Here is a 144,179-nt window from a genome sequence, read left to right as displayed (position 1 = left end):
CACTTCAGGGCTGATGGCGAACCCAACTTTCTGTGACTGAGGCCCAGAAATGAATTTTTAAAGAGCATTGCCTTGAGTGCACTAAATTCCGAGGCAGTTTCTCTTTCTGTCTGTTCCTAAGGGCCCATCACCACAGACCAGAGGTGTTATTTGAACATCAAACGCTGCTCTGCAACTGAAAAAATAACAGACAAGCCGCCTTTGCCTCCAGCCTCTAAAAGTGTTGTCGGTTCTTGAGCACCACGTCTGTGAACGGCGAGTCCACTTCTCAGCCGGCCTGCCCCCCTCCTGTGGCCACCCAAGCGGCCCTGCCTCGAGTGCCCCCAGCTCGTGGAGTGCGGACAAAAGGGCCTTTCTCAGGCTCTCCCAGGCTCGGCGACAGGGAGGCAGGCTTTGAGCGCCTGCCAAGGAGGGTGAGGCCTGGCTTTGAAAATGCATCTCATTTGTGGCTGGTGGGACTTGGCGTGCTCAGGGGAGAAAGCCCCGGGGGGGCCTGCTCTTTTCTTGGGGTCCCCTGTGGTGACCTGGCAGCTGGTGGGGCAGAGCCGTGGAGGAGGGCTGCTTGGAAGTCCCAACTGCTAAGGTGACCGTGCCCGAGACTCAGAGAAGCCACTGTCTGCTCCCCTGGGCTCTCCCCTTGGGCCCACCTGGCCCAAACCTGTGTGTGCAGGACCTGAGCTGGGGCCTGGCAGGGTCTGGGACCTATTGGAGGTGAAAACCCTCCAACCACAGGAGATTTTCTCCTTCGCTGGGGCAGCAACGAGGCCATGGTTTGGCACAAAAAGCATCACGCATGTTCGGTTCTGCGTTGTGGACAGTTTCTTTGGTGTAGCTCGGTCTCTCCCTCTGTAAGTTAGACATAAGACCTGGCACCTGGAGGGGCTCCACAAAGCCCTGGTTTTAGTCAGTCTGCAGCAGCAAACTCAGGTCTGTCACTAATCAGCTTCCACCAGTAAAGGGCTAATGGAGAGCGCGAGCCCCGGGAGCCCCCACCGGCTTCTCTTTCCTGCTGGTGTAAGAGGCTGCAAAGCCTGGAGCTGGCGGCAGTGCAGAGGACAGCGAGACTCTGGGCACTGGGGCCAGGCAAGGACCTCCGACCACAAAGGGCCGCTGGGAGCCACAGGCCACCAGGCCACCAGCAGCAAGGGGAAGGCAGGACCCAGGCGGGTGTGCCGTGCGCCCCTCTGCTGAGCTCTCAGAAGCAAAGCGAACGCGCTGCGGCTGGTAGGAGGCGGAGTGACAAGTCAGGTGAAAGCAGGACGGCACACCCTCCAGGAGGAAGCCAGCACTCCTCCAGGCCACCCAGCTAGGCCCCGGCCCGGCCCCCCAGGCTCCCCCTGGCTCCCAGGCCGCAGTGGGGGGTCCTGGTGGGAAGTCAGGCTGCACCCCCACCTCAGCAGACCCCTCCCACACCTCCCAGGGACCGTCAAGGTCACACTCAGTCTCCTGGCAGGTGCAGGAAAGTGCACCAAAGCTTAAGAAGTAAACAAGGTTGCCCAATTTAGCTCTGGCTTTTTTCTGCACTGCTTTGAAGTGGTGGTTTCTAGGGAAACCCCGTGGCCTTGCATGGGGAGAGCAAGGACTGCCGCGGAGCCCCTCCACTCCACAGCCTCTCCTGCCGGCCTCCAGAGCTGCGTCCAGCACGGCGGGAGCCCACGGGACCACAGGCGGAGCCAGGGACAGAGAGCCCGGGGGCTTTGAGGGGGAGGCGGCTCCTGGGGGTGCTCGTAAGAGCCAGGAGGGACTTCCATGGCCACAGAAGCCAGGTCAAGGGCCCCATAAGCCCGACGTGGGGCCAGGAGCCTGTGACGTGGGTGGAGGACACGGGTTCAGGGAAGGCCCTTCGGGTGCTGAGGACTCGCAGGACGTTGCTGAGGTGGTGGAGGGGGCTTATCACCCCAGCTGTGCTTTAGGGTGATGCCGACAATGCTAGAGAGACCAGCTGGCAGAGATTTAGGATATTAGAATAATCTAGCAGACTACTGCAGCAGTCCAGGGAGATGCTGAGGCTGGGGGTGGGGAAGACCTGGGTGGACGCTGGGAGAGGCTAGTGCCTCCACGGCAAACCCAGGAGCGAGAGCGGGTTTGGGAGGAAAATGCCGAATTCCGTTAGGGAGAAGCCAGGCGTGAGAGGTTAACAGCTCAGCCCATGGAAACATCTAGCAGTCAATCAGCAATCAGCTAGTTTTCACACAAAAAGTCAGAGCGATTGCCGTGAGTGGGAGCTCACCAGGCCTGCCTTGCCCGGGACCGAGGCAATCTCACGTCAGTTCTCAGACCTCGGGGTGCATCGGCTCACCGGGAAGCCGGCAACACACGGGCCTTGGTGCCGGGTCCACAGCGGGCTGGTGTCAATCTCAATTGCCTGTTTAAGGCTTAACGTCTTCCTCGTTAATTAACTAGCAATATCCTCACCTATTTACCTTGTTCTAAATAATCTTTTTAACTGATTAATAGAAGTTAATTCCCATCAGCCTTCAGAAAGGTCAGGGAAATTAGCTTCGGGAGAAACCAAGACCATGAAACTCTTTTCTCTGCAGCAACTTGGAAAGTTGTCGCTGTTATGTAAATATGTTGGAGTTCACAGTTTTAAAAATGTATTAAAAAATATCTGCATTAAAAAAAAGAGTAGCTGGAGAAACACAAGGCAAGAGGTCAGGAGAGAGGACGAGGAGGGGTGGGGGGCCTGGGAGCTGCTGGCAGAGGTGGCCTTGGACGGAGCCAGAGCGGAAATCCGGGGGCCCGGGGTTCTGCCCCCTTCCTCAGGAAGGAGGACGCTGTGGGGGCCTGAGCACCCCTCGGGCTGGTGTGAGATAAGGTCTCGCCCTCTCACTGCTGGGTCGGTGGCCCCTGGCCTGGGCCTTCCTGGTGACCTCTGACCCCCGGGCCTTGCCAAATCATCACATCAAGGAAGGTTAACAAAGGCATGCGGAAAACAGAAGAGGGTAAAGCTAAAGCAAAACTTTAAAATTCTACCCTAAAATCAACCAAAAATTAATACCCCAACCAAAAGAAGCTTGGAATCAAGGACTGGGATCCGCAAAACCCTAAATACCCGCACTTAACCCAAAGCAACATTAGAAACAATAGCAGCAGAACAACACAGGCATTTTAAACGCTGTCTAGCAAAGGGCCAGAGAAAAACAAAGGGAAAAAAGAGACGTACTTTGTTTTACAGAAACGTGGGCCAGGCAAGTTGAACCCCCACCCCCCCAGCTGGCAGAGCCTCGGGGGCGAAGGCCCCACATCCCGGCACCGCCCCCAGCCCCGGCCCCAGGCCAGTCGGACCGCGGGTCTCCGGGGCTCCCGCGCAGGGGCTCCCAGGCCGGTTACAGGGGAGACCGACTCGGGTCAGAAACGCCTCTCCGTCGAGGGACCCTGAGGGCTGCATCGAGGGGGTCTGAGGCGCAGCACAGCTGGGGTGCGCAGGGCCCTCCGGAGAGCGGGGGTGGGACCTGGACTGCAGCCACCAGCCCCGGGGAAGAGGGGCGAGGGGTGCAGGAGGCCGGGGCGCAGACAGGCCCCTCGGGGACAGGGAGCCAGGGCGCGGACAGGCCCCTCGGGGGCACGGGAGAGCCGAGTGCGGGGAGGCCAGACGCGCCCGGTCCCGGGAACCAGCCTGGCCCGCGTGCACCGAGCAGCCGGGTGGGGTCGGGGTCGGGGGACAGCAGCGAGGGGTGTCTGCGCTGATGGGCGTCCTCCCCCAGAGCCGCCCCAAGTGCCATCCGCAAGCAGAGCCACGGCCTCGTAGCCCTTGGACATCTGCAGCCCCAGCAGCCGCTGGTTTTCGAGGAGATTAGACCCCGGCGTGAGCGCCAACTCTCAGGGGCCCAGAGCCACGACACTGCCCCTGACTGGAGATGCCCTGACAGAGAACCAGACGGGGTCGATGGTTTGGTTAGGTCGAGCCTTGGGTGCTATGAACACCCTGGTGGAGACGGGTGGGCTGCTGGAGAGATGAGATGGGTTAGGGCTGGAGACGGACGTAGGGAGAGGAAACGCACGCCCAGTGCTGGGAGACAGCTGCTCCTCTCTGCGGGGTACCAGATGCCGCCAAACCCCAGACGGCCCCGGCCTCCACAACCCGAGTCCCTGGTGCTCTAAGCAGCCGGTGGGAGCCTCTCTCCTCTCAGGACAGCCAGGAGGCACCAGGCCCAGCCCCACTGGCTTTGCTTTGTTCACTCAGCAAACCAAGTCCTTGCTCTGTGCCCTTTGAAAAGTGGGGCTGGGGGTGGGCCGGGCGAGGTCACTGGAGGGGCTGAGGGCCTGGACCAAGCCCTGCTGCCTCCGCGTCGCCCTGTGGGGTCCAGGTGACCCTGGGAGCCCCTCCCAGCTCCAACGTCTGCGATTGTGTCGAAATTGTCAGCCACGCAGACAAAAGACAAATGTTTTAGATGCTTTCCTTTGATTTTGTTTTTTCAAACCTTAATTTCCTATGACTGCCCGAATCCCATGAGGTGTTTCCCCGGACAGAGCCTTCTTCCCGTTAAACGTGGCTGCCCTCCTCGCCCGCCCTCCTCCCCGGGCCTCCTCGGAGTGCTGCAGAAGCTCTGGTCCTGAGTGCGGTTGCCACCGGGTGTGGCCCCAGACGTGTGACTTCCCGTAACATCACTGAGTGTCTTTTGCCGTCTTGGTAACAAAGGCTGATACCTGGTTTTTTGGTTTTTTTTTTCTCTTCTCAACAATGTACTTGACATTTAATGTATCATCACAAAGTTTCTGAGGTTTTGGGGGTAAAACTCTGAAAGTATTACTTCCTGTCCCTGCAGCAGCCTGGAAGCTTCTGAAGTCGGGCTGCAGCCTGCTCGTGACTTCCCCAGACGGTCCCAAGGATTTCAGAGACAGCCCCAAACCCACCACGCGCTGTGAGCCTCCCAAGCATGCGAAGAAGCCACAGCCGCCCACTGCCGTGCCAAGCTCTGCCCCTCGGCAGGACGGTCCCTTCTGCCCCCCAGGTTGCTGGAATTGTGGCACTGGGCAAACGATCCCGAGGGACTGGCCCTCCAGCCACCATGCATTTGCCCGGGGACCTGCACTGGAACCACACGCTTCTCCTCGGGGTACAGGGGCCATTCGTCTGGCTCCCCAGCACCCTCCCCCACGGCCTGGCACCAGGGGGCTGTGCTGGGCCTGCTCCGTGGCAGTGGCGTGCACCAGCCGGCCAGAAGGGCACTCGTGTTCCGGGTCAGAGTCAGTTCTGGGCTCAGGGACGCGAAGACGAAGCAGCTGAGGGGCAGGCCGCCCGCAGGCGGGGTGGGGCTCAGAGCAGACCCCGGGGGCACATGAGGGGGCTGGGAGACCTGCAAAGGAGGGAGGCCGCCCGGGAGGAGTCCCCGAGGATCCAGTGTCCTGCGGAGAGAGGGCATCCCCACCTCAGGCGTCCAGCAGGAAGCACAGTCCACGCTGTGTGCGGCCTGGACGTCAGGGCCCTCATTTCTGGAATCAGCTAGAGCTCACATTGAATCCCTGCTCTTGTGGTGTAACCTTGCACGCCACCGTTCCCTCACCTGTAAAATGGGCGTAATGACACCCCCCTCAAAGGACTGCTGGGAGCAGCCTGTAAGACGATGGATGCCGAGTGCTGCCCAAGTGCCTGGCATTCAGCTGTGTCAGGTGGTTAGAACAGGGAAGGGAGGTCTCGATCTGTGCTTTAGAGTCAGAACTCTGCTGCAGCTTGGAGTCTGATACGTCATGGGGTGAATGCACCCTACCACAACTACACACAAACACACAACTGCACGTGCACACACACAGCTACTTGTGCACTCACAGCTACTTGTGTACCACAACTATTTGTGCACACACCTGCACACACAGCTACTTGTACTCAGAGCTGCTTGTGCACACATGTACACAATTACTCTTGCACACATGCACCTACAGCTACTTGCACACTCAGTAGTGCACTCATGCACACAAGCTACTTGTGCACACACATGCATGCACAGCTACTTGTACTCAGAGCTGCTTTGCACACTTGCATACAATTACTCATGCACATGCATGCACATATAGCTACTTGCACACTCACAGCTACTTGTGCACACACAGCTACTTGTGCTCACACATGCACCCCCACTACTTATGCACACACATGCACACACAGCTCCTTGTGTACCCACAGCTCCTTGTGTACTCAACTACTTGTGCCTATACATGCACACAAGCTACTTTGTACACTCAGAGCTACTACACACACTCAACTTGTGCACACTCAACTACTTGTACACTCAGAGCTGCTTGTGCACACATGCATACTCATGCACACACAGCTACTGGCACACTCAACTACTCATGCACTCATGCACACACAGCTACTTGTGCACACGCAGATACTTGTGCACAAACAGCTACTTGTGCACACACATATAACTACTTGTGCACATGCATGCACACACAACTGCTTGTGGGCATGAACAATAACCACTGCAACTGCTCAATAGCTGGGTAACCAGCGTGCTGCAGAGCAGGTGTGATTTATTCTGAAGGTGAAAGAGGGGAGGAGTTGGAGGCTCCCCGGAGGGGCGACACAGACAGGAGGAATGAGGAGGCAGGGACGCGTGTGCACCCCAGATGCATCAGGAACTAGGAAAGGCGGCTGGAGCGAGGGCCGTCTGGGGAGCAGCCGGGAGGGGCCTTCGGCGTCACGCTCAGGAGCACACATCCATAAGGCGGGTACCGCGCAGGATGGTCGTTTGTCCTCGCATGAGGGAGCCGAGGTTCCTTCAGTGGGAAGCAGGGAGCCCACTCCTTCAACGGAACCGCCCATTTCCTGTGCACAGACCCACAGAACATCTCCTAGAAGGGAAGGGGATTTCCATGGAAGTGTCCCCACCACCCCTGGTTCTCTGTGCTCAAGGGAAATGAACCAAATCTCTTCACACTCATTATACCCAAGGCGGGGTGCCCCTCTCCCCAGAATTAACAATAATGCTAAGAACTGCTAACTCAGCTCAGTTTTAATCACTTCCACCATCCTAACTCAACTGATCTCATCTTGAGGTAGCTGTTGTTGCTGCTACCATTCTTATTATCCCCGTCTCACGGAGGAGGAAACGGCTCATTTCCAAAGGAACTTACCCAAGTGGAAGAATGGGGTGTGATCTCCGGCCACGCAGGGGAGGGCTGGAGAGGGCTCTGCCGGCACAGGGCGGTGTCCTGCACATGGGAGGCCAGCGTGGCCCCACAGGGGAGGCCCTTGGCAGGTGGGAGCTCTTGGGGACAGAAGCGCTGCGAGGGAAAACGCCCATCACCATTCCCGGTGGGCTCACGTGCCCCCACCCCACAGGGACCAGAGGAGAGCCTGGTGACGGGGCCGGGGCGTGCCCCTCCGTGAGGAGGGCACAGCGGCCTAGACAGGGTAACACCTCGCCCAGGTGGAGAGGTGGCTTCTGGACGCTCCACGCATGGCAGCAGGAGAAGAGGCCCCCAGAACCAGCCTCTTCTTGTCTCCCAAGCTCCGCGCCCTTGAGGGGCAGCTTGTGCCACTTCAGCGACGATGCTGGGGGCGGGAGCCACTCCCATGTCCTCCCCGTGTCTGTTCTCAGCCTCGAGGCTGCACCTCCTTAAGGCACGACCCTGCTTAGCCAGCACCAGGTGGACCTGCTGGGCACCCCCTCGGGATCTCAGACGACAGACCCTCAGGGGGATCTGGTGGCTGTGCGGGGAGACAGCTCGCTGCTCCAATCCCGGGGATGGAGGGTCTGAAGTGGAAAGTGCACACTCCACCTCAGCCTGGAAGCAGGGAAGGAAGAAAGGGGACTGACTCGTGATTCGGCAACAACCATCCAGGCAGCGTGTGCCAGACACTTGACCCCTCTAGCTTATTTATCACCTCCATTTTACCTGGTCCCAAGGCCTCTCCATCGCGCCTGCCGCCGTATGGAACCTTCTTCCAACGGCTCCTCTCTCTGCCCAGGAGGGAAGCAGCCTGTCCCTGCCCGTCCCGGCGGGTGAGAAGCAGCCCAGGTGCGGCGGCCGGGGACCCGGCCCCATGCACTCACGCCTGCCCTCCCTCAGCGGCACTCGCCCATGAGCGGCTCATCCCAAACCCGGCCTCCCTCAGCAGCCCTGGCCTCGGTGGGGCCTGGGCAAATGCAGTGGCCCTTCCTTTTTGTTTCCCACCACCAGAGCTCCTGGAAAATCCAATATTTTTGTTATAGGAGAAGTTGTGGGTTGACAGACAATCGTGCGTGATTCCGTATACCACTCTATTACTAACACCTTGCATTGGGTGGTACGTTTGTTGACAAAAGCACATTTCTATAATTGTACTATTCACCTTAAGTCCATGGTTTAACTTAGGGTTTACTGCTTGTGTTGCAGTTCCATGGATTTCTTACATTTTTTTCTGGTTACGTATACACAACGGTGGACAGAAGCTATCCTTGTCTAACAAGCTCTTAGGAGGCGCGTGTGGTGGCGAGATGCACAGACACACAGACCCAGGAGCCAGACGTGCCAAGTTGAAAATCTAAGCGTCCATGAGAGCAACTTCCCTCAGGTCCCCTGGGGAGTAATTAAATCTCTGTGTCCTCATTTCCTCCCAGGTAGGAATACCTAATTAATGCTAGGAAAGCCCTTTAGAAAGTAAAAAGCACTTTGCAATAATTATCGTGGTTTCTGCTTTCATCTCCTCGTAAATAGGGAGAGAGGGCCGATGGCCGCGGACGGCAAGCCCGGGCAGCTGCTCTCCAAGGAGGCACCGGGGCCTCACTGTCACGGCCACTGGGGTCCGTCCCCAGCTGACAATTCCAAGCCCATTTGCATCCACTTTGCTTTCTAGAGACTGAGGCATTTTTCAGATTCAGCAAACAGCACGCAAATGTGAAGCCTCATACGGGGATCACAGGCAAAAGGTTCGAAAGTTGACTTGTCCTGAAAAATCAAAATGAACTGTTTTCTTCAAAGAACTTGCTTTTATTCATCATCATTATAAAAACAGTCAAGTCCTCGAGGTCTGCAGCTACGAAATGGGCTTTCTGCTCAAGCACATGCAATGCTCCAAGGTCCTGTGGGCAGCAGGGAGCCTGGGCTGGGAGTCCACCCCCACCGGCAAAGTTTTCCGATTAGGGTGCACTTCCCAGAAAAGGCCCTCCTTTACTGTGTGCTCATAACCCGGGAGGGCCTTCCAGGAGGAGGAATTGTCTTCAGTTAGGCTGCAGGCCCCTCCGCCCCGTGGTTCCAGCTCCTCCAAGTGTCATAGACGGGGGAGCTGCCCACCTGGCTTGTCCTCCCCCCTGCAGCCCGCAAGGGCGGAAGGGCCGAGAATCTCCATGCATAACAGAACAGCGATTCTTTGTTGTTAAAAAGGGCTGATTTCCAAGGGCTGCCTCTGGATCTGGAATGCCACTTTCAAGGAGGAAACTGCCCTGAAATGTAAGACATTTTTATCCCCCTTACTCCAGAGGTGAAGAATGTGATTGTCTCCCACTTCCTTTTCTGCTTCTCCTCTCCTTGATCTTTTCCCTCCCCCACGCCGAGGCCTGGTCTGAGGAGCCACGGGTGGTTAACCTGGACTTCCCAGAAAGAAGTTAGGGATGAGCTTTACCAGAAAAGGGAGGAAATGGGTAGGGGTAGAATTTCCAGACTTGAGCACATTTCGGGAATGAGAGGAGCAGACTGACCTAAGTCCTCAAAATCGGGGCTTTGACAAGGAGATGGGAGGGGAGAGAGAAGATCTTGAAAAGAGGAGACTTCTGGAACCGTTCTGATCAGGAAATTGATGAAGACATCCCTGGGGAGCTGGAGAGTTTCGGAGAGAGAAGACTGTGAAAAGGACGACAGCAGCTTGGCTGACAGTGGGTTTGGGTCGGCTGCAGGGAGAAGGGAATGAGAAGTGTGACAAAGGCGTAAATAATTAATGTGGTAAAGATGCTCAGGGCACCCCCTGCTGCAAGGGAGAATGAACGCCTTCCCGAGCCGAGGGCGCCCCTGGGGTGTGGGGGGGGGCGGGCCCCAGGCAGGGAGCCCCGGGGACCCTCCCTCCGAGCACGCAGCAGAGGCGGGGTCCCACCCGATGGCTCGTGGGCGGGGCCTGCGGGAAAGGGCAGCAGCATGTCCGCCCCAGGCCCACCCACCCGATATCAGCCTCTGCTGGGTGGTCTCCACTGAAGCACAGGTCAAGTTTTCTTCTTTTAAAGGAGAACTTTTTAGGATTAAAACAACTAATGCATAAGAGGAGGGTGTGAGTTGCCTTATTAGAAGGCACTTGGAGGATGCACGTGAGGTTTGTCCTCCCGCACAGTCACGCGGGGCCACACTTGCTCGAAGCTCTGCCGCCAACGTCTTGAAATTCTTCGTTTTTGAGCGAGGGGCCCCACGTTTTCATTTTGCACTGGTTTCCACAAGTTACGCAGCTGGTGCTGGTCTGGGGAGGTGAGAAACCCGAATGTGGCCAACACCCCATTTCACAGCCAAGGAGGCTGCGAATTAGGGGGATTAGATGGTGACCCGAAGGCTGGGAAGCAGCTGGCTCGGCTCGTGGCCTCCGCCTCCCAGGCCAGCGTCTGCTGGGACGGGTCAAGGCCCTGTGCACGTCTCTGAGCGCCCAGCCCTGGCCCATGACGGCTCCCCGTGACGCCCCACACCTTCTGCCATTGGGCCCCTCCGCCCGTCTGCACCACGCAGAGTGGGCCGGGCCAGTGGTCTTTCCCGGGAATCTGGGACCGGCCCCGAGGTGGCAGCAGATGGGGACAAAGCAGCAGCAGGAGCAGTGGGACGGCAGGTCCAGACCCTGACTCTCCACTGCTCCCTCCCCACACCCCAAACAGTGACTCTGAGGGAACCGTCCAGAGGAGGGTGTCTGTCCACCATGCAGCCAGATGACGACAACCCAAAAATCCTAGGGAAAAACTTCCCCGGGTGACCCTCCTGTGACGGAGAACCTGCCAGAGCTGCTGGCATGGACGGCAGGTGGAGGCTGGTGGCAGGACGTCTAAACACACACGGCACATGCACCCCAGACATTCAGTCCCCGTAACAGCCCTGTGACGTAGATCACAGCATCGTCCCGTTTTACAGGAAGAGAAACTGAGGCCCAGGGAGGCAGGTCACTCACCCACAGTCACACGGCCAGTATGTGCGAGAGGCTCACGTGGAGAGTTGTCCTCAGCCTGCTCACAAGCTGCCCCCCAGGGTTCTGTTCTGGCCACATACCCACCTACTTCAGTCTGAAAGAAGCAACACGCAATTCTCATTTTCAAGGTTTTTTCATTTTTACCTTTTCAAAATACAGTTTCTCAGAAGGCTTGACCAGCCGAAATGGACATTACAAAGATGATGCACAGAATGCCAGAGGCACGAGGGCTCGCCCAGCTCCTGCTCAGCCTCACACGCACACACTCACCCCTGCACTCGAGGGCCCGAGAAGCTTTGTTATCTACTTTCCAAGCCTGCAGCAAATAAAAGGAAATGAGAGTCTACTGCAAGCAGACATGCTGACAGCAGAAGAAAATATGACTATGAGCTGGACAGGAAAAGAGGAGACTGAAAAACTCCACAAGCAATCATAAAACTTACAAAGCCTGGCAGCCGGCTTCACTTAACGACACGCTAGCAGCCCAATGTCACAGTATATGAACTGATTATACCCTTTGCGCAGCATTTACGCCATTTCCAGGGATGCTACCTGTGACTTCCCTGATTCAAGAAGTAGTTGCGAATAGTTTGCTGTATCTGTATACTATGTTTAAATAAATACAGTTTTATTTAAAGTTTGAGAGTCTGAATGTGTAGACCAGGGATCAGACGGTTGGTTGGTTTGGGAATAGGTCTTGTTATTTCTGGTCTACAAAATTAATTAACGCTTTTTCATTCAGTTGCCCTTTAGGAGGATCTAGTTCATCACAGCCTCCACCATCCCTTTTCTCTTTAATTTTTTTTAATTTTGAGATCACTGTAGATTCACCTGCAGTTTTAAGAAGCCCCTTACCCAGTTTCTCTCAATGGTCACATCTTGCAAAACTGTAGAGCAACGTCCCCATCAGCTCATTGACACTGATGGAATCAAGGTAGAGCCGGTTCGGTCCCCCCCCCACTCCCATCCCTGACCTCTCGGCAAACACTAATCTGTTCTCCACTTCTGAAAGTCTGTCATTTCAGGAATTTCACATAAGTGGAATCACTCAGTCCATAACCTCAACAATTCCCTGGGGATCCATCCCGGTTACCGGTACCGACAGCCCGTTCCTCCTCGTGGCTGAGTGTCTTCCACGTGTGCACCTACACCGTTTATTTAACCGGCCACTGTTTTTACTTTACACCCAAACTGCTTTCCTCATTCACAGGACTTGCCTCCTTGTGTGGGCATCTGCACGTGTGACTTCCAGGGTGAGGTCTCGCCCAGGATCTGAAAAAATGAGATCCCGTGGAAAGTAGTCCATCCACTCTGGACTATACGTGTCCACAATTTTTTCCCAGGGGAGTAAGGTTCCCCAGCGTGGCGACACCCGCCCCTCAGCGCTAGCTGGAGTCGGCTCTGGATGCAACCCCGAGACCGATGTAATCAGGACGGTCACTGTGGACCAAAAGAATCAACCTGTCAGACACTGGAAGGTGAAAAAGAAAATGCCTTTGGGGTTGCATCAGTTTCTCACCTGCCAAAACAAATACATGCAGAGGGTTGGTTCAAACATGGGAATTTATTGGTTCACAGTTTTGAGGCCAGGAGAAGTCCCAAATCAAGGCATCAGCAAAACAGCGCTTTTTCCCTGAAGACGGGGGTCCTCTGGGCTGGCTGCTGTGGTCCTCAGTCCTCGGCTTCTCCCTCACAAGCAGTGCACGTGGCAGCGTCTTCTCTCCAGCTTTGGCTGCTGCCCCTGGGTTCCTCTCTGTGTCCAATGTCCTTTGCTCCTGAGAACCTCCGCCGTGCTGGAACCAGGCCCAGCCTCGCTGGGTTTGGGCACAGGGTGACTAATCACATCCTCAAGGTTCTGTTAACTAACAGGTGCAGGACCAGGGTTTGGGGACATGATTCAATCCCCAACAAGCAGCACTGGATTATAACCCAAGTTCTAAAAGAAATATCCATGAATCCATACGGACACAAGTAAATAACTGAATAAATAAACAAATAGGGAGAAGAGACAAATCTCTCGTGCAGAATAATTCCAAATAATTCACTTAGCTATTCCAACCTGAAGGAGGAAGAGCTTAAACCCGCGCTCCTTCAGGGCGGGCTGCGCGTAGTGACCAAGGTCACACTATGGAAAGGGGGAAGAGTGACTTTATATGGAGAATCCCAGCGAGCTGATCAAGGTGAGCAGCAACAGTGGTAAGTCACCTTGAGGGCGCACCCTCGATGTGATGTGATGAAAATGGCGCCTCTGTCTTCCTCCCAGTTACACACCTTTTCTGGGACACGACTCAGTCCCCGGCTGGAGTCATCTCTGCTTCATTCTGGGGCCTCTCCTGTCAGCGTGGACGGGGGGTCGGATCTGTTGAGAACGCTCACGTCCCCGATCTCATACCCACCCTGGACTTCAGATTGCTCCCGTGTTAAGGACTTTACTCGTTCTCGGTTCATTTCTACCTGGAACTTCTGTGAGATTTCATCTTTGTTTTTAAATATCTCATTCTTAGTACGGTATAAATTCTAGTAATCCTGAAACGCTCAACAATTTGAAATATCATTATATAACACGCTTCATCCAATAGATGCCTGAGTGACCTCTCCATGTCATGCACGATACTAGTGATTGTATATACACTTTTTTTCTCCTAAAATACATTCTTCAGCTGTGGTAGGTTGAGTCGTGAACCCCAACAAAAGGCATGTTCTTCATCTTAATCATGTCCCTGTGGGTGTGAGCCCACTGTAAATGGGACTTTTTGAAGATGTAGTGTCAGTTAAGGTGTGGGCTCGTTTCTGAATAGATCTTCTAAAATCCTATTTAGAGTGGCCTCAACCTGTGTTACTGGAGCCTTATGAAAAAGCCAGAGGCCCGAGAAAGTCCCGGGGAGCAGCCAGGAGGTGGGGAAACTGGGGAGCAGACAGGAGGGGGACGGTGCCATGGGACAGAGGCAGAGAGCACTCCAGGAGGCCCAGCGATCGCGGCAAGCCGGTCCCAGTTGCCGCAGGCCTCGGAGAGAAAGCCAGGCCTGGCCGGTGCCTCCATCTGAGACGTCAGCCTCCAACCGTGAGCCAGGAAACCTCTGCTGATGCGCCAGCCCAGGGTGCAGTGCTTGTTGACTGAGACGGGGCGTCCTCCAGGAAACGGTCGTCGGGCCGAGTCCTCCACTGCCAGCACCTCCCGGTGGGGGCTTTAAAAGGTTTTTAATTGAAATGACCTGCGGGGATATCTCCTGGGACCTGGGTGTGCATGGCTCGGGTCACGGTTTACTCACCCAGGTCTTGGCAGCTGCAACCTGCCCATGATACGTTTTCTTATCATTCTTACAGGTCTCCAGCATGGATCACACGGGAAAGCCAGGCCAGTGGCTTACATTTTTCCCATAGTCTTCTTTCAGATTCCAGGTTTTTAAAAATTCATTCTTTCTTCTTCCCCTGAAAAGGAAACAAACTTGCTCTCTGCTGCCTCTATTCAGCCACCTCTGGAGAGGGTCCTGGTCAGCGCGTTCTGCAGGGGATAAGCCGCCCCCTCGGCTTCAGCTGCCCAGGCCCACCTCGTCTGCGCCCCCAGCACCCGTCCTGCACGCAGGCCCTCCTGCTTCTCACCCGCCTCGGGCAAAGCCCCCGCCTTTCTCCCCGGCCCCGTCCTGCCCGCGCTGGTCCTCCCTGCTTGCCGCCACGCCGCCGTGGCCTGTGTCTGTCCTCGACGCGAGCCGACCGGGGGCAGCTCTGCCCAGCGCTCCCGCGGCCGGGGGTCAGGTTGGCACCGCCACGTTCGGGACCCTGCACGCCTGGGCTCACCCACCCCTTACGTGTCATTCCCCGACCTCCCTTCTCTCTGCCCACCAGCACTCACACTCACACTTACGCACGCTCACACTCACACTGACTCTCACACTCACACTCACACTCTGCAACACTGAATTGTCCGTGGCTTCTCCTCCCCACACTCTCCCTAGCGCCCGTCTTGCCCTCTTCCCCTACCTGGAGTGGTTCATCTCCCCATCCTCCCCCTCCTCTACCTCCTTCTTCTTTCTTCTTATTGTTAATCTTATCCTTATTCTTTATTTGACGTATTCTCATCTCTGGAATAGGTGCTTTAAAACAGTAAAAGCATTTCCGTCGGAGAGAAGCCCCTGCTCTATTTACGAGGTTTGACAAGTAACTGGTGAGCACGAAAGAGGGTGGTCAAAGCTCATAGAATCACAACACCCGGGTGACAAGGGCTCAGACTCTGGACTCTGACACACTTGAGCTCCTCCCCCGGCCGGGCCGCTCGCACCAGGAACGGACTGGTGGCTCTCACTCGCTCTCTGCCTCATCTCCTCACCTATAAAAGGGAGCTGAGGCCGCGTGGCGGTGCAGAGGGCAGGGGGGAGAGCTGATGCAGAGCAAGCGCTGGAAACACGAGCTGCCATCATCTTCATCATCAAGCATTGACCACCACGGACGTTTCCGATCATTCACTTCAGGGCAACCTTCAAATTCAGTTCAAAGCCCTGTTCCAGGAGCTGCGGAGGCTCAGTCCTGAGAGGTTGTTTGACAGCATAACAATGAATTTAAACATGTTTAAGAAACAAGTATTGCTCTCCCTTTTCTGAACTACAAAGCAAATTATATCACATGTATCACATTTAACTGCTCAAATAATTCCAGTTAGCTGGTTTAGTGAGCACGTGAGGGCAGAGCAGGGTGAGAACTCGTTGGCTGGTGCTTTGTGCTCACGGGTGTTTCTCGGGAGCCCACAGCCCCACGGAGAGGCTGAGCTCGCACACCCTGGTTTCTGCGGCTTCAGTGCCAAAGTCCGCAGGGACCAGCAGCCTGGTCACCGTCAGCTGTCACTTTTCATGGGGCTTCTGCCCACTGCTCGGCCATTCTCGCTTCTTCCACAAACCTAGAGCCAGTGGGTCGGCTGGCCCTGCCGTGCATCTCAAAGGACAGCCCGTTCCTCACAGTGAGAGAATGTTCTGCCCTCCTGTCCCAAAGCAGTAAACTTTAAAGCGCAGAACAGCATGCGTGCTTCCAGCTTTGGAAGGAGAGGAAACTGGACTCCATTGCAATTTGTTTCCAGATTTGCTTGCATTACAGCCATGAAAACATCCCACAGCTTTGGCCCAACTGGCTTTCCCTGGAGCAGGAGCACATGCTCTGACTGCAGCCCCACAGCGTTTGTTCGTGGGAGAGCCGACGTCCACACTGGCTTCAGGAAAACTCCCGGCAGCGGTGCCGCGGCCCCAGATGGAGGACGGCCTCTGCATCAGCATGAGCCCCACAGAGCAGGGGCCAGTTTGGAAGTGGCCACTGGACCGCCTTGTCCTCAATGGAGACTTACACGATTAGGAACAGAGCGTGGTGATTTTATTCGGTTTCTCAGTGCTTCTACTCATCTGGAAAGCAACGAGGCAGCGACCCCAACGTGCTACAGCACAGAGTGGAGCAGAGGAAAGACTGTTACAGGACCAAGGCCTTGCTGCCCATCCATCCTCACTTACAGTCTGAGATTCATTCTTGTAACTTAGCCAACGCCAGCTCCCAAACACCGACCCGCTGCAGCTGCCCCGCAGCCACTCCCTTCAGCATGACTCTGAGCCCCGACCCCCTCCGCAGCCCCTCACCTTCCCAGCGGTCGGCACGAAGGGCAGCACAGAGCAAGCTCCTGGCAGACGCGGGTCGAGTGAGCAGAATGAAGGTGAGCACCTCGCTCCGGGGCCCGGTTCTCCGAGGAACGCCCAGCGTTTGAGAACAGTGCAGTGACCTCGTTGCCCTTGACACGGAATGAATTCTCCCTTCACGGTCCTGCCTGCGGTGCCCACTGTTTCCCTGACCCGGAAGTCAGGTCCGAGGGTGCCGGCTGCTGGAATTCCCACCAGCTGCCACTTTCTGTCACCAGACAATACCCTCTTCCTCCCGCAAGCCAACTGGATTTTGAGCTCGAGATACCCTTAGAAGGACATTTTCACTTGCGTCTGTGTCCTGGCACAGGAGCCAGAGTCCAGGCTCCCCGGTCAACACGACGACCGCCAGCTTCCTCTTTGCTCGCTTTTCTGGGGCTCTTCCCGTGGGGGCTGTTTTCACAAGGCTGCTCATCGTTTTTACTCCCGGCCTGTACCTCGCCTCCTCCATGAGTGGGTTTGCCGCGTTCTCTCTGGGTTAAGAATCTCTTTCCTGAACGTGCTTTCCAGGTTCCAGTCTCCAGTCTGGGGCAGCAGGTGTAGATTTCAGGGGTTAACCCTCTTCAGGAACGTCTCTCCTGCCCTCGTGGGCAGCTCAGCCTGGCAGCGGGCAGCAGGAGGGGTCATCACAGAGCCCCCGGGGCACGCGGTCCACCTCCTTGCTCCGAGGGCAGCCCTGGATTCATTCCTCATGGTTAATCAGGGGCCAAAGAAGTCAAGGGCGTGGCCATCACTTCTGTTCAAAGTTCGCATCTTCTTCTTAATGAGTTACTGCTTGAGTTATGGTTTGAAAATTTTTTTACAATTCACCTGTCGATATCAGAAGATTTCTGTGGATTTCATGTGGAAATGTATGAAAAATGTCTTTACAGAGTGCATTTATAATTGCATATGCTGCATGATCTAGTATGTAATAGAGAGGAGGAAATTCTTCTGACCAGGCAGTGACAAGAACTAAACCTCAGCTTAAATTTTTATATATCTGACGACTGGAAGAATTTAACATAGAACAGCTTTCATTTCAACCTCGATTATTTTCTATTAACCACCCGTTTCCAGTGCCAGGCATCTTAGAACCTCACATCACGTGTCATTGCGGCCTTAACGCTGATTGGGTCAGCACAGCGGGCCTTGGCATTACTACCGGAAACTTCTACACCAGAGTGTCTAGAAACATTTAACAACATTCAGAGGTGACTGCAAGCTCATAAATATGTCCCTCTAACCCAAACTGAATGTTTCCCTCACTCCACTTCCCCTCAGCCTGATCTCAGAAACACCTCAGCCACCAATGCAAGGGGAGTGTGCTGGAAAGGGGTCAGACTGGGAAGAGACAGCGGCTCAACCAGCCGTAGCTGTTCTCTGACTTCTGCTAACTTTATAAAATCTTGCGGCCATGTGGACCCTCTCCCACGGTGGGGAAAGGAAGGGCCTGGCCAGGGCAGGTCCACGGCACCCGGCAGCCAGAGGGAGCTGGCCAGAGCCCTCGCCCCCACCCAGGGTGGCCGCTAAACAGGCCCCTGAAGGCTGGGCCGACACTCATGAACACCTGGGGATGATAAATGCCCATAAAGATCAGAGTCTCATTCCAACATATTAAAAGTTCCGTTTTGCCATCCTTTGCTTTTGTTAAATTATCTCTTGCCTTCATTTGAGCTCTTATTGCTGCACTCCTAACCCCTTTCCTTTCCATTTTTGTGATATTGCAGCCTCTATCTGCACGGAGTAGTATTTAAAAATATGTGCTGTTATCACAGGATTTTATGAAGTTAGGATCCCAGAGTACACCTGTCTCCAGAGGAGGCTGTAGTGGTAGATTACATTCAAAGGCAGCACACGGTCAGGCAGAGGAAGCTATTAAGCCGCATGCGATGACCCAGATGATGAGCTAACTGGGGCCCCGGAGGCCTCCGTGCCCAGTGCTCACCCTCGGGCTGGGTCAGGAGGCAGCAGTGGGTGTCCGTCCACCGGTTCCTCCTCCGCTGGATCGTCAGCACTTCGCCAGCAGGGCAGCGGCCTCCAGCCCTGTGTCCTGCACACACGACATGCTTTGCTGAACGGAGGAATGAATGAACGACCGAGCACAGGAAATGGTCCTGTCCTCACTGGTGGTTAGGAGTCACGTGTGGTTCGGGTGAAGGCGACAGAGAGAGGAGTTCCAGAACAGGTTGTTCGTTAAGGAAACTGCTCATGGATCATGCTGGAGGATGGACATGGGGGTGAGGGGAAGGTCGTAAACAGCCCAAACATCTGGATTGGGTTTTTTGGAAGGGATCCAAAACCAAGAAAGGAGGACGGGAGCAGCGGGCAGGCGGAGAGCCGAGGGTTGCTGGGCTGACCAGGGCCTTCGTGCAGCCAGCGGCTCACGGGGTTTGCGTGGTGTGGGACCTGGGCCACTCCACACGAACGTGTTGGCCCCGTAGGAAAATACCACGACAGCAGCACGGTGCAGTGAGCTTCCTGGGAAGGAGGATGGCGTCCAGGAGAGGCTCCTCAACCTCCTCTGAGAAGGGGAAGTGGGGGTCCGTGCCCACGGAGATGGAAGGAACGCAGTCGCCGGCACTTGCAGATGGCAGCGAAGTGGAATATGCCTGGAGAAGGCCCCGTTTTCACAAGCAGCACTCGTGCTCAGTTAAGCTAATTAATAAAACGGTCTCTTCTCGTCAGCGTTCTCCAGGGTTCCATCCTCCATTTCCATTGAGGAACCTTAAACTTGGCAAAATTCCCAAACGGGCAGGACCCAGCTGAAAGCCAGTGAGGAGAGAACACAACCTAAATAGCCTCAGTTCTGAAGCTGGAATTCACTTACACCCAGCTCTCCTGCCTTTCTACTCCAAAGTTAAAATAATCCTTCCTTACGTTAGTGCATATTTTATCTAAGGGAATTACTCTGTACTTTAACCTTTTAATTCCATCTTAATTAAATGTGTTTCCCTCCCCAGCGGGCCAGGTCTTGTTGAGTTTTAATGCAGCTCTCCAAGGCGCCAACCTTCCCGCCCAGTGCGTGTCACATATGAGTTCAACGTCCACACTGGTCTCTTATTCAGGTAAAAGAACCAGGAAGAAGGACACTCATTTCCTCTCAAATTAGCTTCTTCCGGTTTCTCTCTGTGTCTGTGTGATTCTTTGACCTCCACACTAATGAGCACCATTCTGGAAGCAGAAGCCAGAGCCCTTTCCACTCACTAGCTGGCCACAAAGTCTGACGTTCCGTCGCTGCGTTGCCTGGCAACCTGGGAAATATTGTTCCGATTAAACAAAAACTATCTGGAGTAAATTCACAATGAAACGACTGAAAAGCATTATATCACCCTGCATTCCACTCTTAGGACATGACTAGCAGACTCCTTGGGACAGCTCATTTCCAAGAAAACAGAAACAAATAGACTCATATCCCAAAGAGGCAGCCTGGGGACCAGGAAACGCACCGAACCAGGCCAGACGTCCCGGGTGGGCGGCTTCACTCCACCACAGGGCAAGTCTTGCAACCTTTTGGGGATTTGGGTTTTTTTCAAATGCAAAAAGAGCAAATGGAATTAATGAGCTTTGACATTTCATGATTCAAAAGAAACAGTGGAAACTGGGAGCATAGGCCCATCATCCTTCTGAACTGCAGAACTTATTGCACCCACGTAGGCTGTGAGCAACGCTGCACAGACCTCACGGGGGCAAGTCACCCATCTTGGCCTAAACGAAACCTGCCACGGGGTTGGCTGGGTGTCTACAGGCTACTGACATCTCCTGTTATTACCAGCTCAGCATTATTATAAAACTGTTCATCTCAAGACAGTACCGCCCAGGAATTTTTTCAAGATCACCGCAGGGAGCAACCCTGGAATCAAGGAGTTCTGGCAAAATTAAAGCAACTTGTTTGTGGAAATTGCAAATGAATAGACTAAAAAGCTATCAAAAAAGAGAAGCTGCACTTGACAGTGAAAACCGCAGCAGCCAAGCTTTGAAGAGTGTCATGTAGCAGCTAAAAGCACAGGTTCTGGGTTCAAATCCTGGTTTGGCCACTGTTCACGGTCTCCATCCTTGGTTTCCACATCTGAACATGGGGACAAGGCCGTGCATGGTCCTCACAGGGCCACTGCCAGGATGAAATGGGTTAGTGACCCGCTGGGACTCGCGCTGTCATTCCCTGCGGAGCCGCGGAGGTGGAGGCTGGTGCTGCCGTTGGAGCGGCTGGACCCGGAGCCCGGCACCACCAGTGAGCAGCACCGGCGTTCGGGCCAAGCTTGTGGGCCACGCTGAGCCTCCATTTCTTCATCGAGGATGTTCATCAGCTCATGGGTTTGTGGTGAGGGTTAAATGAGACACTGCTGGTGAAGGGCTGCACGTGACAGCACTCAGTAAGCTGCAGTAAACGGCAGAGAGATCAATCGTTCTGCCAGGATTCACCAAGAACTTTCTCTGCAATTTCTTCAGCTTCTCAGGAATTCTTGTGTTTTTTCCACATTACAAAAAATAACAATGAACCAAGACAGTTCAGTGTGGAAAGAATTATCTTTTCAACAAATGGTACATGGACAACTGTATATCTACGTGCAAAAGAGTGAAATTTGACCCTACATCACACCATATACAAAAATTAACTTAGAGGATCAAAGACCTCAATGTAAGAGCTAACGCTATTAAACTCTTAGAAGAAACCACAGGTACGATGCTTCCTGGCCTTGGAATAGGCAACGATTTCCTAGATATGGCACTAAAAGCAGGAACAACAAAAGAAAATTAGATAAATTGGACTTCATCAAACTGAAAAGCTTTTGTGCTTCAACGGACACCACCAAGAAAGTGAAAAGACAAATCATACAGGATGGAAGAAATTTTTTGCAAAACATTTCTGATAAAGGACTTGAATCTAGAATATATAAAGAAAACACATAACTTAATGATATAAAGACAAATCACCCCATTACAAATGGACAAAGGACCTGACTAGATATTTCTCCAGAGGAGCTACAGAAACGGCCAATAAGGTGCTCAACTTCATCAACCATCAGGAAAATGCAAATCAAAACTGCATTGAGATGTCACTTCACACCCACTAGGATGGATCTAATCAAAAAGACAGATAACAACATGCATTGGCAAGGATGTGGAGAAACTGGGACCCTCATACACTGCTGGTAGGAATGTAAAATCATGTGGCCACTTTGAAAAACAATCCTAGAAGATCCTCAAACAGTTTAACAGGGTTATCATCCAGCCCAGCAACCCCACTCCTAGCTCTACACCCAAGAGAACTGAAAACACGTCCACTCAAAAGGCTTGTAGGTTCATGGCAGCAGCATTCACAACAGCCAAAAAGTGGAAGCAACCCACGTGGCTGTCCCCCACAGACGGGTAAGCAGAGGTGGTCTGTCTGTACTGTGAGATGCTACTTGGCAATAAAAAGAAACAAAATACTGACATATGCTGCGATGTGCACGCATCTTGAAAACCTGATGCTAAGTGAAAGAAGCCAGTCACATGGAGTCTACATGCTGTGTGACACCATTCGTACAGAGTCTAGAATCGGTGTGTCTGTGGAGACAGAAAGGAGACTGTGTACTTGCCAGGGGCTGGAGCAGCTGGGGGAAAATGGGGAGTGACTGCAAATCAGTATGAGGGTTTCTTTTTAGGGTGATGAAATGTTCTGAAGTTGAGTATGGTGATGACTGCATAATTCCAAATATACTAAAAATCATTGAAATGTACACTTTAAATAGGCAAATTATATGGTGTATGTGAATTATAACTCAATAAACCTGTTGCAAAAATTGACGATGGAAATATCAGAAGGTTTGTGGCTTGGAAGAACGGGTCGCAGCCTTTCAGGAGGGCCGTCAGTGACACCACCCGGGTGACCGCTGAGACAGAGCCAGGACCAGCTGCTGAATGCACGTGGATTTCCCGTTCCCCTGCCTGTCTCCCGCTCAGAGTTGAAGGATTTTACGGAGATGCAGACAAACAGAGCACCTGGCCCCGAGTAGAGCAGAACAGGATCCTGCTGCAGGAGGGAGTTCTCCTGCCTTTCTCAAGCCCCATCGCATGCTCCGTCCACTGATGAGAACCCTCAGTGGAGGGCCGGGGGGCTGTGCTCTGGGGGTGCCAGGGACGGGAGCCTGAGCGAACTACAGAATGAGCCGCTGACCGACGGTCTGCAATGGGAAGGAGCCCTGGGGTGGTGTTTGCATTGAAGCTCTCCTCAAAGAGGAGTCCTTTTTGAGGATTTGCATCCTGTTTTCTGAATAAAAAGCATTGTCTACACACAGTACTATTGCAAATTCCTTCTAGAGATAGACAGAAGCTAGCGAAGGGGGAATGAAAACCTACTATGTACAGAATTGTTAACGAGGTTGAACTTAAAGGTATGGGAATGGGCAGGGGTGATGATTGCTCATTAATGGGATTGTAAGTATCAGAGCCACATTGAATGTGAACATGATCAAAAGTGGTTGTTTAGAGGTATGTGTCCCACAGATTAGAACTATAAACATAAATAAGAGTTTGCATGATACTCTTGCAAGGTATGACACTGGTACAAAGAAAACAAAAGTTTGTCCTAAGAACTTAGTGATTTTTTTTCAGCAAGCTTGAGGGGAAAAGGCTTAAAAATCACATTAAAACAAACAAGAGACCTCGTTCCACTGTCTTAATTTCTACTCTCTTTCTTCGATCTCCTATCTGCTCCGTTTGTCCTCAGCCTCCCTTCACCCCCCTCGCCCACCCCCGTCACCGTGAGGGCCTCTGGGAGCACCTCCACCTCGCGGTTTGCACACGCCGTGGCCCTGGAGCTGCACACACGGGGGAGCGCAAGGGTGAGCACTGCCCCCGGGACTGCGCTCCCCTGCAGCGACATCAGCCACGGACGAGGCCCCGTCTTCCGTGGGTGCTGTTTCCTCGGTTTGTGAAGCAGGAGGCCTCCGAGGGATGTATCTTGGACCCTGGGGCCCGACTGGTTATCTTCCAGGCCGTTACTCTTCATATGCACCTCCCCGTTCCTTCTCGGAATTCTCTGTGAAAACACAGCGGGGCATCTCGTTCTTCTAGGCTGGTCCTCAGCGGACTGTGCGTGCTAAAGATGGCCACACGAGCGCATGTCCCATCACACGTTGTGTGAGGCGGACACTTCCTGGTTGGAGATGGCGGCCGGGTTCCCTCTCCTTGAGCCCGCGTGGGCCTTTGTAACAGCGCCCACCAGCAGGGCACCACGCGTGCCTTCCGAGGCTGGACGAAAGGCAGCCCACCTCCCACCTGGCTCTTTCTCTTGGGACGTGTCGTTGGTGTCCGTGAGTCGCCATGGAAGGAGGCGGACCCCCAAAGCTGCTCTGATGGAGACGCAATGCAGAGACCGCGGACGGACAGGTGCCGGACTCTTCCAGCCCCCAGCCTGCAAGCCGCCCACCCAGCCCCGGGGGGAACGGCAGCCAGCTCTCTGGCAAACCCTGCCCATACCGAGGATTTGTGAGCAAAATAAATGCATGGTCTGTGCTTAAGCCGCCAAGTTGTGGGGTGATTTGCTGTGTGCCCACGTAACTGCAAGAGTGTCCCTGCTCCACCACCGGGAGGAAGTGAGCCATTTGCAGAAGTATGACTCTCCAGCTCCCTTTCCCCTCGCGTGTACGTCACCGTGCTCATCAGGGAGGCTCATGGTGCAGAGCGCGTTTCCAGGGTCTGCCCCTCTCCTCCCACCAGGCAGGAGTTCCTCCGGGGCAGAGCTGAACAGAGGGGCGGTACCGTCAGCTCCTGAGATGCCTTGTGGGGGTGGCAGCCAAGGCCTGCGACACTCCCTCCCCAGGTGTCTCCAGCCCCTAGAACGGAACGGTCCAGAAGGGCACGCGTCATCCTGTCCATTTCCTTCAAAGGCAAAACATCTGCGATGGATCAATCTTAGAAACACAGTGTTGAATTAAAAATATAGAGAGGGCATGATGGTAGTATGATGAATATTTATAATGATCACAAACAAACAAAACAAAATGACATTTTAGGGATACAAACACGTGTTCAAACTATGAGGAAAAAAACAAGAGAATGATTAAACCCAAAGTTCGGGTTAGGGCAGGAGATAAGATCAGGTACACAGGTAAAATGAGTGGCAGGTTCAAGGGCATTTATTTGATTATGTTTCATAGATTATACCTACATTATCTACATTTGTTTTGCCTGTAAGATATCACATGATAAAATAATACATGATTTTAATGCATTAAAATGAACTTTAGGTTGAAAAATGATCCCAACTTACAATAAAAGAAACATTTGGCATCGTCCAGAGACTTGCCCAGCCCTGCCCTCACCACGCCGTCCGTGGGTCTTGCCCCCTCCCTCCACCGTGCCGACGGTCTGCCCTGCTGGTCATTTCCCCCGTGAAACTGCCGGTTCCTTGAGGGCAGGGCCATGTCTGATTCATCTTTTATGCCTTCGATGTTCCCTACACGTCAGACATTCACTATCTTCGGGATGAATGAATGGGTCACTAAATGAATGAATTCCACATAAAATCTACCCGAGGCCAAACCATAAAGTTAGGAGAGTTTGTCTTTGTGAGCCCATCCGGTTGGTTGCTCTCCCCAGGTAGGAGCTTACCCCCTCCCCACCCAGCTGCCTGGTAATTTCATCCCTGCTTGCCCAAACAGAATCTGTTTTTGGAAAAAGATCTGGTAAATTCTTTCACACCGTGGAGAAGGCTTCTGAAGTTACTGCTCTTTTACCAAGCAGCACTTATTTTGTGAGCAGAAGATAAGGTCGAAGAACATCAAGTGCCACGAGCTGCAGGAAAGCTACCCTGGGAGGGGTCCTCGGTGCCACAGGGAATTCCCGGACCCTTGATCCACTCTCCCAACAACCGGGCTTGGCAGCTAGGGCAGGACGTGTGGGTGCTGGGCCATCACCACTCACCTCGTGCAGAAGTGGGGGGCCAATGAGCATCCACCTTTTGTGACGGGCACATCCAGCCGCCTCCGGGCTGGCTGAGGGCAAAGCGAGGAGCAGGCCACAGATCCACAAGTAACCCACAGGAGCACGCTGCAATCTAGGGGCTCTCTCCCCAGAACAACATGCACAGACCCCCTAAAGTTTGCATAGAATTTCAGGAGTTTCATGGTTTTCCCAAAGACCCCTATAGGGGTAAGAGTCTCTGATCTTTTGATACAAAAATGGTGTGTCTAAATTTACACTCGGGAAGATGTGCCCTCCCACAATGGTGAGCAGTTTGGTTCTGTCTCTGCGTGTGAGCACTGCACACCACTCCTTGGGTCAAATCCCAGCACCGCCGCTCGCTAAGAAATTCACTTCAACTCCTCTCATCTGAAATGAGGGGATCCATGCCTTTCCCAGGGCTTCCCCGAGGTTAAGCGATGTCTGTAAGCCGTAGCCTCCAGTGCCCGCCCGCCTCCCGCACAGCCCCGAGGCCCAGGGTTACTCGCCAGGCCGAGGGCTGCCTCCCCGCGGGCTCCACAGGCCACAGACGACTCTGCTCCCCCCGCGCCTGGCGCCTGCTCTGTGCTTCACAAACAGCCGCTCACCAGCATCAGCTCAGATGGGTAAACTCAAGGGAACCCTGCTGGTCCAGGACAGGCCGTCAGCCAAAGCCTCTGACCTCAGAAACGATTGAAACGGTAAAGGCGCGCCACGGAGACGCAACAACGTTCTGTTCCCCGTGGCTAACCCCAAGCAAAGAATGGGGGGACATGGAGACTCCAACTCCATCACTCCCACAGACCTCCAGGGAACGAGTTCTCCCCAAGATGCCCCCACGGTTCTGGTCCACACACAACCTTGAAATTCAACCCCAACTGCGAGTCTGGACGAACGCGTCGCCAGCCGCTGAAGGAGGCATCACAGCTGTGCGAGCCCGGCCAGGGGGTGCAGGGGACGCGGGCAGGGAGGGCCCCGCGGGGGACCCCCAGGACACCCACCAGCTGGGAACCCAGCCGGCGAGACCTAAGGCCTAGGGGTGCCTCAGAGTCTGCCGTGGGAACCCGGGTCTAATCAAGGACGGAGCGCTGGGACAGAAGTGAGAGTCTGTGTTTGGAATGAAGTCCTTCACCTCGGACTGCTCTGTCTACAAATGATACTGTTCCCTGCCTCGTCAGCTCACAGGAATATTGTTAGAATAATAACAATAATAATAAATACATGTTTTTAAAAACTGAAAACGTACCTATGGCATCAGCAATGAAATATTATATAAAGGAACTTAGCAGATTTTCAAGTTGTTATTTTATAAGCAAAAAAATAGTATAAATACTATTGAAAAATATCAATGCCGGACATTACGACTTCACCAAGGAGTGGATCCCTGTGTGGAGATGGAGCCTCAGGCTGGAACCAGGGTCCTTGGAAAATTCTCACAGGATGAGCCACGTGGCCTAGACCAGCAGATCCCAAAGGAGCAAGGAAGCACCAGAGCCCAACAATACAGATTCCTTAGAGACATTCTGCGCGTCCTCCCATTTCGTTGTGCTTAAAATGAACATGTATTTCAACGTCTTGACCCAAGTCCCAAAGACAGACGTGTAAACAAACATGCACAAAGAGATGTAAGAGTGGAAGCTGAGGGTGATTCAGGATTCCACGAAAGAAGTTTAGAGAGATGGGCTCCTGCCTCCAGGCAACGGCAACCCCAGGGAAACGAGTCCACACGGAACGGCCTTCTGGTTGGATGAGCTGTGGCGAGAGCAAGCAGGACACCGTCACAGCTTCGTGTGAACAGTGGCTATGATCATATCAGCATCCACCAGGCCCAGGACACTTTCTGTGCATTATTTCTAACATTCAGAACAACTCCCGGTTTATAAAGGATGCTGTGAGAGCACGTGTGACGTGGAAGGTCACAAGGCTAAGGAGGGCACAGGGTCACAGCCAGGCTTGCTGGGCTTGAGGTCACCCCCGGGGACCCACATCCAACGGGGTCCAGCCAGGCCTCTTCTCGAAACCAGGGGCTCCAGCGCTGAACCCAACAACCCCTTATTTTAGCTTCGATCCAGAAAAAAGAACATCTAACAACCACACCTGAAAAAAAATCTGTTTTTAAAAACTTTATATTATGGAAAATTTCAAACACACACAAAAGTCAAGAAAGGAGTAAAAATTAACCCCCTGTACCCCCATCTAGCTTCAATAGTACCGATGTTTTGATTCTTGTTTTAGCTAGTCCCCCTATTTTCAGGAATACTTTAAACCTCAGACCTCGTATCATTTCACCTACAAATATTTCAGCATTGATCTGTGCTGGTTTGAATCTGTTATGTCCCCCATAAAAGGCCGTGTTCTTTTATTCCACTCTTGTGGGGGCAGACCTATTGTGGGTGGGACCTTTTGAGTAGACTTTTTCCATGGAGATGAGACCCCACCCATTCAAGGTGGGTAGTGATTAGTTTACTGGAGTCCTTCAGAGAACTGAGGGAGAGAGAGAGAGCTCAGAGCCGACACAGACCCAGACGCTTAGAAAGAAAATGCCCAGAGACATTTTGGAGACAGCTGTTGCAACCAGAACCAGGAGAGAAGCCAAGAGATAAAATCCAGAGTTTGCCTCGGAGAAGCTGAGAGAGGACCCCAGATGCTTAGAGAGAAACACCCTGGGAGAAGCAAGCAAGGACCCACAGGAGCTGAGAGAGAGAAGCTAAGAGAGAAGCCCAGAGATAATTTTGGAAAAAGCAACAGAAACCAAAAACTAAACCCGGGAGAGGCCCAGCAATCTGGCCATGTGCCTTCCCACGTGACAGAGGAGCCCGGATGCCATCGGCCATTCTTCAGAGAAGGTCTCATCCTGTTGATGCCTTAACTGGGACATTTTCATGGCCTCAGAACTGTAGATTTGCAACCTAATAAATCCTCATTGCAAAAGAAACTATTTCTAAGTATTGCATTTTGGCAGCTTCAGCAAACTGGATGGAACATGATCCTAATATAGAAAGACTTTAACATGGCTACAAATCCATTATCACTCTGAAGAAAAAGAAATAATAATTTCTTCATATTATTCCTTAAAATATTCAATTTTCCCCAATTGTCTTCAAAATGTTTTTTTTGTTTTTTTTTTTTTTTTTGTAGTTGGTTTATTGAATGAAGTCCCAATATTACAAAATCGGGTTGCTTCGGTTCTATGTAATTGCTTTTTTCGGAAAACAATATTTGAGATTAAGGGAACATTATCTCTGGGTGGTCAAAGACATTTCTTTCATTTCTTTCACAGTGAACTCAGTTCCAAGTGTGTCCCTCCCGTGGGCTGAAACCATTTCAGTGCTCGGAACTGATCCTGTCACTGCTTCAGGCAGAGCAGATTTTCAGGATAATGAACAACGTGTGGACCAAAGAGGGAAACAGAACATGCATGGAACACAATAGTCCATGTGGTCATTTTGAAGCAAAAGAACTATTTCCAAAAAGTAAAAATATATATGTAGAGCAAACAGTAAGTGAAAACTATCAGTTGAAATATGCAAATACTTTCATAAGTTAAGAATAAGTCTCAAACTCTGCCTCGTGAAGAAAACAAGGCATAAGAGTTGATGTCATTTTTGTGTTTCATAATTAGCACAAGAGAAGATGAGTAACAGATAAGCGAGTTTGCTCCCCTCAGTTTCCTCAGCTGCACAATGGAGGTGTTTGGGGCGGAGGAGCTGGGGGTGCCGTGAGCGCTTGCGGCTCTCCTCGCCGTGGGGACCGTCTGTGGCCCCAGCCTCCCCCGGTCCCAGACGCTCACTCCCGGGTTCTTGGCAGTGTTGGCTGCAGACGACTCGCACCTGTCTCCCCCAGAACTACACTTGGCCCAAGTTCACCTCCCTTTCCAGGGCAGCTGCAAACCAGCGGCTGGTGGAAGGTGTAAAGCCTCGGACCTCAGGCTCCCTGGTGCATCACAGCCCAGCGACCCCCGCCCAGTCCTGCACCCCCCACCCCCAGGGAGAAGCCTCCAAGAGCACCCCAGTCGTGTCCGGGTGCTTCCCAGGAGCTGCCTATGGCAGTGATTCCACGATCCACCGGGACCCTCATGCACTTCTCTGACTCCCAAACCCCTCTGCGTCCAGCTCCAGTGCAGCCGGGCAGCAGCCAGCAAGAAAATCAAGCGTCCTGAGGCCTGTGAAGCTGAAGCCACTCCAGAGCAGCCTGGCAGCCAGAATTCCTCAAGGGTCAAATTAGTTTCATAATCCTGTGCAGTCAGAGGCACCAGCCACAGTCGTGACCCCAGAAACAGCTGTCAGCACAACTACCTGGAAATGACAACGATCAACCCAGCAGCCCACATGAGCCTTTGAAAACTCCTCGGCTTAAAACCCTCCCATTGGAAGCCATTCTTCCCATCTAATCAGAATATAATCCCAAATTCCTACGTGGACCCTAACCCTTAAACGAGCCTGCTGTCCACCTCTCGGCCCCAGACCCTCGTCTCCCACCTCCCTCTCCCCTCTTGCTGCGACTACCACTGGCCTCTCTGCTGATCCAGGAATGGCCCATTCCCATCCCCGCCCCAGGGCCCCATCTGGGCCGCCCGCTCTCCCCAGACCTGGCTCTGCCTCACTCCCTTTGGGTCTGTCATCAAATGCTCTCTTATTTGGGAAGCCTTTGGCCTGTCCTATAAAAGGGTCTTCAAAACAGGAACATGCTCCCAGGTACACAAAAACTCCCCACTGCATACCCAGGCACTTCAGACAATTTTAAGGGAAATCATTTTCAGAGCGTCAATGTCTACTTGCATTCTTTCCCAAACCTTGTTCAACTTGAATATAACTGGGCTCTATGTATCTTGCAAATTCCTTCTTCCCACCTTCCTTTTCACAATAGCCCCTTCTCCCACCTTACAAAAGAAATATTTACCTTTCCCTCATCACAAATCTTATGATACTGCATTGCCCATGCAAAATCTCCAGGCTGCTAAGCAAAGGGTCAAATCAAAATGTTGAGAGCAGTTTTGAGACAGGGCATGACTCTAATGACCAAATAAAATATCTTCTTGCAATTCAAGTTGTATCTAATTCATTGCTTTCAACAAAAGAAATTAGACTCTAATAGAGTTATACACTACAGATCTCTAAAAATAATTTTTACCAAAGACCATTGGGTGGTTTTTGGCATTTAACTCAGAAGGAGTTCAGAGAATTGAGTGACATTGTTCAAATACAACCATTCCTCTCCTATCTACTTATATATGCAGACAAAATTTCTTAGCACTTAAATTTATAAAAACCAGAAATAGTAACAGAATTGATATTGAACTTTGCATAATTCAAGTAATCAGTCATATTCATCCATAGATATTCAAACTAATTGTGATTTTTTTAGAAAGGAGATAATGTCCATTTCATAACAAGATGCAATTTCAATAAAATTTTGCTTTTCATGTTATGATAAAATGTTAAGATATTCAAACATAAAAGTGTGTTAACGTTAAAATAAAATTTTGTAGGAGGAATGGAATTGAAATGCAAATTTAAGGATAAAAAGGAAGTATGTAATATTTATAACTGTCCATTTTGTTTGGTTGGTTTTTTTGTTTGTTTTTTTGTATTTTTTTTTTTTACTGTGATTGTTCACATACCACACAATTATCCAAAGATCCAAAGTGTACAATCGATTGCCCCCAGTACTATCATACAACTCTGCATCCATACCCACAATATTTTTTCAATTTTTAGAACATTTTCATTACTCCGGAAAAGAAATAAAGACAAAAAAAGGAAACACAAGTCCTCCCATACCCCTAGCCACCCCCTCCTCCATTGTTGACTCATAGTCTTGGTGTAGTACATTTGTTACCACTGATGAAAGAGTGTTAAAATACCACTAACTGCAGTATATAGTTTGCAATAGATATATATTTTTTTCCCTATAAACCCCTCTATTATTAACTTCTAGTTATACTGTCATACATTTGCTCTAGTTTACTAGAAAGATTTCTAATATTTGCACAGTTAATAATGGACATTGTCCACCACAAGGTTCACTGTTCATACATTCCCATCTTTTAACCTCCAACTTTCCTTCTGGTGACAAACATGACTCTGAGCTTCCCCTTTCCACCACCTTCACACACCTTTCAGCACTGTTAGTTATTCTCCCAACGTGCTACCATCACCTCTGTCCATTTCCAAACATTTAAGTTCACCCTAGTTGAGCATTCTGCTCATAATGAGCAACTGCTCCCCATTCTTTAGCCTCGTTCTATATCCCAGTAACTTATGTTTCATGTCTATGAGTTTACATATTATAATTAGTTCATATCAGTGAGACCCTGCAATATTTGTCCTTACATGTCTGTCTTATTTCACTCAATATAGTGCCCTCAAGCTTTCTTCGTCAACCCATTTTTTTACGATGGTTTTGTTCACACCCCATACATTCCATCCTAAGTAAACAATCATTGCTTCCCTGTATAGTCATGTATTTATGTATTCACCATCATCACCACTATCTATATAAGGACATCTCCATTTCTTCCACAAAGCAGAAGGAAGAGTCAAAGAAGGTAGAGAGACAAAAGAAAAAGAAAAAAGAAAAGAGAAAAAAAAAAACATGAAGCATGTTTGGGAAGCAACAAAAGGAAAGACAGCATTAAACTAAAGAAGAATAAAGAGTCAGACAACATCACCAATGCCAAGAGTCCCATATCGCTCCCTTATGTCCCCCTCTTATACGCATTTAGCTTTGGTAAATTACCTATGCTACATTAAAGAAACATAATGCAATATTTCTATTAACTATAATTTCTAGTTTGCATTCATTGTATCTTATCCCCCAATACTGCTCTATTTATAACACCTTGCAAGGTTGGCATTCATTTGTTCTCCCTCATCAAAAAACATATTTTTACATTTTATCACAATGATTGAGCACTTTAGGTTTCACTGAGTTATACAGTCCCGGTCTTTATCTTTCCTCTTTCCTTTTAGTGTCCCACATGCTCCTAAACTTCCTCTTTCAACCAAACTCACAGTCATTGTTGTTCAGTGTACGTACATTGCTGTGCTACCACCACCCAAAACTGTGTTTCAAACCTCTCCCTCCTGTCTTTTCCTTTCTGTCTGTAGTGCTCCCTTTAGTATTTCCTGTAGAGCAGGTATCTTGCTTACAAACTCTCTCATTGTCTGTTTGTCAGAGAATATTTTAAGCTTTCCCTCATATTTGAAGGACAGTTTTGCTGGATATAGGATTCTCGGTTGGTGGTTTTTCTCTTTCAGTATCTTAAATATATCACCCCACTTCCTTCTTGCCTCCATGGTTTCTATTGAGAAATCCACACATAGTCTTATCAAGCTTCCTTTGTATGTGATGGATCACTTTTCTCTTGCTGCTTTCAGGATTCTCTCTGTCTTTGACGTGTGAAAATCAGATCATTAAGAGTCTTGTGTAGGCCTATTCAGATCTATTCTGTTTGGGGTACACTGTGCTTCTTGGATCTGTAATTTTATGTCTTTCATAAGAGATGGGAAATTATCATTGATTATTTCCTCTATTATTGCCTCTGCCCCTTTTCCCTTCTCTTCTCCCTCCAGGACACCCATGACACGTACATTCAACCATTTCATGTTGTAATTCAATTCCCTGAGACGTTGCTCATATTTTTCCATTTTTTTCCCCATCTGTTCTTCCATGTGTAGGATTTCAGGTGCCTTGTTCTCCAGTTCCTGAGTGTTTTCTTCTGCCTCTTGAGATCTGCTGTTGTATGTCTCCATTGTGTCTTTCATCTCTTACGTTGTGCCTTTCATTTCTATAGATTCTGCCAGTTGTTTTTTTTGAACTTTTGGTTTCTGTCTTATGTATGCTCAGTGTTTTCATTTTATGCTTCATCTCTTTTGCCATATCTTCCCCAAACTTTTTGAATTGATTTAGTATTAGTTGTTTCAATTCCTGTATCTCAGTTGAAGTATAAGTTTGTTCCTTTGACTGGGCCATACCTTCATTTTTCTTAGTATAGGTTGTAGTTTTCTGTTGTCTAGGCATCTGGTTTCCTTGGTTACCCCAATCAGGTTTTCCCAGACCAGAATGGGCTCAGGTCCCACAAGGAGGAAATATTCATCACTGGGTTTCCCTGAGGGTGTCTTAGAAGATTGACACATGCTGTGAGGCCTCAAGTCACTGCACTTTTCCTAACCAGCCCAGCAGATGGCGCCTGTCAGCCTGTCGCTCCCAACTAGTGTAAGGAGATGGCCCCTTTGAGTCTCCGTTTAGGTTGTTTCTGGTTTGATTGCTTTCCCCCAGGCCCTGGGGTCTTGTTCTGAATGGAAGGTGGGTAGTAGAGCTGGGCTCCACTTCTTTCCTCTTGGGAAGCTATGCCCCCTAGAGAGAGGTCATTTGCATATAAATAGATTCTTTGTTTCTCTGGCTCTGCTATCTCCACCCTTGTCTGGGTCAGAGTGCTGGGAACTGAAAATGACTGCAGCTTTCTCCACTGAGCCACTCAGGTTGAGAGAGAGAAAAAGGGACAGAAAGCCCCTTTTCAGGGTCAGTCCACAGCCCTCAGTTTCACCCATCAGCCAGAGATAGCACCCAATCCTCTGGGCTCCCCCTCCTGGGACAGAGAAGTCCCCTGGCTCTTCAAGGTCAGTCATCACTAAAAGCCTCTGTCTGCTTGTTGGGGATTTGCAGCTTGCATTGAGCAGTCCCCGCTTGCCAATTAAAACCCCAGTTGGAGCTGGACTGAGAATATTTGCTTGTTCAGAGAGTGCTGCTCTCTAGCATCACGAGGCTTTGCCATTCAGGCTGCCATGGGGGATGGGCTCTCAGCTCAGGTCCACAGTTTCTACTCACAGATTTCACACTGCAATCTCAGGCATTCCTCCCAATCCAGGTTGGTGTACAATGTGTGGGCACTCACAAGTGTCACCCAGCAGTTATTCCAGATTATTTACTAGTTGTTCCTGGTTGTTGATTAGTTGCTCCAGGGGACTAACTAACTTCCACTCCTCTCTATGCCGCCATCTTCTTCCTTCTCTCTTGTTGATGCATTTTTAAGTGGATGATGGTAGAGACCAAATTAATATGGTATTTAGATTCCACTAGATACATTCTGAAAAGTGATATATACTTCTATTTTTCAACAGCAATCATTTTTACAGTATACAAGAAGTTATACCCTTCATAATTAACTAGGTATGATTAGAAAATTCAGAAGTCAATTTAAAAAATGGGTGGTAATCATCACTACTGATCCTATGGATATTAAAAGGATGATAAAGACATACAGTGTGAAACTCTACATCCTTGGAGGACTGTGGAAGATGGCAGAGTCACAAGCTCCAGGAATCAGTCCCTCCACCCAAACAACTCTTGAACTGACAGGAACTGTCTGAACTATTTTGAAACTCTTGAGTTTAGAGAAACAGCTGGAGGAAAAGACACGATTACTGATGAATTTCACCTTCTGTGCACGGCTGGCAGAGTGAGGGTACAGCCCGGGCTCCTGGGGCGGCTGACTGGTGCCAGGTGGGCTCTAAGGACTGAGTCCTCCAACATCCGGGGCATGGGGTCTGACTGCTGACCACTGCTTTGCATCAGCTACTTCCGATGGCAGGAGGCTGGCTCCGCAGGTGGCCATGGCTCCCACTCCTCAAAAGAAGCAAGAGAGGCAGAGGATCTCGAAGAGGCAGGACCTTCTTCTCTCTCTCTTTTCTTTCCATTCCCTGAGTGGAGCCACAACAGCTTGGAAAAGTCACAAACTGATGGCTCCAGCCCTCAGCAACAACAACAAACAAAACAAAACCCAAAAAACAAAAAAGCCTGTGCCGGTTTGAGTGTATTGTGTCCCCCAAATGCCATTATCTTTGTGGTCTTGTGTGGGGCAGAAGTTTTGGTGTTGGTTGGATTTGCTTGGAGTGTGCCCCACCCAGCTGTCAGTGATAATTTTGATGAGATGTTCCCATGGAGGCTTGGCCCCACCCATTCGGGGTGGGCCTTGATCGGTGGAGCTATATAAATGAGCTGACTCAAAGAGGAAAGAGAGTGCAGCTGGGAGTGATGTTTTGAAGAGAAGCAAGCTTGCTAGAAAGGAACGTCCTGGGAGAAAGCCATTTTGAGGCCGGAGCTTTGGAGCAGATGACAGCTGCCTTCCTAGCTAACAGAGGTTTTCCAGAGGCCATTGGCCATCCTCCGGTGAAGGTACCCGATTGCTGATGTGTTACTGGACGTTTTGTGGCCTTAAGACTGTGACTGTGTAGCTAAATAAACCCCCATTTTATAAAAGCCTATCCATCTCTGGTGTTTTGCATTCCACAGCATTAGCAAACTAAGACAAAGTCCTAGCAACCCCAGAAGAGCAGGAGAACTAGATTTCCAGAGTGATAAAACATAATACTCAGAATGTCCAGTTAACAACAAAAATCACAAGACATACACAAAAAAGGCAGGAAAGTATGGCCCTAGGCAAAAAGGAAGTTTCCCAGAAACCATCCCTGAGTCATTTAAATCAAAGGAAATTAAGAAAACATTGATGACCAAAATAGAGAGGGAAATTATAAATAGGAATCAAACAGAAATTTTAGAGCTGCAACGCACAGTAATTGAAATGAAAAACTCATTATTCAAGTTCAACAGTAGATTTGAACAGGAAGAAAAAGGGTCAGCAAACTTGAGGACAATCGAAAGTATCCAATGTGAGGAACAGAAAGAAAAAATAATGAAGAAAAATGAACGGAGCCTGAGGGACCTGTGGGTTACCATCAAATGCCTCACGTACACATCACTGGACTCCCAGGATAAGAGAGAAAAGGGCAGAAAGGGTATTTGAAGAAATAATGGCTGAAAACTTCCCAAATCTGATGAAAGCCATTAATATACACATGCAGGGTGCCCCCACCAACTCCAAGCAGTGTCTAAAAATCGACACTGACATTTACAGCGAAATTGTCAAATCCAAAGGCAGAGAGAGGACTTTTAAAGCAGCAAGAAATCAACTTGCCATGTACAAGGGATCCCAAATAAGATTAACAGCAGATTTCCCATCAAAAACCACGGATGCCAGAAGACAGTCGGATGACAAATTTAAAGTCTTAAAGAACAAAACTGTCAATCAAAAATTCTATATCTGGCAAAATTATCTTTCAAAAATGAAGGAGAAATTAAGACATTCACATAAAAAGAAAAGTTGAAAGAGTTCATTACAAGAAAACCTGCCCTACAAGAAATGTTAAGAGAGTCTTTCAGGCTAAAATAAAAGGATACTAGATAATTACTCAAAATTGTAAGAATAAATAAAGAAGATTGGTAAAGGTAACTATATAGATAAATATAAAATCCTGTGTTTTTGTACTTTGGGTTTATAACAGCCTTTTCTCACCACCAAATGACTTAAAATGGAAATGTGTAAAATAACATTTTAAATCTATGTTAAAAGTAATAAAATATATAAGATGTAATCTGAGACAATAATAATATAAAGGGGGAGGAAAGGAGATATATAGAAGTAGAAAGTTTGTATACTACTGAACTAGGTTGGTACTAGTTGAATTAGGCTATTATTGGTTTAAGATATTAGTTATAATTACAAAGCAAACCACTAAGACAACTTAAAAATACAGAGAAAAGTAAAGAAGAAGGGAATCAAGATGGTACACTACAAAAAAGCAACTAAATACAAAAAAGGCAGTAATGGAGTAAATATAATGGATTTTTAGATTTTATACCAAAAACACAAGCAATAAAAGAAAAAGGAGATAAAATGGACTTCATCAAAATTAAAACTTTTTGTGCATCAAAGGACATTATCAAGGAAGTGAAAAGAACCCAAAGAATGGGAGAAAATATTTGGAAACTATATGCCTGATAAGTGTTTAATATCCAGAATATATAAAAAAAACACCTATGACTTAGGAACAAAAAGACAAAGAGTTCAATTTTAAAATGGGCCAAGGATTTGAATAGACATTTCTCCAAAGAAGGTATTCAAATGTCCAATAGGTATATGAAAAAATACTCAACATCATTAGCCAATAAAAACGCAAATAAAACTACAATGAGATACCACTTCACACCTGCTAGGATACCTTTTAATTAAAAAAAACAGAACGTAAGTTTTGGCAAGGATGTTGAGAAACAGGTGCATTGTCAGTGGGAATGTAAAATGGCACAGCCACTGTGGAAAACAGTTGGGCAGCTCCTCAGAAAGCTAAACACAGAATTACCATATGACCGGCAATTCCACTCCTAGGAATACATCCAAAAGAACTGAAAGCAGAGACCTAGACAGGTATTTCTACACAAATGCTCATTTTAGCATTATTCAAAATAGCCAAAAAAATGGTGGCAACTCAAGTGTCCATCAACAGATGAACAGATAAACAAAATGTTGTCTATCCATACAGTGGAATATTATTCAACTGTGAAAAGGAATGAAGTTCTGATACATGCTACCACATGGATGAACCTTGAAGACATCATGTTGAGTGAAACAAGCCAGACACAAAAGAACAAATATTATGTGATGTTTGCATATGAAAAACTTAGAATAAGAAAATTCATAGGAACAGAAAGCAGAAGAGTGATTTCCAGAAGTGGAGGGTGAGGGGAGTGGGGAGCTACTGCCACATAAATAGGAGTTTTGGTGGGATGATGAACATAGTCTACAAATGGTTAGTGGTGAAAGTTATGCAGTTGTCTATGCACTTAATGTCAAAGAACTGTCCACTTCAAATGGCTAAAAATATTTTATGTTACATATATTTTACAATTAAAATTAATTAACTAATTTTTTAAAAACTCCATGTGCACAAATTTTATAACTTATATGAAATGAACCAATCCCTTGAAAAACAGAAACTCCCAAAACATGCCAGGAAACATAGCTAATCTTAACAGTCCTATATCTATTAAATAAACTGAATCAATAATTATTAAGTTTACAAAAAAGAAAGCACCAGACACAGATGGCTTCACTGGCGAATTCTAATAAACATTAAAGGAAGAAATAATATCAATTCTCCACAATCTCTTCCAAAAAACAAGTGCAGCAGGAACACCACCTAACTCATTCTAAAGCCCAGCATTACTCTACTAGCAAAGTAAAACAAACACAATACTAGAAAAGAAACTACAGACCAGTATCTCTCATGATCAGAGATGTAAAATTCCACAATCAAATATTAGCAAATTGTATCCAACAATATAGAAAAATAATTACACATCAGGACCAAGTGGGATTTATTCCAGGTGTGCAAGACTGGTTCAACATTTAAAAATCAATCAATGTAATCCACCACATAAATAAGTTGAAGAAGAAAAATCACATGATGATATCAATTGATAGAAAAAAAGCATTCAAAAAAATTCAACCCCTATCCATGACAAAAACTCTCAGAAAACTAGGAACAGAAAGAAACTTCCTCAACTTGATAAAGAACATTTACAAAAAACCTATGGCACTATCATACCTAATGGTGAGAAATTGGATGCTTTTCTCCTAAAATCAGCAACAATGTTTTCCTTCACCACTCCTAATCAACATCTAGTAAAAGTCTTGGCTAGTGCAATAAGACAAGAAAAGGAAATAAAGGGTGTATATATATTGGAAAAGAAAAATAAGACTGTTTTTGCTCACAGATGACATGATTGTGGAAAATCTCAAAGAATGGACCCCAAACTCCTAGAACTAATAAGCAAATATGGCAAGATCACAGGAAACAAGCTTAATATAAAAAGTCAATTATTTTCCTAAAATTAATTTGAATAATTAATTGTAATTGTAACTTGAAATTTAGAAAACAATATCATTTAAAATAGCAACAACAACAAAAAGAAATAGTGAGGTTAAAATCTAACAAAATATGTGACAAGATCTATATGAGGAAATCTACGAAACTGTGATGAAAGAAATCAAAGATGAAAATAATAGATATTCTATGTTCATGGACTGGAAGACTTAAAATTGTTAAGATGTCAATTCTTCTCAACTTTGTCTATAGATTCAATGCAATCCCAATCAAAACCCCAGCAAGACGTTTTGTAGCTATAAACAAAGATCTGTGACAGCCAACATGAGAACAGAATTGGAGAGGTCACACCACCTGATTTCAATACTTACTGTAAGCAACAGTAATGAAGAGAGCATGGTATTGGCGAAAGAATAGACACAATGACCAGCGCAACAAAAGAGAGAGCCCAGAAACAGATCAACACAAACACAGTCAACTGATCTTTGACAAAGGAGCAAAGGCAACTCGATGGATTAAGGACAGCATTTTCAACCAACGGTGCTGGAAAAATTGGATGTCCATATCCAGAAAACTGAACTTAACAGAGGCCTTCCATGTTTCACAAAAATTAGCTAAAAATGAATCATGGACCTAAATTAAAATGCAAAACTCTAAAACTTCTGGAAGAAAACATAGGAGAAAGTCTAGGTGACCTGAGGTTTCATGAAGACTTTTAGATACAACACGAAAAGCACAATCCATGAAAGAAAAAAAATTGATAAATTGGACTTTATTAAAATTAAAAACTTCAGCTCTGCAAAAGACACTGCAAGGAGAATCAAGACAAGCCACACCTAAATAAATGGAAAGACATTCCATGTTTTTGATTGTAAGACTTATAATTGTTGAGAAGTCAATTCTTCCTTGTTATCTACAGCTGCAACACAACCTTGATCAAAATTCTACTAGCCAATTTGCAGAAATGGAAAAGCCAATCCTCAAATTTATATGGATTACAAGTATCCCCAAATGTGAAAAGAATCTTGAAAAAGAACAAAGTTGGAGAACTCACACTTCCTGATTTCAGAACTTACCTCAAAGCCACAGTAATCAAAACAGTGTGGCCCTAGAATAAGGAAAGACATGTAGAGTGATGGAACAGAATCCATCCAGAAAGAAATCCACACATCTATGGTCAGTTAACTTCTGACAAGTGTGCCAAACCCACTCAATGGAGAAAGAACGGTCTCTTCAAAAAATGGTGCTGGGAAAACTGGATATCTACACTTCACAACATATACAAAAATTAACTCAAAATGGATGAACAATCGAATACAAGAGCTAAAACCAAAAAATTCTTAGAAGAAAACAGTGGGAAAAATCTTCAGAACATTTTATTTGAAAATGGATCCTTAGATATGACATCAAAAACATGAAAAGAAAAATAGATAAATTGGACTTCATCAAAATTAAAAACTGTTGTGCATCAAAGACATTATCAAGAAAGTGAAAAGACAACCTACAGAATGGGAGAAGATATTTAGAAATCATACATCTGATAAGGGCTTAAAATCCAGAATTTATAAAGAAATCCTAAAACTCAACAACAAAAAGACAAACAACCCAATTTAAAAATGAGCCAAAGATTTGAATAGAGATTTCTCCAAAGACATACAAATGACCAATAAGCACATGAAAATATGCTCAAAATCATTAGCCATTAAGGAAATGCAAATCCACACAACAATGAGAAACCACTTCACTCCCACTAGTATGATTATTATTTAAAAATTGGAAAATAACAAGTGTTGATGAAGATGCAGAGAAAATAGGAACTATTGTACATTGTTGGTGGGGATGTAAAATGGTGTGGGAGCTGTGGAGAACAGTTTAGTGGTTTTTCAAAAACTTAGACATAGAATCATCCTGCGACCCAGCAATCCCACTTCTAGGTATATATCCAAAAGTACTGAAACAGAGACTTGAACAAATATTTGTACACCAATTTTCATTGCAGCACTATTCACAACGGCCCAACTGCCCATCCACAGATGAACGAAACGTGGAGTATACGAATGAGGGTGATCATTCAGCCTAGGAGCGAAGTTCTGATACATGCTGCAGCAGGGATGGACCCTGGAGACATCAAGTTGAGTGGGAAATCAGCCAGACGTAAAAGGACAAATATTGTGTGATTCCACGTACAGGAAATAACTGGAAGATGCACATCCATGGAGAGAAAGTGGAATAACTGTTCGGGGGTGGGGTTCGGGGCAGGAACGGGGAGCTCACGTCTGGGGGGTGGAGAAGTTTTCATCCTGGGTGGTGGCGATGCTGGTGCCACATTATGCGTGTGATTAATGCCACTGAACTGTATGCTTGAAAGTGGTTAAAATGGGAAATTTATGTTGCATGTGTGTTACCACAATGTAAAAGCAAAACAGAACTACACTCTGGAATTTGAATTGGAAGTAACAGTATGCACTAACAAAGCATTTTATCTTAAACTTATTTTTCTAGCTTTGTCCACTAGAAATCCTAGTGGAAAGTGACCTACTCGCTACTGCTGAGCCGCTAGCAGCCGACTGTGGTCTCTAAACAGAATTTTCCATGGAAAGGAACCAGTGCTCTTGGAAGAAAGGACTGAGTCACGATGAGGCACAAAAGCACCAGAGGAGCCCGGAAATGCTTCTCATGCCACAGAGAATTAAAGCTACCAAAGATGACCAGAGTTTTCTCCAGAAGAACTGACAAGCCAGCTTGACCAGATTCCCTCTGGCCAAAGACAGAACCATCTGGGCATCAAAAAGGATAAATCACAATAGACTGAAACACATTAAGTACATTTAATTTATGACTTGATAAAAATACCAGAAAATAAAAGGAAACCCACTGGTTGCCTTCAGAGGATGTGGGGTACCAACTCATTCTGAAAACTGGCTAGTAAAGGGAAAGAATTCAGCGTTTATCTTTCCTTTCATAAATGAATTAAATCTTAGGATACCCAAATGATTTAAGAGGAGAAGTTTATCTTTGGAGTATTCTAGCCAATAAAGAAAGAAGGAAAGACAAATTAGAAAGTCACTATTTTTGCAACCCCTCACAAAATAATGGATTTAGACATTGGTCATTGAAGGCTGCTACCCTTATAGAAAGAGGGAAAACACATCTACAGGGAGGACCCTGCACTGCCAGTGCTCCAAGGTCACTAAAAAGTTGAATGTGAATCTTTTGAGTCTCTAAAACCACAACCAAGGAAATGCGGAGAGAGAGGGACACGTTAAATGACACCACAACGATGCAGCTGAGAAAACACAGATCCACAGCAACTCTAAAGACAAATGACCTCTTTTGTCACTAAAAAAATTGCAAAGAAAAAATAAATATAGGGTAGGCCTATAAATTAAAGAGACTTAAAGACATCAACCAATTGCAATATGTGGGCCCCAATAAAATCATGATGCAAAAAACCATTAAAAATGTGTAAGGGTTCTGAAACTGAACTGTGGTTATATTTGCATAACTGTATAAATGTACTAAAAATAAAACTTGTACACTTACAATGTGTGAGATTTATAGCTTGTAAATTGTACCTCAGTAAAACAAAAAATGTGTAAGACTATCAGGGAAATGTGAACACTAATGGATAATAAAGAATAATTGTTGGTTCTTTAGACACGATAGTCATATTGTGGTTTTAAAAAGAGTCCTTATCTTTTAAAGTATTTACAGATAATTTGAAGCATTTGTTTCAAAACACTGTGACGTGGGATGATGGTGGTACAGGGGTTGCAGCTGGGTAATGAGAACGTGAGGTCAGTATACTTTTCTATTTGCACGTCTGAAATTTTCTAGAAAAAAATAGTAAGAGTGAAGCAGTAAAAAGATGATTTGAAAAGCAAAACTAAAGAAGAAACAGTAGGAAGAGAAAATTCCTTAATGAATGAGTTTTTCCTCCTTTAATTATTTAGTTCTCTTTTCACCTTTGATATTAATGCAAACACTTTGTGGAAAGACATGGCATTTAAATAATAATGCGGTAACGCAGGCTCCACCCCACAGGACCCTACGGGGTGTGCAGCCGCTCCGGGGCCCTGGCAGCTTGGGGATGAAGCGTTGGGTGATGCTTGGGGATCGGATGGAGCGTGGGGATGGAGATGGCAACCCCACCCGTGCCAGCAGTGGTCCAGGAGCCAGACAGGGGTCCGGGCGAGGTCTAGTCACGGGTTGTGCCCACCCCAGTACCGCAGTGAAATGGCACCTTTTTAAAGTAAAATACTTCAAATTGCTTCAAAAGTCAGAGCTTGCACATCCACACAGGAGGGTCCTGAGTAGAAGTGAGCTTTCCTGGCAAATTTGGTGACGTAGCCCTGCAAAGAATAAAGACCTTGCCACATCTCTGCATAAAAGTTGCTTATTGACCCCAGGCCCCTTTTAACCCCTGTTCCAGAATCATCAGTTCCAGACAGCAGTTGGGAGAGGCCATTCAATCCACGATGGTGTGTTAAAGCACCCCAAGTCTTGGACCGCAGGGCTTCCTCAGGTACGTGAGATACTTTCCCTTACCTGAGCACAAGTGCCTTTCCAGGCCCTTACCCTAGACACAGAACTAAAGAGAATGACTAGAGTTTTCTCTGGATGGCCCCAAGCTGGGCAGCAGAACATGACGGTGAAAAACAAGGCCTTCGGAGTCGGACAGATGGCAGCCGGCAAGCTCAGTGGATTCCGAGCCTCTCTACCCAGACTCCTCATCACTGAAGAGACGAAGGCCTGGGCTAAGCTATTTCCCTTGGTTGGCTACCAACTTCCACCACGGACTCAGCGCAACTGTGCACAACGTGGCCAAGCACCAACGTTCGCCTTCCAGAAGATCCAGGGGACACGCGCACAGAAGGAGAAATAGGGCAGTACTTCTCAAGTCCATGTCTTCAGAAAATTAATTCACTGGAGGGCTCTCAGCTAAGTCCCTGGACTTGAATAAGCAGAGAGCTTAAGAATTTACTTTTCTAAGCAAGTCCAGTCTCATTACCCAAATCCTTTAAAGCTGAAGTTTTAAAGATTTAAAGACCCCAGGCTTAGCTGCTGACACCTGGTGCCCTGCACAGCCACCAAGCTTTAAAGTTGTTGTCAGACTGTTCAAACACAAGCAGAGCCAAGTGTCCTCCCAGCGCTGACCTGCCCCCAAAGTCATGTGTTATGGTTTCCATCACATCCGGCCATAAAGTCCTGTTGGAACTTGTCATCCCAGTGAGTCATGTGGCTGGCTGCACCTACCTGGCTTTCATTTGCCTCTTCCCCTGGGACAGGGCTTTACAGAAAAAAAAAAAAAAACGGCTGCAGGCCCTTGCTCAGATGAGTCAGAAGCTCCCCACTCCGGCACCACTCGGGAGCGGGGCGGGCGGACAGCAGACAGGCACAGCAGGAGTTGTCTAGTCATGACACAAGGACCCAACACATTGGGTATTTTTAGAGGAACTTTCATTCCCAGATCCCAACCTGCTCTGCAAACACCTGGGGAAGCTGCAGCCACAGCATTTCCACCGGAAATGGTAGTCAGGGGGCCAAGCAGCAAAGGCCGAGAGCCCAGGGCCACTCCTGCCCCCACTCCCCACCCGGCAGGCTCAGAACAGGTGCCCTGGGGTGGGGGTCACCATCCCTGCACAGATGGGTCTCCCGGCCACTCCCCGGCTCGGGCCCCCTCCACACAGGTCTTAGAAACCCATGGTTTGCTCCCACACGTCTTTGGCTGCACTTGAGCCAAAGGGGACAGGTTACTTCAGCGGATGAAACCCCTGCTGCCAGCCACGATGTCCCTGTAACCTCGCCTGGCGTCCCAGCCCCAATGCTCTGTCCCCCTCCGAGGTCTCCAGCCAGGTGTGCCCACCCCCCCTTTTCCTGCCCTTCCTGACTGAGCTTTCATCCAGGACTTCAAAACAACACCCCCTCAAGAGCCTCAGTTCCCCAACCCAAACCTGCCCCGGAGACCAGACGAGGCCACCCAAAGGCTCCCCGCCAGCCCTGCCTGCCCCCCACACCCTCCCCGGGGCAGCTCACTCCACTTCCCCAACTTCACTTCCAAACTTCTGGTGACACTCACTTCTCACTTTCAGCTATCGGGCACATAGTTTTACCGTTTTTCTTTTTTTTTTTCACTTTTTCTTCTGAAAACTTAACGAAGAGTGAGTGTAAATGTAGTACAGAGTTTTCATATACCCTTCACCCAGCTTCCCCTACTTTTGGCAACTTATATTACCATAGTGCAATAATCAAAACCAAGAAACTGACATGGGTAAAATAACAACTGCCTAGAGTACAGACTTCATTCGGATTTCACCAGTTTCTCCACCATCCTTTCTTCTGTTTCGAGACCCTACCCAGGGACCCTCACTGCATTTAGCTGACACGTCTCCTTCGGCTCCTGCCGTCTGTGACAGTTCCAGCGTTTTTCCTTGTCTTTCACGACCTGGATACTCTTGAAGAGCTCTGGCCAGGTGTTTTGGATTTTCCTTATGCCCTCCCATGATTAGACGAGGGAAAGCATTTGTGGCGAGAACCACCTTGGCGACGTGCCCTCCACACACCTCGTCGGGCGGACGGCTTCCCACGTCCTTCCCTGGTGACGTCAGCTTTGATTAGCCGGCTCGAGTGGTGTCTGCCAGGATTCTCCACTGTAAACTTACTACTTCCCTCTTTATGATTAATAAATATTTTGAGGGAGACACCTAGTCTATGCAAATATCCTGCTTCTCGTTAAACTTTTGCCTTCAACTTTGTCACTCGTTGGTGTCCTGCCTGAGCAGTCTTTACTGTGCTGTTCGGTGATGATCGTCTAGCCCCTCACTCCTTCTACATTCACTCACGAGAATTTCTCTCCCACTTATTTATTCACTCATTTATATCTATCACTATGGTCTAAAGGATATTTATTTTATTCTTTGACTTATAATCCAATACCAGCACTATTTTGTTTTTCAGATTGTTCAGCTTTGGCCACTGGAAGTCCTTCCGGGTTGCTGCAGCTGGTTTCATGAGATTATAAACTTTCTGAACATAAACTTTTTGTCCTACTGGGTTTTTTGTTCCCGCCGCCCCTAACACAATTTCATGAATATATGTGTATATGTTTTACAGTTTTTAAAGTGTTTTCAGATCGACTATCTTGATTTTTACATTAGAGGAATACATGAGTGAATAATGACCAGAATAATTCATGAATTATTTCTGTGCATATCCCAAGGAGGCCCCTAAATTGAACAGACCTAGGGACTCAACTCTTTACCTGCCTTTCCTTATCTGAGCCTAGAGGCAGTTAGGCAAAATATTTGGGTACCGCAGCTGTGTCCCATCACCACCTCTGACCCAGGCTAATTCTGTATAAGACTCTTATTAATAGAGCTTAGGTTGTTTTCAGTTTTGTTGGTTTCAGTTGGTTGGTTGCTTTTCAAGTCAAGCTGAATTCCCCTCACTGCTCCTCCAGTCTTAGACTATGGTGGCTTACTGTTTGCCGTACACAGGTACAACACCTCTCTGAGGCAGAGAGAATCCTTGGCCATCTCATACTCTTTCTGTGTTGGTTGGACAAAAGCTTCTGGAGCATGACACCAAGCCATGAAGGGCTCGTTCTGCAGGACTGAATCCAGGTGGACAGGCTGACACGAGATGTGTCGGTTACTATATTCTTGCTAAAATGATTTGGAATGGGCTGCATCATGGTTGGTTTGGAGTGGCTTCAGATGAAAACCAAGGCTTTATATTTATTGAAAGGAACAAGCCTGGAAAAGAATAGCAGGCGTTCCCAGTCCATGACCATATCAGAGGGATGACAGCCACAGAGCACCAGTGACTCCATCACCAGCGGGGAGGCAGGCCTTCTGGTCAACCTCACTGCTCTCCATTGTGCTCTGGAGTAACCCGCACTGTCCCCAGGCCTGGTCTTTCCCAGGAGCTGTGTGACAGAAAGTACAGTAATGGGTAACCGTGGTGTATAAGTAGGGTGACCACATACTTATTCAAACCAGGACACTTTTGAAAGTGAAAGGAGATACTGTATTAGGGTTCTCCAGGGAAACACACCCGACAGGAGACACATACATACGTACATACATATGCACACACACACACATACATATATGCATATATACATATATTTTGATATACATAATAAAATATATATTATGTAACTATTACAAATTTTATTACAGGAATTGGTTCACATGACTGTGGGGATGGGCAAGTCTGAATCCTGTAGCGCAGGCTGCAGGCTGGGAGCTCTGGTGAAGGTTTCCATGAATTCCCCAGGAGATGCTGGCTGGCTGAAGGAGAGATGGAAATCCTTCCTTCTGACTGCTGAAACCATCAGTTCTCCCTTTCAGGACTTCAACTGATGGGATGAGACTTCTCTCATTGCTGAAGCCATCAACTGGCTGATGATTTAAATCCATGAAATACCCTCCCAGGACCAATCAGCCCAGTGCTTGCTTGACCAGACACCTGGACTCCACCACCTGGTCAAGTTCAACATTCCAGACACCATTAATAACTGCAATGGGGCAATAAGCATAAATTGGAGCTCTCCTGGGCAAGCTGGGCATAGAGCATATGATCACTCTGTGTAAAACAGAAACCCCAGCTTAAAATAATGGAGATTGGTAAACATTAACTAAAAATATCTGTATCTTCAGACAAGCCACTAGCAACCTTCAGTGAGGTTTTGAAGGAAAATACATTGTCTTAAGGCTGAGTTAAACTTGCAACACAATAGGAACTCCTGGGCATGTGGAAGATATTTTCATGGAAGGGAATCAAGAGGCTAGCAAGCAGAAGGAAGCACAAGCAGCATAAAACAGAAGAAGTAATTCTCCCCCTTCAATCAGAAAAAGAATACAAAGCCATCTACCTACAAACCAGCCAAATGGTGTGCATCCCTTTAAAAGGAGCTGCCATGTCGTATACACTCCTTTTTCTAGCCGAAGCCAGTTTTAAGTGTCCTTTTTAGAATTTCCTTCAAACATCTAGTCACTTAGATCATTTCCTCTTAAAAGACACTAAGCTGTGAGGAAGGCAAGATGGGGGCCCTCAGGAATCCGGTCTCCTCGACCTGCCTGGGACCCACCGTCTACTCAAGCTCTCTCCAGCTGGTCTCCAGTTGCTCTGCAGTGAGAAACGCCTCTTCGGCACAAAGCCATGACCCAGTATTATTTTTTTCTCCTGTTCCACCAAGGAGGAAATGGAGCCTTTGTGAGGGATAAATGATCTGCTTAAATTTCTGGTTTGAATCCTAAGCAGCCAGAGGTGGGGTTACTCATGCCAGAGCCACTGCCCTTCTCTTTTGACTTTAATGGGAATAAATAAATAATTCTATTATTTGTGTGTCCATCCTGTAGTTATATTATTTCACACAGGGAAAGGCATTTTAAGGTATAAACATTTTCAAACCTAAAATGTTAGGGGGGAGGATATCTCCCACGTATCCGAAGCAGACACAATGTCTTGGGGGGAAATCCATGCAAAGAGGAGGAGATGAGGAAATAAATCTAACATCTTGTGGTGAAAGCCATGATGATGTATGAGCAATAATTTCCACATAGAGGATCTGATGAGGGAAAGATGTTGAGTGCTCAGATTAGAACCTGCCCAAAAAAGTCTTCAGCATATGGTGATTCTTGTTGTTGTTGTTGTTATAAATATTAACAAGCAACAAGTGCAGCCCAGCATTGTGGGGGAGACTTGAAACTAGATGTCAAGGCAGATTAGTGACTCAAAAAACACTGGCATGCCTGGAATAATTCGAGATAGAGTCCACAGGGTAACACCAAATAGTTGTTTCAGGGAAGCTTCTCTTCATTGAAGTCTTCTGCTAAAACATTTAGAAGAAATGACAGAATTAGAATATCACCATTCTATAACACTAATGAAATAATACCTAGAGCAACAGTCTTTAGTGGCTGATAACATCACAAAAAAGAGACACTGTGTCCTTCCTGCTCCATGTGTCCAACAGAACACGATGAAGCATCTTGTCAGCACTGAACCTCGACGTGACTGAGCCTCTGGTCTAGCCCTAGTTTCCAGGATACGCAGGGGCACCACGAAGACAGAATTTGCAAAATCCATCTGTGGGACGGTCCACAGGACAAATGGCCTCGTTGCTTCAACAAAGTGAAAAATAAAAAAGGTGGGAGCACTACCCATCAAGAGAGGACTCTAAGAGGCATATCAACAGTAGCAATATGTTGCAATATATGAACATGATTTGGCTTCTAATTTGAATAAACAAACTAAGGAAAATTTAGGAAATGAATGGAAAAATGTGAACATTGTACTACCTGATAATAAATAATATAAAAAAAATTTTTTATTCTTTATATGTGACATTGTGGCTATGTTTTGTTGTTTTAACTTTTGGTTTTGAAATAATTTCAAATTTACAGGATAGTTACAAAAAATAATACAAATCCGCCACTTCCTCAGATACCAAGATTTACTGACTTTAACATTTTGCCACTTTTGCTGTATCATTCTATCATCTATATATCATCTGTCATCTATCAGTTGATCTATCATCTATTTTCTGAACATCTGAGAGCAGGTTGCACACATCATACCCCTTGAACACATAATATACTTCCATGTATATTTCCTACAAACAAGGATGTTCACTTACATAATCACCATAAGTGCAGTTATCAAGTTCAAGAAATTCAATGTTTATATAAAGCTTATATTGTTTCTTGTGTCCCAGTAATGTCCTTTTAAGTCTTTTCTCCTCCATTCTTAGGTCCCTTCCAGTATCATGTACTGCATTTAATTGTCATCATCTCTTTAGTTTCTCTTTCTTTTGTTTTTAATTGTGGAAGCACATATACACCATAAGTCTTCCCATCCCCCCCCCCAAGCACACTGTCCAGTGGGATTTTTCACATCCACATTGCTGTGGGACCATCACCACCATCCACTCACCCCCAAAGGAAACCCTGCACTCATTCTGCGTTAACCTGCCCCACCCCTGGTAACCTGTGATCTACTTTCTGTCTCTGTGAGTTTGCATTTTCTCTGATATTTCTTTGTGGTTACCATGGTGTTAAATTCAACATCTTAATTCTGTAATGGTCTCATTTGCTTTGATGCCCACTTAACAACTTCAACAGCATACATGAACTATGCCCCTATACTCCTCCGTCCCCCACTTTTATGTAGTTCTTGTCACAAATTACACATTTATACACTATAACAAATCTAATGATTTATCATTATATTTTATGCACTGCACTTTAGATCCTGTAGGAAGTAAAAAGTGGAGTTACAAATCAAAAATATAATAGTTGTATTTCTGTCGACTCATGCCTATCCTTACTGGACATCTTTATTTCGCCACGTGGCTTCGGTCCATTGCCCAGCGCCCTTTCCTTCAGCCCGCAGGCCTCCCTTCAGCGTTTCTCGTGGGGCTGGTCTAGTGGTGACAAATCCCTCAGCTTTTGTTCATCTGGGAATGTCTCAATCCCTCCCTCATTGTTGAAAGTCACTCTTGCCAGATATAGAAGGAGGGAAGGAAGGGAAAGATGGACAAAAGGAAGGCGAAGGGAGGGCAGGAGGAAAGGAGGGAGGGACGGAGAAAGCCAAGAGGGCTCCAGGGGAGGGCCCTCCCTGCTGCCTGGGCACGGCCGTCCGCTCAGCTCCCTCAGGAGGCGCCCAGCGCGACCCGGGGCCGTCAGAACAGGTCACTTGTACTGGACGTGGGTCTTTTTCTGCAACTGATGAGACTGCATTTTTTTCGGGGTGTGTATTTTTTTTTAACTATCAAAAACTTAAAAAGCAAACAATAAAAAACATTTCAAACAAAACCAAAACAAAGGAATAAGAAAAAACAAATAACCTAAAATAACTACATTGCTTCCAACATGTACCTACCATACCCCAAGAAAATTAACAAACCATAGTCATTCCTGAGCATTCCCATAACATTAAGTTTACCCTCCATAATTTATCTGTTATTAGATTATCGTTCCCCCTTCAGTATTTGCTCTCTATTGCTAGGTCCCCTACATTCTACAATATAAGCCATTTATTTTACATTTTTCACAGAGTTGACATTAGTGGTAACATACAATATCTCTCTTTTTGTGCCCGGCTGATATTGCTCAGCATTATGTCTTCAAGTTTCATCCATGTTGTCACGTTTCACGACTTCGTTCCTTCTCACTTCCATCGTGTGTATATACCACATTTTATTTATCCACTCATCTGTTGAAGGACATTTGGATTGTTTCCATCTCTTGGCAATTGTGAATATTGCTGCTATGAACATTGGCGTGCAGATATCTGTTCGTGTCACTGCTCTCCGATCTACCAGGAAGTGTAATCGCTGGATCGAAGGGTAACTCTATATCTAGTTTTCTAAGGAACCACCAGACTGATTTCCAGAGTGGCTGAACCATTACACAGTCCCACCAACAATGAATAAGAGTTCCAATTTCTCCACACCCCTCCAGCATTTGTAGTTTCCTGTTTGTTTAATGGCAGCCATTCTAATTGGTGTGAGATGGTATCTCGTTTTGGTCTTAATTTGCATCTCCCTAATAGCTAGTGAAGATGAACATTTTTTTCAAGTGTTTTTTGGCTATTTTGTATTTCCTCTTCAGAGAAATGTCTTTTCGTATCTTTTGCCCATTTTATAATTGGGCTGACTGTACTATTGTCGTTGAGTTGTAGGATTTCTTTATATATGCAAGATATCAGTCTTTTGTCAGATACATGGTTTCCAAATATTTTTTCCCATTGAGTGCCTCTTCACCTTTCTGACTAATTCCTTTGAGGTACAGAAACTTCTAAGCTTGAGGAGTTCCCATTTACCTATTTTTTCTTTAGTTGCTTGTGCTTTGGGTGTAAAGTCTAGGAAGTGACCTCCTAATACAAGGTCCTGAAGATGTTTCCCTACATTATCTTCTAGGAGTTTTATGGTTTTGTCTCTTATGTCGAGGTCTTTAATCCATCTTGAGTTAATTTTTGTGCAGGGTATGAGGTAGGGGTGGATGTAGTTCTTTTTGCAACAGAGATTTATGGCCTACTTTTGGGGATACTATACAAACAAACAGGTCGAGTCTGGGCAGAGGTGGTGCCTTCGAGTGATCCGGAACTTCCCCTTGTGTGGACCAGGGCTGGGCCTGAAACCACCCTCAAGTGAAGGGTGAAGGGTTGGAGTGTCAGCACCCTGGAGCGTCCGCCCCTGCCCCGGGTGGCTCCAACTCTGGCTCCTGCTCCTCAGGGTTTGGAAAGGAGACTCACCCTGGCGCCACAGCAGGCTCAGCCAGGGAGCACGGCCGCGGCGCCCGGCCCACGGGGCTCATCTCTGCGGGGACGACCAGAAGAGACCCTGCTTGCTGAGCTGCTTGTCTCCTGCAGCTGCCGAAACAAGGTGGAAAAAGTTTTCCAAAGGAAACCGGAGCCTTCGCTGACTGGGCCCCTTCCTCAACCTGGTGCCTCTTGCTCGGCCCGCTGGCCACTCTGGACCCAACCGGCCATTTCCAGGTCGGCCTCTTGGCTCGGCGGCTTCAGAGCCCCTCCGCGGTGTCCGTCTGCCGAGCTGGCGTCCACGAGAGGCTGCGAGCACCCGGCGCAGAGGCCGTCTGCTGGACACGCTTACTTTGTGCCCACAAGGTAGAAATTTTAGGAGTTTCAGGGCCAGTTTTCAGTTTAGTTTTTATTTAATCCAAGAAGCCTATTTTTAAAGAACAATTCTTGGTATCTTTCTGCTAACCCTCTCCACCCTTCCGCAAGCAGCAGGTGACCGTCTATCCTGCTTGCCGCAGAGCTCCCCGAGCGCCCAGATCCGCTTTGGCGCACTGGTGCTCGGTGCATATCCAACTGCTGAACACACACAAGTGTGCAGTAGAGGTTAGGGCTTCCCCATACCGGTGGCCATAAAAACCACCTGGAAGAGTTTAAAATGCAGATTTCCTGGCCATCATGCTCCCCGTCCCGCATTCTGGAGTGAGGCCCCCAAATTTCCAAATCTTCCCAAATAACTCTGTTGCACATGACTCATGGCACACACTTGTGAGAAGCACGGTGTGCCCCTGGGAGGTTCTCTTACAGCAGGCTCTTTGGGGATCTCCAGTAACTGGCCACTTTTGCCCAAGGAACACATTTTACATGAACCTGTGGTCCATGGCCAATGGGTTTGCGCTCTTCTTTTTACTTCAAAGGGGCTGAGGAATTACCAATGGCAGAAGGTATTAAAACAAACGCAAAGAACTATTAAAATCCCAAAACCCATTGAACAAAAGGCTTTCCTAATCATCCATCCACTCCTCCTCATCACAGTCACCCATGTTTCACTTTGCAACACTGACAAGGCCAAAACAGAACCTGTGGGATCTGAAGCTGAATCAAACTTCTTTGCTGTCAAATACATTAGGAAATTCTAATCCCGTTTATAGTCCCTAACCAAGACTGCGTTGTCATTCATCCAATTCCTGTCCGTTTCTCTGACACTCAGATCCAGCAGGGTGAATGTGGCTGGGTTTTTAGCCAAGTCTTTCAGCGAAGTAAAGTAACCTGGACTCCAAAAGTATTGCCAAATAGAATGCCCAGTACTGGAAACATTCTGAAGCTTTTTTTAGTTACCCAGAGATGACAAAGAAAATTACTTACTCTGGGGAGGTTTGGAGATTGGTGTGGCTGAGAGATCCAAGAATGCATTTTCCTACATCTTCCTCCCTGCCAGTCACCAAGCGACAGCAGAATCGTTGCTAGTCCTCTGTTTTTTCTAACCATGTGACTTTCTTACAAAAGACAAGGACAATTGCTCAGACTGTTCTTTCCAAAAAAAGGCACATGATGGTTACATGAGATTCCATACAGCTGTTCAAGCTTCCAGCCAGTCCTACCCAGGGTTTTGAAAATTATATCCATGCTTTCAATAGAATATCAATTATTTAAGGCACAAAAAAAGGAGTTGGAAGGGAACTGGAAAATGAGAGATCATTCTGATTTAAAATATTGCCCACAGGGCTCCAAGAACTTTTGAGGTCTCATGAGATGTGTTTACAAGAATAAATGGAAAATTTCCACTCAGGGGATGTTTTATCACAACTCCATAATTATTGATAAGCAGAATTGCCTGACTTCAGTAACGTCCCTCCTTTTTACCAAATCATTGTTTCGGCAGGCATGGAGAATTGAAGGAGGAAAAAACCTGGTGGTGGTATAAAGAACTAGTCACCTCGCTTTCAAATTAATATTTCAAAAAATTGGGACATGGAACGCACTTAATTTTATCCAATCCCATTTGGGTGGAATGAAGTGGGAGCACCCTGCTGACACACCTCAGCTCCCGTATCCCCAAGGTCCCTGGAAAACCCATCAGCAGCTAGCCAAGGGGACGTATGAGGATCTGCCTGCTCCAGGTGGGCACACCTGGCTGCCTGCAGGCCTACCACCTGTTCACAGGTGAATAGATTAACTGACTTGGGTTGGACTTGAGTCTTGTGATATCAAGTTCCCACAAGCCGACTACGTGAAAGGAGCTGACTGTGTCCCCTGAGCCCCAAGGACAGCCCCATGGAAGGGGAGATTTTGCAACCTGGGGGTACATGGCCAGCAAAGCTCATGGCCTCCTTTGGGCATTTCTTCCTTGGCCACCTCCCCTCCTGCTTTAGGCCCTCCTTGAAGGAAGGGGACCGCAGCTCCAGACTTGTCAAAGCACCGTGGGCTTCGGCGCTGCTCCCAGGAGAGGACGCCGCTGGTCGCAGGCAGGGGTCAGGCCTGGCTTTGACCTCTCGGTGGGATGGCCCTAGGTTTGCCTTGAGGTCACTGCGGGAAAAGCCGGCACTGCACACAGCCACAGCCTGTACAGGAAAAGGAGCCCAGAAACACAGTTGCCCGTGAGGGCAACTCTGCCTCCAGGAGCTGGGGAGGGACTGCGGGCAGCAGGAGCAGGAGGTGAAGACACCCTGGGCTGCTCCCCGGGGAAGGGTCTGCTCCTGGCTGCGGGCTCGGGACGGCCACCTCACATGGGCGCGATCGCACCACGGAAACACCGACAATGTCCAGGTGTTGTGGGAATTCTAAGAGCTACCTGTCCGGAATTGTAACTCGGGGAAGGGATGAGCGACAAGCCCTAACTGCCCTTTCCTCCTGGAGGAGGTAGCTCTCGACGTCTCTCGGCTTCCGGTGCAGACCAGAGGGCTCGTTCATGGGGTGGGGGGATGAGACCCCCCGTCCATGGCCAGAAGCAGCCCGCCTCCCCCTTTCCTTCTTCCTGAACTGAGCCAGCTTTTCCTGCCAGCACAGATGCCTCCGAAAACGATGTTCCCTAATTTCGAGATCCCACCCGCTCTGTAGCCCCCTCCAGAGCCTCTGAACACCTGTGGCTTCTCTCGTCCTGAGGGCTCCTTGCTCTCTTCCTTCCTCCACTCCTGTACTCTCCCCATTCCCCAGAACTTCACTCGTTGCTCAGTTATTCCTTAGATCTAAACTTGAAAACATCCTAGAACACATATTATCACCAGACTTAACTTTTTAGAACTAAATTAAAATAAATTGTAGTAAAGGAGCCTCCCACAGCCTCATTTAGAGGCCAGTCGGGCCCAGCTGCCAGCTCACGGCCCTAACGAGCCATTTGTGGACAGGAGGCTCCAGGTGTGGGCTCCGTCCTCTTCAGAGGCTGCCACTCGGCACAGGTGTGTCCTGCTGCCGCCACCTGCCTGATGGCACCAAGCCCTGGAGGCTCAACACCAATCATCGCTTCCCCAGCCTGCCCTCCACTGCCAGGGAACGCTGCTGGGTGGCTTTCCCTCGTTAGAGCATCCAGTCATGTGTGACAATTAGGAACTGACCTAAATATGCATGATTTTCTGCAAATGCACAGAGGGTCAGGAAAGGAGCTGGCCAGGCTGAGCTGCGGCCAGCCATGGCCTTGTCCTGCACTTGACTACTTCACCCACCCTCACACTGACCTCAGCACGAGTCCCAGGCCTGGGTGCTTTGTTCTGTTCTACAACCGGGGCTCTGGCTACGGCGCCTTTCGAGGAAAACCTGAAAGCCGGCTAACCTTCTGGTGTCTACACAGATAAAACATCAGAATAACCTATTTCCTTGCTACTCGAACTTATTCACTCACTTGCCAGATAAAGTAGTCAGAAAAAAGGAGATTGGGCTTCACTGGTTTTAAAATGTATCTCAGCTGTGCTAGTCTAACCCTAGTAGATTCCCAAGGCGTGTGCTAAAGGGCAAACGCGCAACCCCCAATCTGTAACAACATTAGGCCGGACTCGACCTTCTTCCTCCAGGGGCAAGAAGCGGGGGGGGGGGGGGGGGGGGGGGGGGGGGGGAACTACACAGGTGGCCCTGGCCGGCCGTTCCCGCCACCCCCCCTTCCTGTTTCCACCTCCACTGATACCCTAGAATGGTATCCTGGGGAGTCCCCCAGGGTTGTCTGTAATCAGGAACGCTGTCTTCACCCTCCGGGGCTGGGCTGTGGTCCCAGGGTTCCCTCCCGTGAACAAGCCAAGTGTTGCAGCTGACAAAGGTGAATGCCAGTGGTAGCTGAACATTAAAGACAAATCCTAGTAAAGGGCTCATTCTGCACAATCAGAAAATAAAGACACCGAGCCATTAAACGTAGTTTATGTACATTTATGGCTTTATACAACAGCAAGGATTGTTCTCGTGTCTCCGTACATCGTCAGGCACTTCTCGAGCGTCCCCAACAGTGGCGTGAGCTCCGCCGGTCACTGACCTCGAGCAGGGAGAGTGAGCGAGTGTGATCACCCCAGGGAGGCGCCGGGTGTGACGCAGCAGTCACACATGTGTGCGCCACACTGCGTTTCCAACACACTGAGGGCTCCCGAACCAAAACCAGGAGCAAAGCTGCTCATCTGAAGTCAGTTATAAATTAAAACCTCTTAAGAGCTGAAGGTAAGAATTTCAAGTAATGGGGTAAGTATTGGGACATATCCAGCAGTTAAACACGTTCAAATTTTATACCTTTGGAGAACTGTTTCCATTTTAAGTGTCTTTTTAAGGATGCCCCATTGACTGAATACAATATTTGCTAATTATTTAGACTCTGTCAGTTTGCCAAGCAGAACTTTCCACGTAATGCATCTATTCCCTAAATATATTCCATACATCTACATTACGGAAACAATACATCTTTATATTTAAAATATCTGAATAGTTCTATAATACAATATGCTTTTAATAACAGTACAAACCAGAGGAAATAAATCAAACAAGGCTGCATAGGTGGTATCATCTGCACATTCCATGAAGCGATCGTTTACAGTAACGACATACTACTCCAGAAAGTCAGTATTCTTACAGAAAAAGAATAACCAGAGGTCACATAATGTTTGCTTTCCACTGGACTTCACTGTACCCCACAGATACCAACACAAACAAAAACTGGAGGGGGGTATTTACAGACTCAGGAGAAAGAAACCTCTTTTAAGATTTAAACAGTGATTTTACTCTCATTCTTTAATGAACTGCGGGAACCGTGTCCCTCGGTTACAGGCAACTGGAAAGGATTAACGCATCATGATGTGAATACGGTTTAGGCTGCTAAAGGCTAAAGAAGCTCTCAAATTCTTAACTTAAGCTAAGGCTTTAAAATAAATTCAAATGTACAAATTACAGCTGATTAGCTGGTTTTCAAATCAATTGCCCCAATTTTTAAACAAGGTCGTTTAATGAACGAACGGGGGCTGCGGCTGCCTGCGTGCTGGTAAAGGAGTGGGAGGCGGGAACGTGGGATTCGTGCGAACGGAAGAGGAGCCCACAACGCACCCGCCGTGTGCAGGAGGCACTGCAGTGGCGGCTCCTCCGCCAGCCATGCTTTGGAACGGCCAACAGCGAAGACAGTTGGAGAAAGGGCCGTTCAATGAATTTTCAAAACAAAGCCAGATACAGCGGGGAGGTTACAGCAGAGCTGGCTGACTAGGAAATCGATCAGAAACATGACTTGTGCTCCTCCTACATAGGCGGGAAAACCAGGCCAGCCAAGATGCAGCTAACATGCACGACAGCGCGCATGTGATTTAGGCTAATACGGGGAAATCGGAGCCTCGTGGCTGCTGGGACTGCCCCTCTGCCATGCCCACAACCTGAAAATACCAGTGGGTTAAATGGGAAACAAAGCCAGTCAACGGGGTCCCTCAGTTACAGGTAACCGCAAAGTATTAATGCATCATGATCTGAACATGGTTTAGGTTGCTAATGGCTAAAGAAGCTCTCAAATTCTTAACTTAAGCTAAGGCTTTAAAATAAAGTCAAATGTACAAATTACAGCTGGTTTGTTGGTTTTCAAATCAATTGCCCCAATTTTTACACAAGGCCTATTCTGCTTGGGTATAGTAACTTGGGAATACAAAGCATTCTACAAGTTGGTTCTGTTGTAAAGTTTCCTCCTTCAACTCCACCTCTCATACCGCTCTAGAAGGAAAGAGGGATGAAGCGTGAGTGCTGACAAGCATTCTTCAAGCAGGGCTACAAAACCAGCCTCCACGAGATCAAAAAAAGAGCAGAGAATTATGAGGGGAAGCTGATGCTCAACTCGAAGGGTCAAGTTTACAAAGCCCCCGGAGTTGAGGAAGGAGCACTGTGCTAGACGTGGCTCCCACTTTCCAACCTACAAACATCATGAGCCTCCTGGGAGCAACTAGCAGAGCAGCACACAGCTTCCGTCTGACTCACTCCACCCTACACGGTGCATCGTCACCTGGGAACAGAGCGTATCGAGTTCTCCTAAAAAAGAAATACAAGGCATCCAGGACAATTCACTGCTTTCCTGCTATAATGCAAACCAAAAAAAAAAGGCCGGAACATTGAGTATGCAAACATTAATTACATTTTTAAGATTAGTCAAGTAGCATCCCAAAGTGTACAAACCAGTTAAGCACGTATAAAATTAGTAGTAATCCAGTTAGAAATACAAAATGAAAATTATGAATGCTGCCCCCAATACCTGATTCCACAAATTTACAAGCAGACTATATAACAAAGTAGACTCTAGTTTTAAGAAAACATTACAATTCAGAATCTATTCCAAAAATGACCTCAATACCAAGGATAACACCAAAATCATTCATCTGGAAATTAGAGCCATTTAAATGTTTGTACAAAATTGCAAATAACAAAATAAACAAAACAATAGAAAAGAACTGTACACGGCTGGCATTTAATCTCTTTCTTTTCAAAAGAGTTTGACAAGTCCAACAATTCAGCAGATTGAGAACAGGCTACTTGGTTTCCGTGAGTCTGTGGCACTGGGAGTGGATCCGAAGCTGCCCAGTGAGGTGCAGAGTGGAGACGGCACCTGTGATTCATCAGTTCAGCAGAACGCAGGTAGTAAAACAGAAGTCTAACTTACCAAGGACACGAGACAATCACAGTGTTACAAAAAGAGTATAAACTTTCCTTGGACCAAGTGGATATTTAAAAACACAAGAACACTCACAAATACAGTTCTATATCTACTGCTCATGTACAAAAGTTGAAAGCACAGCAGGATCCAAAAGTCTTTTCTGTAATTATATGGTGTGGTGAGTTTGGCACTTCATCGTAATGAAATTTCCAATGGCACAGTCCTTATCTGCAGCAGCACACAGCCTGCAAATATCGGGCAAACATCCTGTACAGGAAAAGGGTCTTGGCTGCCAAGTCTGACGAAAGGAAAAAAAGGAACGCTTTTTTTTTTTTCTTTAATCAAGAAAACTAAGAGGGGTGAAGGACATCTTTGGATTGCTTCTCTCAGCTCCTGCTGCCAGATAATCTGAAGTACTTTTAAATGTAGCCTAGAAAAACACACACACACAACAACAAAAATATAGTCAAATTAAAGCCAACTTAACTTAACGTCTCACAGTGACAGGCACACGGAGGAGAGGGCTTGAGCTGTCTCGAACAGCTCTGAACTGATCAAAGGGGTACCCACTTGATAAAAGCACCCTCCAGCATTTGAGTTGAATTGAAGAGCTACCAAAGAGACGCATCCATCCGTCAAAAGACGACCTTAAAAACAGTAAAAGGAAGCTTCCTTGTGTTTCAACTCAAAGCGACCACTTACGAGTGGTAAAGGGTGGACAGGACTAACAGGCACCTCCTGGGGCCGGGACGCTGGGGCGCTCACCTGCTCCCGGCTCAGCCCGACACCCAGCTGTGCGTCGTCGTCTTGACGCTCAGCGGGAAGCCCTGGCTGGGCAGCACACTGTCAAAGTTAAAATCCAACGTGTCCCCATCCATGAGGTCGTTGTGGATGATGGACTCCATGTCACAGTCCAGGCGCTCGATGAACATGCCGTCCAGGTCGCTTGGGAGCTTCTCCTGGTGGAGGACGCCCACCCGGCCGAACCCGTTACAGCTGCTGGCCGAGTAGCCCCCCAGGGCGTGTATCTGCACAGGCTGCGGCAGCGGCCCCTGCACGGGCGTCTTCAGCGGGGTCAGGCGGCTCAGGCCCGAGGCGTGGGGCAGGGCCCGCCCGCTGGCCGCAGGCGCCGGCTGAGCGTGTCCGGCGTGGGGGCCGTGGGCCACTTGGCCGCCATAGGCCGGCAGCACCGCACCGGGGCCCAGCAGCACGCTGGGGCCCAGGACGCGGCTGACGGGCTGTGCCGGCCCAGGGTCCACGGGCGCCAGGAGGTCACCATGGGGCGGGGAGTCAGAGGTGAGCAGCTCCTTGAGGAGCCCCGGGGCGCAGCTGTACTGGCCCAGGCCGCCGTAGCCCGGCTTGCCGTCCTGGAGGGTCTGCAGGGGCAGCTGGGGCAAAGGGCTGGCGCTGGGCTGGCTGTACGTGTACTTCTGGTAGTTCGGACTCGGTGAGCTCAGGCTGGTGTTTGGGGGCGCAAACGAGTGGCGCGGCGCCTGCTGCATCAAGCCACCGGGCGGAGACTGGGTGGAAACGGCCAGGGACGTGGGCGACGAGAGCAGGTTGAGGTTGTCCAGAAGGTTCTCCATGTTCTCGGGGCTGCTGATCTCTGAGAGGCTGGGCAGTGTGGAGGCCATCTTTGTGGCGGGCGGCGGGTACACCATGGCGTGCACGTCCCCGTCTCCAAGGTCGTCCTGCTCGGTCATGATCGGGGACAGCCTCCCGCTGACGGTGCTGGCGTTGGAGCTGGTTCGTGGGCGGAAGGTGCTCCAGCTGTCGAAGTCGTCGTTGCTGTGCGAGCCAGGGCTTGGCGGCCACTTGGGGAACTGGGACCCGGGGCTGTCCCCAGCCCCCTCCTGGCCGGACTGCAGGGCGGCTTTCTTCTTGGCGGCACGGCCGCGGCTCTTGGCAAACTTGCTGTTGTTGTCCATTGAGGCAGCTCTCCTCCTGGGCGACTTCCCACTCTTGCCGCCCTCGGGGTTGAGCATCCACCAGGAGCTCTTCCCAGTTCCCTCGTTCTGCACCCGGATGAACTTGCTGTGCAGTGACAGATTGTGGCGGATCGAATTCTGGAAAGCAAAACAACACGTGAGAAAAGCACGACTTCCCCACATGGGAAGCTCACTACTGGCACAGCGTGTGTTCACGGAAGACGAGGACACTCGAGAAGAGCCCCCCGAGCAGCTGTGGCAGCTCCGAGACCCACTACCAAGGAGCTTTAGCTGAAGAGGGAAAACAGCTTTTATAAGAGTAACCATTCTTATAAATGCCTTCTTTTAAACAGCCATATTTTATAGAACATTTTATGGGGAAATTGCACCTTTAGAATACGATGCTAAGCAAATAGTACTCCACATCAGTACCATCAAAAACCCTATCTGTGCTACCCTAAAACCACTGCCAGTTCTCTTCCAATCATACACGTTCTCACAAAGACAGAAGTTGAACATTCCTGGGCCCCCGTGTCTAGGGAAAAGAAAGGAATGAAGCAGGACATGATGCCGGCTAAGGATTAATAAAGAGCTAGATTCACCTACACTTCAATGCCCATCTGGCAAATATAGATGAGTGAAAGAGCCTTCTCTTTTTTTAATTTTAGAAAGTTCTATTGCCAGAAAAAAAAAATTTTTAATTCAAGTAGACTCCCCCTCCCAGGAGTCACCACACACCCCAACTCCTGAGTCGGCTTCTCTCCGTCCAAAACCAAGTGTTGAGAGGAGGAAGAGATGGAGAATGAGAGCCTGAGACTTCAGCCCGTGGCATGTGCCCCGGGGCTGGAGCAGGTGCTGCCCCCGGGCCTCACATCTACCAGAGACCGGCGGCGGCCCCATGGGGGAGACGACACCCCGACTGGGGCCGGCCTGGGGCGCAGGTGTGCGATGGCCCGAGTGCAAACCACAGCGCCACCGCTGGGAGGGACCAGACAGGCTGGGAGGTCCCTGTGCGACCCGGCGCTGGGAAGGAGGAACCCCCATCAACGGGGGACCGGTGCCAGCACCAGCCGCGCTCAGGGCCTCTCGTTCAAGCAGAAAGAGAAAAGGAAAAACCTCACTTCCAGGAAAGAGAAGCAGCCAGCGAGACCCACGTTTCAAAACGCCCACTGACCCTCTGCCCAAGTGCCAAGGCCTGTGCCCCGTATGCCAGTGAGAGCCACGGCCCTGAGCAGAGAAGCCCACGGGGGCCTCCTTTCCAAGACGCCCTCCTCCTTCCTGCCGCGGAGCCAGCCCAGCCTGCAGTCCTGAGAGTCGACTCTCCCAGGGGAAGGCTGTGTGCACACGCACACGTTCACATGCACACTCATGCACACACACGCATTCACATGCACTCACGTGCACACACACGTTCACACGCACACTCGTGCACACATGCACACGTGCGCACACACCTTCATGCACGCACACACGCATTCACACGCACACTCATGCACACACGCATGCACGCAGTCCTAAGTTCCCCTTCGACCACAGGCCTGTCCCAGAGACACGACAGGAGCAGGGCCCAGTACTCCGGCCTCACAACCGCCCACGCTGGAGCCAGGAGTTCGCACAACCTCCCACCAGGGCAGCTCCATCTGCTGAACACGACCAAGGCACAGATAAGCTGCTCTGGAACCTCTGGAGGAGAGGAAGCCTGGCTCCTGTCCTGTCGCATTTAGTTAACGACGAGGGGAGAGACGGCTCCGGAGGCTTTGGGGTCCACCTCGTGGGGAGGGTCGGGGCGCAGCTCTGCAACGCGCGTGACTGCAGGGATCCCTGGTAACTGCGAGTGCGGGACATTTTTGACAACACTGCAGTCTTTGTCATGGTAAAATCTTTAAAAAGTTCAAGAAACCTTCACTAAGTGCGACACACCCCAATTCAGTCCTTAGAACTTAAAAGCCCACAGGGACCCAACCCGTGAGTTGTGAAAACAGCCCCCGGCGCAAGTCTGTAAAAGGACACCTCAGGTCGCTCTCCAGCAGACTCCCTGAACTCTGCCAACAATTAAACGTTTTTTTTCCAAGCAGGAAAACATTTGCTGTGCAGGGCTTCGTATAAAAATTCCTGTTTTTTTGCACAACTAGCAGGACGTTAAAGAAGCTGTGCTTTCCAGCTGGGGCTGGGCTTGGGGGGCGCCGAGGCAGTAAACCCCATGAGGCAGAGGTCACTGGGGAGAATGGCCGGCCGTGAGGGCAGAGGGCAAGCACCAGCAACCCCTCACCCACGCACTGACCTCTGACCCTGCCCTGCGTCTCCGCAGGGTGCCTTGAGAGCACCGGCAGCCCCTGCTGAGCTGAGGCTGCCTTCCAGGCAGTGGGCCGCGCACCCAGGCCCCAACACGCACGCTGCCACGAGACACCGCAGCACCTGCCTCTCAGGGAGCTGGACTGGCGCAACCCTGGCCTGCAGGGAGCCCCTGCATGGCCAGGGCCCCCATCTCTGAACCCGGCAGATGGGTGCACTTGCTGGGCCTAGCTCTGTGCTCTGTGCCTGGATCCGGGGCTCCAGAAGCAGAGGCCAGGGCTGGCTATTTCCCACCGTACAGCCTGTCCCAACAATCTCTGCACGTGAGAAAACGTCAGTCAACACTGGCATCTCCCATCCGCGCGTCCGTGTGCCAGCTCATGCCAACGGGCATGTCTCCACACAGCCTCATGCCCACACCAGACCCAGGCCGCAGGGCTGTCCCCATTCAACTCCTCCTTCCTTCCAGAAGCATTTCTCCTTCACCCCCTCCCAGCCTGCAACTCTCCTGGGCAGCAGCTCATTCGCCACCAGTCATGCCTCCATGACGTGCTCCCCTCCATCGATGCCAGCTGCTGCTGTTATTCGAATGACTGCACTCGCAACAGGGCACATCTGTTTTAGAAACTTACCTTATTATAAAAACTAGACTCACTTCTCGGGAATCACATCCGCCCTGTTCCCACGCACACAGGTTTCTGCGTGTGTTACTGGAGAAGCGGCTGCTCCAGAGGAAAGTTTAGGTGTTTTCCTCACGAGCCCGTGGGCAGCTGTCGGACCCCCACGGGGGTGACAACTGGACAGGAGACGCTGGGCTCTCGTCTCATCCGCAGGCTCAGGAAGGAGACAGAGCCTTTGAGCCCTGACAGCCAGCGGAGCAGGAAGAAATCAGCCCAAGTTAGGTTTTAATTGTTCATCTCATTCTTTTAAAACTGACACTGGTGAGTGCGTTATATAACGTATGTGACATTGGTACAATATGGATGAGTAAATTCCATATCAAAAGAGAACGCATTTACAACATGTTTGGAGAGACCCCCGTCTACTCCGTGACCCTCCAGGTGCCTGCCGGCCGAGCAGAACCACCTGAGTCGAGTCTGGAAGCTTCCTGGTGCCTCAGGTCCCTCCATTCGTGCCTGGCTAGGAGCCGGGCCTCTTCCCGACCCCCGCCTGGGCCCAGGACCCTCGCCCTCCGACCCAGGCGGACAGCTCAGACCCACCTGCCACCCCTGTCAGCGAGGCCTCCGTCACTGCTTTGTCCCATGGCTCGTTCCTGTTCGGCAATGCCAAGATCTCGCTGCTTCTCATGTCTGACCAAAACAAAAATCCTTCAACTCAAGCTGCTCTGAAACTCTGGCCTTCGTCCCTGACGTCTGCACTTCTGTCTACAAATGCCTGCCTGCCACGAAGCAGCCCCGAGAGGCAGGCATTCCTGGCCCCAACCTAGAAATGGGAAAACTGAGGCTCAAAACAGTTCTGTCCAACCACACTTTGACCCAAGGATGGGCTGGGAAACCACTCCTGGATTCACGAGTGAAGCAGCATCAAAGGAAGGCAATAATTCTGTTTACTGGTTTATAAAAATTCTTCTTCTGCATTACTAATAACTGCTTTACCCCAGCAGGTTACAAGGAACCGGGGCTGCTGACGTGCGAGTCTCCTCTGTGGAGGGCTGGCCACGGCGCGTGTCCACCTGGGGCCCCTGCTCACCCACGAGCCGTGAGTTCAGGCAGAAAACCCCCGACGGAGCCTACAAGATGGGGACAGGTTACGGAGACATGCCGGAGGGCAAAACGCCCCATGGAGAGGGGCACGAGCGAGCAGGAAACGGGTGCTGCTGACAAGATCTCCTGTCAACCAAGCACCGTTTCAGACGGCCTCATCCATCTGGGGTTCTTAAAATCTCCAGGGATAAAGCAGAAAACTTACTCAAATGTTATTCAAGCCTTTGTCTCTCAGAAAGTAATTTAACGGGGCACACCGCACCCCCTCGGCCGCAGGGCTTGACCACGCCCTGCAGGAAAGCCCTTGCCGAGGAGCTGCGCTTGGAGGCCGAGGGCGCCGGCGCACGCAGCGTCCCGACCCGGCACACGCACTCACGGCCTCAGAGACCCGGGAACCCCAGGACACGCCGGGCCGGGCGAGGGCCACCGCGGCCTCCTGCTCAAGGGGAGCTCGGAGCACAAACGCTCTCACGGGCTGGTCGGTACCGGGTGGACGCACAGAGACCGAGGCTGACGTGGCTAAATGGGCACACCGTGCTGCTGGCCGGGCCAGGGGCTGCCTCTCTCCCGGCTGGTTTGCCCACCACCAGCCCCTGCAGTTGGAAGGAACTGCCCTTCGGGAAACCTCAGTTTAATCAGCAGCCACGACACGGACTTGCTGTCCGAGACGCATGCCCCACAGGAGGAGACCCATGTGCTGCTTCCCGACGAAAACCCAGCGTCTGTTTCACAGCCGTGCCACTTTTCTAACTGGCAGTGCTCTATAAATGCACCACATGACTATGCATTAACTACCTTACCTATCTGGTTGCCAAAAGAATAAGGCAAAACAAAAACCAAAAGCAAAGCACTCATTAGGATCTATTCTCCTCTGCTGAAAAACTTAATTAGGCACATAACGAAGCATGTACCAAGAGTTCGATCAATTTTAAAGTTTCAAGAAGTCACTGGAGAACTACAGTGGATTTTAACATATTTTGTTAGAGTTAGCAATGAGCCTCTTAAATGTTTATTCAAGGTGTGCACCCAAACTGCTTACAAGAGCAACGATGAACTAATGGGTAGAAATGCAGAGGCATAGGAACACCAGAAACTTGACAGATACAATCTCTAGGAAAATGCCCCACCCACAGCATGCATCCTTCAGAATTGTTTTTCATCCTAAACGTTTGCATGAAAATCTAGAGAGAAACTGTCCATTAACTCCTTAATCTATTTATCAAGAAATGCTACTCTTTGTACTTTAATTCTATTTACTAAGTTTAGGTTCATGCGTTTTTTTCCTAATTTGGACCTAAATATGATAATCCAGATACAAAAGGGTTGGCAAATCCCCATAAAGCCTAACAGGCAATCACACATCACCATGAGAGCAGGGTTTTCTTGGAGACAACTTGCCAGTTATCCCAACTGGAAAACTGGGATAACTTGTGCCTGTGAAATACGCATTACTTTTAGACCACCTCCCTAAAATTTTTAAGTTCTGTCCCAAACCAAATAGTTACCAAAACTCACTGGCTGATTCAATTCCAGCAAAACCATTTGGGCCCAGGTCTAAAGTAAAACCCTCCCCCCCCCCCAGGTGGGAGACTGGGACCCACCCAGTGCTGTTCCCAAACGTCCCACGTCTGACAGGCTGCAGGAGAGATCTACCCACACACCCCCCAAGAGAGCGCCCCGTGGACACCCTTCGGCCACCTGAGGAGGCCAAAAAAGGCACCAAACCAAGGTTTTGGAAACGCCTGCTCTTTACCGTTCCTGACCGTCCACAGACCCGAGGCCACCCCAGCCTGGACTCCCTCCCGTCCCTAATGTGCTCCACATGCAGCCTCTCCCCGCCGGGCACTGCTGTGCGCATTTGCTAGCCGAGTTTCCATCCCAGAATGAGCGCCCGAGCTGTGTGCCGCGTCTCCACCCTCAGCTGAGAACACAGCATCAGCCGCACCAGCCCCGCGCAGTGGCTGTCACCCCACAAACAGACACACTGACGCTACAGACGCCCACAGGGCTTCTGGCCTAGACTGGTCGCAGGTCAGGACTGAGGCCAGCAGGGAGCACGAGCTCCCCCCCAAGGGCATTCTAGGCGAAGGGGACGCCGGAAGGTTCCAGGCAAGCGTGTCCTGGAGCCAGAGCTGGACGACAGGGGAACCCCACCAAGAATTCCTTGGGCTCAGGCATTTGTGAGTTCAGCCCCGGTCCGTGCTGGTCCGTCTTCCGAAAGGAAAAGGTAAGTTAAGACAGAGGGTTCCAGGCCTACCCTGCAGACCCCCCAAGCGGTTAGGAAACCTCAGGAAGGAAAATTTCTCACGTCCAGTGTGAACTCAAGCCCTCTTTGGAAACTGTAGACTGGATGCAGGGAAATTACAAGTACAAGACCATCTTCAAAAATCTCCAAAGACAAAAGCTCTGCAGCTGTATTTGGTGGTTATTCTCATTTTTAGGAAGGTGCTCATCTTTTAAAATGCACCAGTGACACACAATACACCTTTGTTGTTTGGGGTTGAAAACACCGAGAATTCTGTCCAGTCAAGGGAAGGACGACAGGTTCTCCGAATGAACCACGTCCCGGGTGGTTCGGCCACCGGAAAAAAGCAACTGTCACGCCAGGCAGCACCCAGACGGCACAGCTGAAACTCCTCACCGTCCCCAGTGCTGTCCCTCTGCACTTCCTTCAGAAGGGGCCTGGGAGCAGCAGCCACCGAGGCTGGAACCAGAGACACTGGCTACCACTTCCACCACGGAGAGCCCCAGTGCACTCGGGCCCCTTCCTCACACTGTGTGCTGGGCCACGATGCTCGATGAGAGCCGGACAGACGTCGCCAACACCGTGACCGTGTAACTCAAAGGCAGGTTGTGAAGACCACGTGAGAACGAGTTTAGAAAAAACACAAACATGTACCTGTAATGGATGCTCTTACCTAAAATTTCAAGCATATTAGGAGAATGCTTCTAGAAATCCCTGAATATTCCAGAACAAAAGGCAAGGTTTTCCACTGTCAGGGAAAGCCATCTGACCACTTCAGGACCTGCTCCTCTGAAAGATCACTCCTCCCCAAACCAGAACGGGGTCTCTGGGATTTGTTTACAACTTGATTTTATTACTGAGAAAAGCAACGCAGTCAAATTCCGAACCTCCTGAGGACCATCATGGGTGGTTCAGAGTTAGTTTATAACCTGTTAGTGGCTGAACAGTTTAAAATAATCATTCCAGAAGGATGAGATGTTTCACATTCTGACTGTTTTTAAATCCATGTTACATTTCTATCAAACGATTCTGAGACAGACACCAATCTACTGGGTAACTACATTCGTCTTCAAAGCAGCTATAAATCAAGCCAGCAGTAGCAAATGATTTTAGAACAGAACTTCTTTTCCTAAAAAGAGTTTTCTGGGGAGGGTTAGTTGTTCATTCACTTACTTTAATTGTATATGATTTGCTCTAAAGAGCCATGACGGTAACCAGAGCGGAGCTGCGTCCGTTCTGTCGGGTGGAGGGGAGGGCCTCTCAGGGGCCCAGTCAGTCACTTTTACTGGGAATACACAGAGAACATAAATTTTCACCTTCAATTTTTATCACTGAAATCTCCTTTCAAAATTCATCAAGAAACTGAGCAAAACCTAACTGTGGTAAATATAATGTAAACTATTTGAAACCAGTGACAATTTCAGAAATTATTTTATTTCTATCACATTTCAACACCATAAATTAGGGTCGTTCGATTCAGCCAAATCCACAGCCATCAAGGTAATTTTCACTCGACGGTGTCTACCGAGCTCCCACTGTACACTCACGAAGGCTCTTGGCAGCTCCAAGGTCTCCTGAGCCAACGCTGAGGAACAACCGCACATGTCTGGGGGTCCTGGGGGTCCTGGGGGTCCGGCGGCAGCAGAGCCAGCAGGGAGAGACCGAGAGCTGGGGGCAGTGGGTCAAAGGAGAGGGGACGGCTCGGCGTACAGCGGGAAGTGAAGCGAAGTTCAAGGGCAGGCGATGTGGCCAGGGACATGCCCTAGACCCAGACAGACCCAGAACCAGACCCAGACGGAGAGACGGCCTGGACGCAGACAGATAGACAGCCCGGACGCAGACGGACAGACAGCCTGGACCCAGATGGACAGACAGCCTAGACCTAGACCCAGACAGACAGACAGCCTGGACCCAGATGGACAGACAGCCTGGACCCAGAAGAACAGACAGCCTGGACCCAGATGGACAGACAGCCTGGACCCTGATGGGCAGATGGCCTGGACTGAGATGGGCACGTGGCCTGGACCCAGACAGACCTAGACCCAGACAGACAGATGGCCTGGATTCCAATGGGCAGACGGCCTGGACGCAGATGGACAGACAGCCTGGACCCAGATGGACAGACAGCCTGGACCCAGACAGACCCAGACCCAGACGGACAGACAGCCTGGACCCAGACAGACCTAGACCCAGACGGACAGACAGCCTAGACCTAGACCCAGACAGACAGACAGCCTGGACCCAGATGGACAGACGGCCTGGACCCCGATGGGCAAATGGCCTGAACCCAGACAGACCCAAACCCAGACAGACAGATGGCCTGGATTCCGATGGGCAGACGGCCTGGGCGCAGATGGACAGACAGCCTGGACCCTGATGGGCAGATGGCCTGGACTGAGATGGGCAGGTGGCCTGGACCCAGACAGACCTAGACCCAGACAGACAGATGGCCTGGATTCCGATGGGCAGACGGCCTGGACGCAGATGGACAGACAGCCTGGACCCTGATGGGCAGATGGCCTGGACTGAGATGGGCATGTGGCCTGGACCCAGACAGACCTAGACCCAGACAGACAGATGGCCTGGCTAGGAACACGCGCCCTAGGCCCAGCAGCCCCCACTGTGTACCACCTGAGCTCAGGGGTGACAGTCTCAGTCCTCGGCCCCCTCGCTTGGAAGAAGGAAGCGCTCACTGTTTATCTTACTGTGATGCTCAGTGCATGTGAAGTGGCCAAGAAGGAAAAACTTTCAAAGTGCTGGCAGAGCCTGCCTGGGGAAGAGAGGAGAGGAAAGTCTGGCTGTACCTGAATCGGGACCTGGAAGACAGGGCCGAGGTGGCTGAGAGGTGAGCCTGGAAACGGGCTCTGCCGGGACCCCACAGCGACACCAGGACGCGCGGCCTGGAGGGCACCACGAGCAGCAGTTATCCAAGAAGCCGAGCGCAGGCAGATAAACCTTCCTGAGCAGCGAAGGCACCGTGGGGAGGAGCCGGTATTCCGCGGTGCCCCCGTCCGCCCATGAGGGGCGCTTGGTTCCTTTCCCACCCCCAGCCCTGAAAACAACGGGGTTTGACTTGAAGCCGCTGCCTGGCTCTCATCTCAGCATGGGAATGACATGTGCTTGTTTTTAACTCATGGCATAATCTCTGATTTTTTCACAGTCAGAGGAGGCCAGGATACTGGGCAGGGACCATTTGTTTTGGAAACAGTTTTTAAATTCTCCCTTCAAGAATGAGTCCAGTGTGCTTTCACACATCTCATCCATCGTTCACATTTGGCATCAAACTCAGCTTGTACGTTTTGAAAGGTTTATTTTTGTTCCTTGAGGTCATTGTCTCAGCTCGGCCACATCTTTCAGGTTGTTTTGAACAGCTAAAAGGAAATTAAAGGAAACGGTACCCCATGATGTAGCTGTCAGCAAGGATAAAGCCACGACAAACCACCTACCACGTGGCAGATCCTCAGCTGCAGCGCCGAGATGTCCGTGGCTCTCCCAAAAGCCCAAGGAGAACCCTGACTCACACACACGAAGGGAAGAGGACAGAACCCCAGACATTTTCTTTTAAAGGGCTGACTGTGGCAGCATAGGCAGTGAAAAAAGTATAGTCTGGGAGTCTGCATACCAGGGATTCAGTCTCAGCTTCACTATATGCTGACTTGGTTTCAGTTTTCTTATCTGTAAAATGGATAAAATATGCTCATAAGTAATATAATATACTGGTATTATAATAACAGTATGTGTTTCCTAAGAGTGTTGTGAGAATTAAGGACCTGCCTATTACAGTGTCTGGCACATAACAGATCCTAGGTAAGTTTTCATTTCTTTAAACAATGAGACAATCTGCCACACCCCTTTTCCCAAGGTTTTATTTTTTGGTTCTGACTGAAAGGACGCTTGTTTCCCGCGCCCTATATTATAATCTAACAATACCCCTTCTTGCTCCTGACAGAATCCTTAGGGCTTCCTTTCCTCCACGTGACACAATCCTCCAGGGCAGCGCTGTCTAACGGAACTCAGGTAATGGTGGGAATGTTCCGTATCTGCACTGTTCAGTACTGTAGCTTCTAGCCACATGTGGCTATTGAGCACTTAAAATGCAAGCAGCTGAGGAACTGAACTTCTAATTTTAATTTAAATACCAAAATACGGCTTCTTGCTACTGCATTAGACTGCTCAGTTTTAGAACTTAATCTCCTGATACTTACTGAAATGTAAATGCTATGATATTGGCCACATGCAGGGAAATACAGAAAGACTTCAGCATACAATAACCTTCATTATAAATTGTTATGAGTCAGCAGAATATCTGATTGAAAACTGAATCCCATTATGTAGACTGTCAGCAGAGTCATCAGAGTTCGGTCTTCAGGGCAGGAGGCTGCCGACACGGACCCTGCACAGGCCTCGTCAGAGCCCTGGGCTGACGCTACATGTGGGGGATGGGCAGTGTTCTAGTTTGCTAATGCTGCGGAATGCAAAACACCAGAGATGGATTGGCTTTTATAAAAAGGGGGTTTATTTGGTTACACAGTTACAGTCTTAAGGCCATAAAGTGTCCAAGGTAACAGATCAGTAATCGGGTACCTTCACTGGAGGATGGTCAGTGGCGTCCGGAAAACCTCTGTTAGCTGGGAAGGCACGTGGCTGGCATCTGCTCTAAAGTTCTGGTTTCAAAATGGCTTTCTCCCAGGACGTTCCTCTCTAGCAAGCTTGCGCCTCTTCAAAACATCACACACAGCTGCACTGAGTTCCTTCTCTATGAGTCAGCTCATTTATATGGCTCCACTGATCAAGGCCCACCCTGAATGGGCGGGGCCACACCTCCATGGGAACATCTCATCAGAGTAATCACCCACAGCTGGGTGGGGCGCATCTCCATGCAAACAACCTAATCCAAACGTTCCAACTTGATCCCCACTATTATGTCTGCCCCACAAGATTGCATCAAAGAATATGGCTTTTTCTAGGGGACATAATACATTCAAACCGGCACAGGCAGCTGACAGCCAGGTCTAAAAGCCACAAAGTGACCAGGAAGGCACCAGCAACAGTTCAAGCACCTCGCAGAACCCGATACATGGTCTGGTCATTTTGTGAAGGACAGCCGGGCAACACGTGCCGAGAAACACCAAGTCCACGTTACCAACGTCTCCGATCCATTTCCGAGCACCCGCAGCCATTCCTCCCACTGGGATAAGCTGATTCACCCACCAAAACAAACTAAACACCCCCTTCATTCAGCTTCCGTCTTCTGGAGTCACAGCGCTGTGTGTGGATCTGCGGTCTATACCCGATCCCTGAGCAGCTTGGCCTAGGCGAGGCTGAAAGCAGAAAAAGCAGAAAATGCATCAAGACCCAGGATCAGTTCTAAGTTGGACTTGCTTCCTTGGTTTGAGATTTCAATGCAGAATTGTCTGTCTGCCTGTCTGGTCCAGGCCGTCTGTCCATCTGGGTCTGGGTGTGTGGGTCCACGCCATCTGTCAACATGAAGGGTTTGCCGGGCTCTGTTGCTGCTGGAAGGATTAACGAGATGGATGTGGGATCTGCCTTCCTCCCCTCCACCGGCCACTCTAACGGAGCAGCACCTTCCGGGGAGCACACAGGCGGCTGAAAACCTCCCAGCCAGACCCACCTCCAGGGGAGTCTTTATTCCAAAAGTGTCTCCAGCCACTGCCTGTGAGACAGCATCCCCCAGACTCTCCCCAAAGTTCAGATTTTCCTCTAACCACACAGGTCCCGTGGCCCTTCCGGACAGGTGGGGGAGAGGCGTCTGCAGCACTCTCCAACACGCCCCACTGAGTATGGTTCCCTCCCGGGTGCAGAGAGCTCGCTGGTGGAATATATTTTGGGACACTCTGGCCACAGAGATTTAAAACAGGATCCTTACTGCAGGGCTTTGCAAGGCTCTCCATATGCTAGATTCACTTTAATACAAAAAGAAAGTGAAACAAAACCAAACGCCTCTCCACTAACTCAGATTTTTTTATTGTTTTGCTTTGTGGCTGGGAGCATGCTCGTCTCACATTTCTGTCCACGATCTGTGACAGAATGTTCTCTGAAATGACCATCTGGTGTTAAGAAAACACTGGTCTCAAGGCAAGACAGGGTCAAGAGAGAGAAGCCCGCGGAGTCTCGCCACCCTCGCGTGCGGGCTCTCAGACAAGCCCACATCCTGTGTCTCGGCCTCCCTACCGAAGGGGCTGGGGAAGTGACCCTGCCCTCACTGCCTCGCGCCAGGGTCAAACTCAAGAACAGACGCCAGTGCTTCCAAGGCATCAAGCACCCGGACTGCAAGAGCTTATCGTGACGGTACAGAGGGCTGCGGCGGGAAGCCACAGGGCCGTCCACGCGCCTCCCACCGAGTGCATACCTGCCCTGGCACACACCTTACACTGAGGGCACACCTGCCCCGCACACGCCTCCCACCGAGGGCACACCTGCCCCACACATGGCTCACACTAAGGTGCACACCTGCCCCACACTCGCCTTACACTGAGGGCACACCTGCCCCGCACACGCCTCCCACCGAGGGCACACCTGCCCCACACATGGCTCACACTAAGGTGCACACCTGCCCCACACACGCCTTACACTGAGGGCACACCTGCCCCGCACACGGCTCACACCAAGAACACTTTTGGAATAAAGACTCCCCTGGAGGTGGGTCTGGCTGGGAGGTTTTCAGCCACCTGTGTGCTCCCCGGAAGGTGCTGCTTCATTAGACTGGCCGGTGGAGGGGAGGAAGGCAGATCCCACCTGCCCCAGCACACACCTCACACTGAGGGCACACCTGCCCCGCACACGCCTCCTACCAAGGGCACACCTGCCCCGCACACGCCTATCGAAGACACACCTGCCCAGCACATGCCTCACACTGAGGACACACCTGCCCCAGGGCACGGCTCCCACCGAGGACACACCTGCCCCAGGGCACGGCTCCCACCGAGGACACACCTGCCCCAGGGCACGGCTCCCACCGAGGACACACCTGCCCTGGGCACGGCTCCCACCAAGGACACACATGCCCTGGGCACGGCTCCCACTGAGGGCACACCTGCCCTGGCACCTCGAAGCCCAGGTGCTCGGGGGCCTTGCTCCCGGCTGTGAGGGCTGTGTGCCCCTAACCCCTGAAGTATGGAGACGCAGCTCACCCAGGCCGGGCACTCCCACACACCCCAGCCTCACAATGAGCCCCCACAAGGCAGGGCTGGAGTGGGGGCACCACTAACTACTAACCCCTTCCACCTCCCTAAACACTCTCATGGGAGAAAGGAAAGAACACAAGGTACAGGAAAGGATGAGATGAGAACAAGGAGCAAGAAATAAGAAAGAGAAGAGGGCTTTAGATTGGTTCACTTAAAAGAAGGGATGAAATAAAGAAAGGCGCCTCCAAGAGTCCTCCAGCCCACAGGACGCTTTGGCATGGGCTGTGACCCACTCTCCACACGGCAGAAGCCACAGACGGAGCTGGGAGGACACACAGCCTGAGGCCAGGCCGGCCCAGAGTGCAAGTGGCAGGCCCACGAGGCCCAGGTCTGGCAGGGTCAGCCCCACAGCCCCAGCGACGGAGGCTGCCCTGTGCCTGGGGAGAGCCGAGTACCCGCACCATCCGTGGATCGTGCTGCTTGTCACCAATCACATGCACCCAAATCGTCCACTATTTCTTTTCCAAGAAAATCCTGATGGACATAAATGTGTTGCCTCTGAATGCCAAGTGCAGTTTTACCATGCAGTTTGCCTCTCTATATTATCTTTTTTGCTGTTGTTGTTACAGAAAGAGCAGGTGTAACTTTCATATCAGAATAAAGCTGCTTTTTTTGGGAGACAAAAAACCTACATACTTTCCTCTTTCGTGCTTTCATTCAAAAAATTAAAATTGAGTTCCCACCAAGCGCCAGGCCCTGTACTATACGTGATATCCACGTGTAACGTGTGTATATGAATATTCATGCACACATAAATATATATGTAAATGTCTAAGTACACATAATGTAAAAATGTTACTTATGCAAATATATAACTATTTGTATAACCAAATAAGTTCAAGGTCATAAAGTATTGCCTAAGATTTTTGTTTTTTCCAGGTGTTTCCTCAGGCAGGATGGGAGGAAAACGCAACAGTTTTGTAGAAGGACACAGAGGCTGGAGAGCACGGGCTTCGATGAGACAGCCCCGCTCTCAGACACCCGTGACACGGGGGGTTCCCTCCTCTACTCCTCAATCTCCTCTGCTGCAAAACGGGATTACAGCTGCCACCTCAAAGGGCTTCTGAAAGCATTAAAACGAGACAGTCATACAAAACGCCTGCAGACTGAGTCCCTGGCTGCAGGCAGAGGGCACCTGCCCCTCCCGTCACCTGCCTGCACAGACTCAAAGAGACCCCAGTGCCAGAATGTTCTTGGGCAAAACTTATACCGGCCCTTGATCTGCTTGCAGAACCACTGCTGCGGCGTCACTGGAGGTGAAAGTCATCCAGGACGCAGCCGGGCAAGGTAAGCCAAGACAGCCCTGCACCACACAGAGCTGCCGCAACATGGCACGACTTCGAGGACATGTCACGCCTGCTCACGCCTGCTCACCGCAACGGTGCCGTGGCCTTCTCGGCTACGGCCAGGGCACCAACACTTTCAAATCCAGCCGCTGAGGGGCTGACAGAAACAAGAAACACACAAAACAAAGCCAAATGCTCGGGCACTTTCCTGGAGAACATAGGAATTTAGGCATCTCCAGGGCCCAAGAGGCGTCCAGGGAAGATGAAACAGTGAAAATCTGGGTCCTCCTTTGTGATCCCTTTCTTGGATAAAGCCTGAAGAGACACTACATAAAGGCAAAAAAATCAACAAAAAGAGCCTCATGTTGCTACTGAGCACACTCTCTCACCTCGAGCCTGTGCAGGGGGCAGCCCCCCACGGCAACACAAACGGGGTTCGTATCTGGAAGGCACCAACGGAACTTTAATTAGCCCCCCTCTGCTTCCTGTTTTATGCCACAAATCTTAACTTTCACCTGTTTGAATCAAACTGCAGTAACTAAATCCACAGTAAATAAAAACAATTTTTCATACAAGATGCAATTAATTCTAATTATGCTGATTTTAGGTTTTCCGAACTAGTGTATAATTCAAATCTATTGTCCCATAAATCACAATGTTCTACAATACAAATTCAACAGAGACTCTCTCCCACCTGCATCTTCTAGCATTTTTCCATTAGGTAGGTTTTTAAGCTGTCTGGTTCAATTTCCCAATATCACTGTTGAGTATGGAGCCACGTCAGGGCAACTACACAGCTAAATTTCAAAAGCATAACGCTGATTGTAAAAAAGTCAAGTTGCAGAATGAAAACTACATGTAAAGTTGTTCCACTTTGCTAATGCTGCCGTTATGCAAAACACCAGAAATGGACTGGCTTTTATAAGGGGGTTTATTTTGTCACAAAGTTAGTCTTACAGCCATAAAGTGTCCAAGGTAAGGCATCAACAATCAGGTACCTTCACTGGAGAAAGGCCATTGGCATCCGGGAAACCTCTGTTAGCTGGGACGGCATGTGGCTGGCGTCTGCTTGCTCCCAGGTTGTTTCAAAACAGCGTCAGCTTTCAACGGCCGCCTTCAAAATGTCTCTTAGCTGCAGCTCCTCTCCAAAATGTCACTCAGTTGCTCTGAGTGCCTTCTGACTGTGAATTACTTCATAGGACTTCAGTGATCCAATTAACACCCAACCTGAATGGTCAGGTAACACCTCCATGGGAATTATCCAATCATGTTTCACTTACAGTTGATTGAGTCACATCTCCATGGAAACACTCAAAGAATTCCAACATAATCAACACTAATATGTCTGTCCACAAGGCTGCATCAAAGATAATGGTGTTTTGGGGGATATAACACATCCAAACTGGCAGAAAAGTAAAAAAAGAAAAAAAAAAAAAAAAACCCAGCAAGCGCTGACGGCCGTGCACAAGCGCCCAGCCATGGGCCACTTTTTGCAGGAAAGGAGCAAAGGAGCACCCCAGCACCCGACTGTGGAGCCACTGGGTCCCCTTGGAGAGGGGCTGCATGCTGCTGTGGCTACAATGCTCTCTGTGCCTTTCCAGATGTTTGGAATGTTTCAAATTCTAAGCAAAAGACACAAGGAAACAGCGACGCTGGCTGCCCCCAATTCTGGACATATCTGATGAGCAAGTGAGGCTGCACGGCCTGTGGCTTGCACAAAAGATCCCCAAATGGTTCCAATGCCATCCACTCTGGGAAAGGCCAAGTAACACTCCACCCTCCAGGGCACAGACCCTGCCCCAGCACCAGGGCCACCAGCTCTGCCCAAGGTGCCTTTCAGTCCTAACGTTCCAAGAAAATAACCCAAAAGATCACGACTCAAAGGGCCAAGTCCCAGAGTATTTCTCCGTACGTGTCTCGTCGGCCTGCCGACAGGCTCGTTTGAGAAACAGTTTTAGCGATACTCTTGGTCATTAATACCAAATAACAAAAGCCAATTTATTAGAATGATGTTATTTAATAATGTTTAAGAAAGGATGTTTAAAACTATGACTATAAAAGTATGGAGAGAAGCCAGATGGTTCTGAAATCAGTTTTTAAATCATTGTTTTTCAGTGAACGACAACCTCACCTTTCAATTTCCTGGAATTTTCCTCCCCCGCCTTCCCGTTTAATACATAATATTTCCTTTGAGCACACGCAAACATGCACACACGCACAGTAAACTTCACAATGGAGTCTTTTAAAGGATCACCGCTCCATATACGGACGGCCAGTCAGTCGGGGCCAACCCCGCTTTGCAGAGAGGATGACAACTCTCCTCGACACTGACAGCACCGATAACTCCTCTGCCTTCCTGAGACCCTGTCTGTGTGACTCTGTGGTGCTCTGCAGAAACCCAAAGTGGATGTGCTTCCACAGGTCAAAGCTTCTGCAGGCCGTGGGATACAGGAGAGCCTGCCCATGTGATCTACAAGGGAAAGAACATGAAAATGCATCCAAGCTGTGGCCAGCTTCCAAGGTTTGACTGTAAAGTCTAAACGATAAAAGACGTCAAGGTAAGTGCAGAACTCTATCCTTGGTATTGTGTCACAGCAGGATTTAAGAAAAAAAAACATCTCTTTTGGGGCTACTGAACTTCAAAGTTTTTGCCTTGACATGGATGTCTGGAAAGAATGTGGAAATGCCCCAGGGTAAAACCCTGGGACTCTCACTGCCACACTCAATCCGAGCAGTGTTTTTTTAAAAAACGGAAGATTCTAATCCATAATGTAGTTAAAATCCATTTGAAGGATTGAGACCAGATTTTTTTCTTAATTAACAAAACAAAGCACATCTCATAAAAAGGCAGAAATGAGACACTTCTGTGCCGTGTGCACACACCGCAGCAGGGGCTCCGCCCACGTCAGACTGGAGAATGGTGGACACCACAGGAACAAGGGCTTGCACGGCTTCCCCGAGGGCGGCAGAAGGGTACTCCAGGGTCCCTGACGACACCCCACACCTCAGCAGCAGGTGCGGGAAAAGGGGGCGCACGGCGTCCCAACTGCCATTCTCTAACCACCCGCTTTCTTACCGACAGGATGGGCGAGCACGCTGGCCCCACAGGCAGTTTTAAAGAAGCGTCAGTGCTCACGCCTTCTCCTGGAGAACCTCCCTCCACCTTCTCTACTAGCGGGCGCAGAGTCAGCACGAAGGGAAACAACCTTGTGTTGACAGCCAAGGAAAGAGGGGGCACACCAGAAATTCTCCTGGAAACACCACTGTTTTTAACCTGAAGATCATGCCACTGAAGTTACCTTTCTCGCTGCTATTTCGCCCAACATATTACAAAACTGCATCTAGGACTGAAATAGCAGATTGCCTTGAGAGCAAATGACAATATTTGCACCAGAAATGTTGTCAACTGGTGGCACAGATGGGTTTCTGCACAGCAATCTTCAAACTGGGGCTCCTAGAATAACTCCACTTTCTGCACCAATGCCAAACTGCGGAGCCCAAGGTCGGAAGGCTCTGCTCTAACCCTCTTCCTTCCCCCACCTCCTTCCCAAAAGCAGGTGAACCTGCCTGACCCCACCTGCCAGGGAGCAGCTCAGAAAAAGGAGTGAGTGAGGGGCAGCCTGAATGAAAGGGGTACAATGGGGACAGGCTCACAGAACACCCTGAATGAGGGGGTGCACTGGGGACAGGCTGACGGATCACCCTGAATGAGGGGGGGCACTGGGGACAGGCTGACGGAACACCCCAAATGAGGGGGTACACACGGGGACAGGCTCACGGATCACCCCGAATGAGGGGGTGCACACAGGGACAGGCTCACAGAACACCCCGAATGAGGGGGTGCACTGGGGACAGGCTCACAATCACCCTGAATGAGGGGGTGGACACGGGGACAGGCTCACGGATCACCCTGAATGAGGGGGTGCACTGGGGACAGGCTGACGGATCACCCCGAATGTGGGGGTACACACGGGGACAGGCTGACGGATCACCCCGAATGAGGGGGTGCACACAGGGACAGGCTCACGGAACACCCCGAATGAGGGGGTGCACTGGGGACAGGCTGACGGATCACCCCGAATGAGGGGGTGCACTGGGGACAGGCTGACGGATCACCCTGAATGAGGGGGTGCACTGGGGACAGGCTCACGGAACACCCTGAATGAGGGGGTGCACTGGGGACAGGCTGACGGATCACCCTGAATGAGGGGGTGCACTGGGGACAGGCTGACGGATCACCCTGAAGGAGGGGGGGGCACTGGGGACAGGCTCACGGAACACCCTGAATGAGGGGGGGCACTGGGGACAGGCTGACGGATCACCCTGAATGAGGGGGGGCACTGGGGACAGGCTCACGGAACACCCTGAATGAGGGGGTGCACTGGGGACAGGCTCACGGAACACCCTGAATGAGGGGGGGCACTGGGGACAGGCTCACGGAACACCCTGAATGAGGGGGGGCACTGGGGACAGGCTCACGGAACACCCTGAATGAGGGGGTGCACTGGGGACAGGCTCACAGAACACCCCGAATGAGGGGGGGCACTGGGGACAGGCTCACGGAACACCCCGAATGAGGGGGGGCACTGGGGACAGGCTCACGGAACACCCTGAATGAGGGGGGGCACTGGGGACAGGCTCACAGAACACCCCGAATGAGGGGGTGCACACGGGGACAGGCTCACGGAACACCCTGAATGAGGGGGGCACTGGGGACAGGCCTTTCCGGCTCCTGCATCTCAGTGCACCTGAATCATGTGACATCTTGAGTGCAATGAAATTCCTTCCTTGCCTTTTCTGTTGATTCAGCTAAAAAACCTAGTGAAAATGAGGGTTCAAATCCTCCACAACTGACACTAACAGAAGTAAGCAAATGTTTACACCATCTCCAAGTCCAGAAAAATGTCTTTTTAAGCTTTGGGATGCCTCTTCATCGTGAAACCTGAACATGAACGCGCAAGGCTTGGCGGGGAGGGTGGGGATCTACCCCGGGCAGCAGCGTGACCACTGCCCCACCCTCTGCGCCCCTCGGCGTTCCCCCCACCGACAGGAGGCACCAGCCTCTTCGGAGCAAACCCCACCAAGCCCTCTCTAGATTCTGGAAGGTGCGAATACTCGAGCGGACATGCTTTCCGGGGTCTACAGGCAGAGTCACCAGAAACCATCAGCAACAGGAAAGGGCCGCTGGGCCGAGCTGTCCAGGAGGCAGACGGCGGCGGCAACACACGGCTCATGGAAAGGAATCTCCCCAAGGAGCAAATTCGCAGGGACCGGAAGGAGCTCCGAGGCAGCCAGCGGACAGGAGGGTGGGAAGATGGGGTTAGGGCTTCATGGGGACAGATTGCCTCTCGGGGTGATGGTGATGACTACCAGTTAACTGTACAGTTAAAAACAGAACGGTAAATGGTTACATATGTTAGCACAATAAGATTTTTTAAAATAAAATCAACAATTAAAAACAACCAAACAAGAGAAAAAAAGAGACTTTTTTTTCTATCTATTCTCAAACAGTCTAATATAACTCAATCCAATTTTCATCAAGTCTAAACAAGACAAGGGCAGTACAAGGCAGCCACGGACAGGGACAGGAGCCCAGGGCCCCGACCCGTAGGCACCCGGGGAGAGGCCGGGAGGGACCCCGAGGCCCCCCACCCACAGGCACCCAGGGAGAGGCCGGGAGGGACCCAGGGGCCCCCCACCCGCAGGCACCCGGGGAGAGGCTGGGAGGGACCCCGGGGCCCCCCACCCACAGGCACCCGGGCAGGTTCGGCTCTGAACTGCTGGCACAGACTCACGGACCCTAACTGTGTGATTTAAAGCCACTGAGTCCTGGAGTAACCTGTCACTCAGCAGTAGATACACATCCCACGCAGTTAAAGCAACCGAAACCGGCGTTTCCTTCAGTACAAGCCCTCCGCTGACATTCAGCTTCCCCGACCTTTGGGCGCGACTTCACTCTGCCCAGACACGAGAGCGGCACAGCGGGGTCAACAACCAATGCTGCATGTTCTTTCCCTTGATGTTTATGTTGTTCTGATGAAGAAATAGAAGATTCAAAGGAAGACCTTTCGCTTTCAGGTTTTTGCTCGACTGAGGTCCAATGAGGCCACTGCTTTCTTCAGTTAACTTTCTCCCCAGCATGGTCACCAAGACACGCCTTATATGCAGCCTACCTCCTCAGGGCCTGCATCCCCACCAGGATGGCTCGACCTGGGTGTGGGGGTCTGTGGGACAGTCAGCACGCATTTGCTGCGTGGACAGAGGGGACACAGTGAGAAGTCTCTGCATGCTCTCGACAGGCTGCTAGTGTGGAAATTCATGCAATGCCAAATTTAAAATGCTTTCATCCGAGACCATCAACACTGACCTATTCAAGAGCTTCAAAAGAAACGCTTTTCCACAAATGCACTGGAGCCAAATGTGCACCTCAACCAACAACAACATCCTTTCCGCTCAGGAATGACCCCTTTCTCAGGCTGCTGTGACAGAGCTCCAAAAACGGGGTGGCTCGGAATAAGGAAGCTGAGGCAGAAGCTGAACCTAGGGCGCCGGCTCCCTCCAGAGGCTACGCGGCAGCAGCCTCAGCCGGACGGGTGGTGGCCGTCTCGGCGCCCTCCGTCCCCGCACGGCCAGCCCCAGCCCCAGCCCCCGGGAAGGCCTCGTCGTAACTACGACACCTGCTGCGACCCTCTTCTCAAATAAGCTCACATTCTGAGGTCCTGGGGTTAGGGCTTCAACGTAACTTTTTGGGGGACCCAGTTCAACCCATAATACGTAATTCTGAGAAATCCTTTTTGACGAAAGGTTCCAATTCATACTTTTACCTTAAGTCAAAATCATAGGTACTTGAAGGTGTTTCAGTACCATCTTCGCAACTGCTTATTGTTTAACAAAGTCTCCTGCTGAAGAGATGAAACTTTCAGTCAACGGAGGATAAAATGGTGGTGCAGTTGGTGTTACTCAAGTTCTCCGTAAGCACTCACACTTTCGCTTCGGGCTGCTGGCTGTAGGTTATTTCCCAGGGATAGCACACAGCCTCTAAAGCTACGGCAGAAACCACTAGAAACTCTCCTAGAAGATTAAATGAATGAGTCCTTGGGCTCGCTGAATCCCCGACTGGCACTCCAGCTGGACCACCACGATGCGCCACACACGGCTCTCCTCCAACAGCTCTCAGGTGAGCTCTCAGCTCTCAGCCTGGGGACCTCAAGAAAAACCAGGACACAGACGAAGGTTCCCGGGCCAGGCCTGCCGTGTCCTTGAGGGCGCAGCCTGCACTTCAAGGCGCACAGCAGAGAACCCTCCTCCTGGACAGCAATGAAAGCAGAAGAAAAGCCACACCAGGAGGAGCCCTGTGCTGCACTCCTTAAGGGAGCTTCCGAATTCTCTCTGCCTCCAGGCAGTGCCAGGGACTAAAGCTTTGTCTCGCCTTCTTTTGTCTTTCTCGGTTCTTAGCACAGTTCAGGAAACCAGACTTTCAATACCTGAAAAGAATTTAAGTTACACATGCTTTTCTTCCAATTTCAATACTTCCAGTTTCTTCTTTTCAATCCCTTAAATTGCTTTTACTGCTGAACAGTGGTGTTAGGCCCTTATTGTCTTGGACATTTCTGGGTCTCATATCAGTAAACACGACAAAAAGACGTGTGGTTTCTGATATTTCCACCTACAAAGCAACCATTTCACGGCCTACGTGAGAAAACAGCCATCGTTATAAAACTCAGCACTGCTAAAGTACCAGCCATGCCTCGAGACCGGAAGGAAGCACACTGAACGAGACTCTAAAAACTAACTCTGAGCCAAAAAGTAAAGACTCAAAGGTGAGGCACTGACCCCCACAAAATCAGGAAAGCGTTCACTTCCAGTTTACACTTACTCCAGGAGGCTACTGTTTTCTACTAATGCTAAAAAACATAGCAATTCTCTGATTTGTTAAATATTAAATGAGACTTTTCTTAAAAGCTACCTAAAACTAGCAATTAATTTTCTTGCAGGGCAGCCTCCTACTTATCCAGCCAGACTTGTTGGTGCAGGTACAGAAGTTCACAGTGTTTAACACGCAAAAGCACGTGGGGCTGGTGTACACAGTAGGTGTCTACTTCCATATTTTGATGTCTTCATTAACATATATAAAAGTCAGCTGAATACAAAAGGGATTTCGAAAAACCTGAGCAAGATCATTACGCATGCGGCAAAGAAAAAGTTGCTGCCGTCGTGGCACATTCAGCCACATCTGAACCCTGGTGGTAAGTAAGAGGGACCACGGGCATGCTGTACCCACCCCACAGGTAAATAAAACGGAAAATCATGCTCTCGATGATTATTTTTCAAATGGTAGTTGATTATACAGAGAGTCCTCTGACTTCTGGTAAGATCTACTCCAATATAACGTAACAAACATCTGGACCTCGGGTACTTGTCTGATACCCTTTTTGCTCCCAATGGGTGCTGCAGGTGACGCTCCAGCGTAGCTCACTCTCCGCAGACTAAGGCCTCCCCGTGCGCCACTCTAGGGCAACGCTGACTCAACAAGCCACCGTCAGTTTTCCACCTTCTCTACATTTGAAGAGGAGTTAGGGAACCACTCCCCGAAATGGAGGAAAAGAGGAGACTGTTTTATAAAGATGTGCCTTCTGTTTGAAGAGCCCGCAAGAGAGCTGTGTAGTTACTAAGCAAATGACGTAAATCCAAATAAACTCACAGCCACCCCCGGTTCTCTGGAAACGGAGCCCCCTCCTCTCTAAACACTTACAGCCCGCGGGGCCACGGCTGTGCTCACTGGAGTTTCAGGAGCCCTGCAGCAGGTGGTGGGAGTGGGCTGGGGTCCTCTGGCGCTGGCCCCCGAGGGCTGGGGGTGAAGCACGAGGCAGGAGGCGAAGGCGGGTGCAACACTGAGGCCCCCGCCTGGCAGGACCGTGCGGCCACAGGAAGGGACGCGGTGGGCAGGGCGGCAGGCGACCCCCCTCCTGCTTCCCTCACGCAAGTGACGAAGAGATTGGCAAGTCGGACCTCACTAGAAATGCTAAACAGCTGTAGCTTTAGGCCTAGCTCTAAAAACTGCGATTGCATCCTGGAGGGAGGAAAAAGCTCCACTCAACAGCTGAGTGACTGACCCAGGTCGGGGGCTGCCGGCTGCCCAGGGCGGGCACTCAGCCGGCTCCCTGCAGGTGCCAACAGCTCGGGTCCACGGCTGCACGTGGGGCCACCAGGCGACCGCCACAGCCGCCATCTCAGCTTGTTTCACTGGCACAAAGCAGTGACACGGGCGTCTACCCCTCCGGTGAGTGGCAGGCCCAGTCCAGTAAATGAAGATGAGAAAATGCACTGTGTGCTGTTGGGGTTATTTAATACAATGGACTTTGCACCGAGTTTAGGGGACTCGTATGACACAGGGTCAGGACAGACTGACAGACTCACAGAACATGACACGGCTTCTTTCCGCAGCCTCATGTGCCGTAGTGAAAAAGTCAACTTTCCCAAGACCGTCTTTCGGTGTTCGCAGGCCTTGCCAAACGTGAAGAACAAACCTTTGGAAACTGGCTTTGGGAAGCGGTGGGCCTTGAGTCCCTGCACGTGCTCGTTGTGTGACGCCAGGCAAATGACCGGGGCTTTCTCAGGCCGTTCCGCAGCTGTGAAGTGCTGTGAAGTGTGTCCAAGGTAAGTCATCAACAACAGGTACCTTCACTGGCGTCCGGAAAACCTCTGTTAGTTGGGAAGGCACGTGGTTGGCATTTGCCTGCTCCCAGGTTGCGTTTCTAAATGGCATTCTCCAAAACGTTTCTCTTGGGGCGTTTTGTCCTCTCTTAGCTGCAGCTCCTCTTATAATGCCACTTTCAGTTGCTCTGTAGTCCCTTCTGTCTGTGAGCTCTTTTTACAGGACTCCAGTGAACTAATCAAGACCCACCCTGAATGGGTAGGGTAACACCTCCCTGGAAATTATCCAATCAAAGGATTCAGACCCAGTCAACACTAATACATCTGCCCCCACAAGACTGCATCAAAGAACATGGCGTTCAGGGGACATAACACATCCAAACCGGCACACAGACTAAGCACCACATCTCCAAACCCGAACGAGCCGAGTCCCTGCTCCTCAAGGTGGCATCTCCCGGGAGCCCTCATGTTTCCAAGAGATCGCGGGTGACTCCCAGCACAGCACAGCCTGATGAGCACGATGCTGCGAGGTGCTTAATTATTTAAGTCCATTTTAACAGCTCTCCAAGAAAAAGTCTTCCCTACTCTGAGTTGTGAAACGCCTCCCCTAAGTTCCATTCAGGGATGCGTTACAAGAATCAGGGAAAAGCGAGAGCAGGAAAAAACCCTAAGATCATAGCATGCATTTAGCAGCAATTCCTGCCCAATTAGCAATTCAACATAAAGACAGATTTTCTCAAAACCAACCATTGAAATGCTGAGTCATATTCTCCCAGAAAGTATCAGGTACTTCTGAGGCTTCATTAACTATTTACAGGCTCTTCAAGGTACTATGCAAATTACTGCCTGGGCACACTAAAGTGGATTGGCTTTTATAAAGGGGGTTTATTAGGTTGCAAATTTACAGTCCTAAGGCCATAAAAGTGTCCAAACTAAGTCATCAACAAGAGGACACTTCACTGAAGAAAGGCTGATGGTGTCCAGAACACCTGTCAGCAGGGAAGGCACGTGGCTGGCATCTGCTGGTCCTTTGCTCCCGGGTTCTAGTTTCAAAATGGCTTTCTCCAAGGTGTCTCTAGGCTTCTGTCTCTCTTAGCTTCTCTCAGCTATCTGCTTGGTTCTCTTGGGGCTTTTCTCTCTAAGCATCTGGGAGTCCTCTCTTAGCTTCTCCGGGGCAAACTCAGGACTCCACCTCTTAGCTCAGCATCTCCAAACATCCTTCTGTCTGCATTGCCAAGTGTGTCCAAGCATCTGGGTCTGTTAGCTCTTAGCTTCATCCGGGGGCAAACTCTGAATTACATATCTTAGCTTCTCTCCAAAATGTCTCTCTCAGCTTCTCTGAGCTCCTTCTCTCCGTTAGCTCTCTTAAATGACTCCAGTAAACTAATTAAGACCCACCCTGAATGGGGGGTCACATCTCCATGGAAACAACCTAATCAAAAGGTCCCACCCTAATCAAAAGACTAATCAGTCTGTCCCCACAAGATTAAAGAATACGGCTTTTGTGGGGGGCCTAATCGATTCAAACCAGCACAGTAACCCGCTAAATTGCGTGTTCAAACTCCTGTCCAAACTGGATCTCACACCGACTTTTATTTAGGGACTGACCCGGAAGCTACTAAAATAAATGTCGAAAAGAGACAGACAATCAGAAACCCCGGGGCCAGGTTTGCACAGTGACGGCGTCGGGAACCATGCGGCTGACGTGGGTGCCTGGAGGTGGTTCTCAGAGCCACGAGGCCCCAGATGAAACACCACAAAGAAAAGTCCATGTCACTAAGGTAGAAAGACAAGCATCCTGGTTTCTTTTAAATTTATTTTTGGTTCCATCTTGACTACAACAAGTTAAAGAAAGTTTAGAAACATTTTTTCAAGCTTCCTACAAATTAGCCAACCTACCCCTTACCTGTAGGTAGCTTAGATTCCCTCTCTTCCTTTCCAAAGGTGAGTTTAAAGAAGAAACCAGGAGACAAACAAGCAGGCAAAACAACAGCTTGCTGCACACGGAGACATTTCGTAAAGGAACAGGTACATGAGATGAAAAAAAGCTTTCAGAGGAAATCCGAAGAGCCTGAAGCATAACCCTCACTAGCCCACTTGGGGGCTAAATGGAGGCTTGGCTGCGTGTGCAGAGGCACAGCCGATGCTCTTCTTCAGAGAAGGGAAGGGGACTTCCAGGAGCGCTGCCAAGACCGCTCCAGACACCCCGCGGAGGAACCTGCCCGTAACTGCTAGCCCAGCTCTCCTTCTGCGCAGACCTCGTGCCCAGCTCCTCTCTCAAACACCACTTCCGGGCCGCCAATGCCAACCCTTCACGGTTTTCCAAGATCGGTGCCAGAGATGTGGGTGTAGATTAGCAGCATCCTTTTTAGCTCACACATGCTGGCGACCCCAAACGTAAAACAAAACATAACACAACCCTCCTGCCATGCTTATCTGTCTTCAAAAGAAGTGTCTTCTGCATGCTACTCCACTGCAACACAGGGGTCTGAGGCCCCCAGCCTGCGCCCAGGTGTGGGTAAGCACAGGGAGTACGTGAACACACACCTAACTCACACTCAGTCTCAGTGAACACACACAAAACACACTTGTAACCTTGGTGAACACACACCCAACTCACACTCACAGCCTTGAGCACACACCCAACTCACTCAGCCTCAGTGAACACACACAACTCACACTTGTAACTGGTGAACACACACCCAACTCACACAGCCATAATGAACACACACTCAACTCACACTCACAGCCTTGAACACACACCCAACTCACTCAGCCTCAGTGAACACACACAACTCACACTTGTAACCTTGGCGAACACACACCCAACTCACACAGCCACAGTGAACACACACCCAACTCACAGCCATAGTGAACACACACCCAACTCACACTCGTAGCCCTGAACACACACCCAACTCACTCAGCCTCAGTGAACACACACACAACTCACACAGCCTCAGTAAACACACACCCAACTCACACAGCCATAGTGAAGACACACCCAACTCAGTCTCAGTGAACAGACACCCAACTCACACTCGTAGCCTCAGTAAACACACACCCAACTCACACAGCCACAGTGAACAGACACCCAACTCACACTCGTAGCCTTGGTGAAAACACACCTAACTCACACAGCCTCAGCGAACACACACCCAACTCATGCATGGCCACGGCCTCCCTCACAACAGGCCTCAGTGTTAACCAGGGCCTCTTGAGCATCTTACCATACCTGTGCACACGCCTAGAGAAACTGACAGTCCCATTACAAGATGATGAAGGAAGCGACGAATCCCAGATAAAGCAGGCTAGATGCAGCTCTCAGTCAGAAGCACATTTGTTCTCCAATCTGATCCACACCTCAGGCCAGTCTGTGACTCAAGAAGGTGAGCAGCAGCGCAGAGTTTTCTTCTAAGTGATACACACATCTCACACGCTGCCTTTAAAAGTACACACGTCAATGCGCGAGAGGCAGAGCTGCCCGCTGCAGCCCTTCCGGATAAACCCACAAACCAGTGTCACGGGGGACTCCCGGCATTGGTCCCTTTAGGGTGACCTGACTACAGAACTCCCACACCTTCCCCTTATCCTTTATGGGCTCTGAGGACACCTGCTCAATCAGAATTTAACTGCTGATCTTAGCCCTCCTAAAAATAATTATTTTCACATTTAATCGGTTCATTCAATATTTAATTTTTATTAATTACATAAACAAGGACAACAATTCAAACATATCTGAAAAGGCCCAACTGACTTGCAAAAAATGTAACCCGACTACCGTGTGCAGAGGGCGGCTCAAGAAGCCAGAGCGCCAGGCCCAGGAGGGAGCCGGGAGGGAGCCGAGCAGAAGCTGAGTCGGAGCCGAGCCGAGGGCGGGGCGCGGCGGGGAGGCAGGGGTGGCCGAGGACAGCTTCTAAAACACCTGATGTATGTCAATGGAACAGAATCAAGCCTGAATTGTTCTAACCCCTATTAAAAAGAAAGACCCACCCCCCAAGAAGCATTGACATTAACCCTTTACCTGCGCGCCCGGCCCTGCACGCGACTCCCAGGCTGCACCTGTAGGCTCTCCTCAGCTCTGGGCACAGGGCACAGCCCACCTGGGCCTCATCTGTCTCCTTTCGGGTCGTTTTATGCACATTCACATCCATGAGTGAGGACTCACACACCACAGCGGCACCCAGCCCCAGAGCCATCCTGCGGACGACGGCCCCCGGCCCCGCACACACGCACTCGCAAACACCGCCGCCTCCGAAAGCAGCTCTCGGTGCAAAGCAAACCACACTCCACGGCTAGGATGCGGCTGAGACTTCAGACAGGAGTCAGACTGCACTGCGAACACCTCAGGGCAGAGCAGCTCTCCCTCCTTCCAAGTCCCAGCTGGTTCCCACTTCACCCCAACTCCACCAGCTCTCCCACCTGCCCCAGGAATGCAGACTCCTACGAATTATCACAACTGTTAAATGCCTGGTCTTCACTTCAGAATTTAAAACCACTACAAATTTCTTGATTTATTAGCAATCAAACAATCAAAACTGGGTAGCGAGATTTTTCATTCACTTAAAAGATAAAATGTTTTAACATACACATCTTTGAAATTTACACTTAGTTCGGCAAAGTTCCTCAGTTCTGTTAAAATTCTACATGCTTTTAGCTGGACAAACCTGAGAACTCAAATGTTCCGAAATGATTACGTCTGAGGAGAAAACCATCCGTGTGCTCACCCCGCAGGGGCCACACCCTCGTCCTGTGGAACACCAATGCCGAGGTTCCCGGTGAGCGTCCGCGGGATGAACAGCTGCACAAAAACGGAAGCTCGAGTTCACTGGCCGTCTTACCCGACGGGGGAGTGAGGCCTCCGTCTGCACAGGCTCTGCACCGTGCCAGGGCCGTGCTGTGACGGGCTCCAGTCGGCGAGCCCCCTCCTGGGGACCCTCCAGCACCCACGGCCCCCACGCTCACTGGCTCTTTCCTGGAGCCTCCAACACGGACGCCCCTGCAGCCCGGGCCCCGCTTCTGTCGGCCACGTCACCTCCCACACGGCTCCAGGGACCAACGGAAATGCAGGGCTGGCTCACAACCACCCAGAGTGTGGAAGGACGCACGAAATGTGACAGTGATCACCAGGAACGCAGACAGGACGCTTAAGGCGAGCCACCAGGAGACACATGTGAGCTGGGCAGGAGAAGCACCGGCACATCTGGCAGAAGGGCCCCGTGGGGACGGGACAGCAGGACGCCCTGGCACAGGACACCGTATGGCACTGGGAGGCGTGCCCTGCTCAAGAGCCCTGTGAAGACAAGTTTCTAGATACGCCAGCAGGAGGACAAAGCCACCGACAATCCAAGCAGCATCCCTGCTGGGGCTGCGCCCCTCGAGGCTCGCTCACCCCTCACGTCCACAGCCGAGCTCAGATGAGACCATCTCAGGGAGCAGGACACTTAAGGGCGGGCCCAAGTGACTGTGCTGCGTGTCTGCTCTCCTTGGTCGAGGGCAGGGGGGAGGAAGCTGCGGGGGCCTGAGCCTGATGTGGGGCCCTCCCTGCACTGTCACCTTCCGCCCCGGCCGGCCTGTGTCCCCTGCAACACCCAGCGCTGTCCTATTCCTGGATCCTTCATCAGCGACAGGCCCGGCCCGACCCTGCCTGCACCTGCGGCCCCTGCCCCCCTGTGCTCCCAGAAGGGCCCCGGAGCCCGTGCACCCAGCCCGCTCCTCTTCCACCCTCCTGGCAGAGCCCATGCCTGGGACAGACTGCTCCCTCCCAGCTGGGTGGAGGCGGCAGGAGAGCACAGCTGCACCCCAGCAGGATGCCCGGGGCGGGGCGGGGGTCAGAGAGCAATCAGCTGGATTTCATCCAATCAGGAAAAGACTCTTAAGGGAGAGACAGAGAGGACCTTCACTTCTTTGGCTAGACAGTGAAGCGTTTCCTGAGGAGTCTGTTGATCACCTTCATCGGAGTTGCCAGTTCACTGCCTGCCCTATGGAATCTGGACTCGTGCATCCCCACAGTTGTGGGAGACACTTTCATAAAATCTTATATTTATAGATATCTCTTGTTGATTCTGTCTCCCTAGAGAACTCTAAGTAATACAAGGCTGAAAAGACAGGAGAGAGAGACTTGGAAGGGAGAGAAGAAATGAAGGTTATTAGTAAGCGTAACTAAAAAAGTAGAAAGAGACCAAAAAAAAAATGACATATAAAAACCAAGAACAAAATGGCTGAAGTGAGCCATTTTGTTATTTTCAGTTATTAACACTGAACATTAATGATTAAATTCCCCAATCAAAAGACACAGATTGCCAGAATAGACTTTTAAAAGTATGATACTACTATATGCTGTTTACAAGAGACTCGCCTTAGACCCAAAGACACAAATAAGTTGAGAGTGAAAGGGTTGAAAAAGAAAGTCCATGAAAACAATAACAAAAAAAAGAGCTTGGGTAGCTATATTAATACTGGCCAAAATAGACTTTAAATGTGAAACTGTTACAAGAGACAAAGAAGGACACTATATATTAATAAAAGGGCCAAGAAATTACCACAAATATTTATGCACCTAACCAAGGTGCCCCAAAACACACAAGACAAACACTGGCAAAACGGAGGGGAGAAGCAGACACCTCTGCAGTAACAGCTAGAGGCCTGGATACACCCCTGTCATCAACAGATAGAACATCTAGACAGAGGATCAGTAAGGACACAGAGAACTTGAATAAAAAGATAAAAAAAAAACTAGACCTGACAGACATTACAGAACACTGTACCCCACAACAGCAGGATTCATATTCTCAAGGGCTCATGGGTCATTCTCCAGGGTCGGCCACACGTTGGGACAGAAAGCAGGTCTCAATAAATTTTAAAAGACTGAAACTACACAAAGCACAATGGAATGAAGCTGGAAATCAACAACAGGTGGAGAAGTGGAAAATTCACAAATGTATGGAAGATAAACACCACACTCTTAAACAATCAATGGGTCAAAGAAGAAAGTGCAAGGGAAATCAGAAAACATTTCAAGATAAATGAAAACGAGAAGACAATATATCTTACGGGATGCAGCAAAGGCAGTGCTGGAAGAGATTTACAGTGCTAAATGCTTACATTAAAAAAGAAGAAAGAGCTAAAATCAAAGATCTTACTGTACACCTGAAGGAACTAGAAAAAGAGCAGCCAACTAACCCCAAAGCAAGCAGAAGGAAAGAAATTTGAGCCTAAATAAATGAAATTGACAATTAAAAAGCAATAAAATTAATGAAACCAAAAGTTTGTTCTTTGAGACAATCAGTAAAATTGCTAGACTGACAAAGGAAAAGAGAGAAAATGCAAATATATAAAATCAGAAATTGGTGGGGGGGGGGCATCACTACTGACCCCACAGAAATAATAAGAATCATAAAAGGATACTATGAATAACTGTATGCCAACAAATTAGACAACTTAGATGAAATGGACCAATTCTTAGAAATACATGAGCAACCTACACTGATTCTAGAAGAAATAAAAGATCTCAACAGAACAATTTCAAGTAAAGAGAGTGAATCAGTCATCATAAACCTCCCAACAAAGAAAAGCCCAGGACCAAATGACTTCACAGGTGAATTCTACTAATCATTCCAAGAAGAATAGATACCATTCCTGCTCAAACGCTTCCAAAAAATTGAAGAGGAGGGAACACTACCTAACTCATTCAATGAGGCCAACATCACCCACTACCAAAGCCAGATCAAGATGCGACATGAAAATTACAGACCAATTTATCTAGTGAATATAGATGCAAAAATCCTCAACAAAATATTTGCAAATCAAATCCAATGGCACATTAAAATAATTATACGCCATGGTCAAGTGGGTTTTATCTCAGGTATGCAAAGGTGGGTTTCAACAAGAAAATCAATTAATGTAATACACCACATTAACAACACAAAGGAGGAAACCATATGATCATCTTGCTTGACACAGAAAAGGCATGTGACAAAGTCCAGCATCTTTCTTGATAAAAACACTTAGAAAAAATAGGAATAGAAAGAAACTTCCTCAATATGATAAAGGGAATATATGAAAACCCCACAGCTAACACCATACTCAATGGTGAAAGACTGAAAGATTTCCCTCTAAGATCTGAAACAAGACAAGGATGGTAGTCACCACTGGTATTCAACATTGTGCTAGAAGTTCTAGCTAGAGCAATTAGATAAGAAAAAGAAATAGAAGCTATCCATACCGGAAAGGAAGAAGTAAAACTTTCATTATTTGCAGAAGACATCATCCTGTATGTAGAAAAGACCCCAAAACTCTCTAACAAAGCTACTAGAGCTAATAAATGTGTTCAGCAACGTGGCAGAATACAAGATTAACAAGCAAAAATCAGTAGGGTTTCTATACATTAGTAATGAGCAATCTGAGGAGGAAATCAAGAAAAAAAATCCATTTACAATAGCAACTAAAAGAATCAAATATCTTGGAATAAATTTAGCTACGGATGTAAAGGACTTGTACACAGAAAATTATAAAACACTGATAAAAGAAATCAAAAGAAGCCTTAATAAATGGAAGGACATTTTGTGTTCATTGACTGGAAGACTAAATATTGTTAAAGTGTCAATTCTACCCAAACTGATTTACAGATTCAATGCAATACCAATCAAAATTCCAACAGTCTACTTTGCAGTAATGGAAAAACCTTGAACAGCCAAAAGCATCTTGAAAATGAAGGCTGAAGTTGGAAGACTCACGCTTCCTGACTCTACAGCTACAGGGGTCAAAAAGCATGGTAATATCATAAATATACTGACAAATGGAATAGAATTGAGAAATCAGAAATAGACCCTCAGATCTACAGTCAATTGATTTTTGAGAAGGCTGCCAAGTCCACTCAACTGGGGAAGACTAGTTTCTTCAACAAATGGTGCCGAGAGAATTGGATATCCATATCCAGAAAGAATGAAAGAGCACCCCTATCTCACACCATATACAAAAATTAACTCAAAGTGGATAAAAGACTTGAATATAAGAACCAGTACTATAAAACTCCTAGAAGAAAACGTAGGGAAGCACCTTCAACATCTTGTAGTAGGCAATGGTTTTTAGAGTTTATACCCAAAACACAAGCAAAGAAAGAAAAACATAGATAAATGGGTCCTCATCAACATTAAAAACGTTTGTGCATTTAAGGACTTTGCCAAGAAAATGAAAAGACAGCCTACTCAATGGGAGAAAATATTTGGAAACCACATATTTGATAAGGATTTAATATCTAGAATATAAAAAGAAATCCTACAACTCAACAATAAAATAAAAAAAAAGTTTAAAAATGAGCAAAAGACTTAGACATTTCTCCAAAGAGGAAATACAAATGGCTAAAAAGCACATGAAGAGATGCTCAACATCACTAGCTATTAGGGAAACGCAAAACAAAACCACAATGAGATTTCATTCCACACCCACTAGAATGGCCACTATTAAAAAAAACAAAATTACAAGTTTTGGGGAGGATGTGGAGAAAGAGGAACACTCATTTATTGCTGGTGGGAATGTAAAATGGTGCAGCTGCTATGGAAGACAGTTTGGCAGTTCCTCAGGAAGCTAAGTATAGAATCACCATATGATCCGGCAATCCTGCTGCTAGGTATGTACCAAGAACTGAAGGCAGGGACTAGAACAGACATTTGCACACCGATGTTCACAGTGGCATTATTCACAGCTGCCAAGAGACAGAAGCAACCCAAGCATCCATCAGCCAATAAATGGATAAACAAGATGTGGTCTATACACATGAGGGAATATTATTCAGCGGTAGAAGAAATGACATCTTGACAACGTGACCACATGGATAAACCCTGCAGACATTATGTTGAGTGAAGTAAGCCAGACACAATGGACCAGTATTGTATGATTTCACTGTTATAAACTAATTATAAAAGCGAACGCACAGAGTTACAATCTAGACTATAGGTTACGAGGAGAGAGACTGGGTTTGGAATGGGAAGTTGATGCTTAACTTGTACAGAATTTCTATTTAGGTAGATAGTAAATGTTTGGAAATGGATGGTGGTGATGGTAGCACATCATGGTGAAGAAATCAACAGCACTGAACTGTATAGGCAAGGTATGCCAGATGGAACTATTTTAATAATCTTTTATCTACTGTAACAAAGGTAACTACTGTTCAAAAATATCACTAATAGCAGCGAATGTTCCACACCAATGCAAGGTGTTGGTGGCGAGGTGGTGTGCAGGAATCCTGTATTTTATGCTAATTGTCTTATAAACTCACAACTTCTCTAACAAAAAGGCAGAATTTTTAATCTTAAGGGCATCTGATACAGAGTAACATTATATAATGACGCCCAATATAGACTTCAGACAAATGTCTGCTGATTTTGATGTTTTCTTATTCTAGTACTTAGCTCAATATTGTTACAACTATTTAAATTTAAGTAACCATCATTACCATTTGTAATTTCTAAAGCTTGGTAGACTCAAAATAAAAATTATGCTTACATGACAAAAATACATTATGCAATAAAGTCATTTTGAGTGTACAATGAAAAACTGGGAACCTACTGCTTATTTTTCCTTTTGCTTGCCATGATAAGGTTAATTTGTTTCCTTTCTTTAGTCTTCTCCTTTCTGCCTTGGCAAGGACGTAACTCCCACATTATCTGTGTCTACGTCTGCAGTGAGGGCAGATGGTGGGCATGAGGACCCACATCACAGAAAACATAGGTCTGAGGGGATCTAACTTTCGATACCAAAAGAGCCAGTGATTTCCTTAGGAAAATGAAGGCTAATTCTTCCATTCCGGACTATGGATTTTTTAGTTAGAATTTGACCAGGACGACAGGGTGGAACATCCTTCCCTGGTTTTGAACCAACACCAGTGGAATGGCACTGCCTTCCAGGAGGACTGGATTTGCACACAACGCCTCTAGGCCAGGAGTCCTTAAACTGGACTCGGGATTAGTGAACTTGGAGAGGAAAAAATACATACATTTCTGCTTTTACTAACATCCCCCTGAAATTCAGGGTTTCTTTCGATTATGAAATGTGGGCAACACACAGCAGTAAGGATCAGCAGGTAACTTCGACACCTCCAGAAACCCGGTATTGTCACAACATACTCGCTGTCGAAATTCAAGACAGTTTACTCCTCACCACTTCAAAATTACTGCAACCCACCACGAACGCTTGCTCCGTAGCGTACATAAAGATGCACATCTAGCACCCAAATGATGATGCCGACAGCCACAGTCCAACATAACCAGCTTTTCACCTAACTACGGAGGGTGAGCTGCGCCCACTGGCCCTTACCCTTCGGCTGTCCTGTCTCCTTGACCTGAAGACATCTGGAGCCTTCTGTGGGAAGAGGGAGACAGCGCCTATTTATACGTCTCTATAGATAGATGGACAGATAGCACGTCTACAGCAGCAAAATTTAAAAACGGTAATTATGATGAGGCATCTGTCTATTTGGCACCACCTAAAACTGGCAAACAGTAATTGTACAAGGGGTGTTTAGTGTGTGAGGTTTAGGATTTAGTGCCAGAAAACCCAACGCGTCCGAGCTGTAAAACACAGTAATAAGCAGGTGACCCTGGCCCTGTGTCCAGCCTCCTGCCCCAACCTGTTCCTCATGGTTATGATTTTAAACATCCCAGTGTCAGCAGGTTCACTGTGAGTCAGAGCTGAAATAATAAACGGCTTATTTTCCACCCCAATGGAGGAAATACATCATGGCTCATTGTGGCTCACTAACTGAGGCTGTTTTTACAGGAAAATATAAAAATAACCAAGTCATTCTGCCTTACCATTTTTATTTTTTTTATTAACAAAGCTCTATACTACAATCAATTTTAAAAAGAAAAGGCATGTTTGCAATATAGACTATAAAAACAATACCTCACAAACATCTAGAAGGAAATATAATATAAACACTCAGAAAGAAAATTAAGTTTGTGACCAAAAAATACCCTGGTTGGTCAAGATAATCTAACTAAATGCATTCATTTCATCAAGATAAACAACGTGCTGCTTATTTAAACCAACAGCCACGTGGAAATGTTGCTAAAAGATGACCAAAACCTTTCATCACCATTCATTATGGCTGGCAGGTCTTATAAAACCACTTACCTACACACAAACATACACATAAATCTAGAACCCAATTCCAGACTCTCAACTCAATGTCAGGGGAAAAGTTTAATCTTTACCAAAAATGAATGCTTATTTGATAACATCTACGCTGCACGTCCACTGAAAAGCACCTCATGTGGAGGAGGGGCAAGATGGTGGCAAAGGGAGGTGTGGAATCTAATTAGTCCTTTAGAGCAACTAGTAAATAGCTAGGAACAACTAGTAAAGTGTCTGGAACAACTGCTGGGGGCATCTGTGACTGGTCTCACATCATACACCAGTCAGGAACGGTGGAACGGCTGCAGGGAACTTTAAGTAAAGCTCCCCATACCGTGGAGCCAGCGCCCCTCCCCTCTAGCACGGCAGGCTGAGTTGCAAAGCTTCCCTGTGGGAGAAAGAAGCAGCCCCTGCCAGGAGCAAGGAAATGTAGCTCAACCAGGCTCCAACTGCGGTTTTAATTAACAAATCTGGATGACTGAATACAAGCTATGGAAACAGATAAACCTGGAGCAAGCAGTAAAGGAACCCAGAGGTTCCTCCCAGCAGGGAAGAGGCAGGGCTGACGGAAAAAAAAATACATAAATAAATAAAAACAGAGGCTTTTGGAGATGACTGACTCAGAAGACCAGAAAAGAGCTGTGTTCCAAGAAAAGGGGCACAGAGAACTGCGCCCCACTCTGATTCTTGACTGGTAACTGGGGGGCTGGGGACTGGCTCTGAAAAAAAGGGCTTTCTCTCTTTTTCCTTTTTTTTCCCTCTCATTCTAAGTAGCTCATTAGAGAAAGCCTCATGCATTTTCAATTGGCAGCCACTGACCCAGGCAGTTGTAGAATTAACAGAGTCAGAGAGACAAAGAAGGAATTAAGTGTAGAAGACAATTCCCTAAAGGGTGTATCTTCCCTAAGAAAACGGGGTGGGGCCCAGCTCAAGTGGGTGCCCTCCCTTCAGAACTCAGACCCCAGGGCCTGGGGGGAGATGAACCAGAAACAACGTAAGCTTGGTTTCTGATGCCCTCAGACCCTGGCCAGGACAGGGTCCACTGAGAATTACAGGGACCCACCTCTTCCCCGTGGGGAGCTGTCGGCTCATAAGTGCCACCTGCTGAGCATGACAGAAAAAGCACCGAGTCTAGAGGCCTCACGGGAAAGTCAGACAACCTGCTCCTCTGGGAAACCTGATACTGATTACACCCTCTTCCTGACACCTGGGCCTGTCTGGTCTGGGAAAATCTGATTGGGACAATCAAGGAAACCAGATGCCTAGACAACATAAAATTATGAGTCACACTAGGAAAAATGAAGACATGGCCCAGTCAAAGGAACAAACTTACACTTCAACTGAGATACAGTAATTGAAACAACTAATCATTAATCAAACAAATCTCCTAAATCAATTCAAAAATCAAATCAACAAGTTGAGGGAAGATATGGCAAAAGAGATGAATGACAGAAAGAAGACACTGGGCAAACATAAGGAAGAATTTGCAAGTTTGAAAAACCAACTGGCACTGTAGACTACCATTGTAGGAGGTCAATCCCTCGATCTCAGGGCTTGCCCTTATGAAGTTTGCTACTGCACAGGACAGGCTAGGCCTACTTATAATTGTGCCTGAGAGTCTTCCTCAGAGAACCTCTTTTGTTGCTCAGATGTGGCCGCTCTCAGCCCACTTGTCAGGTGAACTCACTGCCCTCCCTTCTAAGTGGGACCTTACTCCCAGGGATGTAAGTATCCCTGGCAAGACGGGACATAACTCCTGGGAATGAGCCTGGACCCAGCATCGTGGGATTAAGAAAATCTTCTTGGCCAAAGGGGAACGTGAAATGAAACAAAATAAAGTTTCAGTGGCTCGGAGAAATGGAGTTGAGAGGTCATTCTGGGGGTTATTCTTATGCATTATATAGATATCCCTTTTTAGTTTTTAGTGCACTAGAATAGCTACAAGAAAATATCTGAAACTGCTGAACTACAATCCAGTATTCTTGATTCTTGAATATGATCGTATAACTATATAGCTTGTATGACATCACCATGTGATTGTGAAAACCTTGTGGCTCATACTCCCTTTACCCAGTGTATGGACACATCAGTAGAAAAAGGGGGGACAAAAAGTAAATGAATAATAGGGGGTGCTCTTTTTTACTTTAATTTTTATTATTTTTATTTCTTGGAGTCATGAAAATGTTTAAAAAATTGCTTGTGGTGATGAATGCACAATTTTATGATACTGTGAACAACTGTACATTTTGGATGATTTTATGGCATGTGAATATATCTTAATAAAATTGCATTTAAAAAAAGAACAAAAAAATAAAATAATAAAATAAATAAATGCATCATGTGTGAGGATAAAGTTCCAAAATAAATGAGCAGTATATTCTCGGAACCATCGGATTGTTCTGTCCTGTTATTTAAACATGTTCCCAGTGACCTCCTGTGTTCTAGAGGTCACTAAGGGCACCACTTCAGATCACAAGCTTATTTTGTTACCCAAAATTGTGCTCAATAAGACCCTGACACTGTAGCCAGTATTAGGTGCACAGTGTATCAGGATATGACTGGAAACGCAGAGTTACATAAGGTTCTTGGTGTGCAATATATTCTGGAAGACAGAAGAATCCCTCAGCAGATGCAGAGGTGCTACACCAACAGGGCTGAACTGCCGTCCCATCTCCTTGGAAGGGTGCTGGGGGCGGGAACCACCCGTGTCCCAAGGGCCAGCCCCCCGCCCTCCTCTGCAGACTCTGCGGTGCCACTAGCCACAACAGGGCAGCAGGGAAAGGAAAGAACACTCCATGGCAGGCTGCTCTGTCATGTCCACGTATGAATGAGTTGGAGACCCTGAGCCTCACTGACAGCCCAGGGCTGCACGCCCCCCACCCCAGGGGACACCCATGGGCGTGCACGGCAGGCAAGCAGGCAGCGCCTCCTGAACACCCCAAAACTAAGCCAGTGTGGTGATGAGAACAGAACTGCTCAGAGTCCCCAAGATCTTTACGATTAAGCACTAGTGTGCTACCTCAGGTGTCTACTTAAGGAAGACACGGAAGGGATTCCTGCACATACAGGTCTAAGGAGTTTCCTTAGAAAGACAGGTGATCCTACAAGTTCTGTGGCCAAGGAATTTAAAGTCCCAGGTGCAACATTTCTTGGTGGGTTTTTTTAAGGCGATGCCATCACTGGTACATCAATTGACCCATGAGCTCTGCCCTCCCCTTCCACACAACCCTTTCCTCAGCAAGACAGAGGCAAAAGAATCGGAGCAGTACACTGGCTGAGGGGGAGAGCTCTGGAAGAACTGAACTTCTCTAAGAAGCTTCCTAGGTGACTGCAAGTATCGGAACCTTCGGGTACGGTAAAAAAGAGGACCTGATGCAAGCACACCCTTACTTCTCCAGCAGGATTATCACAGGCCAACAGAACACAGCAGAGAGAAGCGTTTCTTCCTGGGGAGGGGTGGTGCGTGTGTGCTGGGGGCGAGACAGTAGGGACGCCGGGGTCTGAGGCCACCCCCCAGAGGGTGTGACGAAGTTGCACGTGGCTTGCACAGGTTCCTCCCTTGCTGCTTCTCCAACCCACCCCCACTCCAAATCAATTTTTATTTTCAGTTTGTGATGTTAAAAAAAAAGCACCACATTCAAAGGGACTTTAAGTCTGAGACTGAGCACATCAAAGTCCGGAGCTTCAAAGTCACGGTCCCACAGCGCAAGCAGCCCGGCTCCCGCCCGCGGTCTGGCGTTTCGGACACGGCGGCCTCTCTGACTTGAGGCCTGACGGGTGGGAAGGGTGGCTGTGTCGCATCCCTGCAATCACAGCTTCCTGACTCTTGCGGGGCTGAGCTGGTGGATGATTGTGGGGCACTGGCATCTGCATCAGATCAGGCCCCCAAAGAGGAAGCAGGTCCTGGAACTGCTCCCCCTGTGGCCGGGCCTGCTCTGGGCTGCTCCCACAGGATTCAGAGTGTGGGAGTGGGGGGGGCAGTGGCTCATCTTCTGGGAGCCGATCACAGCTCAAACGGACAGAAGGAAACCCAAGGCAGCAGCCACCAGAGTGCTTGTCACTGTCGACAAGTCACCTTTCCTCTACCGTGCAGCACGATGGTCTCCAGAGGTATTTCCCAGCAGTTCCAGTTCCTGGTTTTATTGGCCACTCTGTTTCAGGAATGAAAACTGAATTCTCAGACACAAGAATGTTGGAAAAGTCCCCGGGAACCGACCTGAGACCACTGATTCTGTGCATGTTCCCCAGGCTGGACTGTATGCCTGGCTCCACCATCCCACCTCCGTGGCAGCTGGAAACTTCAAGGCTGGATGCGTCTGAGCACCAGGATGTGCTGATGTGAGCCGAGCCCAAGGCAGGAAGGCAGAGCAGCGCGCTGGGGATACAGCGCTCCTTCTCACACCAGGGCCTTCAGTATGATCTGGAAATGCCGCCCAGAAAACGGCTCACATGGACTTCAGCGGCCACCGTACTTGAAAAAGACCTGATATAGTCAGTCCACCTCATTTTGCAAATAGGGAAACTAATGAACAGATAGGACAAGCCTTTATTTAAAGGGCTTGCCTACTGAGAACTGCACAGCAGCTCTCTGGGGCTGGAGTCAGTGGAAGACCCAGATCCCAAGCCTGGGAGGATGAGGAGAAAGGCCACTGTGGCCATACATTCCCCTCCGAGGGGCCGCCACGCAGAAAACATGTGGATTATCTGAAAAAACAAGAACCAGAAAGTCAGGGCAGAAAGAAAATGATGAAAGCACAGAGACCCTCTCAGAGCCTCACTTGGCGCCTGCTGGTTCAACACTGGACCGGAGGTGGCGGGCCCAGTTACTGAACGAACTACTCACACAGAGTCTTCTGGGGGCCTCCACTCCTTCCCAGCTTGAAGACTACCCTCAAGGAGCTCTGGCTGCTCAAGGGCCAATGCACAGAGGTGAGACGGTTGTTCCAAGAGCCCCAGGAGTCATCGGTGTGTCCAAAAAGTGGGAAAGCATCTAACGAGCCACAGAAGCTTATAAAAAGTGCACTCATTCAACAGATGTGCTCAGTGCCTACCATGTTCTGGGCTCAAAGAAATGAACCCTGCCCTCAAGAAGACTGTACTTTCATAGGAGAGACAGACAAGAATAACGCAATTAATGCTACAACAATAAATACAGCCAAGGGGAGAGTGCTGGCAAGTGCTGGGGCTGCCATTATTGGCAGAGAGGACAAGGATGGCCACCTGAGTGAAGGAGCCATTCGGACACCCTGGGAGTGCTCCAGCCAGAAGCAGGGGATGGTGCCAAGCTGTGATGCAGGAGGACCAGCAGGAAAGGGCCAGAGGGATATGGGGGGGGGGGGGTGGCTGGGCCCTGGAGAGCCTCAGGCCAGGTAGATGCCTCAGCTGTGCCCTGAGCCACCAGCCACCGAGGGCAGGTGCATCCCCCAGCCCCGTGCACCCAAGGGCAGGTGCATCCCCCAGCCCCGTGCACCCGAGGGCACGTGCATCCCCCAGCCTCGTTGAGAACAGGCCGAAGGAAGGCGAGGGGGAGGGAAGAAGCCAGGAAACCGTCAGGAGAGGCAGCAGTAAACCAGGAGAGGGACGGCAGTAGCTTGGATGAGGCGGCGGCCATGGAGGTGGTGAGGAGAAGGAATCAGGACATACTGTGAAGGCAGAGATGACAGAATTTGATGATAAAATCAATATGGAAAAGAAGAAAAAATTCTTTCTCCTGAATTTGAAAGTGCTTTAGTTCTTTGGAATATTTATCTAAATGGAACATGAGGATCTTACTGTACACCCTAAGACACAACAAAAAAATAAAATTAGAGAGATGTGCACAGGGGCTAATGCTTGAAAAGTATGGAGGAGAGGAATGGAGTTATTAATAAAATGACAAGAAGTCCTGTGGACGTGACATCTGAGGTCTGACAAAGAGCGGGCAGAGCTTTCAGAGGCAAGCAGTGGAGGGCAAAGTGCACATGGGAAGGACAAGCCATCTGTCCGTCCATCACAGAGAGGAGTGGGGCTGGGTAACCCTGCCACTGGAAAGCCAGGCTCTCACTCATGGCACGAGCCGGTGTTAGAAGGGGCGGGACAAGCCTGGGAGGTGGGGGGAGAGGAAGCCTCATTTCTCTGCACTGGGGAGAGAGATCAGTGGAGCCAAGTGGGTGGAAAGGGCGGGAGGGAAGAAGGCAGAATAAAATTAAGATCTAAAGTAGAAGCAAGGCAGAGAGGGGACAGATGAGAAAACAGCAAAGAGCCAGGTAATAGAGCTAAAAGGCAAATGAATTCGTAGTGGTCAGTCCTTGGGGGAAGTACGAGACATGGCCCAAGATTTCCTGGTGCTCTGCCAAGTGAAATCCCTTCTGCTCTAGACACACGCATGCGCCCAGGCCCACCTGCAAACCCCATCTCTTTAAACTACAATAAATGAACAGACACTGTTAAATGTTGTACAGAAGTGCCCGTATCTGCACGCAAACCAAATGCGATGGCAGACACTTTAGGGGGCAGTCCGTCCCGGAGGAACGAGGAGCAAGAGCATGAGCAGTTATTCCCAGTGCTCACCACCTGCAACGGAGGAGGTTGGGGAGCCCCGAGCGCTCAGCTGCTTCTGGAAGCAAAGGAGCAGTGCAGAAAACCCACCCTACACCCAGGGTCAGACAGAGAGTTCAGTTCAGACCATGTCACAGGGGCCTCAGGCCGACTGCTTCTCTCATACCTGTTTCTAGGTGATAAACAGGAGAGCAAAACCCTCAGCAAAGACCAGCAAGCCAGATGAGCAGTGCACGAGAGGAATTCCACGGCATGATCGAAGTATGCAAAGGTGGCTCAGCGTAAGAAAAGCAATTCATACGATTCACCACAGGGACAGAACCAAGGAAAAAAAACACAAACTGTACTCTGGAAACATAAGGGATTGCTTTTGCTCTTTGGAAATGTACGCTCAAGTACGAGCGAGGTGGCATCACATATGCAAGCTACTCTTGAACGAGCTGGGAAAAACATGTATCTGTGTATATACACACTGAGAATGAAAGCCAATGTGGCGAAATGATAAACTGGTGCATCTGGGTCAAAGGTTACAGAGGAGTTCTTTGTATTACTCTTAAAGCTTTTCTTTTAAAAGGTTTTCAAAATACAATGTATTCTAAAAAGCGATTTGGAAGTTTTGGTCTTCCTGAGCTCATTTTCAAGGCTCTCTCACAATCAACTCGGGCACCCTTGCTCTCTGCCCGAAAACCTGCAAGAACTCTCTGGGCCCTGAGAGCAGCTCCTGCAGCTGTGTTCCCGCGGCCCGGGCCCCGTGCTCCCCGGGAAAGGCACCGGGCATCTGGCTCAGATCTGGGCTCAGCCGACTCAGCTCAGCTGGGAGCCACATTCTGGCCGCGTGATGTTCAAGGGCAGGTGGGAACTGGTCACATGAGGCGAGAGCAGGAAAGCACCCTGTGAAGTGAAATAAGAGCAAACAGCATGGAGTACCATCAGCTGCACACAGCGAGAGCCTGGAGGCTCAACCGTCTTCGAAGTTCCCCTCGTGCCTTCCCTGTCACCTGAATCCACACAGGACTGTGACAGGTGCTTCCCCAGGGCTCCCCACGCATCCACTCACAGAATAAGACACGCATGCAATCCCCGTGTGCACACTCCCTGCGTGCTGCACCAAAATGTGCCAGCCTTGCCCACGGAAGACACGAGGTTTGAATTCACTGACACATCCGACCACAAATGGCTGGAGAGGTCCATCTAATGGCAGTGAGAACTTAAACCCACGTAACTCTCTGAACTGCTCACCCCTTCCCTTCCCACATGCTTGGATAAAACCTGGGAGCAGGTGCAGGCCCAGTCTTGGGGTGCAGCATGTGGGGCCACAGACAGAGCCAGACCCACCAGGCCTCGGTCAAGCCACCCTGAGGGCCAAGGACCAAGAGTGCGGACGGAAGGGGCTGGGGGCTCTGGAGAGGCCAGGTAGTCTGTGCAGTTGTCAACAGACGGGTTAGGAACCCTTCATTACGTCACATTTAGCATTTTTAACTTACTACATGACAATCCCACCATTTAAATATTTAATAATCTTCCACCTTCCTACCCCAACAAAAGAGGGTGGGGGGTTTGAAATGCTCTTGGCTATGGCAGGAGCCCCCGTCCTGCCAGGCACCAGGCCCTCTGTTCTAGGAGCTCAAGTCCTGATCGTTTACCCACCAAGGGGTGAGGCCCTGAGAATGTGGCTGCGTAGAAAATCTGGGAATGGTCTGTACTCAGCTAAGCGATGGGGAATCCTCCAGAACAACCTGTGGCGGTGTTTGTCTTTGCTTTGCTTTTTGTTCCAACTGAAGAGGAAGAATCAGCCAACAATGGGAAACCAGAAAGGCCTGGCATTAAGACTGATCTGGTGAACAAGGAAGCACCATCGACTCGTCCCTGGAGGTTCTGCAGCACAGCGAAGGCCACACATCTTGGTGACACCCCGCTTTCTTCGCTGGAATCTCTTTAACCTCTTGAAGGGGAGAGACGCTGCCCGGAGGTGCCGCCAGGGGAGCGGCTACACAGTGCACCAAGGCCCCCTCGGACCAGCTCCCTTTCAGCCGGAACGTTCTATCTGATGTGCATTATGTCGTGGGGGTGGAGGAGGCTTACGGTGAATAAAAAAGTGAAGAGGACAAAAAAAACTACTTCCAAGTCTTTGCTTCAGCGTTCTCAACCCTGCAGGGCCAAGAGCTGAGCTCCTGCTGGTGACGGCAGAGCGGCAGTGTTCCCGTCCCTTGCCAAAAGTTCTTATGCTCCAACTTCTCAGAACCAATATTCAGAAATGAACTCAAAAGGCTCAAAGACCTAAATGTACAGTTAAAACTAGAAAACGCCGAGAAGAAAACACAGGCATAAATCTTCACGACCTTGGATTAGGCAACAGCTTCTTAGATATGACACCAAAAGCACAAACAATAAAAGAAAAAAACGGATAAACTGAACTTCTTCAAAATTAAAAGCTTTTATGTTCAAAGGATGCCATGGAGAAAGTGAAAAGACAACGCACAGAATGGGGAAAATATTTACAAATCCTATATTTGATAAGGGATTTGCATCTAGGATATATTCAGAACTAAGTACAAAAAGACAACCCAATGAAAAAAAAAATTGGCAGAAGAGATGAAGACATTTCTCCAAAGATACATAAGCACATGAAAAAATGCTCAACATCATTAGCCAGCAGAAAAATGCAAAACAAAACCACAACCGGACACACGTCACACCCACGAGGGCAGACACAGTCAACAAGACGGATAATGACGTGTGTTGGCTAAGGGGAGACTGGAGCCCTCGCTGCTAGAGGGAACGTGAAACGGTGCAGCCACTTTGCAGGCAGTTCCGTAGGACCCAGCAATTACCATAAAACCCAACAATTCCACTCCTACGCATAAACAAAACCAAGGGAAATGAAAACATATGTCTACAGCACAAATGTCCACAGCAGCCTTATTCATAATAGCCAAAAGGTGGGAACAACCCAAATTCTGTCACCTGATGAATGGATAAACAAAATGTGGTCAATCAATGCAATGCAATACCATTTGGCAAAAAGAAAGGAAGTACTGACACATGCTACAGAATGGGAGAATCCTGAAAACATCACTGAGTCAGACAAGCCAGACATAAAGGATTCCATATTGCTAGAGGCCCTTTACATGGCATGCCCAGAAGAGAGAAAGCTGCGGAGACAGGAGCTCAGCCTTGGGCTGGGTGACATTGCGGGGTAAATGCGAACTGACTGCTAACAGATATGGTTTCTTTTGTGGGTGATGAGAAATGTTCTAAAATTGATTGTGGTGATGCTTGCACAATTCCTCATCTACTAGAAATTGTTGAACAGTACACTTTATATAGGGTATTGTGTGATATGTGAATTTTATCTCAATAAAATTGTTATTAAAAATACGAATGTGGATGTCTGTCGATTCCGTGCATAAACGGGAACCCACTCAGTTGTTTTCAGAAAGGCAATGGGAAGGATTCACTGGTCCCCCTGGAATCAACTGCAGGAACTCAGCTCCCCTCACAGTCCCTGCAGCGCCACGGCACAGGCACAAACAGCACTTGGTACATGTTTTAGCGAGCACCCTGGGGCCTGAAAGCAAAGCACTCGCTCTCACGGCTGGACACTCCATCCTGAGAAGTCTCACACCCACCTTCTCTTAATGGGTCATTTTATGACCTAGAACTTGACAGCAAGCTCTCCAATGTCAAACCATCTGCTCATGTGACAGATAACTAAATGATGGGGTATTAAGGCTTGGTAGTTCACACACTGTGTGTCTTTACGGAGAGATACTCACTTGTCTAATGAAATTGCTAGAACGAAGCCACTTCAGAGTTTCCCCAAAGACACCACAAAACCTTCAATGTGTTGGGGGACCCCAAACCAGAGCAACCAGTTCACATCTACACAACCACATGGAAGCAAACACAACTGCTTCGCTTACAACTAACAAATCTCACTCAGACACTAGCATTCAGGAAAACAAAAACAAACCTGAGAAGCTGGAAGAGAAAACAATTAAGTCACTCTAAGTATATTACTAAGAAATGTGGCTTGGATCTTAATATCTCATTTTTAAAAAACCTCTAGAAAATCAACTTCAGTTTAGCATCATTCACTGAAATCTAAGCCTCCAAATCTAACTCACAACTTCTACGATTCATAACCAACTAAATACATACAACGTGCATCTTGCAGGACACGTGTCACACACTCGTACCTGCCTGAGATGACACAATGGCCATCAGAAATGCCCACAGAGGAGCGTCTCACGAAAGAAACCATCACACCTAACTCCACATTGAGTAGTAACCAAAAGATGTTTAGTAAAACACTGGTTGCCATTCATTCTATCTCCTGAGTTCCCTTCAGGAAGAAAGGAGGTCAAGAATGAAGTCAACATGATAAAATTTTTCTGTAGGTTATTAAAGATCCGCAGCTTTACAGAACCATTACATAGGAAGCTTCTTTTAGTACTAGAAAAAAATTTTAATTGTACATCTAATAAAAAGCCCTTAACACATCAGGACAACTTTTAAAGGCTTAATTTACAGTTTAATACTGCAATCCATTTTACATATCGCTGAGGCAGTTAATCACTGCAGTGACCAGTTTTGGTTTTGCTCGGCTTCATAAGTTTGTTTGTCAAACGCTTTTACAATTTTTGTAATCAGGCTTATAATCCTTGAACAAATCCCCTGCTAAGTCTACAACCAACATATTTTCACAACAGTCTGGCAGAGAATCTGCATATAGGTGAAAATCGAGAGGACGTCTGTCTGAGCAGCTCCTTAAACTGAAATTCTCACCCCAATCCCCGCTGCCCCTTGGCCTGGGGGCCGACTCCAACCCTCCGCGTGGTTCCACAGAGGCCCCGAGAGCAGGCCGCTTGCCTCCGCCTCGTCCCGTGACCCCACGTGGCGCTGATGGACCCGACTCCAGGAGAAACCACGCAGACACACAGATGCACCCGGCTCCAGCCCACACCCCCTTCCAGGCTGAGGAACTGGAGCTGGAGTCGGAGGCCCCGAGTCACACGCAGGCGGCCGAGCCCCTCCCCGTCCTACTGGCAGCCAGTGTCCAGGTACCTGGGACGCGAAGCCAGCCGTCACCAGCCTCCGACGCCCGGCGCTGACAGGACCGACGGCCACCACCACGGAGATGGCGCCAAGCCATGGGCTGAAAGACGGTCCACAGCCACCAGGAGAGGGGCGACGGTGGCTCTTCAGCATGGCCGCTGCCCAGGTGGACGGCGTGGGTGTGAGGTGGAGGTGAGGCCCGAGCAGCTGCAGGCCCGCGCCCCGCGCCCTGGACAGGCCGTCCCCAGCGGCTGCCTTGTGCGCAAGATGGGCAGACAAGCAACCGACAAGGCCACCACCCAAAGCGCCGCGTCTCGCAGTCATTCCCAAGTTCCATTCCCAAGTCCACTACTTAGTTAACGATGTATCTGCCCACTGTGAACTTTCTGTATTCAAAATACTCTTGAGATTTGTTTCTCTGCCAGCATAGCTCGGTGTCGGAGAAGAATGGAATACCACAGAGGGTTTTCTGTCTCTAAATTCAGGAAGAGCAAGAACTGGTTTGCAGTCGGTTTAGTATAATACAGTGAACCAGATAATTTAACAACCTAGTTATTTAAAAGGTTCTAGGAAAATATGTCAAGCCAGAAGAGACCCTCCGGGAAAATAACAATAAATGAAGAAAAACAACCTTTAGAGGAATATCAGCAAGCGATGTAAAGGCAGTGGATACAAACTCCATCTGAAAAAGTCCGTGCCCACCGCACCGAGGTGCTTCCTGCACCAGGGAGAAGTGAGTCGAGGTCCGCCCCAAAGAGCTCGCAGGCGGCGAGGTCGGGGGCCGAGGAACGGCCGAGAACGTGCGAATGCGAGGGGTCTGCTGGGGAGGACCGAGAACCTGCAGGAGGGAGACGGCACCGCGGGCAGCTCCGTGCAGGGGCCGAGGGACGCACCGGGCACAGCGGGGATGGCAGCAGGAGGAGCCGGGCATCCAAGAGCCGAGGGCTGGTGGAGAGCAGCTCAGAACCCGGGGCTAGCACGGTTTCAAAATCGAGGCAGAGCGCCTACTTCACACCACAGAAGGCATTTCCCTCGGAAGTGTTACCACTGGCGCAAACACTATCCAAGAGGCCCCAGCAGCTGCCACCCTCCTCCCCACCCACCAGGCTGTGACGCGCTGGGGAAGGGGAGAAACTAGTGTTTCTACGTTACATACTCAAAAGATTCACTGAAATGTGTAGGAATCAAGCCTTCAAGACAAAAACAAAAAATTCAAACCATAAAAGATTTGGTTGAACTTATTTCCAAAAGGACGTTCCTCCTTGCTTTCTCTCCGCTGGGGGCTGGGGGCTCAGGGTCGGGGCAGGAGAGCAGGCACAAGGAGAAGGGGCGCGGGATGTGAGGAGGGTCAGCGCCAGCCCGGGGGACAGCTCCACACATGCCGAGGGCCAGCAGAGCAGCGGGGCCCTGGGGAGACCCCAGCAGACCACCGCAGCGAAAGCTCCCTGCTGTAAGATGGCAGCAGTGACGAAGTCAGGAATTACCTTGTTTGTTGCAACAATTTCCAGGAGTTCGAAGTAACTCAGGAAACATATAGGGATTTCACAGCTGAAAAAGCCCAGGTAACTGCCTCGAGCCAGGCTTCCGAGCCTCGGAGCCACCGGCATTTGGGACTGGATGGCTCCGCGTGGGCGCTGCCCTGTGCTCTCTGCCCAGCAGGTGCCGGGAGAAAACACCCGCCAAGAACGCCCACCAAGGCGGGCAAGAGCTCCCCTCGCTGAGAGCCACTGGCCTAGAGTCTTTTGTACAGAAAAAAGAAATACTTTGAATTCTTTTCCTTCTTTTCCTTTATCCCTTCTATCTGAAAAAGCTCCGCCTGTAAAACGGCAGGAGAACAAGAAGCAGTAACTTCCGTCTTCCTAGACGGCAGCCCCAATCCCTCAGCCCTCAAAACCCTGCAACAAAAGACAGACGAAAACCTGGACGGTGCCTTGTCCGAGTTCTCACAAGTTCCACAGCGTGCAGGGATCTAGCAGCGACACTGAAGCTTCCCCCCATTACAGGAAGGGAGGTGGGATTCCTGCCCGAAATAAGCAGACAGCCACTATTTTCAAACCTCTCAACGGCATGAGGCCTGTCCATCAGCTGGGAGTATTTATTCAGGATGCCACTGCTTCCAAAAGGCAGCCTCTGCAACAGGAACTCCAAGAAGGAAGAGCCGCTGTGGGTGGAGCATTTTCTGAAAAGACCACATGGGAAAGGTGGCACCTGACCGGCCAGACCCTCCGAGCCCCTTCCAGAGCAGACGAAAAGCCCTTCCCAATAGGGGTCACGAAGCGCCAGTGCAAGGGCTGGCGTCCCAGGGCCCTGAACTCAGAGCCCACCAGTTCCGAGGATGTGGGCAGGGGGTCGCCGAGCCTCCTCCGGCCTCAGTCTCCTGCCCACATGAGGGAGCCAGGACAAGCAGTGAGGAGGGCTGACCAGCACCTGGTGGAATCTAGACGACAGAAGAATCCCACATCTTCCTTATTCCTTAAATGCAGGCTCAGTGTCCTTCTTGAATCTTAGGCTCACCCCTGGAGCATCAACAGGGACAGGTCTACCCCCTGTAAATGAGTACTTTTCTTCCTTCCTCTAAATAGTATGTAGAAGGGGTGGCAGGGCCAGCAGTGGAAACAACTAGAGCTCCCCCATCCTGGCTGGGTCTCCCGGCCCCCCTCCCACATCAGAGGACACCCTGGAGGACAAGCAGGTCCAACCACAGGCTCGTTTCCCACCTCAGTGCCTGCCGGTTCCACCATTCCGGTTCCCCACTTGAGAACTGTACGACTTTGGGCAAATTACTTAACTCTGTGCCTCAGTTTCTTCACCTGCCAAGTGGAGATCATGACAATATCTACCTCAAGTGGTTATGAGTAAATAACACACATAACATGTACCAGTGCATGGCCTGTAGACTCAAGCTATCTTTATAACTACTAGAGCTTCGTTGCTTTGAAAATTAGGTAAAATTCCAAGGCTCTCTCTCTGTATATCCCCAAGAATTGCTGTGATATGTGTGCAGCAAGTGCAACCAAAACACAGACTAGACGCAGGTGGGACTGCCTTCGAGGTGGGCTTGTCCTGCTCTGCGCCTGCCTCCGTCAGTCTGTCCTCTGCACCTCTGCACTGGCATCTGGAGAGGCACCTCCCAGGCAGCATCACATGCGAACCCGGCAAACTCAGGTCCTGAAATAACCCTAAAGCCATCAGCCCGGCCCTGCCTCACGCCAGGCACGTGGAGACCCTCAATAGCCCCCTCTGGCCCTGCTCTCCTCCCAGTGACCACAGAGAAGTCCAACACTCACTTCTCCAGAGGGGCTGGAAAACTGCCAACTGCATCACGGTTTCTATTAAAACTACATGTTTATTGCTTAAAATGGGAAAAATAAGGGAAAAGATAAAAAATAAGCCACCCATAGTCATACACTGCAAACACAACCCGCTGCAACTGGGTGCATTTCCTTTCAGACAGCGCTCTCATAGCCAGGATGCTTCACGCAAATGAGATCAGTTTAAACACAATTCAGCTTTTTTGTGTTACCAGATGTCCTTGTCAAACTTGCTACCAGAATTATTTGGTCTATTGCGTGCTTTAGTTCTTTCTTCAGTTCTGGTCTGTGTTTCTTCCTAGCTGTGTCTCATTTAATCAGGAAGCCTCAGACCCTCAGCTTCCCTGAAGTTTAAGTCCCAAGCATTGTGGCTAATACTAAAATGGGGAACATGGCATGATGATACAGCTCCTTGCTCTGAGCATCCAACTTGTCTTACAAGTACTGGCCGGCAGAGTCATTAGCTCCATTTTACAGATAAAGAAGCTGGGAGAACAGAAATGTGACTTGTCGAAATACGATTTAGCTGGTTATCAATCTAGGAACAGAATCCAGGGCTCCTAATATTTACTCCAAGTTACGAGTCTGGGTTAGGGTCATGGGGATTTATGTATAAAAAGTGCCAGAGGGAACTGTGCTAGTCCTGGCTGGCCCCAGCTACAGAGCGTTTTGGGACACCCTGGGGCTATAGGGACAGCCTCTCAGAGGGTTCCAGAACATACATCGAGCACTGCCATCAGAGCTCCTCCAAGTGCACCTGCACACAATGGCACTGGCTAGCCAACTCTCCTAGTGTGAAATACAGGTGGGGAAACGGAGACAGAAAGAACCCGAAAACACAAGCGACCAACAACCTGTGATTAAGACAGGACTGGAACTCTTTAAATTCCCGTGTGCAATCCCTCAACGCCAAGACCCTCTGCCTTACCCTACCCCAAGGGAAAGCAAGTGGGCGAATCTCCTATGAACCAACAAGGAGAGCAGGGACTTTGCTGCCTAGAAGTGAAGCCAGGGGATGGAAGGAGATGGGGTGAGGGCCTAAGTCAAAAGGAGCTGGAGAAAACCTCATGACATGCACATGAGCCAGTGAGCTCTAACAGGTCACACATACAGGGTGGGCTCAGATGCTTCAGAAATGGTTTAGAGGAGTTAAGAGTTTTTGGTCTTGGATATCCTGCAGGTTTCAGACCACTGCAATTAAGCGAGTAAAACTGTTTTGTCTCCAAATGCATATAAAAGTTATGTTTAAACTATTCTGTGTCTATTAAGCATGCCATAGCATTATGTCTAAAAAAACCACAATGTACATACCTTAATTTAAAAATACTAGGTTGTTAGAAAATGCTAACCATCATCTGAGCCTCCAGCGAGCCGTTGTCTTTCTGCTGGTGGAGGGTCTCGCCTCGATGTGGACGGCGGCCGACTGACCAGGGTGGCGGCCGCTGAGGGCTGGGGTGGCTGTGGCAAGTCCTTAAAATAAGACGAAGTTTGCCGCATCGATCGACTCCTACTTTCATGAAAGATTTCTCCGTAGCGTGCGATGCCATTTGGCAGCATTTTACCCACAGTAGAACTTCTTTCAAAACTGGAGTCAATCCTCTCAAACCTGCCGCTGCTCTACTGCGGGACACTGTTATCGAGTTCCGACTTGGCGGGCCTGGGCCAGGGGAACTGATCAGCCCCTAGGAAAGGTAGTGGGGCACGGGTGGTAGCGCCCTCCACGGCCCCCCGGGCCTGAGAAAGTGGAGCCGAATGCAGGCCCCATCTCCTCACCCCAAAGTACAACCGTTGGGGAGGACTTGCCGGAGAAAACCCCCCCCGTGCCTTACCCGCACCCTCCACCCTCTTCGTTACCGGAGCAACTCCCGCCCCTTTTCAAACAACCTCCGCGCCCTCTCAGAACCAATCCAAGCCTTTAACCCCTACAGCTACCCCGCCCTCTAAACCGCCCGATATAAGCTTGTACTCTCCCCTAATAAACTCTCTTGGCTTCCTCACCCTAAAAGAAACGTGTCCCGCCTGTTCCTTCTCGCCGCCCTCCACACCTTGCACGCCACCGCCGGGGACCGGGCCCAGTCCCCCGCCTCGCCCTCGCCTCCGGGAAAGAGCCCCCGCCGCCGGTACCCTCCGAGCAATCCCGAGAGCCGAGGGTTCAGCAACCGGCCGCCACCCCCCCCCCCCCAGAAGAGTCAACTGCGACCGCACTCTACCAACTACATTTATCTAACACTGTAACTCCTCTGTTGTCATTCCAACAATGCTCACGGCGTCTTCACCAGGAGCAGACTCCATCTCTAGAATCCGTTTTCTTTGCTCTTCTGTAAGAAGCAACTCCTCATCCGGTAAAGTCTTACTGTGAGATTGCAGCGGCTCAGTCGCTTCTTCAGGCTCCTCTTCTGATTCCAGTTCTCCTGCTGGTGGCACCACCTCTGCGGTCACTTCCTCCACTGAGGCCTTGAGCCCTCAAGTCACCCACGAGTGCTGGAATCACGTTCTTCACACTCCCGTTCACGGCGATATTCCGACCTCCTCCCACGAATCGCGAATGCTCCTCTGGCATCCACAATGGTGAATCCTTTCCAGAAGGTTTTCAGTCGACTTTCCCAGATCCACCGGGGGAATCGCCGTCTAAGGCAGTGACAGCCTGATGAAGACCCTTCCTTTCACTTGAACCCCCAGAGGCCACTGTGAGGCTATCACACTGGCCTAATTTCAGTGTCGTCGTGTCTCAGGGAACAGGGAGGCCCGAGGAGCGGGAGAGAGACAGGGAAGGCCAGTGATGGAGCCGTCAGAACACACACCAGTCATCGCCTGAGTTCACCGTCCTATATGGGCACGCTCCATGGCACCAAAACAACACAGACTACATAATGTATAATAATTAAATGAAATATTCAGGGAATTATAAACACGTGACAGAGACATGATGTGAGCACATGCTGTTGAAAAAATGGAGCCAGAGACTTGGTTGACATAGGGTTGCCACAAACCTTCAATTTGTTAAAAATGCAAGATGTACAAAGCGCAATAAAACTAAGCTTAATAAAATGAGGTCTGCGTGTACACAAACCCAGGTTTGAGGGCCACATCTCTGTAGTTTTAAACATTTAAAATGTCTATTAACACATTCACCCAAAACACAGGGGAAGCACTGCCTCCCACCCTCAATAAAAGCACAAGGCAAAACAACTGTGAGAACTGTCTGTAGCTCCTTCTCCCCAGTCCGTGGTCTCATGGAACCAAAATCAAGAACTCCAGAATGTGAAGTCCACCAATAGCACCCATCTCAAAGTCAAGGATTCTAGCCCTCAACACAGGCAGGGCAGGAAGGCTGCAGAATCTGCTGGACAAGCCCATGGCTGGGGACAGAGTTCAGTACTCGCCCCTGAAAACCACCTGGACACTTTCAGCTCGACGAGAAGAGCGGACTGTGGCATGCACCAGAATGACTATTAGACGGCTGTCATTACTTATCTTGCACCTTGCTGTTTGTGTACAAGTGTGCCACACAAAAGTGGTTCTCTCTTCCCGAAAGTCAAGTAGGTTTATATAAATCACAAAATGGTGATGGATGTGGCAGAGGCAGATTTAGTGGACATTCACGTCTATACATCCAGACTACCTGGCCCAGTAAAGCTGTTTCCTTCCCTTCCACTGTCCATTTCAAAGGCCCCATTTACCAGGACAACCTGAAGTTAGTAAAAAAGTCTTTCAAGATACACAAGCACGTACTTCTGTATTTCTAGCTTAAGAGGCTGAAATATACACACCAGCTTCCATTTAGTTCACTATCCTGTTACTCAACTTGTTCCTCTCTGGGGCCTCAACGTGGACTCAGAACTTGCTCGTGCCCTGTGGGAAGCGGCCTGCCACCATCCTGCAAACAACGTGGAAAACAAACACCAGCCCTAACCTCCCGCAGGAGCCACGTGCAACATGGCAGCGGAAAGCTGGCACTCACTCAATCAGCCACCCCACCAGAAGGAAGGGGACAGCCGATGCCGCAGTGGACATCATTCGCCGTTGCCATGAGAGCACAAGCCCAGGCCCAGGCTCTGCCCCCTGAGGACACTCAGGTACAAAAAGCCAAGTCATCCGAGGAGACGCTGAAGGAGCTGGCACTGGTTAATGAGGAAAATAAGATTTTCAGAGTTGAAGTCATGTACCCAAACTTATTCACGTATCCATAAATTAAGCTAAATTCATTCAACGTTAAGCTCCCAGAACCAGAACCAGAACCAGGCGGGTGGAGTAGGGGTAGGGAGCTTGTTATAGGGACTCACAGGCTCAGCCCGGAAATCCATTTTTCAGCAGTGTGGGAGGTGGTGAGTTCTCAAAATCTCCAAACAGCAAAACAAAGGCTCCCACATCAGGACTGCTCTTAAATCTGACCAAACTAAGACTCCTGGGTACTCAACCTTCTATTGCAAAAGCAGTGTCCTTTAACACCAGCCACTGAGATGCACGCTTTCAACAGTCCAGAAGGCTACGTGAGGCATTCTTCAAGTAGAAGGTAATTATGAAGAGAGCAGCTGGAATTCCTACAACATAAGTTTTCAACCAGCTTACCCCTGCTAATGGGTCCCCTGGGTGGGTGAGGGAGGTAAGTCCTGGCTTTCAAAGCAAAAATTGACTTCTGTGACTCTTAAAAGGGAAGTATTTTAAAACTGCCTTCAACTATTTTTCTCCACTTCATCAAATGTTGGCTATTTGAATTTTGTGACAATTCACAAGGGACAGCTGTTGATGGTGGTTCTGATCACATTCAGGAAATATAATTGCAGATGTCAACACCTAGCTGGGGTAGCAACACAAGGCAGAAGGACAGGACGCAGCTGTGAATGCCTTTTTCCAGTCCTACTCTGCTGCTGAGGGAGAGACAAAGCCATGACAGAGATTTCAGTTCTTTCCACCCAGTATACAAAGACCCTGAAATGTCAAACCAGACAAAAATAAATGCAAGTCAAATAAATTCTTCATGACATGGGACACGACTCCCAGGAATGAGCCTGGCCCCAGCATCGAGGGATGGAGAATGCCTTCTTGACCAAAAGAGAGAAAAGAAAGATAATAAAATAAGGTTTCCAGTGGCTAAGAGACTTCAAATAGCGTCAAGAGGCTGTCCTGGAGGTTATTCCTATGCAAGCTTCAGCCAGATATTCCAAATGGCCACAGTATGCCAAGTCCAAGTCAACAGTAGTCCCCAAAACCTTAAATACCCAGGTCCTTATCTAGACTCAATACAAGTTTCACTCAGTAAGTTTAACTGTCAGAAACTTAAATCCACCAGAGTGTTCCTATGCCAGACAAGTCCTAAAACCCAGAGGCAACAGCCTCTTGGAGAACATCAACCAGATGTGTCCCCTTTTCCCGTAATGTCGACACCCCTTTTCAACATGAACAAGTTTGGTGGTCACTGCCTAGACATCCCTGAAGATCAAGAAAGTGATTAAACTAGAGGAAGGGGTAGGAATAGACAAGACGTAATTTAACAAAGGATTATGAATACTGAATCTCTATATAATTTTCTTTTTCTTAGTTGCTAGGGTATTAGAATAGCTAGAAGGAAAGAACTGAAATGGTGGAACTGTAACCCACAGCATTCTTTGAAATCTGCTATATAGCTACTCATTAAATTGTACTTTGAAAGTTATCACCTTTCTGTATGTATCTTATATTTCACAATAAGGAAATAACTCAAACTGTGGAACTGCAACCCATAACATTCTCTGAAATTTGCTTTCTAACTATCAGTTAAATCATACTTTGAAAGTTATCACTGTTATGTATAGATGTTAAATTTCACAATAAAAATGTTTTAAAGAAATAAATGCAAGTCAAGAAAAATGAAACTAAAAGTGACTGTAGCATTTTCTTAGCATTTTACACTAACTAAATACTTTCAAGGGCTCAGACCTCTATAAAAACCATGTCAGCAGAAATAAAATAGTTGGTAACTTCTTTGTGTGTTTCCCCATCTTCCTTTACCTCTGGTTGAAAAGGCCAAAATGTGTATTCCTCACATTATCACAGGAAACAAAACAAGAGGATTCCATCTGAATTGAAGGATATAAAATTCCCAGGCATAGCCAAATAGGATGTCAAAGGTCATGCCCCAGATTTGGCCAAACCAAAACACTACTAACGTATTTATAGCCAAAGTGACTAACTATAAACCCCAAAGCTTTAGCCTGATGAAAGACAGGAGCATTACTTTTGGAGGTTGTTAAGCTTAGGCATGGATGCCGTCCTAGCCGCGTTCAAGTTCATCCGCAGGTTCGAGGCAGTCTCTAGGCTCTGGGGTCCCTGGAGTGAGGTGAGCAGGTGGGCAGGGGGTGGCTGCTGGCTGGTTTCAGCCAGAATAACAAGACAGCTGCCTCAGGGAACGGTGATTAATAAAAGTCAGTGTCGTTTTTTCCCAGCAGCGAGTCCCTGAAATAGTCTCAGCAAGCCACCCAGAAACAAGCCAACAGGGCCAGGGACTGGGGGTGGCGGGCAGGGGCGCAGCTCCCCGTCTCAGATGCCGAGGCGCACAGTCCGGGACCACCACGAACGTCATAAAAGAATCCCTCTGACGCCTTCCCACAGGAGTAAAGTTTCCTTACTCCTTCCTGCTTGTCCCCTTTAAAAAGTGTTATTTGAAACAAAAATGGGGGGAAGGAGTATAAATGAAGCTTAATAGAAGGCCCCCAAATGACCAATCACATTTGAATTGATCTCAGCTCATGACTTCCACAGTTGGATGTTTTCCTTTTTCCCTCTTTTATATAAACACATGGAGACCCATAACCACCAACGGCTCGCTTCGATTAAAATCAGTCCAGAACTTCACCATGGAAGAAATTAAGGAGGTCCTTCTAGGAAAATATTTGGTGTCTGGTGTAACCTACGTACACACTGTTTCATAGCACCTCGTGGCACAAAAAATCATTATTTAACAAAACTGTTCTTACAAACCTAACTTAATAAGTCAATAAATAAACTGTAATGAACTTAGCAACTGAATGACTTCAAGCATGCACCCTTCAATAGTCTGTGGAGAAAAACACAGCATAAATATGGGCTACATCCACACCAGCACAATACTCTCCACTCTGTCCTCCACCCCTGTACCCACCAGCTTTAACTCGAATTGCAGCAATTGCACAAACTCTCCTACTCATCCTCGGATCCAATGGCTTGAACCTCAACTAAGCCCAACAGCTATTTCGGTACAACTTACTTCCGAGTCAGGCGCCACCCTGGCGACTTCACGCTGGAAACACCGGCCCGGGAAGGATGGCCCGGGGGGGCTCCTCCCCAGACAGGAGGCCAGCCGCCAGAGCCACCAACCAACTGCAGGCATACCTTAAAAGTTTTATTTTAATAATCTAAGTTCTGCTTTCCTCTTTTTTATTTATTTATTTTTTTACTACGTCTTGCTGTAACTGAGCTCAAAGGCATCAAAACGGCATTTCAAGACATATAAGGCACCTTAAAAGATACATCCCAGGTAGGAAAAAACAAAAATGGCAATAAAAGCCATGCTGATGATCCCCTCCAAAATTTAAAGCCATCAAATGCTAACAATGCTTAAAATTAATCTGATATAATTTGAAAGCCCACATGTTAGCGCAAATGCCTCTAATGTAAATCTAGGCCTACATACTTAATTATATTCCAGAAATTCTAATTGGCTCGAGAAACCAGTTCAGGCTCACATTCAGGGTATGCAAATGCCGTAATGGGCCTCTACAGAGAAAATTAAATTCTAAAAGGCTGAAGGAGAGAGACAACTGAGTCACCCAGACTGCAGAAAACACTCTGTGCGCTATCCCCAGGAAGCTTTCACATGCACGGCATGTAAATTTCATGATGGGCTGCATACACACCCATCCAGACAGAAAACATTGACAGCCACGCTGCAGGGATGCAGCCTGTTTTGTGTACACCGGGACACAAACAACCTCAGGTGCTATTTACAAGGCCGGCTAGTTTCCCCAGCCCGTACCGGCGTGAGGCCAAACCAGGCGCTGACCCACTTGTGGGAGGACAAAGGGGTGATTCTGCAAATGACGGTTCTCGGCCAGTCACGAAGCTACATCTCGGACACAAAATCATGATGACTGAACACACCTATTTTGATGTGTTACTTACGAAGCCCAACACTTAAGATTATATAACTTGGAAAAAAGCTTTCATATCAAAACAGTACAACAAAATTCATATTTTGACTGTCACTACCCAAGAATCTGCCAAAATCAGAGACTCCAGCTAAGCCTTATGCAAACCATTTCCTTTGACCTCGCTTCCAGGCAACCAAACTGTCTGAGGGAGTTGACATTTACTAACGGGGATCATTCCCAACTTCATGTGTTACTGTGTTTTCAAGCTTTGAAGGACACATTTCCAAGCCTGGGATTTAGGTGATTCAGTGATAATTTCTCTCTCCAACATGGATTTGAAATCGAAATGCATTTCTTTTCGAATACAGAACATGGGGTGATGTTTTCACTCTTGCCGGCAGGCTGCTGGGGCACCGCGGGGTGGAGACTAACCCAAACTTTCAACTGGAAAAAGGGAAACTGGTGGGAACGGGAGGCAGAGCAGAGCTGAAGATGGACGCAAATTTCCCAAACGCAGCACCCAGCACCGAGACCCCTTCTTCTGGCTGGGTTCACGCAGCCACTTTTGAGCTTTTAACTGAGCCACCCAGTGGTAGAGGCCCTCCCCAGGGGAGCATGCGCAGCAGCCAGGTGACCCCAGGACAGAACAACTACAGTCGAAAACTGAAAAACATTTTTCTTCATCCCTGATGCTTATCAAATCTCTAGTATCAGAAAAGCAGAGATTCACAAAACCATGATCCAGTTTCCAGGTCTGCGAGCAACGGTATTGGAAAAACACTGCTTGTCCAAGAACTGCTGTTAATCAAACAAGAGAGCGCACAGGGAAACCCCAGCCTCCCTTCAACCCCTTTCTCCTGCAGCTTTTCCTCAATGGAACGAGCCAGCCGGGCCTCTGCAGCCCCAAGATCCCAGAGTGGGTCCACATCCGGTCTGATGAGGGGCCCCGGAGAGCCCCCAGCCCCTGCACTCAAGGAGACGCAAGATGCTCCGTCCCAGGCTTAGGGGAGACAGGAAGGCCACTGAGGAAGCAGCCTTCTCCCCACAGGGCCACGCCCAGAGCCCACCCTCTTCCAGGAGGGAGGCGAGAGCCGCAGTTCCCCGTGGGAATCGGAACCAAGACGAGACCCCAGTGGTACATAATCTCTCTCTAGTTAGGGATGAAATGACCAAACACGAGCTGTAACTCTGAATTTCACCAATCTACAAACATTAACAGTGAGGAGAAAATCAGACTGGAATGCCGTAGTTTCCTAGACGGTCTGACTCGTTTAGCCTGGCAGCAGAAAGTGTGTGTTCTGAAAACTATTTTCCCCACGTGGAAGTTGAATTCCACATCTGGTAAAAACCTCCTAGTTGTGGCTATTCAGTCTCTTTTTGTTTAAGCGCCCACTCCCCGCAACAGGGTATCTTCTAAATAACATAAGTCTGCTAATGCAGGTAAACATACCAGTAAAATAGCTTTCTACATTTTCCAACAGCTGTCACTTCTAAAATGACTGACTACTCAATCTCTGTTTGCACCTTTTCATATGCCACAATATGGTTTTCATTACATAAATCTTTCAGTTCATCAGGAGACAGACTCACCCCAAATACTCAGAATACATTCAGTAACATCTGTCTGCTTGGCTTCAATTTGGGGTTCAGCTTATCCAATTTAACCTCCTCTGGGTCTGTTGAAACATCTCATTAAAACTTCCTTTATTCTTGTACTTGGGTAGTGGATAATGTCATATTCCCATGAGAAAACAATCAAGAATATCTAATACTTAACTACTGTAAAATTGAACTGACATTTAAATTTTAAAGCATCTTTTTAGGCCAATATAACTTGCCCTTAGAATCACCGTAAGTACATCTTGAGGTTGCTAACTTCATCTTCAGACTTTCTCACATTTCACAAAAACAAGAATTATGTTTAATAGTGATCTATCCTTCTTTTAATCTACTCCCAGGACAATGGGCAAGAAAGTTAATTTTATAGAACAAAGTAAGAAGCTAAATATTTTGTAAATGCCTAGTTGACATAAAGTGAACTATATGATGTGTTTCATACGTCACAACACTGTACGTCAGCCTTAAAATCAAATGCGGTCCATTGGCTTTAAATTGCAGCCCAAGGGCCTCTAAACTTATCCATGAATGTGTTCCTAAGAAGTTGCACTTTAAAAATTTTAAATGTAATCCTGGTTTCTTAATTTCTTATATTACTGAAACAAAGACACAATTCCTTAGAAAAATGTGGTCTCTTACCATATACATAAAGTTCAAGTTCAGTCTAACAAAGGCCCTCCTGTGTGCACTTTTCAAACTTCCTGTGTGCATTTCCTACATCCTCACCCGGCTAATCAGATGTTATCGCACTTCGATGCCTTCGTGAATGCTGTCATCCCAAAAACGAATTTGAGAAATAAGCTGGACTGATGGACAGATGAACATATGACAAAGCATATGATAAAATAAAATGACTGCAGAAACCAGGTGGCGGATATATGGGCACTCAATGTAGAATTCTTTCAACTTTGTTGAATGTTTGAAAATTTTTGTAATAAGGTCTTGGGGGAATAAAATTCCATGTCAAGACCTGACGCAATGGCCAACCCAGAACTTCACGTACCTTAAGACCCTTAACCCTTTCTACTGAGCACCACGTGTCTACACACCGTCTCGTCTCTCTCCCTCCTAGGACCCACATGGGAGTCATTTTTCTGCACCTCAAAAGACCCTCGCCCAACAGCTTGTACACAGCGATCTTTCAAAAAGTCGGAGAAAATATTCTGACCACCTACTGAAAATAAAACAATCGCTATTCTTCAGTTAGATGACTACTTAATCTTACAAAATGCAGATTGTGATAACCCTCAACACACAGGAAACTGAAACATAAAACACTCATGTTTCAAGAAAGAATTTCTTTTTCCCCAAAGATATGCTGAAGAGCACAGAAGAGCTTATCAAAAAGCACAGCAACCTTCACCACAGGAACTTGTCCCATAAAACCGAGCCCTCCCCACCTGGCCCCTGCACAGGTGCCGGCTCCACGCAGCCCTCCCGGCCTCCTGGCAGAGCACCACCCAACGTGAGCCTGTGCTTTGCCCCGTGGCCTATTACCTCATGCAGGAGCAAGTGCTGAAATGTGTGCAAAATAAATAAATGGACGGATCTGTGTTTCCCTTCTCATTTATAGAGTGCATTTTTTCTCATAAAACCATCGTTTTTGACTGATTTATATCTCTTACTGAACTGAACAACCTCATTATTTAAGTTCCAAGAGAAACTAAAGCAACCAGCTTTGACACAGGTCTAAATTCAAGTCAACAAGTATTTACAGAGAAATGTGCATTTAGCACTGTGAAAGGTTCTATGGGGGTTACCAAAACAAAAAGAAAAGAAAAGCAAAAGAAAACTGAAGACAGGTCTCCATCCTCAAGCATTTATAACTTAACTGAGAAGCTAAAACATGCATAAATTAAAGTTAAACTAAAATACCCAGCACCGTGACTTAAGAGACTGCCAGGGATTCCCTCAGAAGGCAAAAATTCCTTTGGGCCAGAGCCAGAATGGGAAGTGGCCGGAGCTGACCTGAGCCTGAGACCCAGCAAGGGGTCCAAGTTCCAGCGACAACACAGCCTGGGACTGAGGGAAGAGCTAGAAAGAAGGGTCAACGACTGGCGACACCAAACACCAACCACGAGAGTGTGCCCAAGAGGACACTGGTGTCCCTGCTGACCACTAACCCAGCTGGAGAACCCAAGAAGGGCGCTCACCTGCAAGGGCTGGATTCGAGGAGGAAGCGGACACCTGTGGGCGGCAAGTCCTGGAAACAGGGCAGCAGAGGGGCCGAGTCACCTAGGGAAGAACCAGGCCCAAGGACACTCACCCCTGAGGACAGAAGGCACAATGGCAAGACCTACAAGGGGTGTGGGGGGACGGGAGGGTTCCAGGGGAGAGGACTCCCAGGAGGAGAGGCAGGAGAAGGGGGCTGACGAGGAACTCCTCTGCTGGAGTGATCACGGTCCTGTGCGAGGGCAGCTTCAGCAGGCACCCGAACAAAAACCAGAAACGGGGATGCAGAGGCTCACCCCCCACAGCTCTTGCTCCCCTTTCCTTAAATATGCCTGAAACAAAGGACATATGTTGGACTTAATGTCCTTATTTAAATAACATATTAAGGTGAAAATTCACTAAATGATATGCTACAAAGGGTCTGCAGATTTACCTTCATAACTGTATCTGGCTTTATATCAAAACTAGTTTGATTTTCTTTCTTAGTTTACATCAAAGTTAAGAGGAAGAAAGAAAACAGGAGGGCAGCTCAAAGGCCTTCCAAGTGGCCAGAGCAAGAGCCCAGGCCTCCATGTGGGCAGTGCTTAATCCACAAACTGATAGACTGTAGGTCAACAATCAACTGCTAGGATAAACTGGGATACTACTAGAAAGCAGAAAAAATGTGCCTTTTGAAAGGTTGAGCCATATGAAATTCCCGATGTACAAAAATGCATTCTCATGTTTCATTCGTTCCTTAGAAGGCCATAAATAATAGTAATTCTCTACAAAGAATTCCCGTGCCACTGACAGGATTTTGGTTAGTCCTATGGAACATATCCAGTGGAATACAAGCCTTTACCCCTTAAGACACCAAAACAAACGTTTTTTTTAAGTTCATCTTGTCCTCTCTGCTTCACGACCGAACAATGGTAGCCACTTCAGAACTTTGTAGGTAACAAGAAAAAAGCAGCCGGGAGGTTGCGGCGCCTCTGAAGACCCTCAACCCAGGAGCCGGGAGCCCCCTCTGCGCTCACTGCGCTGCGCCAGCCCCTTTCCAGGGGACCCAGGAGGCCCAAGCCGGCCAGGCAGATTCCCTGGATGCCAGGGTGGCTCCCGAGGTCAGAGCGATCCAGAAAAATGCCAATCCAAAAACTTCCAGGCAACTAGACACAGCTGCTCCCACGGGACGTCTGATACCGGAACAGGGTCCCTAACTGACCACCAAGTGTCCTGTCCCCCTACCCGGTCAAAGGCCACCTGGCGGCGTCCCAATCCAGCCATGTGACTCTGACAGTTTCAGTGTCTCAACTTTAACTTCTCAAGTCTACAGAGGAATTAAAATGCCTTCTTTTCAGTACTTGTTTGCCACCAAAAAGAAAAAAGAAAAAGGAAAAGAAAAGCTGAGTATATTTCAAAATAGAATGCAGCCCTCCCAAGGATTTGCCACACAAAACCATAGTTTAAAAAAATAAAATTCTTATGAGTCTCAATTAAGCTATTCAGTTTTGGCAACTGTTTTTGAATTTCTGAACAAAATATTTCAGCCCTAAACCATGGGCACATCAGACTCAACGTTCAGCCTTTAGCACAGGAAGATCTTGGGCTGCATAATCCCCTTCCCCATATTCAACTCTCTTTCCTCATGCTCCCCTCCCCAAACACATAAACTGAAGTTTTTCTGGACTATAAAAATGCTTTTCTGCAAACAATCCAAAGGTGGGAGAGCCACCTGGGACCCCCTAAGGGGCCTCTGCGGGTTGGTCCGAAAACTGACTAAGAGCAGGAAAGCAGCCTCCTTCCTGCCTGGGTCACCCTGGCTGCTTAAATTACTCACCCAAGGCTAAAAAGCCAAGGTTACTGAATGTGTGTGAATTTTAAAACACAAAGAAAAAGCATTGTCAGTACTAAGACCAAAGTAAAGACATTTTATTCAAGAATAAAGAGTATCTGAGCTATATCATAAATAATTTAAAATTTTCTTTAGTAACCGTTGAGTGTTGTCAACACACTCTTAACCTAAATTAAGTGTTCCAAATAATATCAAAACAAAAGACAACAGTCAATTTAAAAATGCCGTTAAAAACAAAATCACCTTACAACACTACTTCCAACTCGACTAAAATAAGTGAAGCGGCTATAGAAAGCTTTCGATGTGAGAAAATAGGGCATGGAAATGAAGAAGTTTCACTGTTATAAATACTGTACTAGGTTTAAAAGATTTTGGGTTTTCCAAAAGTCTTACCTTCCACTTTGCACACCACCGTTCTAGCAAATATTAAAACAAAAGCAGATTTCGCATACCATCGCCAGACTGGAAACATAACCCCACAAACACACCCATGCTTAGCTACCCAGAGAACTCCATCAAAAAGAGAACTTATCAAGCTCTTTAACACCTCTCCAACTACTCTGTCCTATGCAAATGATTTTCGTCTCAGGCAGGCCCCAGAATGTAGATCACAAGAAACTATATTTAAAGATTCAGTCTAATTCCCAGTAGTAAATCACAGGAAACACTCAGTTCCAAAGGAGCCTCTCCTCAGTTGTGAAAGAATTACGTTTTGGTTGATTTGCATTTTAGAACCGGATTTTTTTTTTCTTTAAAGTTAAAAGTTCTACTAAAATTTCTCCCTTTTATGGCTCTTCAGAACAGCTTCAGATCTGAGAGTGAAACTTGGTTTTAACAAGTAAGTCATTTTTACGAAAACTCTACCCAGTAGACTAGTTATGAGTTAACAGTTCGGATTACATCTTTTCTTATTAAAATACCTTTTTACTCAAACTGAAAACACACTTGCTGTAATCTGACTTGCACCAACAGACCCCAGTTACACCTGAAACCTCTGCTCTTTTGAGAATGACAACCAACCCCCCAAACCCTCAGGGCTCCTCTGGGCACTGCCAGTTTGGGAAAGGTAATTCCTCACTCCCCAACTGACAGGGCTCCAGGCTCAGGTAAAAGAGGTGAGATGAAATCATAATATTCGCATTAGGAAAAAACATTAGAACATACAAGGATCAAATAAAAATGGTTGGGAGGATGAAGTGAAGTCAGGATGGTCCTCAGTTTTGACCTTGGGATCTATTTTCAAAAAAGAAAAATTTTAAGTTATATTCCTGATTTTAAAAGAATATTCAAACAATGCCATTAGAGAGACAAAATTAAAAATAATTCCAAAACATCGCCTTTCTCTATCTTTAAAGAAAGGCCCTTCAGCAAGCTAAGCAGGTTGTATCCATTTCCAAGGACCCAGAGTGGTGAAGCACACATTGTACTCTAAATGCCAGGGGAAAAAAAGTTTTTTTTTAAATGACAAATGTTTGTAACAGCTAAAGTAGGATAGATAAGTGACCAAGTAAGTCAAGCAAATAAATTCAAACGTTAAGTAAGACTGCATTTGGCAGAGGTAAAATGGCACGTAATGCCAAGGAATGGGGGTTATGATATGTGCTACCTTCACTGTAAATAAAATAAATCCCGGCGTTATGAGTTACTTGACCTTTCTGACACACGTTAGCCACAGGGATGACAGTTTATGTAGAACAACTTTGGGGTAACCGATCCTCACGACGCTGTCAAGTCAGGGCAGCGGGAGAAAGATCCGGTCCAACGAGAGAACCCTCATTTACATCGAACCCCCCACCTGTGACAGCGAGAAACCGTCAGCTCCGGTCCGCACGGCGCGCGACCCGCAGGAAATCCGCCCCGGAGCCCGGCCCACCGGGAGCCTGTCGCTCGCGGACCCGCGAAGAGAGCCCGAGGATTCTCGCGCCGCGCGCCCCCCACCGCGACCCCTCCGAGCACCCGGGCGCCAGGCCCCGGGCCCCCTCGCGCCGCGCCCGCCGGCACTGCGGTGGCCAGGCAGGAGCGCCGGACCCTCTCCGACCCGGCACCCCGGGCGCTCGGCGCGGCCCTCGGTGCGTAATCGAAGACCTCGGACTCGGATGAGGCCCGCTCTGGGAACGCTTCCCCGCGTGGACCCCGCCAGCCGCTGGACCTCGCCGCGGGCGGCCGGACGCGCTGGCCCTTTAAAGTCGCTCGCTTCCTGCGCCCGCGCGCGTGCCGCCGGCGCCCGCCCCGCCGAGGGTCGCACCAGAACTTCGCACATGTCGGATGCTCGGCGCGCCTGGCCCCTGGCAGTCGAGGCCACTTCGGGTAAACTCCAAACAAAGCAAAATGCCCAGCGGCCTCCGGAAACTGCGCGGCTGGCCTCACACCGGCCCCGCGCGGCCTGCCGACAGCCCCGCGCCCCGGGCGGCTGGGACCCCCGCGCCCCTGGCAGCGCCCTCCCCCGCCCGGAGCGGCGGAAACGGCTCCGCCGGGCGGCCCCAAGCTGGCGTGGGGGGACCCGCCCTCACCACCGAAGTCCGGGAGGGAGAGGAGCCAGCAGCTGGAGTCCGCGCGGGCCCTGCGGGCGCGGCACAAAGTGAACCTTTTCCTCGGGTCCACTTCTTGGCGTACTTTCTTCACTCCCGTTCCCCCGACGAGCCCCTACCCGCTCTTCTGCAACAATCGCGCGCGCGCGCACCCACTCCTGCACCCGAGCCGCCCTGTGTCCCCGGCAAACCCACGACCCACATCGGCCCCTCTAGCCAGCCCTTCGCCGCACGAGCTGCCCCCGTGCCCGGCACTTCCAGGCGGGTCCGGCCGCGCGCCCCGGGGCCGCTCACCTTCCACCCCGCGGAGCTGTTGCTGTCGCCCTTGTCCTTGAAGTAGGGCACGCTCTTGACCATCCACTCGTAAATCTGCGACAGCGTGAGCCGCTTCTCGGCCGAGCTCTCGATGGCCTTGGTGATGAGGTCGGCGTAGGACAGGTTGCCCCACGCGTTGCGGCGGGACGAGCTGCTCTTACGCGGCTGCCCAGCCAGCGGCCCGGCGGCGGCGGGGGGCCCGGGCGGGGGCGGCAGCGGCCCGGGCGGGGGGCGGCGGCGCCGGGCGCAGGCAGCTCGCCTCGGGGCCCTGGAAGTCCCCGCACAGCCCCCCGGGGGCCGCCGCGGAGCCGGGCGCCCGCGGGAAGTCCCCGCGCTCCTCCAGCAGGCTCAGGCCGCGCATGAAGTCGGCGCCGGCCGCAGCTCCCGGCAGGCCTGCCGAGGCGTCGGGGTTCACCGCGGCGCCCGTCGGCGCCGGGCTCGAGGTGGCCGAGTTGCACTGTCCGAACTCCGGCCTGGGCAGCGGCCAGGTGCATGAGCGCGGCCGGGGCAGCGGCTCGAAGTCCGGGTCGGTCTCCACCGCCGGGGGCGCTTCGGCCATGGTGACCCCCGCCCTCCCGGGCCGCGGGCCAGCGAGGAGGGGCGGCGGCGAGGGGCCGGTCCGCGGTCCGCGGGGTGGCCGGGACCCCGACGTGGGCGCGGGACTGCAAGCCGAGCGCAGAACTTGGCGGGCGGCTCCGGGGTCGGCGAGGCGCGGAGCGCGCTGCCCGCGGCCGGGCCCGCGCAGGAAGGTGGGCGCACGCCGCTGGCCGCCCGCGCTCCCGGCTGCGCCGCTGCCGCCTGTTGAATGCGGCGACTCCGCGGCCGCCGGCGCTCGGGCCCGCGCCCCCGCCCCGCTGCGCGCGCGCGCCCGCCCCCGACTGACAGCGCGTCCGGCCAATGGGCGCGCGGCACCGCCGCCGGGGCATCCAGTGGGTGCGGGCCGGGGCGTGCCGGGGGCGGGGCCGGGACGCACCGCCTTCGCCGGGCGGGGGCGCGGGGTGTTTTTCTCGCCCCCTGGCTCCCCTCTCCTCGGGCTGCTGGCGTTGGAGCCTCTGGGCGATTCTCCGGAGTTGCCGTGCGTCTCCCCCTCAGCTTCCCGAGTCCTGGGAGGCACGGCGGCGCGGCGGCGGCGACGCTCTGCTGAGTGCGGAGTTACGAAGCCGCGCGCGGGGCGGGCGGGGGCGGCTCCACGGCCCGGGCCCCTCCCGGCTCCACCCACGCCCGTCGGCGGGAAGCGGGGCCCCTTCCCCCGGGCTGTCAAGCCCCTGGGCCCGCGCGCCCACTGCGCCCGTGCGCGTCCGAAGGAGAGACTGCAATTCGGTGGAACCCGGGTCGCCCCATTCTTGACCTGAAAAACTAGAAATGAGGACGGGGCTCGGCGCGCAGAGCGGAGAGCCCGGTTCACGCACGGGCGGCCCCAGGCGCACCCCCGCCCGGTGGCCTCCGTGGGAACCTGCTCCTCTGGGTGGCGAAGGGGTCAGAGGAGAGCACTGAGCGGGAGCCTTGTTTACCCCTGACCCGGCCAAGTCTGGCTGTTGGGACGCTCTTTTCCGTGTGGAGACGGTGAGGGCCCAGGGGCTTTAAAGCGCAGGGAGGAAGCGGGCCCGAGCGTACCCCGCTTTCCCCACCGGACTCGGGTGCAGGACGCCCAGGTTGAGACAAAGGCCCCTGTGTCGCAGGAGCAGAGGAAAACGCTTTCTCTTCAAGTTTTTTGTTTTTCTGTTTCGCTTTTCTTTTTTTAGGAAGGATATGGAAGGTATTTCCTTTTAGAAGGATGGGCTCCTTTAGGATGGAAGATAGCAGAGTTGAAACTATCTTGTCGAAAATGCTTTATTTTTTAAAACCCCCTCTTTCTTATGTACAATTCTTTAATTGAAAAAGTGGCCTCAAAAACTAGATTTCTCTTACAAAGGCTGAAAGGATTTACAGATAGGAAATAACCCTTGTTCCCTCCTTCACGTTCTCACCAGGCGCTCGCTAGTCCAAACCCTTCTTTTCTCCTGGGGCCGGAAGGGGAGGGGAGCCCGCCCCCCTCGCGCTCGCGGCGGCGTCCGGCGGCCACCAGGGGACCTCGGCGCCCGGAGAGTGGGGTCGAGCCCGGGCAGTGGGGCCGCTGTTCCCGCGGTGCCCCGTCGCTGCCCGGGGGACCCTCCGCGCCCGGAGGCCGCTTGCGGCTGCGGCCTGCGGGGCAGCAGGGGCCCCGCACTTCCCCGGATCCTTGAAATCTGCTTGGCTGCCTCTCCTAGTATTTTTTTTTTCTTTAAATGTCACAGTTTCCTTTTCTTTGGTCTTAATTTGCCTTGGAGCAGGCACAGAGAATCTATGTCCCTGGAACATAGTTCCAAAAAAGTAAAAATATATTGAAAGGTTTCGTGCTTTTTTACAGCTGCCTACCATTCCGGCGTAGGGACCCCTCCGATCCTCAGCCCTGCAGTCTTGGCATCTCTGCAAGGAGGGCTGTGGGAGGCGTTTTCAGAAGTGGGACTGTTGGACCATCAGGTGATTTTGAAAGTTACTACCACATTACCCTCCATGTATCAAGCTAAACTTTCTTTTCAGATACACCCGTAGCGTTAAGGTTGAAAGTAAACTTAGAGATCATCTTGGTGACCCCCTTTCTTTATAGATAGGAAACTGAGGCACAGCAAGACTAAGTGATTTGCCAAAGATGGCAGTAACAGAGTGGTGGTGCTGAGTCTAGAGCTCCCAATTCTTGCTTTCCCTTCAGTTATCTCATCTATACACCATATTCCCGTACTTCCAAGGTGAGGGAGTTTTTTTAAGTAACTTTTTTTCTTTGTTTTGTTTTGTTTTGTTAATAGCAGTAACACATAATCATTGTAACTAATTCAGAAAAATCCCTAAAAGTATAATGAAGAAAGTTACAAATATCCTATAATCCCAATATAGAGATAAGCACTGTAACTTTGTGGTGTATTTCCTTCCTGTTAGGCCACAGAATCTTGGTAATTTGGGTTACATGAACTCCACTGAACTGGATAAAAGTTTGATTTAAAGATCAAGAAAGCAGACACAGAAAGATGATAGTAAGATAATGAAAAAAAGGTTACAAAAGAAGTGGTTTTGTTTTTAAGTGAAAAATGTAAACATTTTCTCTCTCCAGAAGAGACCAAAGTATTTAAAGTTGCATTAATTCTGCTTAAGAGAAAAAAAGTTCATTTCTTTTCTCTATCAGTATTTTTTGTGGTTGCTGTTTGCTTTGAAGGCTTTTCCTAATGATTATCATATAGTAGTGCATGTGGCCAAACTGTGAAAAAATGTTTCATGTCGGGTAAGGGCAACTAAAATGAGAAAGAAATTTACCCTGGCAAAGTTCACCTCACAGTCACACGTGATAGTCTTTTCTGTGCTTGATTTTCAGGGTAACTATTGCATCATCCTCAGGAAGGCTGAGGGATCTTTCATTTTGATCAATTCCCAGACAGAAACTTCTGCATTTTCCTCTCACCACCAACACAGCAATCTCAGATTTAGATTCTTATTTGTCAAAACAGGTAATTTAAGTACAATTTAATAAATAAGTGAAAAGCTTGAATGCTTATTTTTCAGTTATGCCACTTAGCTTCAGACTTCAGGTTCCCTTTCACCAATTTGCCCATTTCCAATATATTTTCCTGAATTATTAGGAGATCTGCTATCATCCTAAAGAAGCCTTTCTTCAGTTTGCCCATAGAAAGTAATAATCTAAACAAACCCAGCCGGGGCGCCTTACGCCAGCACCCTGAACGCTGGCACATTCACTGATAGCTGTGGTCTGTCAGCCACAGTCGAGGGATAATCTTCTTTGGATTTTGTCGTCAATTCCACAAAGATTTACAGGGCATCTGTTCTGTGCCAGGTGTTCGGGTGGTAAGTTCCTTGGGGTCATAATGGTTTATTTTCCTTGATACGATATTTGATGTCAGTGATAAGAATATGAAGCTCTTTAACAATCAGTAGTGCATGCTGACAGTATTTATTTGGAGGAATGACACAGAAACATTTGATGGATATTAGGAATTAATGTTAAGGCATAAAGAATCAAAACATTATCATAGTCACCATTTCAAGGAAGAATGAGATAAGGTAGAAAAGCCAAATAAATGCACCATCCACGGGCTTTGGAAGGATGGGCCCCAGCGGCAAGGCTTCAGGGTTGGAATAATCTTAATCCAGATGGATAAATGAGGGCTATAGGGTAAGAGGCTCCAGGAGGGAGAAGTGGGGTGGACAGTGGGGAATTACTGCTTAATGGCTACAAAGTTTCTGTTTGGGGTGATGGAAAAGTTTTGGTAATGGATGGTGGTGATGTGGCACAATATTGTGAGTTTATGTTTGTGTTGCATATGTTACCACAATAATTTTTTAAGTGGACTATGCAGAGACTACATCAGATTATTTGTCTATCACAGATAGACTCTCCCACAAATAGTAACAGGAGGGAAAGTCACACACCAGCTATCCATTTTCGATTCTGTTGTAGAGATTCACTGTCAACCTCAATAAACTCCATCCCTTCTCTTAAAGTGTTAGTGAAAGACGGCTTGTGGGTCTCTGCAGGAATAAGAAAATACATTTTTAGACAATCTACATGGCCGATATTAGAATGGGAGTAGCTAAGTAAACAGTGGCATAGCAGTAAGGTAAGATCTTATGCAGCCACCAAACAAAGTAGTTGACAAATAGTGTGTAATGACATATGGGAAATGCTGGTGATGCAATGTTTAAAAGGTTGGAAGATACTACTGCCAGCTAGCTTTCGTTGTATCTGGTGACTGATGTTCAGGATAGGTGATTGTTATTTGTCTAACCCAAACCTCTCATTTTTCATGTAAGAAAACAGAGACCCGGAGGATTTACAAGGCCACTGCGCTGCTGGTGAAGCACTGGGACCAGAACTCAGGCTTCCCAGCCCCTGGGCCGATGCTCTATGCGTTATATTGCGCTGCTTTTCCTGACACTGACATGACCTTCTCAACTGGAGGTTTTCAGACTATTTATTTTAAACACTCGGTCCGTCACTATTTCTTGAGACAATGAAATAACTCCCCCAAGCCCCATGTGCATTAGGACTAAACATTTTCCTTACATTGAAGACTCAAAGAATTGCCATAAAAATAATGGATGGCACATGAAATTCCAAATCCCTGCATGTCACAAATCTTAATCTTGCATTCATGTTTGAAACACGATGTGTTTTCAGTACTTTATTTCTGTTTCATGTCATATTAAGGCTCTTAACATACTTCCAAAAGAAGGGGGGGACATATGTGTTAAGTAAGAAAGTGCTGCCATGTAGAACACAGATGGTAGTACATTTTTGGCAGAAAGGAGGTTTAACAAGACGTTTTACTTATTTACTTGGAAAACTAATATGCATGAATATTCAAGTTAAGCAATATGAGTTGCTGTTTTACAATAATCAGTTTTTTTCAAATCTGATCGCACTATTTCTATAATATTATAGGAAAAGGGAGTCAGATATGGTTGTAAACCAACCACAGCTGAGAAAGAGCACTACACTAAGAAAAGAAGGAAGAAAAAACTGTTAGCATTTTATAGCAACCAACCATGTGGCTTGTCGTTTGTTGATAAAAATCAATAACAAGAGGTAATGGCTGTGTAGTTAGAGTACATGTGTTTTTAATATGATACATGTAGTCATTGATGGTGTCAGTTATGGTGTAAGAACAGCAAGTAAGAGCTTATCGAGTTTCAGATTTGATGGGCTCACAGGGCTCACCCATATGCAAAGTCGACCGTGCCACAAAGTACACACAGATGAATAGTGAGTATTTCTCTGGGATATCAGGTTTCTGTTTTGTGGTAAATACAGCTTTTAAAACACACTGAAATATTCTGTAGTCCAATGGTTAACATTTAAAAATGAAATTTCTAATTAGCCAATCACTGGTACAGTGCTGGAGGAAAAATTGATTTGTCTGATATGATGCCATGTGTACCTTAAATAATTTTGTGTTTGAACAATAAACTGAAAACAGAACATTTGACAGCTAGGTTGCATTCCCAAGCTCTAGAAGATTCCAATCTGGAAAAAATCTTTCCACAATTCAAGACCATGCTTGGTGAGACCTCCTCCTCCTATTTTCCTTCTTAAATCACTTTTGAAACAAGGTGTTGTTTCAATAGATAAATATACATACAAATATATATGTCTTTGTTTTCAAATGTTTTCTGTTCTAAACCATAATTATTTTTTACCCAGAATCCAAGTATACACGTAAGAGATTTTTTTTCTTTATGTCCCAGTGTTAATAAAAACTGCTATTTTTCAACAATAACTATGGACCAAGCAATTTACAGCTATTATCTGAATCAATCCTCAAAACCACCCAATGACATAGCAGAGTTCCTATGATTCACATTTTACAGAAAATGAAGGTTAAATACAAAAGGCTAAGGTTTTATTTTAGAAACTTGTCTGATTTCAAGGAGTCTTGAACTGGCCTTCCACTCTCCAAGTCCAAAGCTCTCCCTCGAAACACCACATTTTTTGCCTCCTTAAAATGTTGGGATTTTTCTAGAGTACTACAAATTAATTAAAGGTTAATGTGATAATTCAATTTTTTTCAAGATACTTGGGATTTTTAGATTATCATCAGCAGTCAGCTCTGTTTGAAGCTAGACCCATTTAGGTTGATGGAGAAGCCATAAATAACAATAATAATGCTGACGTTTGCATTTGTACAGCCCCAGTGAGGTGGGCGGTCAAGCCATTAGCCCTGCTCCCCTGAGCAGACAGCCTCAGGCAGCAGGCAGTGAGAACAGCCCGTCTTTCCGGTGCGGTTGGCTTGTCCAGAGCCGGTCCCGAAGCGCGCCTTGTCCTGAACACAAGTGCATCCAAGCTGGAGCCCCACCAAAGAAAGTGACTAGCGTCGGCTTTTATCTAAAAGCCTTTCCTCATCTGAGTTTCAGAAGCTCAAAGTTAGATTGGTACAAATGAACAAATATCTTACAGTGAAATGTAAGTCTGATTCCAATAGTATTAATCCAGCTGTATTGCTAGACTTGCTGGGGGGTTGGTCAAAGCCAAGGTTTACTTTCATGAGGAAATAAAATGTAAAACAAAGCAAAGCAATTACTCAAAACTCTTGTGTTCCTCTCTGTTTTGGAGCTTTACCTTAGAGTGAATTGAAAAGTGCCCTCCCACCAAGTAAACATGAAATAGTAGGAATATTTGTAAAGCACCTTTAGAAGAACTCCCTGTGAGAATGGAGTGAGATAATGCCTCTTTGTCCCCAGTTTTCATAAAAAGCATGAATGAAACACCCTTCAGCTAAGAGTTCAGGCTGTGTTCTCTTCTTCAGCCTCACCCAACCTCAGGAAACGTGGGCAGCCTCTCCAACCCCAGCCACTGGCCAGTATGGTAGAAGAGCTCTGTGTCCCCTTTCCTTTCATCCAGGAAGAGTTTAAGTGGCCAATGAATCACAAAAGGCAAATTGCTCCCCGGTGCTTTCCCACCTCCAGGAGATGGCCTAGTCTCCGTGATCCACACCTGGGCACCCAGTTACTGCCAGCCACCAGGAGACGTGCAGGAGGGATGCCAACTTTTGCATGATAACCAAAGTAAAACAAGATCAGTTTATTATCTCTCTTCTCAAATAACTATATTTGAAACTCGGCTTGATGTTCCAATTTCCTCATAGATGAGGCCTTGTTAGAAGCCTGGCAAAGGCCAAGGGAAGCAGGGTGGAGAAAGCACGTGGTACCCCTGATCATTCTGCTCCAGGTGTGCATCCCTCAGTCATCTCCAGCCAGAGCTTGCGCAAGCAGAAAGCATTTGGAGACACAGCGGTACCTTTCTGAGTGTGGTGGCCATCTCATCAAGCACTCCGTGCAAAAGATGGTAAAGGGAAACCTCAAATGGATCCTCCAGGAAAAGCAGAAAATCAACAGAGCATGATCCACAAGCAGCTCTTTTATTCCTTACGTAGTGTTCAATTTATTCTGCATTTTGAATTTGTATCTTGGCATGACTTGCCACCTACATACCTCAAAGAGGTATTGTGAGGACTGATGTAATGTGCGAATGTGCTTTGAGACCGGGATGAAATGTTTCTTCTTTGACATTGGTACAACTTCGTGGGTAGGTTTTTGTTGCTATACAAATTACTCTAACTTAGGTAAATACATGATTTCTAAATCTCAGGTATTTGTGCTAACTCATGCTGCAGCCCCTTCACGTGTCACACACCCTTTCAGCTGATTATACTGTGTTTAATGGAGTCTTGATGATAGCACAGAACTTTGGATGAGGAGAGGAACTCATCTGAGAACCTGCTTTTGAAACCTGCTCTCCCACAGACAATTGCATTCCTTTCAGCTCACGTTACTGTGCTGTTCTGATGCTGGACCTCAGCCCCATGCAGCTCACGTCTGGCGCAGCTGAACCAGGTTGCAGATGGAGAGTTTGGCATCTCGGCAGTTATGAAGCGCCACTAATAGCAACTTTACCGTACTCACAGCCATAGTAATGTATCTCCTCTGTGTTGATGATTCCTTTCCATACTACCAAAACTTGCAAAACAGATGATAAGTGCCATACTAAATTCAGTGCACACTCCCTGGCCCTGCAGCAGTGCCTAAGGGAGAGGTGGCCCCACTTTTCCACCCTCCTTATACAAGCAACAGGGCACTCACCTTTTTAGGACAAGGCACTCGCTCACCTCATGGAGCTCCCTGTCCCTGCCAGCCAAGAGCGGTGTCCCAGCAGCCCAGGTAGACATGGCACCTGAAATGGAGAATGCCATCCTGCCGCTTGTAAAGGGATGGTTAAGTAGTTCATGGCCAAATTATGATCTGTCTGAAAGCTACTACAATCTAGAATTTAAAAATTACTTTTTCCAGATGTAACTCTGTGTTGCCATGCATTTCAGCTTGAGAATCTCCATACATCATTGACCACAGTTGTTAGAGTGTCAGAGAGCACGTGTGAAGGCTGCTGTCCTCAGGGCATTCACTAATACTAAAAATAGCTATCAGTCTGGGTTTTTAGACAGAAAATTATCCCCTTCTCTGCAAATTTAGGTCCTGGTAACATTTGTTGTTTTGATCTAATTGAGCTGTTTCTCTCCAAGACCAGTGTTCTGGGTCATTTTCCAGTTAATGTGAAGGGGCAATAGAAAAGTTGCCAAAAAAAACCTCTTTTTTTGCTGTTAAAAGTATTTTTAAAAATGATGTTTTAGTGCCCCCTACTGGGATGTAACATTGGAAATCCATTCAAAGTATTTTAAAATCACATTTACAGTGTTTTAGTGTCCCCTACTGGCATGTAACGTAAGAAGTCCATTTGCAAAAAGGACTTAACTTTTACAGAAAAGGAAAAAAGAGGATCTTTTATTTCTTTCAAAAACTTTTATTGTTATAATATCCTAAGAGCAAAATAAAAACAACTATTTTCATTATTCATTATATAGGCATATTTTCACATTGAATGTCTATCTTTTATTCTAGCTAATGTTTTGCTTTACTAGGAAAAAGTACTTTTCAGTTGCACTTGGGGAAACTTTATAAACATGCCTATTGAGAGCATTTCTCTTAAATCTTCACATCCTCTCTGAAAAGTCTTCTTTATTAGTCTAAAAATAGAATCTTCATTTCACTTGAGATAAAGGGAGGAAGTAGGCCTTGGGAAGGGATCAATATTTAAAGGAAAACTATGCCTCAAATTTTCATGAACAATTATAGTAATTGGGGAAGCAGATTGACAGCCATTATGATAGAAACCAAAATTCCTATTTGGACAGTAAACAAATGACAACAAACTGCGTGAGGTCTGTGGACGGCAGAGCTACAAACAAAGGCAGGAACTAAGGCAAATGGACCAGCAGGGAGGGAGAGCTGGATCAAGAATGATTATGAATTAAATGTGGAGAAAGATTTTGTCCCTAATAAAGCAAGCACTTAAACAGTAAAATCATTTTGCAACCTGAATTTGTGCATGGAATCGTTTTTGTTTTTTTTTTTTCCCACCTATCTTTGGGTAAAATTTACAGCCAGCCAGGGCAAAAGGGACCCTCTGAGTCCTCACCCATCTGCCTACCCCCACTAGAGCTGAGGGGGAGAAAACGGCAGCCTCCAAGCGACCTCCACAGCCACTGGTGTAGAAGGGGCACTTCCCAAATCTGGGTTCATCACTGGGCACAGCCAATAGAAGTCACACTGAACCAGGCTGAGAAGGAAAAGAGGATTTATTTACACCGGCGGGAGGACAGGGTGGGGGAAGCTTCCCCAAATCATCCTCTCTCAAGTGTTTCTTCAATTGGTTTTTATACCCATTGGAGAGACAAAGAGAGTATAATAAAAGGCTTATCTATATCTGGGAGGTTTGGGGCAATCTCCCTGAAGTGATTCTTTAATTGGCCAAACCCATTAGAGACAGAGAGTTAATCATTTTAGTTAACATGTAACAGAGGTTTGGAGGATTTCAGTAATTTAGTTATTTCCTATTTCCTTTGGGAACTAGGTGAAACCCGCAAAATGTGCTTCTAGGGTCTAGGGAGACAAATGAAAAGGTTTTATTCATATCTGGGAGGTCTGGGGACAATAGATGAAAGCTTATTTAGGTTTTAGGTGCAAACTTGACATTTGCATATTGTTGCAGACTTTAATTTTACATCTTGCTCTTTTGTGAGACTAAAAGTTTTCACCCTCTGCCTATTTCCCATTTTAAGATTACATTTAAAAGCTACTTCAGGTTACATTGTAAGGTTAATTTACAATTTCCTGCTTGCTTACAGTTTTAAAGTTATATTTTAAAAGTCACTGTTACACTGGGGCGCCCTGCAGTGAGGTTTCCAGTTCAGTCAGTGGTGGGTCTGTCTCTGCAAAGCCAGGGCAAAACTGGAGATACAGATTCATGTCAAAAATGGGTCAAGTGAGGCCATTTCATGCATTATCTTGTGCCAGATTTATTATACATGCCAGATTTGAAAGATTTGCCCTGACAGTGGAAAATATTCTCCAGGTATTATATCTTCAAAACCAGCAAAGCTCCCCAGGAAATTTAAATACTCTTTTGTTACTTCTTCAAGGATTTTCTAATCTGTTTTCAATCCTTTAGACTTGATCTTCTACTCATCCTTGTATTCTAACCCTAATTGTACTTATTTAAATCACTGGAGGAGAAGCATTTGAAGTACCTTTGTCAGATAACTTTTATTTGTGTGAATTATTTCCACTTCTTGCTTTTAAAATCTAGATGAGAAGTGAATATTTAATCAAGGTATATACTTAAAATGACCCAAACCTCGGAATGTCTCAGTGTATTCTGCCAAAATTTTAGTTCTAGGTATTTTAACTTCAATTTTAATAACTGCCATTATTAGTCACTCTGGGGTGGGGGGCTGCATCAACTGACAGGTGTGCTAAAACCAAACATACTCATTATAATTTCATAGGAACTAGGCAACTTGAAAACCAGAGCTCCACTCCACAGTTGAGTTCTTGTGAGAAGGTCAACTGCACATCATAAATTTGACTCAACTTTATATCTCAGCTGAAGCTTTAGGGAAAGGGAAGGGAATTAATTAAAACTGCAGTTGGAGCTTGGTTATTTTCCCTGTCTCCTGGGAGCCTGCTTCTTTTTCCACAGGAGAGTGTTTCAGCTCAGCCTGCCGTGAAACAGGGTTGATGGGATGGGAAAGGTGGAATCATTTTTTACAACCAAGCCTACTAAGATGCAAATCATTCTTGCTTCTCCTATTCATCAGCATTCCACAGCTTTACTAAAATATCTAGCCCAAAGAAAGAATAATTATTCGATCTTGTTAAATGAGAATGTGGGGCTCCTAGTTTTAAAAGCACAGCCCTACAGGTAGGAAGAAACTCTGCTTCCAAAAGCAGTGGCCCTGGTTTTGTTTAGGCTGGGTTCTACCATAACTTAGAGAAAGCCTGGGGCTCTGTAGTTATCCACAGGAAATGCCTCAAAGCTTATACTTGCTAGGCCGTGCTTACTATGTACCCAGCACTGTTCAAGCACCCAATTCACATTATACAACCTGTTGTAAACACCTCTGAGGGAAGAACAGATTTTACAATCACTATCAAATGAGAAAATAAAGACAAAAAGGGTAGAGGTGGGGCAAGATGGCAGCATAGGGAGGTGTGGAATCTAGTTAGTCCTCTAGAGCAACTTCTAAATATCCAGGAACTAGTAAATAGTCTAGAACAACTGTTGGGGGACATCTGTGACTGTACACACGTAACACACCTGGAATGGGGTGGGACGGCTGAGACTGCAGCACAGAACTGTAAAGCTCCTAAACTGTGGAGCTGGTGCTCCTCCCACCGGCATGGCAGGCTGAGCTGAAACACTTTCCTGTGGAAAAAGCAGCAGGCTCCCAGGAGAGAGGGAAAATAACCAAGCTCCAATTGCAGTTTTAATTAACAAATTTGGACTACTGAATACAAGCTACAAGCACAGATAAACTCAGGGCAGGTAGGAAAGGACTCTGAGGTTCTTCCTGGCAGAGAGGAAACAGGGTTGATGGGGAAAAAAATACATAAATAAATTAAAACAGAGGCTTTTGGAGATGACTGACTCGAATACTGGGAAAGGGCTGTGTCCCAAGAAAAAGGGGCACAGAGAACTGCACCCCACTCCTATTCGTGACTGGTAACTGGGGGGCTGGGGACTGGCTCCGAAAAAAGGTACTTCTCTCTTTTTCCTTTTTTTTTTCCTCTCATTCCAAGTAGCTCATTAGAGAAAGCCTCAGGTATTTCAATTGTCAGCCCACTGACACAGGCAAGGGTGGAGTTACCAGAGTCAGAGACAAGGAAAAACTCTAATGTAAAAGACAATTCCCTAAAGGGTGTATCTTCCCTAGGAAAAATGGGGTGGGGCCCGCTCAAGTCGCTGCTCTCCCTTCAGAACTCAGACCCCAGGGCCTGGGGGGGGGGTTGCAGAAACAGCTTAACTTGGCTTCTGACACCCTCAGCCCCTGGCCAGGCAGGATCCACCAGGAATTAAAGGGACCACACCTCTTTACACCATGGGAGCTGCAGGAGGACAAGCACCACCTGCTGAACAGGAAGGGAAAGGCATCAAGTCTAGAGGCCTCAAGGGAAGGTCTGACAACCTGCTGGGTTTCAACGCTCAGGGGAATGTGGACACTGAATACAGCCTCCTCCTAAGGCCTGAGCCCACCTGGTCTGTGAAAATCTAATTGGGGTAATCAAGGAAACCAGATGCCTAGACAACAAAAAATTACAAATTACACTAGGAAAAACAAAGATATGACCCAGACAAAGGAAAAAACCTACACTTTAACTGAGATACCAGAACTGAAAAAAACTAATTATTAATCAAACAAATCTCCCAAATCAATTCAAAAATCAAATCAACAAGTGGAGGGGAGATATGGCAAAAGAGATGAATGATATGAAAACATTGGGTGAACATAAGGAAGAACTCAAAAGTTTGGGAAAACAATTGGCAGAACTTATTGGAATTAAAGGCACAATAGAAGAGATGAAAAACACAATGGAGACATACAACAGCAGATTTGAAGAGGCAGAAGAAAAGATTCATGAACTGGAGGACTGGACATCTGAAATCTTACACATAACAGGAACAGATAGGGAAAGAAAATGGAAAAATATGAGCAGTGTCTCAGGGAACTGAATGACAACATGAAGCACATGAATGTACATGTCATGGGTGTCCCAGAAGGAGAAGAGAAGGCAACAGGGGCATAAACAATGGAAGAAATAACCACTGAAAATTTCCCATCTCTTATGAAAAACATAAAAATAACAGATCCAAGAAGTGCAGCGTACCTCAAACAGAATAGATGCAAATAGCCTACATCAAGACACTTAACAATCGGATTATCAAATGTCAAAGACAAAGAGAGAATTCTGAAAGCAGCAAGAGAAATGTATCGATTTCTCAGTAAAAACCATGGAGGTGAGAAGGTAGTGGTATGATATATTTAAGATACTGAAAGAGAAAAACTGCCAACTGAGAATTCTTTATCTGGCAAAACTGTCCTTCAAAAATGAGAGAGTTTAAAATATTCTCAGACAAGCAGACACTGAGAGAGTTTATGAACAAGATACCTGCTCTACAGGAAATACTAAAGGGAGCTCTGCAGACAGGAAAAGACAGGAGAGAGAGGTTTGGAGCACAATTTGGGGTGATGGTAGCACAATAATGTAAGTACAGTGAACAAAGATGACTGTGAGTATGGTTGAAAGAGGAAGGTTAGGGGCATGTGGGACACCAGAAGGAAAGATAGAAGATAAAGACTGGCACTGTGTGGCTTAGTGAAACCTAAAATGGTCAATGATTGTGATTAAATGTACAAATATGTTTTTACATGAGGGAGAACAAATGAATGTCAACTTTGCAAGGTGTTAAAAATGGGGTGGCTGTCTCCAAGCCCACTCAGCAGGTGAACTCACTGCCCTCCCCCCTACATGAGACATGACTTCCAGGGGTATGAATCCCCCTGGCAACACAGGAAATGACTCCTGGATATGAGCCTGGACCCAGCAC

General features: G+C 48.6%; 2 protein-coding genes across 2 annotated transcripts; both read right to left on the bottom strand.

Moving 5' to 3' along the window:
- Window positions 1-6,574: 6,574 nt before the first annotated feature.
- Window positions 6,575-7,795, bottom strand: LOC119507408. Its single transcript, XM_037800597.1, has 2 exons — window positions 7,081-7,795; window positions 6,575-6,798 (listed from the first exon to the last, which is right to left on the bottom strand). The coding sequence occupies exons 1-2, from the start codon at window positions 7,522-7,524 to the stop codon at window positions 6,586-6,588; spliced, it is 657 nt and encodes a 218-aa protein (XP_037656525.1). The 5' UTR covers window positions 7,525-7,795; the 3' UTR covers window positions 6,575-6,585.
- Window positions 7,796-56,971: 49,176 nt separating this feature from the next.
- On the bottom strand, window positions 56,972-130,363 carry FOXO1 (forkhead box O1). The gene is given in 3 exon segments (XM_037800596.1): window positions 56,972-61,784; window positions 129,638-129,890; window positions 129,892-130,363. Coding segments are annotated over 3 exon segments (1,869 nt in total). The 5' UTR covers window positions 130,218-130,363; the 3' UTR covers window positions 56,972-60,494.
- Between the last annotated feature and the right edge of the window lie 13,816 nt (window positions 130,364-144,179).

This window comes from Choloepus didactylus, chromosome 12 (assembly GCF_015220235.1).
Source record: "Choloepus didactylus isolate mChoDid1 chromosome 12, mChoDid1.pri, whole genome shotgun sequence".
NCBI classification, from domain to species: Eukaryota; Metazoa; Chordata; class Mammalia; order Pilosa; family Megalonychidae; genus Choloepus; species Choloepus didactylus.
The sequence above is the reverse complement of the archived record's forward strand: the minus strand, read 5'-3'. Positions and strand labels throughout refer to the sequence as shown.

Excerpts from the sequence above, each read along its gene's own strand:
- LOC119507408 (XM_037800597.1), bottom strand. The coding sequence starts at position 7,524 with ATGGGAGTGGCTCCCGCCCCCAGCATCGTCGCTGAAGTGGCACAAGCT. Across the intron at positions 6,799-7,080 it reads CACCCCATTCTTCCACTTGG|GAGATGTTCTGTGGGTCTGT; the intron begins GTAAGTTCCTTT and ends CTTCCCTTCTAG.